The 144,179-nt window shown below is 37.6% G+C and overlaps 2 protein-coding genes, 1 long non-coding RNA gene and 1 pseudogene across 10 annotated transcripts in view; 2 read left to right on the forward strand and 2 right to left on the reverse strand.

The window, feature by feature from the left end:
• The window catches only part of LOC145790302 (uncharacterized), a 3,642-nt gene extending 1,830 nt beyond the window's left edge, over positions 1-1,812 (forward strand). The window contains exon 4 of the long non-coding RNA XR_014328984.1: positions 1,627-1,812. This is a non-coding gene — a long non-coding RNA (uncharacterized LOC145790302). The remainder of the gene's footprint in view (positions 1-1,626) is intronic.
• Positions 1,813-7,661: 5,849 nt separating this feature from the next.
• On the forward strand, positions 7,662-8,847 carry LOC145791070 (uncharacterized). The gene is made up of 2 exons (XM_082870865.1): positions 7,662-7,847; positions 7,926-8,847. The coding sequence occupies exons 1-2, from the start codon at positions 7,776-7,778 to the stop codon at positions 8,661-8,663; spliced, it is 810 nt and encodes a 269-aa protein (XP_082726991.1). The 5' UTR covers positions 7,662-7,775; the 3' UTR covers positions 8,664-8,847.
• A 21,338-nt stretch (positions 8,848-30,185) lies between these two features.
• On the reverse strand, positions 30,186-45,501 carry LOC114292422 (lipid phosphate phosphatase 2). Of its 7 annotated transcripts, none has more exons than XM_082870868.1 (9): positions 45,225-45,373; positions 40,170-40,473; positions 36,970-37,244; positions 36,711-36,798; positions 36,499-36,608; positions 36,284-36,377; positions 33,882-34,070; positions 33,702-33,761; positions 30,186-30,741 (listed from the first exon to the last, which is right to left on the reverse strand). In XM_082870868.1, exons 3-9 carry the CDS (start codon positions 37,195-37,197, stop codon positions 30,560-30,562), a joined length of 951 nt encoding a protein of 316 aa, XP_082726994.1. In that variant the 5' UTR covers positions 37,198-37,244; positions 40,170-40,473; positions 45,225-45,373; the 3' UTR covers positions 30,186-30,559. The 7 variants fall into 7 exon arrangements, with proteins under 7 accessions (XP_082726994.1, XP_082726993.1, XP_028092196.2 ...); XM_082870867.1 differs by having other exon boundaries at positions 40,563-45,330; XM_028236395.2 differs by having other exon boundaries at positions 36,970-37,256; positions 40,563-45,330.
• A 7,566-nt stretch (positions 45,502-53,067) lies between these two features.
• Positions 53,068-96,164, reverse strand: LOC114292426 (lipid phosphate phosphatase 2-like; annotated as a pseudogene). The gene is made up of 9 exons (XR_014330717.1): positions 96,105-96,164; positions 92,185-92,395; positions 55,542-55,629; positions 55,330-55,433; positions 55,067-55,155; positions 54,468-54,656; positions 54,325-54,384; positions 53,547-53,744; positions 53,068-53,310 (listed from the first exon to the last, which is right to left on the reverse strand). The product of XR_014330717.1 is annotated as a lipid phosphate phosphatase 2-like (transcript).
• Between the last annotated feature and the right edge of the window lie 48,015 nt (positions 96,165-144,179).

A 144,179-nucleotide genomic window follows, 5' to 3' on the forward strand; every position in this document is an offset into this window, starting at 1 on the left:
GTAAATATTCATGTATCATTTTCTTAGTCATCAAACCAAGATATACTCTCTGAGGATGAACTGTCTAGTACAAATCTAGTACAAAATCTGACTCCATTTTCATTTGGCAGACTTATCTCGAACAGCATTACACTCTGGTAGGGGCCTCCCCATCAGCCATAACTCAGTTGTACCAAATTTGCAGTCATGTGTGAAGAAATTGTTTCTCTAGTCGATGATAAACGTACCTAATTGCCTTAAAATAGCAAGAAATTGTTAGCAAGTTCTAAAATTCCTAATTTTTACTTAGTGTCTTATGGATATCAAAGATCTGAATTAGCTCCAACACTTTTTATTCATTCAGTTGTCATGTACCAGTTGATTATTTTACAAAATTTTCAATCATGAGAAGTTGATCATTTCACAATCTCTCCTTTTACACTAGTGTGTGCATTTTTCCATATAGGGTAGCAACTTTGATGGTGGTTTTTTTCTTTTTTTTTTTCAATTGGCAGGTGATTTTTTATATTTATGAAGATAATTATATTAAATTGAACAATCATAATTTATAAATAATAGACCAAAAAATGTTTTGCAATGAGTGCTTGGTTGATGTGGAATATCATTAGTAGCATGTGAAGATAAACATTTAGTGTTCTTGACATTGGGCCTTGGAACTGTTTTGCAATGAGTGCAAGACAGGTGTTTACTCACCTACCTTCTATAGAAATACCCCCTCTTCTCATTCTTTAGGGCTTATCGTGCACTTCGTCTTGGGCTCTCAAACTAAGCTTATGTGGATTAAATACTCTAAAATAGTGCAGCAGACTGGGTTGTTTGAGGTTGACCACCAATTTTATATTTGGACTTTGGCATGCATTTCAGGTATGGATTTGAATCAAGATGTCCCATAATTTGAGGCAATGTTTGGTAAAGACATTCATATTTTCTCTTATTTATATTCTAAGGTAGAACAAAGTTTCTACATAAGCAGGAAGTCTTAACACAGCAGTTCATTGATATGGTTGTAACATAGAAATAGAGAACAAATACTTCAGCATGCTTGGCAATTATTGTCACTCAAGCATCAAACCTGAATAAGTGTGGGCTATTGTTCTGTATGGTTGAAAATCCTTCCTTGCCACAGGATTAGTTATTGATTGAGTTGCTTCTAGGACAATAAGGCATTTGGTAATGAAAGTTGCTTGTATCTCTGTCAAGGGAAAACCAGCTCAAAAAAAAATGTAATTCATCCAGCGAGAGAGATTACATCTTTGCATGGGGGATCAAGCAAGTTTGATCCTGTGAGACATTTAATTGTCGAGCTTTGCCTTCTGATGAGAAGTGCAAGAATCAATTTTGATTTTCGAGCGCCGGATGAGAAATATAATTCTCTCAAGTATATTTTGTTATGACAAGATGGATCAATTTCAGTTGCCATGTTTGGTTTCTGCTGTGTGGCACCATATTGGATCTGGAATTGTGGCTCATCCAATTTATTCTATAGACATAAGAATGTTATTGTTTTATTTACAATTTGATAATGGTAGTCATTTTAATTTGCTAATGTGACCTTTGCTTTTCATGGACATTTTTCATTATTTGTCCAATTTTAACTGACATTATTTCTCTTTTTCTTTGGTACAGATGGATGAACTCGTGCACAAAGCTAAATTGTACAGGACAAATTGGCACTTTTTGTATTTTTAGAAGGATTATATATTTTTGTATAGATGTATATGGAAAATATTAGGGTAGACTAGTAGTTATATTTTTGGATACACTACTAGTTATATTTTTGGATGGGTGTGTATAGAAAATATTTGGTAGATTACTAGTTATATTTTTGGGTTGATGTACATGGATAAAAATTTAAAACATAATAACAAGTACTTGTTATGTGTTTAATTTTTATGCTAGATGAAATATGTAGTTTCGAATTATTTGCGGATGTAAATTTATAGTAGTTGTTGATTTTAATTAAACAGGTTCAGAAATTGTTGATATATGTATTTTGTTGAATGTTGATGATTCAATTTATTTGTTGGTTTGAATGATTTCTTATTTTTACAGATTATATTGAATAAATTGGATGAATTATTATAAATTACAGGTTTATTTTATTGGGTATTGGCGACCAAAATTTGGTTTTGTTTTTATAGTTTTGGCGACCAATTGATTGGTCGCAAAATGTCACAATTGGCGACCAAAAAAATTTTGGTCGCAGAATGTCACAATTGGCGACCATAATTTTTTGGTCGCGAAATGTTCCAATTGGCGACCAAACAAATTTTCGTCGCAGAATGTTACAATTGGCGACCAATTGATTAGTCGCGAAATGTCACAATTGGCGACCAAAAAAATATTGGTCGCAGAATGTCACAATTGGCGACCAAATTTTTTGGTCGCGAAATGTCACAATTGGCGACCAAAAAAATATTGGTCGTAGAATGTCATAATTGGCGACCAAATTTTTTGGTCGCAAAATGTCACAATTGGCGACCAAACAAATTTTGGTCGCGGTATGTCACAATTGGCGACCAAATTTTTTGGTCGCAGAATGTCACGATTGGCGACCAAACTTTTTGGTCGGGAAAATATCACTTTTCGCGACCAAAGTGTTTTGGCGACAAAATAAATTAGTCGCGGTAATTAAACATTTAGCGACTAAAAATTTAGTCGCGAAATTCAACTTTTGCCGACCAACCACAATTTTGGTCGCGAATTACTTTTGCCGACCATCAATTGACGACCAAAGTAGCGACCAAAAAAATTGGTCGCGGATAACTTTTGCCGACCAAAAATTGACTTTTAGCGACCAATTTTTTTGTTGCCAAAAGTGTTAATTCTTGTAGTGTCATATCTTGCTTCTTTTTTTAAAAAAAAAAATTGTCAAAATCATGCGAGCTATTTATTTTTTAATTAAAAAACAAATGTGTCCTTGTGATGGGTTACAAATGTCGATTAACTTGATTTTTTTATGGATAATCTACTCAATGAATTTTACATTATGGACTGTTCGAATTATTAAAATAATCTCAAGACAATTCTTCACATAGGACTCAGATCAAGCTGTTGTACTCACATAAGGCTCAGACTAGGCTGTTATCCTTATTTGAAAACACTTTTTTGTTCGGCATAACATTCCTTGTGACATTATGAAATACCTAAACATGACATGCACGAAAGTATTAAATAATCTACAAGAATAACACCTAATTATATAAATCTGAGGAAACATAACATAATAACTTAAATAAGTAAACTAGGGTAGTTGAAGAGGTCTCACCCCTTTGCCATTAGGGAAGCAACGCCAAAAGAGAAGTCTGGACGAGGCCGACCAACAGCATCTTTGATTGCATCAGTTAAAACTCCAGTTATAAGTACAGAAAATAGAAGTCCTGAACACGCATACAAAAAATGATGCAAATGAAAATGATGGGTATATTATTCTGCCAGCATTTGAAAATTTTTTGCTAAGTAGCAAGCCATCGTGCATTATTAACCATTTTTTGTTTGTTTGTTTGTATTTTTTTTATAAAAGACTTGTTAAAATCTTTTAGTTTTATAGATCATTCTACATTAAATCAACTTAGAAAATTTAATAATTTCCTAATATTTTTGACGAGTATTTGACCAATAAGACTTACAATTATCATTTTAGTGGCATTCGTTCGAGTTTTGAGCATACCGTTCTTTTGGAAATTGATATTAAATTGTGTACATTGTACCTTTTAAAAAAAAATATTAACAAAAACATAGAACACTGAGTCACATTTATTATTTTAAAGAACAATAGAAGAATATAAATCTCTTGAACAATTATCGCATACTTTTTTTTTTTTTTTTTATTGGCACAATTATTGCATACTTGAAAGGGTATTGCTAGATGGACTTGAGGTTGTTGCTAGAACATTCTATAGGACTTATCCCGAGTTTATTGTGACGATCTGAATCATTCTTATTGTATTTGTCAAATATATATCCATGAAAAAAATTATGTTAATCGGACATCCGTAATTGCATATCTTATCCTACATTTTTTTAAATTATCAAAATCATGCTAGCCATTTATTTTTTTAAAAACAAATGTGGCCTTGTGATGGGTTACAAATGTCAATTAACTTGATTTTTCATGGATAATCTACTCAATAAATTTTATATATTGGACTGTTCGAATTATCAAAATAATCTCAAGACAAATCTTCACATAGGGCTCAGGTCAAGCTGTTGTGCTCACAATAGCAACCCAGGTCCTCTCTAAGCATCAAATAAATTTTCATAATATTAAGGTTTTTTTTTTTTTGGCATCGAAAGCGCTTATTAGCTACAAGTTCAAATCAAACATTAGGCAACAACAACAAACAATTGTAGCTGATTCAAAATCTAAACCAAAATTATTAATATTTTTTGGCACATAGTGTTTGACCAGGGTATTGGGGATTTTATCACAAAATTAAACCTAGCCATAAATCCCAAAGGAAGAGGCTTATTAATTTTATAACAATGTTAGGTATCATGAAAAATCTTTCATGAAAATTGTACGGGGAGGAAATAATTCTCCTCGTATAATCCTGTTGACCAAGTCCACGCTCCTCCGTACGACGTCGCTTTGTCACCTGAAAACACAAACGTGAGCTAGCCGGCGGGTGTGTGCCGGAAACCTCTCCGATGCCTAAGTCAGAAAACTTGACAAGTAGACAAAGCTCTAAGTTTTCAGAAAGATTGTGTTCAATTACCTCCTCCAAGGTGATGCTTGTGAGCTTTTATAAGATTCATATGGCACAATCCTAGTAGGACTTGTATTTCTCCATACAGAGTCCTCCTAGGATTCAATCTCTTAAGGATAATGCTTATCCTTTTACACCCTCCCCCACTGCTCAAACCAAGTGGGATGGTTTTCTTTACGGCCGAACTTCCTTTCGACCGAAGTAAACTTGGCTATATCGAGTCACAGAAGGCCGAACTATCCTTAGCTCGGTCCTCTCCTCCAAATCTTTACTTCGGCTGCCCTGTTCAACCTTGATGCGCTTAGATCAGACTTCCAAGTAACAAGTTCTGACCGACCTAACCATTGTAAGTCACGACCGGACTAACTCTGAGATCGGCCTAACTGTGAGTTGCCTCCAGACCGGAGTAGTTTTACTCTTTCTTGGGCCGAAGTAACTTTGTCTTCCCAAGGCCGGAGTAGCTTTACATCCATGAGCCGAAGTAACATTTACTTCTCCCAGCCGGAGTAACATTGCTCTCTGGGCCGGAGTATCCTTTACGGCCTTCTTACTTAGTCCTTCGCGTTTTGGGCCTCAAAGCCCAACTTGCAGCTCGGCCCAATTTTTCCCAAAAATTACCCTCTCAATTGCCCCTTAATTCCATCTGCATAGCATGATTGGGATTACCAGTCCACTGGCCGAGCTAGTGTCGTTTTAAGCTTTTCCAGCCGAGCTAAAAAATACTTTAGCCTCTCCAGCCGAGCTAAAAACTCTCGAGTTTTAAGCCGAGCTAATTTTACTCCTGGCCATGTTTTGTCCGGTCAAAAACGTCTCTTCAATCATAATGTCTGTAACGCTTCCCATTCTTATGACACGTGGCATGTTTTGGTTGGCTAAGGACGGCTGTCACGCCGTCTTTCGTACTTCGTGAAATTTGAACAGTCCCGCCCAAATTTTGGGCTTTCTAACAAAATCAATCCCTGAGGCTAGGGTCCCCTCACTTTTGCCATTTCTCCATCTTCTCTCTCTGTGTTCTTGCTGCTCGTGCTCTTTCTTTACTGCGACAGTCTTCATCTTCAGTCCTTCCTTATTTAATTCTGGTAAGCAAATCCATTTTCCCTTCATGTTTTTGCTTTTACATTCGTTTTGTGCAACTGTATATCTAGTTTTCGTATGCTTTTGCGAAACATTTCTTCCATTTATCTGCTCTGCTTTTGTACTTTCTATGAAGAAACCAGTAGAACTTGTATGTGTATGAACTATTTTGTAGGAATCTTAGATCCAAAATCACCTAGCAACCGGACTAGAAAACTGTTTGTGTTATGTATGTGGATAGATTCTGAACATAACCGAACTAGAACTTGTAGGAATATCAGTAGTTTCTTCTGACCCACTCTAGCCAAGATAAGATCACCGAACAAGCTTGCTCATACCGAACTCGGTACTTCGGTCTATAACCGAGCTAAGATTTTGGGGCCAAGCCAGCTTTCTTAGTTCTCAAACCGAACTCAGAAAGCCGCCCCTGAGAGCTCAACCGAAGTAATTATACTGTAACCGTTTTAGGCCTTGGGACTAAACCAGCTTTCTAAGTTTCTTAGACCGAACTCAGGAAAGCTGCCCCTAGACGTTAAACCGGTCTAAACTGCTCAAAAACCGAGCTAAGAAACCTTCTGTTGAGCCAAGGTAGAACCAGCCAACTAAGCCGAAGTAGGATTTGTATATCTTGCTTATAATTTTGTAGCGCGGTCCAACGATCTGTGCTTAACCCCCTTGCTTTCTACTTTGCAGACTTAGGTTGCCCAGGCCCTCCTGCGTGTGCTCAACCGAGCTTACTGAGCCAAATTTTTGTACCGAAATAACTTATCCGTAATTTATACAACAAATGGGTAAGTATAGATATTTAGTCGAAACCCCTGGTGGCATGGCCGAATTCAGGCAGGACTACCAGATTCCTGATGATGTTCAACTGGAGTTGGCCAAGAAAGATGCTACTCCCTGGGACAATGAAGGCTTCGTCCCTTTCACCCTTCAATCAATAATTGAAACCGGACTACGGTTTCCTGTCCAACCGCTAATCTGCGAATTCCTTAGGCAGACTAGGCTATGTCCCACCCAACTATCCACCAACACATATCGTATTATAATGGGGATAGCCGCATTAAACCACCAAACCGGACTGAATCTTGGTCTGGCCGAAATATTCCATCAGTATTCCATCGGTTCAAAGAATGCTGGGTGGGTATATTACCTTAGAATTCGCCGCCGCCGAGAGAAGATAATTAAGCATACTCCGGACAAAGATCTCAATGATGATGATTTCTTTTGGGTCTCTGGGAACTTTGAGGATTTTCAAGCTCAAATTCCTGGCCGACCTATAAATTGGAAAATGGGAGAGCCTGGTAATTTTACTTCGGTCTTCCGCTTTGTATGTTATCTCGGTTGCTTAATCTGCTAGCCGAACTAACACTTGTCTTTTTTTTTTTTTTTTTTTTTGCAGATTTCGCCCATCTCCACTCCTTGTATAGCTATCCTAACCTCGGCGTTTTGCGAGCCGCATTTCGGGTTAAAGAAAGAGATTGGGCCAAGCTTCTAAATTTCGAACTGACCTACCGTTACAGCGGTCGACGGAAGGCAAAAGTAACCGATTTTCTTCTCGAGGAAGCACCGGAGCCGGACCCCACTTTGCCCGAGATAAGACTTGTTCCATTAACCGCTGAGGAAGAAATGGCAAAGAAGAGCAGAGTCAGGGCCCTTCTAACTTCAACAACTAGAGCCGAAGTAACACCAACTACTGAGGTGCAGCCTGCCGTCGTGGCCCTTCCTTCACAACGGCCCTCTTCGTCTCGCCCTTCAAAACGCGCCCGATCTACGTCAGCCGAACAACAACTTGTTGACGAAGTCGAAACCGTCCCCCAAAGTCCTCAACCTGCCTCCCAACCTGCACAAACTGACCGAGCCCGATCCCTGAAGTGGGCTCCGCCTTTGATCTTCAATGACCGAAACATCAAAGTCACTGATTCGGTCGTGGGTGAAAAAGACCACCAACTGGCCTTTAACCTGGCCAAAAGTGTGTGCCTCCCTAAGGACATGGAGCACCACTTGAAGCAACTGAATACCGAAATGAAATCAATTCGGTCTGTTTCCAAGTCCATGGTCTTGGTAAGTAGCTGTCTGCTTTTTTCTGTCTAAATTTTTCCAACTCTTACTTCGGTTCTAAAGGTATCTTTGCTTTGCCAGGCCTTGCAAAAGAACAATGTCACTTACCGGAAAGTCCAAGAGCTCCGCAAAACCACAAGGCAGGCGATGGCGGAAGCCGAAGCAAGGTCGGCCGAACTACAACAAGCCGAAAAGAGAATGGCCGAGCTGGAAGCGGAGAACGGCCGTCTTGCCGATCTAGTTAATTCGGCGGAAGCGGAGAAGCAGAAAGCTGCCATTGTTATGAAGGACAAGTATTTGCGGGAGTTGTTGAAGCTAGAGAAGAGAAAGGACGCCGAAATGAGCGAACTGAAAAAGAATATGGAGGCGGTCGACAAGGGGGGGTACAAGCGAGGTTTCAAGGAGGCCGAGGAGGCCTACGTCAAGCAATGCGATGCCGCCAAGGAGCTTTTCTTCAAGTGCGGCTGGAGGGCGGCTGTGGAGAAGCTCGGTCATGATCAACAGACCGAGGTCTTCAACCCTCCAGAGTACTTTATACCGAAGTCCCTTGCGGGGTACGCGGATGCCATGCAGCAGCAATTCCTTGAAGGTTCAGATACTGACGAAGATTCTGCTTCTGGGGGTACTCCAGTTGAAAACGTGGATCAGACAGATCGGCCGGAGTCCAGAGTGGAAGATCTGGCTATTGAACAGCCGAATGAAACTGTGGCTCCGGTCGATGCCACCGTTGTGACTGAAGGAGTGCTGCCGCCAGAGACCGGTCTTCCAGTAGATGCCGATGCGGTTTTCGATGCTGAAATTGATGAACTTTTCTCTTAGTTTTTTACTTTTTCTTCTTTGTAACCGAACTAAGCCCCCTTGTAATGACTTCTGTTTGAATAAAAATTTCACTTCTCTTATTCCGGTTATTGTGTGTATGCTTGGGTTTGTAATGTCTTCTATTACTCCAAGTGCTATTTCGGTTTTTGGTTGGTTAAACTATACTTACCAGCCAACCACTCCTTAGCCGATATAATTACTTTGGCTGAGGAGTACAGTGTTGGTTCGTTTCAGCCAACCACTCTTCAGCCATACACTTACTTCGGCTGAAGAGCAACAGGTGTTGGTTTATTCCAGCCAACCACTCTTCAGCCTTGCACTTACTTTGGCTGAAGAGTTACGGGTGTTGGTTTATTCCAGCCAACCACTCTTCAGCCTTGCACTTACTTCGGCTGAAGAGTTACAGGTGTTGGTTTATTCCAGTCAACCACTCTTCAGCCTTGCACTTACTTCGGCTGAAGAGTAACAAGAGTTGGTTTGTTCCAGCCAACCACTCTTTAGCCTAACACTTACTTCGGCTGAAGAGTTACGGGTGTTGGTTTATTCCAGCCAACCACTCTTCAGCCTTGCACTTACTTCGGCTGAAGAGTTACAGGTGTTGGTTTATTCCAGCCAACCACTCTTCAGCCTTGCATTTACTTCGGCTGAAGAGTAACAAGAGTTGGTTTGTTCCAGCCAACCACTCTTCAGCCTAACACTTATTTCGGCTGAAGAGTTACGGGTGTTGGTTTATTCCAGCCAACCACTCTTCAGCCTTGCACTTACTTCGGCTGAAGAGTTACAGGTGTTGGTTTATTCCAGCCAACCACTCTTCAGCCTTGCATTTACTTCGGCTGAAGAGTAGCAAGAGTTGGTTTGTTCCAGCCAACCACTCTTCAGCCTAACACTTACTTCGGCTGAAGAGTTACGGGTGTTGGTTTATTCCAGCCAACCACTCTTCAGCCTTGCACTTACTTCGGCTGAAGAGTTACAGGTGTTGGTTTATTCCAGCCAACTATTTGAAGTTAGTTTTTCCAGCTAACTTATAGTATTTGGTTATTCCGACCAAATGTCCTGCAGCCTGGATCCTTATCCTGGGCTTAGGAAGGATGTTGGTTTAATCCAGCCAACCTCTGAGTTTAGTTTTTCCAGCTAACTCTGAATAGAATGCTCGCAAAAAACTTAGTCTCTAAAGCTAACTTTTACAAAGAATAATTTGTGCTAAAAAGAATTGCTCATTTTATTGAAGGAAGAAAAAATTACACATGTTTGAAAAAGAAAAGCTAAAAGTAAAATAACTTGAGATTGGCCGTATTCCATGGCCTAGGGATTGCCTTGCCATCCTTGTCTTCTAGGTGGTATGCCCCTTTGCCGGCTAACCCAACCACCTTATAAGGACCTTCCCAATTTGGGCCTAACTTGCCGTCTCCTGGGACCAAGGTGTTTCCCATTACTTTGCGTAATACCCAATCGCCAATTTTGAATTGTCTTGGATGAACCTTTTTGCTGTATTTTTTGATTAATTCTCGTTGGTATGCGGCGATGTGGACCAACGCTCTTTCTCTTCTTTCTTCTGCAAGGTTGAGTTCTAAGGCTATGGCTTCTTCATTTAAGTCTGGATCAAAATTTTCGCTTCGAATTGTGGGGAGGCCAACTTCTAGTGGGATCACCGCTTCCATTCCATATGCTAAGGAGAATGGTGTTTCTCCTGTTGATCGTCGAGGTGTGGTGCGGTAGGCCCATAAAACATGAGGAAGTTCATCTGCCCACTTGCCTTTTGCCTTCTCTAGCCTTTTCTTAAGTCCATCCAAGACGACTTTATTTGATGCTTCTGCTTGCCCGTTTGCTTGGGGATATGCCGGTGTGGAATTGTAGAACTCTATCTTGTACTCTTCACAAAAGCTTCTAAAGATCCTGCCGTCGAACTGAGTTCCATTGTCTGAGATCAGTGCTTTTGGTATGCCAAACCGAGTGATAATATTCTGCCAAACAAACTTCTTCACATCCTTCTCTTTGATTGACGCCAGTGCTTCTGCTTCCACCCATTTTGTGAAGTAGTCTGTTGCTGCGAGAAAGAATTTTCTGCCTCCGGGTGCTGTTGGAAGTGGTCCTACTATGTCTAAGCCCCACATTGCGAAAGGCCATGGGCTAGTTAAAGGTAGGAGTTCTCTTGCTGGTTGATGTATTTGGTGTGCGAATTTCTGGCATTTTTCACACTTCTTCACATATTTTTCTGAGTCTGCTTGCATATACGGCCACCAATATCCTTGCGAAATAGCCCTGTAGGCGAGCGACCTTCCCCCTTGATGACTTCCACATACCCCTTCATGTATTTCGAATAGGAAGGCTTCTACTTTGCTGGGATGAACGCACTTGAGGTAAGGCCCAGAGAATGACTTCTTGTATAATGCCAAAGATGGAGATAGCCAAAATCGCTGCGACTTTGCCCTTATTTTGTTGGCTTCTTTTTTCTCTGCTGGTAGGATGCCGTCTTTTAGGAACAGGATGATGGGATCCATCCATGAAGGGCCTAATTCAGTGCAATATACTTCTTTTGCTTCGGGGTCTTCTATACTTGGTCTTGGTAAGAAGTCGATGAGTACTGGATGAGGGATCGATGTATCTGCCATTGAGGCCAGGCCTGCTAGCTCGTCCGCTCGGCTGTTTTCCTCCCTGCCAATTTGTTCTATCCTTACCACATCAAACTTCTTGATCTCTGTTCTGACTAACTCTTGGTACTTGGCCATTCTGTCGTCCTTTGTTTCGTATTCGCCCGAAATTTGGTTTACTACCAGCAGAGAGTCACTGTATACCATTAGTTCGGCTGCTTTCATGAAGTGTGCTGACTTGAGTCCTGCGATAAGCGCCTCATACTCTGCTTCATTGTTGGATGCTGGGAAGCCAAGGTTGATTGCTTGCTCTATAACCAGGCCGTCTGGAGAGATGAGGACTATGCCAAGCCCTGCACCATGTCGGTTGGATGCTCCATCCACAAAGAGCTTCCACATCTCTCCAACAAATAGTTTCCAGCATGTGGAAGGGTCAGACGATGCCGTGGGGTCAAGGATGGTGTTTTCTTCAAAGTCCATATTGGCTGTCTGCCCTTCGTCCTCTGTTTGAACTGCTGGTGAGCCTTTGTTTGGCTCCTCCTTGTCGTTCTTAATGTGGTCTGCCTTTGTGCTTGATGGACTACCTTCCACTAGGGGTTGCGCTATTCCGGCGTCAACTTCCGTCTCTAGTTCGGTCGATGGACTACCTTTCACTAGGGGTTGCGTTATTCCGGCGTCAACTCCCGTCCCTAGTTCGGTTGAGTTAGTCAGGTCGACTGGACAGATATGATGACTTCCAGGAGTAAACTCTGCGACGAAGTCTGCCAAAGATTGAGCTTTTATTGCGGTCTTTGGTTGGAACTTGATATCGAATTGTCCCAACTCTACTGCCCATTTCAAAATTCGCCCACTGAAGTTCGCCCTTTCAAACAGAGCTTTTAATGGAAAGGCCGTAAGGACGACTATGGTGTGGGCATGAAAGTAGTGCGCCAATTTCCTGGATGCCATCATTAATGCTAATGCTAGTTTCTCCAATGGTAAGTACCTTGTTTCGGCTCCCAACAATGTCTTGCTGACATAAAAGATGGGCAAGTGTTGTATTCCTTCTGCACGAACCAACACTGCGCTGACTGCGTGTTGAGAGACTGCTAGGTACAAAAAGAGTTCTTCACCAGGTACTGGAGTAACAAGTAGTGGTGGGGAAGACATGTATTCCTTTAAGCTTTCCAGAGCTCGGTCGCATTCTTCATCCCACTCAAACTTGGCCTTTAAAGCTTGGAAGAACGGTCGTAGCCTGTCCGACGATCTGCTTATGAACCGGTTGAGTGCAGCCGCCATACCAGTAAGATGTTGCACTTCTTTAACTGAGTTTGGTCTCTCCAACTCCTGGATCACTTTGATCTGAGAGGGGTCGGCTTCTATACCTCGTTTGGTCACCAGGAAGCCCAAGAATTTGCCAGATCCAACTCCGAATGCGCATTTGGACGCATTGAGGCGTAGCTTGTGTTTCTTCAGGATCTGGAACATCTCGCCTAAGTCTTTCAGATGGTCATTCTCATCCTTGCTTTTGACCACCATGTCGTCGATGTACGCCTCCATTGTTCTGCCTAACAATGGTTCAAACATCTTGGTGACCATCCTTTGGAATGTCGCCCCCGCGTTCTTTAGGCCAAAGGGCATGACCTTGTAGCAATATAACCCCCTTGGTGTTGTGAAGGATGTGACCTCCTGGTCTGGTTCATGCATGGCGATCTGGTGGTAGCCTCTGTATGCATCCAAAAAGCTAAGTCGGTTATGTCCTGCCGTTAAGTCCACCAGTTGATCTATCCTTGGTAGAGGGAAGCTATCTTTTGGGCACGCTTTGTTGACTGTTTTGTAGTCGACGCAGACACGCCATTTACCATTCTTTTTTGGCACTACGACGGTGTTGGAGATCCATTTTGGGTAGTGCACTTCCCTTATCGCTCCTGCCTCCAGCAGGTTGCCTACCTCTTCTGCCACTATTTCGGCGTGGTGGAGTGCCGATCTGCGCGTGCGTTGAATGACTGGTCTGGCGGAAGGGTGGACATTGAGTTGGTGACTGATGAAGTTTGGATCAATGCCTGGCATGTCGTAAGGTGTCCAGGCAAACACTTCGATATTGGAAGTCAAGAATTCCATGACCTCTAATCTCTCAGCGCTGGACAATGATGAGCCAAGCAGGAAGAACTTATCCGGGTTCTTCTCATCTATTTTTACCTCCACCAAGTCTTCCACCGCTTTCTGATTAGCTTCTTTGCCGACGTCAGCGAATAGTTCATTACTCTCTGGTTCTTCCACCGAATGAACGTATCCTTTGGCAGCTCGGCTTCCATTTGCTGTGGCGAAGCACTACTTTGACATGATCTGATCGCCATAGACTTCTTCAATTATACCGGCGTCATTGGGGAACCGCATTACCTGATGGTATGATGACGCCACCGAACGCATGGCATGCAGCCATGTTCTGCCTAGGATGATGTTGTAGGTGGAGGGGACCTTCAATACCCAGAACTCCACCTGTTTTGATACACTTCCAGCTCTGACTGGAAGGATTATTTTGCCGACAGGCCACTCTGGCATGGAGTTGAATCCAATCAGGGGAGAAACTGCAGGTGCCAAGTCTTTGTCTTGCAATTTTAGTTGTTTGAATGTGTCGTAATACATGATCTCACATGAACTACCCTGGTCAATCAGAATCCGCTTGACGTCAAAATCCTTGACTCGGAGAGTGACAACCAGGGCATCATTATGGGGGCAGTAAATTCGTTCCAAGTCCTTATCCGAAAAGGACATGACGTTTGTTGCCTCTGTCCTCCCCTTCTTGATGGCGGGTTGGGAACTTAATACTTCCCTAAAGTGTTCAGCCTTCTTGATTGAACCTCTAAGCTCGCATACGCGCTCAGGTTCAAAAACTCCATGAATTACATTGATAATGCCTTGTGGTGGTGCGTCGTTTGGCATTCTGTTGGGTTGGTCATGATCTTGGGGGGCCGGTTGCGCTCCTCCTTCAATGTATTCGTCCAAGTGGCCTGCTGCCACCAATTCTTCTAAATGCTGTCTTAGGGGCGTGCAATTCTCAGTTCGGTGCCCCTTTTCTTTGTGGAAGGTGCACCGTGATCTGTCGTCGTAATTCTTCTGAGCCTCCCCAAGCTTGGCTGGCCACTTGACAAAAGGCTCATCCTTGATTTCGCTCAGAATCCGATATATTGGTTTTTTGAACACCGTGGTTATGGCAGTGCGAATTCTTAGCCATCTTTTGTCTGGGTCTTCTCCGTTATCTCGTCTGCCACGTCCATTTTTGTTACTTCGGTCCACCGTATTAACCTTTGCTGAGGTTTTCTTTTCTGGTACCGTGGCCGCACTTGTTTTGGCTTTGGAACGTGCGCCATCTTCTTCTACCCTGATGTGCTGATGCACTCTCTCCATCAGGGCTTCCATGGTGAGGGGTGGCGTCATGGTAATTGAATCCCTTAGTCGGTTCCCTACTGGTAGGCCTCTTTTATATTGCGCAATGGCTAGATTGGTGGGGCAGTCTCCAATCTGGTTGAATGTCTCCCAGTAGCGACTGTTGTAAGATCTGAGAGTTTCTTTCTCACCCATGTCGATGGAGAGTAGCTGGTCTATCTCCACCGGTGTTTTAGTATTTGTCCGAAACCTTGTTACGAATGCTTCTGCCAATTGGGCCCAGGAGGCTATGCTACCTTCTGGGAGCTTTTCGAACCAAGTCAAGCCCAGGTCGCCCAGACTTGATGGGAAAAGTATGCACATTAAGGCCTCGTTTCGCCTGTACACGGCCATGACTTGGCGAAAGTGGCTCAAGTGTGAATACGGGTCCGTCTTCCCTTCATATGTATTGAACTTCGGCTGAAGGAAGCCTGATGGTAGGGGAGCGTTTTCGATCGCTGGGACAAACGGCGAAGTCTGTAGCCTTGCCAATGCTTTGTCCGCTGGTTCGTAGGCCGGTTGCGGTATTGGCATTCCAACCTCGACGCTTCCATGCGTTCGAGGAGCCAACCGTTGTAGGGCCGAAATTCGGTGTGGATCCCTTGCCCTGGCATCCTCCTTGCATCGTGCTTTTTCTTCTAGCACGGTTCGTAAGTCGGATGACCTGGGTAACTCGGTTTGTCTGGATCTGGTCTGGTGTGAATGTGAAGGCCAATACGTACTTCCTTCAGTATATGATCTTTCGGATCTCGTCCTCTCAGACCTGGAGTGACGAGTTCTTGAAGATAAGGAGTGAGTGTCGCCTGTCCTGAGGCTTCTGCTCTCTCCTTGGGAGGGCGTAGTATTCCTACTACGATTCTCTGAGTGGCGAGGGGGCGTTTTATGCTTGCGCCCCTCTCCTGTCGCCACATCTTTGGTCTTTATCTGGCGTTTTAAAGTCTCCATGTCCGCCGCCATCCTTCGAATTAGTTCATCCTGTTCCTTTACGCGATCTTCCAGGGCTTGAGGATCAATCCTCCTCCTTTGCCTGTCGGGACTTTGAGAGTGACGAGGGCTGCCATTCCGCCTTCCCCTGCCACTCCTCCTGGAATTATGTTGTTGGGTCTCCAAGTCCGCCATGGGAGGGACAGCAGGTAATCCCTCACGCCTTGCGCCCCCTTCTGGAGTTAGTCCGTCGACGGCGGACTGCGGCAAGTCTTCAATGTGTGCCATTGAATGAGAAAAGGAGAAGCTTAGTCAAGAGGTTTTTGTTCTTGTCTGTTGTTCCCACAGACGGCGCCAATTGTACGGGGAGGAAATAATTCTCCTCGTATAATCCTGTTGACCAAGTCCACGCTCCTCCGTACGACGTCGCTTTGTCACCTGAAAACACAAACGTGAGCTAGCCGGCGGGTGTGTGCCGGAAACCTCTCCGATGCCTAAGTCAGAAAACTTGACAAGTAGACAAAGCTCTAAGTTTTCAGAAAGATTGTGTTCAATTACCTCCTTCAAGGTGATGCTTGTGAGCTTTTATAAGATTCATATGGCACAATCCTAGTAGGACTTGTATTTCTCCATACAGAGTCCTCCTAGGATTCAATCTCTTAAGGATAATGCTTATCCTTTTACACCCTCCCCCACTGCTCAAACCAAGTGGGATGGTTTTCTTTACGGCCGAACTTCCTTTCGACCGAAGTAAACTTGGCTATATCGAGTCACAGAAGGCCGAACTATCCTTAGCTCGGTCCTCTCCTCCAAATCTTTACTTCGGCTGCCCTGTTCAACCTTGATGCGCTTAGATCAGACTTCCAAGTAACAAGTTCTGACCGACCTAACCATTGTAAGTCACGACCGGACTAACTCTGAGATCGGCCTAACTGTGAGTTGCCTCCAGACCGGAGTAGTTTTACTCTTTCTTGGGCCGAAGTAACTTTGTCTTCCCAAGGCCGGAGTAGCTTTACATCCATGAGCCGAAGTAACATTTACTTCTCCCAGCCGGAGTAACATTGCTCTCTGGGCCGGAGTATCCTTTACGGCCTTCTTACTTAGTCCTTCGCGTTTTGGGCCTCAAAGCCCAACTTGCAGCTCGGCCTAATTTTTCCCAAAAATTACCCTCTCAAAAATAATCATGAAAGCTTTGTGATCCTTGGATTACACTTAGAATAAAGCACCACACACTAATCAAGGTAATCCAAGGATCATAAATTTTTCATGATCATTTTCATAAAAAAAATTTCATGATCCCTAACTTTTCCCTTAATTTTAAGGTCATTAAACTTGTTCAAGCAATCAATAATTGATTTTTTTCTTCACTAGCAGCAGGGGTGGACAAATATAAAATTGGGTCAGGCCAATATATATATATATATATATATATATATATCTTTATTTATTTTTCCTTTTTAACCCATCATTAACTAGAATATTGACAAAGATTTACTCCTAATTTAATCATAAAAAATTTAAGAAAATATTTTTTTATTGTGTATATTTAATGGGACATTTTTTTTTCCCTTCTATTTCATATTACTTGAGAGTTCTATAGAATTTAAAACTAAGATTTTTTTTTTTTTAAATAGTGGTACAATGTTATAATAGTTTTGAGATATTTATAATTTTCTTTTACCACCCTAAATTTTGTGTTCCACACTGACATGATCCAATAATTTGTCTTAGTCAATCCTAGCTCTGCCACTTAATGGACATTTCAACTCAAATTATAATGTTAACTTTCCATTCACACACTACAATGTATAAAGGTTTTTAAGAACTAAACTCTCATCCCCAAAAGTAATTTTTTTGTTGCAAAAAAACATTAAGAAATTTCCGTAGTTGATAAATGCACGTTTAGGGATAATTCCATGCCGAAAGGTGTACTTTTAAATTCAAAAATTTTGGTCTAAAAGAAAAAAATCATTATTAAAAGTCTAATTTCATCATTAAAAATGTAAAAATGATACTTTTAGTAACTAACATATTTCCATCCTAAAAAGTAATTTCGTTTATAAATTTTAATATCTAAAACTTTAATTTATTATAGTGACATATCTTCAATGAGATCAGGAAAATTGGCACTTGAAATACTGTTACATTTTTTAAAGAGCCTATAAGTTCATGTCCATATAATTTTACAATTTGATTCCTCTACTATTAATTAAACTTAATTTACATGGTAAAAGGTCAATTATCACAATTAAAAATAAATGGGTGAACATACGTTTTTTTTAAAATTGAAGGGAACTATAATAAATCATATTTCTTCAATCTGACCAAAAAGGCCAATGAAAAGTACAAATTGTGACTGTCAGCTCAAAAAAGCTACTGCAATCAAAATAAATAAATAAAAATAAAAAAGATTAAAAGATACCATGTATGATATAAATTTAACGGTTTTGCTATGTAGTTTGAATTTTTCAAACTCAAAATTGCCCTGAATTTAAAATGACGTGGTTTTGAATTTATTATTATTATTATTTTTTTGTTTCTTGACAGAAGAAGAACGAAGAAGAAGAAGAAGAAAGAAAGAAAGAAACAAAGAAGAGAAGAGAGGAGCAGAGCAGAGAGAGAGAGGGAGAGAGCATCATCATCAACCAAAAATCAAACCCACCCCAACACATCATCATCAACCCAGCACAGAGGGAGAGAGAGAATCATCATCATCATCAACCAAACACATCATCATCATCACACATCACACATAGAGATCAACCAAAAAAAATGTAAAAATCTAAAAAAAAATTTCAACACAACATCCTCATACACAGATCGAAGGCAAAATCGAAGATCGGAGGCGGCGAACATCTTCATCAACAGCAACATCATCACCATCAACACATCATCATCGCCAACATCTTCCTCCTTCGCCATCACCGCCATCACCGTCTTCTTCACTTCCTCCTCATCTTCCTCTCTTCTTCCTTCTCTATTTCTCTCTGAGTTTGGTTCAACCTTTTAGAGAGAAACGAGAAGTGGAAAGGAAAGAAAAAGAAAAAAGAAAAAAAATCAAAATCAAAACGACGTCATTTCCAAAAATTGGGCTATTCGGGGGAAAATGTTTCAAGCTACAAAATATTTTCCTAAATTTAAGTTTTAAAGTTTCATTTGGATTGTAATTAAAGATATTTTTTAGAATTATTTAATCTATATAGACTTAAGGATAATTCTAGAGAGAGACATGCAAGAGGGCAGATCGCAGTCCTTTGAAGAAAAAAAAGAAGAAGTAATATTAGCTATTAATTATTTTTAAATTATATAAGTTTGCCTTTTCTAGATTTAAAAAAATAATAATGTAAGTAGTCATTCCCTTATTAAGCGGTTGTCCATCTATGTCTATGAAACATGAAGTAAAAAGTATAAAATTAAAAAATTAAAAAATTTAGACATAATATGATTAAAAAATAAATAAATTTACCTTCTTTTTTCTTTTCTTTTTTTTGTGATTCTATTTACACAACAAAATTATCTCATTGCACCTTCCGAATTTTATTTTATTTTTATTACAATTTTATCTTTGCATCAAACTACTAAAAAAATTTCAAATCCTAATTTCTCTAACATCCATCTCCTTCCATTACCTTTGTTGTCGATGCCACCACCTGCCCCACTCATTGCCACTACGGGTGGACATCAAATAAAACGGATTGGGTTGAGTTTGGATCAGATTTATATAATAACACTTGAAGCCATTTTCAAATTGGGCCTACACTTTATTTCAAGCCCATCCAAAAATAAAATAAAAAATTCCAAGCCCACCCACATGATCCTGATATTATTTAATATAAATATTTTTTTTCATATTTTAAAATAAAAAAATTATAATTAATTTAATTATTTGGCTGTCTTTTTTTACCTATGAAAGGCTAACAATTTAATTTTTATAACTAATTTTTTATTTTTATTTTTAAAATAACTAGCAATGCATAATTTTTTTTTTTAGATAGGAGCAATGCATAATTTATTCTTATAAAAAAATATCTATATCTATAAAAATATGCTGTATAATATAGTTCATGGGTGGGAAGGGCTGGACGGTTTGGGGTTGAAGCACTCCTTACAAATCCAACCCATATTATAATGGAGTTCAAAAATTTTGCCTCACTTGATCTTATGACCCTAAATCGTAATCTCAAACCAAAAAATCTTGGGCAAGCATGGACGGGCACAAGGAGCCATTTGGTCCGTTTTGTAGAACTGTGGGAAAATGATTATAACTTATAGGTTAACAACTTATACCTTATAGCTGTGAATATAAGTTGATTTTTGACTTATAAATTAAGTTTCTCATTTCCTATTCAAAGAATAAGTTGATTTTTGACTTATAAAAAGCTATAAGTTGTATTGTTAAGCTGAACCAAACACATCAAAATAGCTTAAATTAAGCTAAAAGCTGAAATAAACTGAAAATAAACCCTATCAAACATGGCCATTGAATCCATGTCTATTATTAACGCTGTATTCGGTTGAAAATTTCAAAAAAAATATTTAAAAAATGAAGAAAAACTGTAAGTGAACATTTTTCTTTTCTCTTTGCAAATCATTTTTCAAATCTGTAAACCTAACACAAATGCCACGCACCTCCTGTCAGCCCGGACGTCTCCCCCTTTCCTTACCATCCACTCAAGAAGAAATAATATGAGTTTTCTTTTCACTTTCTATTCTCAATTTTCCTTCAATTCAAACACTTCAAAACAGTATGAAATTAGTGCTACAAATTTTGTAGTGTATCTCCGGTTAAAAATAGGCCCCCCAACAAAATCTCAACATAATAAAATTACACCAACAGTTGTAGGGCTGCAAATGAACCGAGCCGAGTCGAGCTTGAATTCGAGCTCGGCTCGTTTACTTATCGAGCTCGTTTATTGAGCTCGAGCTCGGCTCGATAAGGAATTAGGCTCGAGCTCGGCTTGGCTTGTTAATTTTAATAAAACTCGAGCTCGGCTCGGCTCAGCTCGATAATTTTTTTTTAATATTATTTATATTATTTAATATATAAAAAATGTATTTATATTATTATTTATATATATATATATATTTATATATTATTTAATATATAAATAATATATTTATTATATTATTTAAATAAAGATTAACGAGCCGAGCTTAATGAGCCGAGCTTATGCGAGCTCGAGCTCAGCTCATTTACTAAACGAGCCTAATATTCGAGCTCGAGCTCGGCTCGTTTACTAAACGAGCCGAGCCGAACCGAACCGAACCGAGCCCTTAATGAGCCAAGCCGAGCCGAGCTTGTTTATAAACAGCTCGGATCGTTTGCAATCCTAAACAGTAGTAGCCAATGGCACTTATCAAACGTCTCAATAAACAAGTTGATGAAAAATGAAATGAGAAAGAAAAATCGTCACACTATTATTAATTTTTGCATGTATTCATTTTACATTAAGTTTTAATAATTATATGAGATTAAGATTTTTTGAGTTTGCCTTATAAACAACTTATGATAACTATGAGTGTGTGAAAATAGAGAGGGTAAGGCTCATAGAGTGGAGTGAGCCCTTGTACCGAACCAAAATTGTTTTCTTCTTTGGTGTTGTACGTGTGATTGTTTTTCTCTTTGCTATGTGCACGGTTGTACTTTTGTTTGTGTTCAGGGACGTGTAATGATACCAAACAAAACGAATCATCATATAGAGATAAACGACGTGAAACTTTGCCAGAAGCTTTATCAGCGAAACAATCTTCAATCGGAGTTTTGGGACTTTTTGGCTGATCTTCCAAGCCCGGCAAGTTTTGCTGCCAAGCCTTTTGTTACTCAGACCCTTTTCGCTCTGAGTTCCTTCATCGAGTAGTTGGTAGCTCCTTTTCCTCCAGTAGCTCTTGATGTTTTCAACATATGTTGCAGGAACAATGTCCATTTTTAGAGAGAGAGAGACAGACAGAGAGAAGCAAGAAAGCCAAGTTTGTGAGTTGGAAGATATAAGAGAGGGCCTTTATATAACATGTTGGAACTATCTGATGTAGGTTTTTTAACTTTGGATTGCTTTTCAATAAAACTTTTTTTCTTTTTTGCTAATAATGATGATAATAATAATATGTGTAAATTATATATTGAATTTTTTTTTTACATTTGCAGAAAATACAAGTAACTCTAAGATTTTGATATAATTATACTAATCTCTTTTTTAATAAGATTAAAAAGGATCAAATTGAAACTAATGCAAGGGTGAAGACACAAAAATAAGTAAAACAAAATATATATTTCTATATAAAATATATGAGAATATCATTTTTTACATGTGATTAATAAATTATTAGTGAAAGAGTGAGCTAAATGTTATATGAATTAAATTATGTCAAAATTATAAGAATTTATTTATTTATTTATTTATTTATTTATTTAATTTCTAAAAAGATCCGTGTAATCTATCTTATAAATATAAAAACTATATACTTCAATAATAATCTTAGGAATATAGATGTGAGACAAAGGTGGATTTCACGTGATGTGAGGTCCACATATGGGTCTTACCATTTTGTCTTATATTTGTGTTCTATTACATGGAACACATCTATATTGTATATCTATATTGATAGCACTCCTCTATACTCCAACGTCAACATGCAAATCCTACTTAAATGAGAAGTATAAGATGTTGACATGTAAATAATTTCTACTTGGACAATCGAGGAAACTACTTAAAATTTTTGAAGTAGTATCTTCAAAATTATTTCTAATAACTTGAATGATTACATGTTAATTGTTGATTTATTTAGACATCTTTCAATCAAGACCAAACTCTCTTAGGTTGTGCGATTAAATTTAGCTGTGTTACTCAATTAAATAATGAGATAATCATTGATTTTAAATAAGAACGACATAACAAAGGCAAAGAATGTGACATAAAGTTGGGATATAAAATTGAAATAAAGAATCTCATGGCAAATTAACCTAGTTAAGTGTACGAGATTTTCAGTTCCTAAATTTTAGTTAGGATTAGTTAATTGTTTGTGTTGAATTTTTTTTTTCCTCATCAAACTCATTTGTCTCTCTTTTTAAGTGGGAATAATGTGGTAGCAAGTTGTGCCGTCGCAAATGTTCCATCTTTTTTAAGTCCACTTTTCTTGTAGTGAAAGTTATGTTCAAATTAAGTACGGTCAATATTGTCAGGCTGCCTTGCCCAAGCAATGGATTAATAAATGAAAATTTCTATAATACACATTTCATTTTGGATTGTGTACTAAAGTCTATATGCCCAGTTGTGATGTTCTATTGAATAAATATTTGGTTCAATAGTAAGATTTATCATTAGCATTTTTGGTGGTGTGTGCTCCGGTGAAAAAATAATCTCTTTAGAAATTAAGATAAGTAGTATATATTTTATCTTCTCAAAACATAAAAAGGCCTAATTATATAAGTGTGACCTCTGCAACTAACCTTAATGGAGTTAAAACCTCATAAATTACCCTTAAGTAGAGCTATACAAAACCCTTTAACTATGTATGGTTTGCCGAAATTTAGAATGTTAGTCCTACTCGCTTAGATGGCTGACCCTGAGAAGAGTCGAACTTGAAACTTTGGTATAACACTTCAATATCTTATTACCACCCAACCACATCCAAAGAATAATTTATAAATAGAAACTTTTTTTTTTTTGCACATAGTATTTGACCATGGATATTGGGGATTTCATCACAAAACCTATGCCAATTAATTATAAGCTCTTTCTTTGGACTTGTTCAATCAATTAATAGTTGAATTTTTCTTAACTAGGGGCATGTATGTACTAATGTGATTTTCTTGTACAGCAATATTATATGCATAGAAGTAATTATTAAAAAATATATTTAAAAAATTAATATATAATTCAAATCCATTTTAAATGTAAATCCAGTAAAAAAAAATCTAAATTATAAAACAAACTCTCTATTCATTTTTCTTGTGCAGTTATCAAAAGAAGATCCAAACTTTCCGTAAAATTAATTTTTATTAAAAATATACCAGGGCAAATCAGTTTGATTGTCAAGAAAATGAAAGAACAGTTAAGAAATTAATCCTTTTATGGATGGATAACAGTTCACATTTTGACTAGCCTTATACAAATTAGGCACGTTAGGGATGCTAATTGTGCCGGTAAACATGAGCTGGCACCTAAGCCCGACTAATCGGTCAACAAATGGGCCTTATAGTGAGCTCAGTGGTTCACCCCTGGCCAGGTTGACCATCCTCTCTGGGCGTAGCCTAGCTCGATCAACTCTGTTCCTTCAACTGCTCCCTAAACCCATTTGTTCGGCACGGGACAATTGTGTCCAAGATTCCAGATGACCGAGCATTCGCCTTGCTCTTGGTCACCTGTGAATTCTGTTAGGGAAAATCCGTGATTCCCCACAAGTAAATCAATCAATGGGAATAAAAATTAATGCGGAAAAATTAAATCAAAAGTAACACAAGAATTTTTACGTGGTTCCCTCAATGTGAGGTACGTCCACGGGATCGAAATCCGATTCCACTATCAACTAAATAAGTTTCAAACGATTACAAACGAGACACTAATGGTCTCACAAAACACCCTTAGGTGAATTCCAAATAATCACAAATAAACAAGAGGAAAGACCTCACCAAATAGATGAACCAAATCTTCTGAACCAGAGTTGAAGAAGACCCAAAATAACGAACCAAACACCAACCGAAGATGCCCCAAAATTGAGCTTCACAAAAACCGAAATTAAACCAAATATTCCAATCTTCGGCACTGTTACCGAAAAATAACAGTGAGCCGCCACTCACCCTTATTTTGTTTTCAATGTTGTTCTTTGTATCACACGGCACAGCACACACTACACAATATATATATATATATATATATTGTTAATCTAGGGTTTTGTAATCAAGCCCTAATTGTATCCAAATTGAATTGGATCTCCACAAATATAATATATAAAAATATATTATACCTAAACCAAGTCAAATTGAAACTCTTTAACAAACCAATTGGGTCCCACAATCCAATAAGGAGGTATACCCAACAATTCTCCCCCTACCGACTTAGGTGGAGAGATCAACCATACCCGCCAAAGTTCGACACTTCAAATGTTTGTCCCTCGACAAAGTCTTTGTCAACATATATGAAATATTATCATCTGTGTGAACCTTTTCGAGTTGCAACAATTTCGAATCTAACACATCACGAATCCAATGGTATCTCACATCAATGTGTTTCGATCTCGAATGAAAGGTAGAATTTTTACTCAAGTGAATAGCACTTTGACTATCACAATAAAGCACATATTTTTCTTGCTTTAAACCCAACTCTTGCAAAAAATTCTTCAACCATAACTCTTCTTTGCAAGCTTCCGTAATGGCAATAAATTCAGCTTCTGTAGTTGAGAGAGCAACACATTTTTGTAATTTAGATTGCCATGCCACAGCTCCCCCTGCAAAAGTCATCAAATACCCCGAAGTAGATTTCCGAGAATCAACATCACCAGCCATATCAGAATCTGTGAACCCATCAAGCATCGGCTTACCATCCCCAAAACACAAACACACCTTCGAAGTCCCTCGAAGATACCTTAAAATCCATTTTACCGCTGCCCAATGTTCTTTACCCGGATTAGAGAGAAACCGACTCACCACACCAACTGCGTGAGCAATATCCGGCCTTGTACAAACCATGGCATACATCAAAGAACCAACTGCTGAAGCATAAGGAACTTTCAGCATCTCTTCCTTGTCTTTCTCACTTGTAGGACGTTGATTCGAACTAAGCTTGAAGTGACCCGCAAGTGGACAACCAACCGACTTTGCTTTATCCATATTGAACCTCTCAAGAACTTTCTCAATGTAGCTCTCTTGAGACAACCAAATCAGCCCTTTTTTGCGATCACGAACAATTTTCATACCAAGAATTTGCTTTGCCAGTCCCAAATCTTTCATAGCAAAAGACTTGCTCAACTCCAATTTCAACCTGTTTATCATGGTAGAATCTTGACCCACAATTAACATGTCATCAACATAAAGCAAAAGAATAATAAATTTACCATCCGGGAAATTTTTCACAAACACACAATGGTCCGAAGTGGTTTTAGTAAAACCATTATTCATCATGAAAGAGTCAAATTTTTTGTACCATTGCCGCGGGGCTTGCTTGAGGCCATACAAACTTTTCTTCAATTTACAAACAAATTTCTCTTTCCCTTTTTCCACAAAGCCTTCCGGTTGCTCCATGTAAATTTCTTCTTCAAGGTCACCATGAAGAAATGCGGTCTTCACATCAAGTTGCTCAACTTCAAGGTTCATACTTGCAGCCATGCCAAGTACAACCCGAATAGAAGACATCTTTACAACCGGTGAGAAAATTTCATCAAAATCAATACCTTTCTTTTGCCCAAAGCCTTTCACAACAAGACGTGCCTTGTACCTCAGATTTTTGCCATCATTCTTCAATTTGAAGACCCACTTATTTTTCAGAATTTTCCTCCCTTTAGGCAATTTCACTAAATCATAAGTCTGGTTTTCAAGCAAGGAATTCATCTCCTCTTCCATGGCCTTTTTCCAATCACCTTTCTTTGCATGCTCAATTGCTTCTTGATAGCTCTCCGGCTCCCCTTGATCAGAAATCAACACAAATTCATTGGGAGGATACTTTCTTGAAGGTTGTCGGTCCCTTGTAGTTTTTCTTAACTCAAGTTGTGGTGGTGGTTCTTGAGTTGGATGCTCTTCCTCAATTTCTGGCTCAACTTCATTAGAATTAGCATCATCCTCTACATCTTCAATAGGTGGCTGCACATCTCCCCCGTTTTCATTATCAACTGAAGATGAAGGAGATGAATCCATGTCAATGAGATCACTAGTTTTTGGCTCCGGTTGATCACATTTGCCAAAGTCTTCAATTGTTTGGTCTTCAAGAAACACAACATCACGGCTTCGAATGACTTTCTTGTCGACCGGATCCCACAATCTATACCCAAATTCATCACGCCCATAGCCAAGAAAAATACATTGTCTTGACTTGCTATCAAGCTTGGACCTCTCATCTTTTGGAATGTGAACAAAAGCTCGACAACCAAACACTCTCAAGTGCTCATAAGACACATCTTTATCGGTCCAAACTCTTTCTGGAACATCACCATTCAATGGATAGGAAGGAGACAAATTGATCACGTCAACCGCTGTCTTTAATGCCTCACCCCAAAAGGATCTTGGCAATTTAGCTTGTGAAAGCAAACACCTTGTTCTTTCCACAATGGTGCGGTTCATCCTCTCGGCAACTCCATTTTGTTGAGGAGTCTTCTTAACTGTCTTTTGGTGCCGAATACCTTGGCTGCGACAATACTCATCAAATGGCCCAATGTATTCACCACCATTGTCTGATCGGATGCACTTCAATTTTTGCCCTGTTTCTCTTTCAACCATGGCCTGAAAATGCTTAAATACTTCTAAAACTTTATCTTTAGTTTTTAGTAGAAAAGTCCAAACTTTCCTTGAATAATCATCAATGAAAGTAACAAAATAAAGTGCACCACTATGTGTTCTAACTTTTAAAGGACCACAAACATCCGAATGAATCAACTCCAAAACATTTTCTTTTCTAGAAGCAACATTTTTATGAAAAGAAACTCTATGTTGTTTACCGGCCAAACAATGAACACAAGTTTTAAGATGTGTACCTTTCAAACCGGGTAGAAGCTCTTTCTTGAACAATACTTGCAGCCCCTTTTCACTCATATGGCCAAGCCGCTTGTGCCATAATTCAGTAGAAGTATCTTCTTCAAGTGCATTGACAACACCTTTACAAATTTTTCCTTGCATCGAATAAAGTGTATGAGTCTTCTTACACTTAGCCACCACCAAGGAACCCTTTGTGAGCTTCCATATTCCATCACCAAATTTGTTGTTGTAGCCTTCATCATCTAGCTTCCCGGTAGAGATCAAATTGAGGCGAATGTCGGGAACATGCCTCACATCTTTAAGCAACAACTTGCAGCCCAGATTTGTTTCCAAGCAAACATCACCCATGCCAATAATCTTGGACAAACCTTCATTACCCATTCGAACAAAACCATAATCTTCTTCGGTGTAGGTAGTGAAGAAATCAACTCGAGAAGTCACATGAAAAGAAGCACCGGAATCAATCACCCAATTGCTCTCTTGGCCCACGAAATTGATACAATCATCTTCACAAACGACCATGAGATCACCATTGGTAGTAACTGCTGTTGTGTCTTCTTGCTTCTTATCCACACTTTTATCACGCCTTTTCTCTTTGTTCTTGAGTTTTCGGCATTCTCGCTTCATGTGCCCTTTCTCATGGCAATAATAGCACTCAATGTCTTTCTTTGAAACAGAACCATCTTTTGATTTGTCACGGCTTTGATCACGACCATGAGGAGTCTTACTCCTCCCCCTTGTTTTGCTTCGGCCTCTCACAATGAATGCTTCCGAATGAGAGGAACCTGCTGATTTTCTTCTAGTTTCTTCATTCAACAGGCTACTAGTGACTTGGCCCATTGTGACAACTCCATCGGGCGCTGAATTACTGACGGTCACAACCAAAGTCTCCCAACTTTCGGGCAAAGAACTAAGTAGCATCAAAGCCTGCAACTCATCATCAAAAATAATTTTCATAGAAGCAAGTTGGTTAACAATACTCTTTATTTCATTCAGATGTTCCGGAATAGGGCTGCCCTCTTTATATTTTAAATTAACCAACTTACGAAACAGAAAAGCTTTATTTGTGGCTGATTTCCTATCATAAAGGCCCTCTAATTTTTTTCCATAAATCATGTGCTGAAGTTTCAGTAGCAACATGATGAAACACACTGTCATCAATCCATTGACGGATAACACCAACGGCTTTTCGATTAAGCCTATTCCAATCATCATCTTTCATACCCTCGGGTTTGCCACTATCACCCTCAATGGGTCCATACAAATCTTTACAAAATAATAGGTCCTCCATTTTAGTTTTCCAAGTTACCCAATTGCTTCCATTGAAGCTAGACATACGACCCACATTCCCCTCCATTGATTTGCACAAAGAAATAAATCCAAATAAACCGTAAGCTCTGATACCAGTTGTTAGGGAAAATCCGTGATTCCCCACAAGTAAATCAATCAATGGGAATAAAAACTAATGCGGAAAAATTAAATCAAAAGTAACACAAGAATTTTTACGTGGTTCCCTCAATGTGAGGTACGTCCACGGGATCGAAATCCGATTCCACTATCAACCAAATAAGTTTCAAACGATTATAAACGAGACACTAATGGTCTCACAAAACACCCTTAGGTGAATTCCAAATAATCACAAATAAACAAGAGGAAGGATCTCACCAAATAGATGAACCAAATCTTCTGAACCAGAGTTGAAGAAGACCCAAAATAACGAACCAAACACCAACCGAAGATGCCCCAAAATTAAGCTTCACAAAAACCGAAATTAAACCAAATATTCCAATCTTCGGTACTGTTACCGAAAAATAACAGTGAGCCGCCACTCACCCTTATTTTGTTTTCAATGTTGTTCTTTGTATCACACGGCACAGCACACACTACACAATATATATATATATATATATATTGTTAATCTAGGGTTTTGTAATCAAGCCCTAATTGTATCCAAATTGAATTGGATCTCCACAAATATAATATATAAAAATATATTATACCTAAACCAAGTCAAATTGAAACTCTTTAACAAACCAATTGGGTCTCACATTCCAATAAGGAGGTATACCCAACAAATTCATGATGCTCGGCCATGCCATAAAAAAATTGCATGGTTTATGTGCCACATTGACATTAGTCACTTCAAAGACACGTGGATGCCACCGGTTGGATCCATGCTCTAATGAATAGGCAGACGGGAGGGAAATGTTGGTAGATTTGCAACTTAATTTGAAGTGTTAATTGTTGATTATTACAATTAAAAGTGAATGAATCAATATAGAATTTAATAAAAATGAAATGGTTTTAAGTATAATTAATCCTATTTCATCAATCTGGCCAAAAAACCAGTGAAAAAGTATAAATTGCAAACTATTTTAGCGGGAAAAAAATTAAGCAAGAAAGAAGAAAGAAGCTGCTGTGACCCCCCCAAAAAAATTAAATAGATGTGATTAAAAAACTATATAAAGTAAATTAAAATTTTAAAACTTCATTTGGCTGGCAATTTTAAGATAATATTTAGGATGATCTAGTCTAAATGAACTTAAACAATAAATAAAAAATTCCAACTCTCAAAGAAAACCTAATGTGAGAGAATATATTTAAAATAAATTTGATTCATATAATTTTATCCATTTTCCAGGCTTTTTTCAAGCTCCCTAAGTTGATTGCACATTTGGAAATTAACTATTTTAACAAGTTTTTTAGGCTTTTACGAAAAATGTATAACAAGAGTACAGATAGTGATGTAACAACTTATAGTGTTTTTTGATCTTTCAGCTATTTTCTTCACTTGCCAAACGAGACTAAAGTGGTTTTAGTATTCAAATTCTCTACACAATCAATATAGACAACCGACAAAAGACTCCACACCACCCTACACCATTCTCATGCTTCAATACAATTCCCATGAGAGGATAAAAAGAATAATTTTATAGATACTAACACTCCCAGTGAATTTATTAAAAATAAAGTCATCAAAAAATAATAATAATACTTGAACATTCTCAGTGATATTTGGACACATGCCTACTTAGTAAAATTTCTAGTAAGAATTTTAGTACATGGAGCATTTGATGGAGTAAAAAGCCAATGTTGCATTCAATTAACAAGACAATAGATAATGAAAAAAGCAGGACAATACTGTGGTATAAGTAGCTGAAAACATATAAATCTATGTTGCATGTACAACTCTTTTCATGTAAATGAAACCAAGCACACTTCACAACTCATCCTACAGAGGGTATGCACATCTAGTGATATAATCATATATCTATTTGTACCCTGCAATCGAAACCTCGAAGTCAATATCTTCTCCCACTTTCCATCTCATCTAGGATTGGGCTCGTGTCCCTCAGACTGATTTCTGACATTGTCATGCCTTGGTGAGGCTGGCTATATACATTACGGTTGGCATTGTTGGATGTGGACTGAGTGGTGTTCTGGGAATCTGCCAATATTTTAATAAAAGCATGTGGAAACGCACCTGCATCCAAAATGACAAAAGGAGCAAAGACGTGTGAATTAAGAGAGTACTGATGCAGATGATGCTTGTACACTACTCTAAGATGAAGATGAAAAAGAAAAAAAAATTAAAAATGCTACAATAATTGCATATGTAAAATTTGTTGCGTGTGCATGGAAAATGAATGGTATCAAAAGGAATAGCAAACTATATCTCAAAATGGGATCCTGTACATGGAACTCTTACTATTTCAATTGGTATAAATAACATGAGATGTTTCCATCATCACACAAGGATGAGTTATATGGGTCGGCTAGCTTTCTGCCATATTATCAATAAGATGCAATGAGCATTCTTCTCAATTTCTTCTTTCTATTTTCCTTCATTTTAAAAACACTTTCAATTGGAATGAAATTGGTGCTACAAAATGTGTGGTGAATCTCCACTAGGCCCAAGAAAGTCTAATCCTGATTGAGCTCAAAGAGCATAAAACCATTAAGCAATCAGTAAAAAGAGCAGTGGTTATACCCGACCAAATGGTAATTCAGACAAAAGAAATTTTTTTTTGAACTGAATTCAAACAAAAGATGATGCCAAAAAATTGAATAAGAAGTGCCCAACAGCAGAAACAATGGTCATCTAAAGAATTAAAAAAATAATAATAATTATTATAATTGTTTTTTGATCAATGTGCACACCCTTTCAAATGGTGCACATTATAAAAAAGTTTAGATTTTTTATGATGAATGTTATGATTGTTTGTGATGTGTGTTATGACATTTTGTAATAAAGTTATAAATAGCGAATTTATGACGTGCACCCTAAAATTAGGAATGACAATATTATGATATTTTATGTTTTTTGTTATGACACTTTGAGATTTTGTTATGACATTTTTCAGTGGAAAAAAGTTATGACATTTTGGGTTTAAGTTATAAAATTTTGTGAAAAAGTTATGAAAGCATACCATATACACCTCTTTGAGGATGCACATTGCAACATCTCCCAAAAAGGAATGATGATAAGGCATCCGCTTACAAAACGAAAATGAAAGTAAGAACTACATAAGCCAAACAAAGACTATCTCAAGCAAAAATCTACATCACACACACCGTCAACCAATCTCTAACTAACAGAACTAATGGAACCCCCTTAAAGAGAGAATTCATTGAAGTCCAAAAGGAAGTTAAGTGACAAACTTTATCTCACAACCAGTTCATTTCCCGAGATTTATCTTAGAACTACTGCACATTTTTTTCCAATCATAGAACCCAAAAAGTTGCAAAAACGGCACAAGACCATAAGCACTTTGGCCCTCTTCGAACCTCCCATAGCATGAAATTCAATTAGTAGCATATGCACACTAATAATAATAATAATAAAAGCTGAAACAGTGGAAGTGACTTTGACCTAAGAAAATAATAATTCTAAAATGGGGAGCAATAACCGAGTTCTGGTCAGCAGAATATTAAATATTTTACAATAAACTAACACACTACAACTGACCTAAGAGTTCAAGATATGCTTAAATTAAACACACAACAATGAAAAAAAATGGATCAGTGTAGGGTAGAAGCTTTAATAAGAGAAGACATTTGGGATGCAAAAGTGATGCAACCTTTCACTGAAATAATGTACATTGACAATAACCAAATACTGAAAGCCGGAATACAGATATGAAACTGGGGAGAGGGTGAGAAAGAAATGGAACAGGTTTGAGTAATCAAAGATTACAATCCGAATCTCCTCAGTATTTTAAACTAGGAAATAGAGGGAAAAAATAAAACCACTAAAAATAGGCAAATATCTTGCTATTCCCCCTTCTCTAGAATTAAAAACCAATGACAGTTGGAATTTGGAAGTAAAAATACAAAAAACAGTCTTTCAAGGAACAGCCTCCAGTAATCACCCTTACTTACCCAAAAAAAATCAATGAAGAAGAAGAGGATCAAAGGGAGAGACTATTAGATTACATAAATGTTAACGATGAAATTACTTGGCCCAAATTCCAAGACAATCCAAAATTCATGATGATAGATGCAAGTTTATCATGAAAAGAGCTGTGGAAGCAAAACTAGGAGACGACAAATGACCTCACAGTGAAGTGCAAAAACTATATGTTCAAAAGGGACCAACTCTGTTTTAAAACAATCCTCCGCCATGGTCTTTTGCTGTAACATTTTAACATAGGACCCATTTCTTTAACATAACTCCAATAACAGCTTAAGGTGTCGTGGCCACCTAACGTACTAAAGTTCGCCATTTATATTCACTTCATTTAGAGAGCGAAGATTAAACCCCATCCTTCCAAAAAAGATTAAAAATGACTTGAATTTTTCTTTTCTTTTCTTCTCTTTCAAAATCTTTCACAAACCAGTTTTGAATGAGAAAGCATAGAACAAACCAGTAGATAATCATAAATATAACACAGCTCCTTACTAATTAACATGATCTAGAACCTTGCCTAAATACTCCTCTTAGATTGTAATAAAGAAGCTTTCTTCTCTAGCAATTTTACACTAGAAGTCAAACCCTACTGAAAATTTCAGAAGGGTAGAATTTAGAAACAATACAATGGGAGACACTCTCAATAAAATAGTTTTGTTTCCTAAATGAAAACCAAATCTTATTTCAATCCTATAATTTACTATCTGTGCAAAAGAAATCACTCATATAATGGGCACAAGGTGGAAATCTAAACTAGAATGACAGACTATATAACACAAAAATACAGATTCAAAATAGCAAACAAACAGGTACAAAAAAATTTCTAATATATCAGATAGATTAAAAATGCATCTTGCCAAGCATATCCTTCCCCCCCCCCCCCCCCCCCCCCCCCCCTTATTTTCTCAAATGCATGAAATTTCTATTGAACATGTATCTGGATGTCAATTCCCATATAGTTGTATTACAGACCTATGGTTGTAAAGAGATCAAACAATTGAAAATAACAATGTTTTGACACAGTAAGGACATACCATCCATGTCATATGGGGGTGGAAAGAATTGCAAGTAACAAAATGAAGCAGCAGTCAATCCTGCACACAACAACAACAACACACACACACAAAAAAAAAAAAAGGATAAATGATAAGCAAGCAATGTAAACAAAAGAAGAATAAGTTGGTAAGGGAAGATTCTATCGACAAATCACAGACCTATAACAGCTGAACCAAATACATCCTCCCAATAATGCCAGTAGTCATCCACTCTTGAAATTGCCACTAGAACTCCAACAAGTAAGGGCAGAACACTGACACAAAGCTTTGCAACATGGCCTCCACGATCAAATACCCGGATTTTCCCCGACAAATACCATGTGAGAAAACCCATACCCGCAAAAGACCCTACATATATCAATTACACAAGTTCAAATAAGCTTGTGTTTTTATGTGTACCAGGGGAACAGAGAACAACTTTATATGGAAAAATAATTATGGCATATGCACAAAGAGACACCCATTATTTCTGCATTCCAAATGCATGAAAAGAAAGAAAGAAAGCACTCACTCTCTGCCTTATGGGATGATTCATATTCAATGAGAAGTGAATCAAAAGTCCCCTAAAATCCAACAGATTCTTCTTTAATATTATGAAAACACCACTGGATCAGTAAATATGGCACATCCAACCACCCCATTATGAGCGGGAGAAAAAAATTAATGCAGCAGTTGCAAGCTGTGTATAACATATAAAACACATAATTTGTAATAACATAACCATGTGCCTTCCATGTTAACTGCTGGTCTGCCAATTACAGTCTTATGTTCCAAGCTATGAAGCAGGGACATTTGACACGAAAAGCACAATGCCAACACTCAAATTTTCAAAATATGTAAGACACAACACGCGGAGAACACGTGCAAAATATATAATTTTATATATTTATTATATGACATATATATATATATATATATGAATATTTAAGTCCGACAATAATTTTTAAATTCTAAAGGAAGAATTAGGTATAAATTTACATTGCTTCTATTTTATCATTGTATACCAAGTTATCTTATTCAAACTTGTAATACGTTTCATGTGTGTCTAAGTATTGGAAAGTGTTCGATGAGTGTTAACTTGTGTCATGTCGTGTCGGTATCGGACATGGCGCTTTACCTTCTTAAAAGCATCTATGCTTCTTAAGTCCCAAGAAACTTACGATGAGAATAGCTTGTTGCATAGGAAACTCAACAAGCTTCAATCCCAATTCCATGCAATTGGCTATGCAGATTTATTTTCTCCAATTAGCTCTATTCAAATTCATATTCTTCAAAATTAAGGGCAATAATGTCCTTTCTCACCCCTTCAACCTATGCCATCCTTGACCTTCCTCTTGTCCTCTTAGCACATTCAACTAGAATCAAATCACTCTTCCTTAATGAAGCCTTACTAATGGCTTTCCCTCATCCTATCTTTAATTGATGCCACTTCTAACTCCACATGAATCCATTCATTTCTTTCTCTTTCTTTTCTTTTATGGTCACTCGTCCATCTCAACATTCTCCTTTCACTTGCACTCATTTTTTTAATAATTATTTTATAAAAGCGGCACCAAGAAGTACGACCCGTGTACAAAGAAGATAAAAAGAAAAGACATATGTCAACTATATATCCAAGCTTTAATCAAAAAACTTTATAAAATCCAAATATTGGTTCAAGGAGGGATCTACTCCATGTGAAAACCAACAAAACGAAAGATAATATTCTACTCTTCAACTAAAAAATTGGATTTTCAATCCCTTCAAAAGCCCTACTTTGTTCTCCCCATATAATCCACATCAAAACGAGCAGAGCACCAAACATCACACCTTCTCCAATGGGGGGCGTGACATAAAGGTGGCCAAGAAGATTCCCCCACCCCCCCACCTCCTAGTCACTCGTGCTCATTTTATTAACATGTTTCTTTACTGCCACTATATTGTATCATAAAACATAAATGGCCTTATAACCACCTATAAAACTTTTTCTTCAACTTAGCAAAAATTTGACAATGGCATAGTACTCCAAGAAGCATTTTTTTTTTCATTTTCCATTCTAAGTCTGTTGTCGCAGTCTCTTTAATATCTATTCCCTTATGGATAACTAATCCAAGATGTCAGAAATAGTCATACTTCGGTTATTAGAACACCAATTGTCCCAAAACAAAAAAAAAAGGACCCAACAATACATATCTAGCTCTCCAACACCTTCCCTCACGTGCGACCTTGTCTTGCACGTGGCCATGCGAGAATCCAAACATGTACGTTAATGGAATGGAAACGGGAAAACAAAAGCAAATAGACAAACTTGAACTAAAGGCCTCTTCTCAACTGAGTTCTAATACCATGTTCAAACACCAAATGTCCCAAAAGCTAAGATGCTAAGAAAGGAGCTCAACAATGCATATTGTTTAAGGCAACTATATAACATTTGAGCTAAAGGGTTAGTATACACATAATCAAGAAAACCCCAATAGACATACAGCAAAACAAATTATGCTTATAAAAGGAACAGTGTTGCAAAATCAGCAACAAGCTATATATACAATATTTATTATGTCGCCTGTAATTTTGCTACTTACAAGACACATGCCCGCTCGGGAAACTTTTGTATCCTTCCTTGATAACACTTTTCTGTCCAGTACACATAACATTCCTTGTGACATTATTAAATACCTAAACATGACATGCATGAAAGTATTAAATAATCTACAAGAATAAAACCTAATTATATAAATCTGAGGAAACATAACATAATAACTTAATAAGAAAAATAAAGCAGTTGAAGAGGTCTCACCGCTTTGCCATTAGGGAAGCAACGCCAAAAGAAGTCTGGACGAGGCCGACCAACAGCATCTTTGATTGCATCAGTTAAAACTCCAGTTATAAGTACAGAAAATAGAAGGCCTGAACATGCATACAAAATCAACATATATCATTGCATTACAATAATAACATATAAATATCTAAGACTAGAATAACAAAAATCTTCGAAGGGTAGAACTCTACCCAATACGGCATGATGGAAATCATAAACATCCCTCCTAATGAAGTAGTAGACAAGAATGACTGCAAAAGGCAACAATACAGCAATCACCTGTTTCAAGAAGGGAAGAAAACCACGCCTCATTTTAGGTTTATCATAGAAGTGAATATCCTTCACACTATCTATCAGACCAAAGTTTTCCATGCATAATGTCTCTTAAAGTGCACATTTCTTATCAAAAATAAAATTCAAAAAAAAAAAAAAAAAAAAAGGTACACATACCCCAACGGCCCAAACAGGGACAGTATTGGGTTTCAATGGGTACTTTAGGCCTGTGATCATTTCCTCTCCCACAAAACGATGAAATGGTTCTATAATAATCAAAACGACTTCTATCGCCACAAGAAGCAAGAGAATTAGCCAATCATACATATGGGTCTTTGCCACTTGAACTCCATGGGATCTTATCGTATATCTTATCGTATGAGCACCTGATTGACCCACCGGCATCTCCACCAAAATCAAAATGTATGTTGGTTGAAATAGTTTTGAAAACCCTGATGCAAAACCTTCAATGACAACGGAGTGAGGGTGCATATAAAATGGTTCACAACCAACCTTGTTCCATATAAATATAACAGAGACAACAAAGGCTATCTTTTAGAAAATGAAAATAAAAAAGACACACAAATAACATTTGTATCTATGCTTCCCACTTCAATAATAGACAAGAATCAATTGTGTTTGAACCTTACTAACAATTTTTTATGCATCAACTATTAAGCATATTGCACAAATACAATTAGCTCACTATAATTGTGTTTGAATTATTGGCTATATCTCTATTGACTTTGTAAAATCAAATCAGGTTCAAAGCAGCACCAAAATGAATGTGTGATATGCTAAGCATGAAGCATGTATTCTAATGTGACTCATCCAAATCAGGCCGCAACTTGGTTTCTACAAGCACTCAAAATGATTCCAATTTACCTGATGGCTGATGATTAAGGAGACAACCAGCGAGTGAATTCTTATTCTAATGCTTTTAGCTTACAATTTTCCTCTATCAGAGACACCAAGAAGCATCTAAAAACATTCATATACCCTCCCAGTCCTTACCAACATTGCAACAACAAATATCAGAAATTTAAAGTACAATTTCGAAACCATTAACATTAGGGTATTTGGAACCTTTCAATTGTTTTTGTTGTAACATGTACACCATCATTTAATGGTGTAGTAGCTTAGTGTAATAGCATAGCACCTATATTGAACTTTCAAACAAAGTCACATGTGTTAGATATGTAATTCTTTTCTTTTTTTTTTCTTCTCTTTTTTAAGATTCCATTATGTTATTTTCTATCATTATAAAATTATTTATTTTTAGTTTTTGAAATTTGTAGGTAACATATCAATGTATTGCATATTCCTCCAATTGGGTTTTGGAAATTGGCCCAATCCAGCTAGACCCAGATTTGTCAGGAGCTAGGCAGGCTTGGACCGAGCAAAGCCAAGCCAACCCAACCCAATCCATAGGAAACTAGTATGAGTCTTTTTGCTAGCCTATCGGTAGGGTATTAAATTTTTTTAGTAACTATGGTCCCCAAAACAAGAGTTTCTTTCCAAAAAAAAACAAAAGTGCAACCATGTCTTTGAATGCGCTCCAAAAGAGAATTTGCTAGGATAGTAGCATGTTCTAGTAAGGGGTGACCATTGGTTCAATGGTTAATACTTGGCCTAATAACCTTAATGTTATGGGTTCAAGTCTTGGGGCCATCACTTTGTGCATTATGCCAAAGGTTAGGTGTGTACTCAATCTTTCCCCTCCCAAACACACATTAATGTGTACTAATTGGGCGTTATTTTTTTAGTAGCATGTTCTAGTAACCATAGTTGTCCAATCAATAATTGTATAGTGAATTGAAATCCTAAATTTGCGAATCGTGAATCAAATAGAACAAAAAATCATAAGATTCAACACAAACTGCAAAAAATAATGTCAAACAATTGAATATATGAAATATATAAAAATTAATTGATTTTAACACACATAAATTGTAATACAATAAATCTTATATAAGGGACATGATTAGTCGCCTAATTTGGGAAGATAATACGATCATAGCAAGAGATGTGGATTCGAATCCCACCAACTATAAATTCTTTCAAAACCATAATATATTCTAACATTCAAAAAATAGACCTAAAAACCCTAAATAGAGTATAATATGAAGGAAGGGTAATGAGAACCTTTATTTTAAACCTTAAACACTTTAATACGTGTGTAACTTATTTTTTACAAAAGTAAAAAAGAAAATTGTAGAGCCATTAGGTTTGAATTTAGAAGGGGGGGGGGGGGGGGGGAAACCCACAATGGTTAAGAACCTATCGGGTCTAGATTGGATGGATCGGATCCTACCAAACCCTCTCATCACCAAAAGAACATTAAACCATGCATATTTCATTTTTTTATTACACACTCTTATTTGGGCATTTTTTTTTTTTGAAAAAAAAGAGGTAAAAATGAGTCGGAACCCATCAAACTCAATAATTTCTAGAAAAACAAGAATTAAATCCTGAATCATGCAAATCACTATCAATTCTATTCCAAAATAGATTTTCTTGTAGATTTGTGTCAATCTATGCACGAATCCTAAGTCATGACCACTATGCTAGTTACTTGGGTGTCGAGTGTAAGAGCTTGTTTTGCTAATTAAAAGAAGTTAGTAGCAAATTGTGGCAAGCCTTTTGTACAAAAATAAATATGGTTTTGAGTTTCTTGGGAAAAATTTATAGAACACTGAATCAGAGTAATCTGATAATAATCTGGCCACTTGCTGGCGTTCACACCTGCACTGTCTCTTAAGTTTAAAATCCTATCCCTATTATACATATAATGTCACTATAGATTCAATTTCCCAATTGAGATGGGGCATTTGGCCTAGTGGTCCATATAGTTGTCTCTTGAACGGTGACAAAATCAAAGATTCAGGGTTCGAGTCGATAGAGCAACTGGGGCTCGTTCGTTATAATTTAACTTACTGACCCACTAACATCTTATGGTTTGCCAACAAAAATAATAAATAAATAAAAATTCCAAATTGTTACAGAAACAACAACAAAGTGTCAAAAAAAGAATGGAAAGAATTATTTGACTTACCAATCAATGTGATAGATGTCATGTATATATAATATATTCATGATACAATTTAGGAAACAATATACACAAGATAAGATTCCTAAAATCAAAATAATTCATATTCTAATTTCCATATTCAAGCATAATATTTTGATTTCGATATTCAACCCCCCCCCCCTCCCCTCCCTCCCTCCCTCCCCTCTCAAGCTAGCATGAAGATATTCAACAAACGCAGCTTGTCAATGGAAGACTAAAGCAAAGTTGATCCTACAGATTTTGTGAACATATCTGCCAACTGCTGAAAAGAAGAGACAAAGGATAGACGCACAATGTCAGTCCGAACCTTTTCTCGAATAAAATGTATGTCAACCTCGATATGCTTGGTACGCTAAGCACGGAACCAGGGGATAACACAATGACAGATTTGTTATCACAAAATAAAGAGGAAGGAACAGTCTTCTCAAAACCCAACTCTGCCAGAATAGAGCGACTCCAAAGAATCTCATATGTCCCATGTGCCATAACTCGATACTCAGCTTCTGCAGAAGACCTAGAAGCTACCAGTTGCTTTTTACTTTTCCATGAGATAAGATGATCACCATAGAAAATATTGAAGCCAGAAGTGAAATGCCGATCAATCTTAGATCCTGCATAATATGCATCAATAAAACAGGAGAGCCCATATTAGAAACCAGCGGTAAAGAACAATCTCAAGCTAGGAGTAGTCTTCAAATACCTCAAAATATGATGAACCGCGTCAAGGTGCTCTTTACGAGGTACATGCATGAACTGACTCACGACACTAACTGCAAATGTCAAGTCAGGTCTAGTGTTGGTCCAATAAATGAGGTGTCCAACAAGACGCTTATACAGGCCTGGGTCATCCAACAACTCACCGGACTCTGATGTGAGTTTGACATTAGAATCCATAGGAGTAGAAGCAAGTTTACACTCTAACATACCAGTATTCTAAAGCAAGTCAAGGGTATACTTTCTTTGAGACAAGGAGATCTGCTTCCTTGAGCGAACCACCTCAATTCTCAAAAAATATTTGAGACATCGTAGATCCTTAATATCAAAAGTTTGGCCTAAGTCCTTCTTTACTTGACCAATGCCGATAGAGTCATTACTTGTGAGAATAATATCATCCACATAAACTAACAAGATTATACACTGACCTATAGAATTCCGATAAATGAAACAAATGTGATCGGAGTGGCACTGAACAAAACTCATAGATATAATAATAGAATTGCACCGACTAAACCATACTCATGGAGACTGTTTCAAACTATACAAAGATTTGCGTAACTAGCACACTTTTCCCGAATACTTCCCCTTAGCCCGAAAATTGGGTGGAGGAGCCATGTAAATCGTCTCAAGAAGATCTCTATAGAGAAATGCATTCTTGACATCAAGCTGATGAAGAGGCTAAGAATAAGATGCTGCAAGGAAAATAAGGAGACGTACAGAAGTAAGCTTGGTGACAAGGGCAAAAGTGGCACCAAAATCCTTGCCAGGAATCTGTGTAAAACCTTTGGCCACCAAGCGGGCTTTGTAACGGTCAACTGAGCTATCAGCGAGGTACTTTATGGTGTGCACCCATTTGTAACCAACTATGCCTTCCCCATGAGGTAAAGATACAAGATCCCAAGTGTAATTCTGTTCTAAAGCTGCCATTTCAGTCTGCATAGCCACTACTTATTTGGGATTCTGAAAGGCCACAGGCACAGAACGAGGAATGGACTCCGACTCAAACTTACCAAGAAAAAAACAATAAGAAGGGGAAATCTTGTCATAGGAAAGATACTAGGAAGTAGGATAATTAGTACTACTCAAATAACTCAAACGATTTGGATGACGTCGATCCCGATGTGGATTACGACGAAGAGGTGGAGGAAGAGGAGGAAAAGGAGAAGAGTTACCTGACCCAGAGATCAGAGAGGTGGCAAGGGGGCTGAGTTCGTGGGTAACGGGAGTATACTTGCAATGGGAGAGGATGTGAAGGTTGAGAAAGAGGAAGGGGGACAACGTCATTCTCAACCTCGTCCAAGATGATCACCGGGCAAATAATAGAAGTAACAGGAGGAGAAGTCTGCAAAGAAGGGTCAGTACCAAAGAAAGCAAGATCCTCACAAAATGTAGCATCCAAAATGTGGTGAAAGTTACGAGACACAGGGTCATAACACCTATACCCTTTGAACATGGAAGAATACCTTAAGAAGATATAACAAATAATTTGTCATCTAACTTTATGTGAGTGGGACTCTGATTTTGAACAAAACAGGTACACCCAAAGACACGAGGTAAGAGGGGAAACAAAGTGGTGGTGGGCATAAGGGTGTGAAATAGAGTGAGTCCATGCAACACACAACTAGAGGTCCTATTAATGAGGTAAACAACAGCAAGGACAGCCATATGCCAATAAGACTTGGGAACATCTATACCCCGAAGAAGACACTGGACAACAAATATAATATGACGGTTTTTGCGTTCAGCAATACCACTTTGTTGAGGGGTCTGAGGACAAGTAAGTTCTTGAAGAATACTGGTTTGATTGAGATGAGAACGAAATGCATTAGAAATATATTCCCCACCATTATCAAAACGGATAGTTCTAACAACTGTATGAAATTGAGTTTTAACTATCTATAAAAATTGGACAAAAATGGAAAAGACGTCAGACTTACGATGAAGTAGATAAACCCAAGTGCACCTAGTGTGATTATCAATAAAAGTCACATAATATCTATGATCAGAAAAAACAGTGACAGGGAAAGGACCCCAAACATCAGAATGTATAAGATCAAAAATACCAGGAGCATAAGTCATATGAGGGATATAGTTAGTAGGAGTATGCTTAGACAACTCACAAACCACACAATGAAACTTAAAATCTTTGCAAGCTTTATTAAATGAAGGAAAAAGTTGATATAAATACCGAAAATTAACATGACCCATACGAGCGTACCATAATTCTAAAGTCTGAATATTAAAAACACAATACATGGAAACAGGCAGAACAGAGGCTTGAAAATTAGCTAAGGAAGAAAAGAAGGCTCATTTGGTGGATCCCCAAAGTAGTATACCCCATCACGCTCATAGCCCTTGCCAAAAATTCTCTTCGAACTCAAGTCTCATAAAAGGCAAGAAGAGGATAAGAAGATGACAGCACAATTAAATTGTTTGGCAAGACGACTAACGGATAAGAGATTATATGCAAAAATTATAACATGTAAAACAGATGATAATGTCATGGTAGGAGATAAAGACACTACACTCTTATTACGAACAGAGGATAACGAACCATCAGCAAGACACACAGATTGGGCAATAGTAGTAAGGATTGGCGAAGAAAGAAAGGAAAACTCACCCGTTATATAATCATTAGCCCCAAAACCTAGAACTCATAAGAGACTAGCAAACCAAACATGGAAAGCAATAGAAATACCTATTGCAAGGATGGCAGCAACAGTGGTAGATGATGGGCCAAGAGAACTGGCAGAAAGAGATCTAAGCTGAACCTGAAACTGACCAATTTGAGTCTGTAATGCCCATAAATTAGGGAGATGAGGAGACCCAAGAGCAGGAGTAGCGGAATCCACTAGAGCCACAGTGCGACGGGTGTTAGCACCATGAGGACGAGAGGAACGTTACCTTAACTCAGGACGAAGTTTAAAGCAACGAACCTTAACATGACCAGAAACGCCACAATGATGACAAGTAACTGGACCAGTAGAACCCCGAAAACCAAACTTTGCAGCAAGAGCCATCTAATTAGATGAAACTGGAGACAGGGGAGAAGGATTCGGTTAAACGAGACGCCTACGACGCTCATCACTGTCAATAATGGCAAAGGCCTTATAAAAAGATGGCATAGGTGATGTGTTTAAAATTTGAGTTCGAAGGAATTCAAACTCAGAGTTTAAACCCATTAGAAACTGGTAAGTATGCTGGCGAACAAGGCGTTTAGACACTATAGAGGCAGCATATGCTAGTAACTCAGTCAAGGGCTCATATTGAGCCAATTCTTCCCAACAGGCCTAAAGGTATCCAAAGAATTCTGACATAGAAAGACCTAAGGTAGATTGGGAAGCATGAGCAATATCCTGATAGAGCTCAAATATGCGAGCATCGTTATGAGCATGAGCATACATCTATGATAAGGCATGCCATAGACTGAGAACTGTGTTGCAATAGAGAAACATGTGATAAATATGATCTTCCATGGAGTTGAACATCTATCCCAAAATAGTACAGTTATCAATATCCCACTGTGCACGGGTAGGATTTGTTGCAATAGGCTGGGTAGTGGAAGATAAAAACCAATGAGTTTTCCCTTGCACCCTAAATAGAGTTTAAGAGAGCAGCTCTAGGTAGTAAAATTTTTTCCATTCAACACCACACTCTTAATACGATGAACAGGAGTGTGATGAGAAAGAGAAAAATCATAACTAATTGGGACAAGCTTGGTGGGTATATCAACAAAGGATTGATCAGTCATGGTTGGAGAAAAGGGGCTGAAAAATATACAAAGGTAGCAACACAATCCAAAAAAAAATAAAAAGTCAGAAAAAACTCACCGGCTTATCCAAATAGATACTACTGAATAAACCCAACAGCCCAAAAGAATAAAAGGACAGACAAAAAGGCTTAATACATCAATCCAATCACCCCACGAAGGGGGAAAAAAACAGCCACGGACCACCTAAAAAGGCAGTCGAAGCATGTAAGACCAGACCAAGTCTGGTCGACAGACCAGAGCCTTGGCAGGGATAAAGAAGGCCTGCCGAGGTGAAGACAAGGAAGGAGAAGGGCTGCGGAGGCTGGGCTGAGGCTGTCAGAGGGAGAAAAAGAGCTGATGGGTGGTTGAGAGAGAGATGGCTAGGGACGCTCTGATACCAAAAAAAATGGAAAAAAAAATTATTTGGCTTACCAATCACTAAGGTAGAGGGCATGATAAGATATAATATATTCATAATACAAGAAACAATATAGTACAATCAAAATAATTCGTTTCATATTCAAACATAGTATTTTGATTTCTATATACAACATCAAACAAACAAAATATGTAAGTATTCAACTAATATTAATGTACAGATCTTAAAGCTGTGTTTCTTGTTTTTTGGTGTGTGGTTACTTTTATATAGTTAAAATACACAAAATAATTCCACATTTCAGCCTCTTCAAATTCAAGAAATGCCTAAAATTCCTGAGAAAAAGCAAGCAAATTAAAACCTCAATCAATAGGTTAGATTTCCAATTTTATAACATGGGTTTCGATGAATAATGAAACTTCACAGATTGAGAAAGAAGATTGTCACTGCAGATTTTAAAAGTTCATATTGAGAAAGAACAACGAATAGAATTTTGTAGCTTTTGGGGATGAACTCACCTGCAAGAACAAGAATGAGATCCCGCGTTGGCCAAAAACTAGAGAGAGATAGAGAGAGAGAGAGAGAGGGGGGGGGGGGGAGCAAAGGACAAAAGAGAAGATTTTCTCCTATAAATGGAGGATATTTTCTCCTATAAATGGATAAGACCGAGTATAACGGGAATTTGGCCCTAGGATATTTGGCCGACAAAAGATTGAAGAGACAACTATTTGGTCATCTGATATTTTCTCGAGACAATTTGGCCATAGGATATTTTCTCCCATACGGCCGACAATAGAAAGAGACGGAAACATAACGAGAAAAATAAAATAAAATATAAATTTAATTACATTATTATCTCTTAAGAAGAAATTTTAAAATATAAATAATTTTTTTAAGTTTGCTCAATTTTTAATTTTTTTTGTATTTTCAAATTTTTTATATTTTGAAATTTCTCTGATTTGCTCACAAATTTTTTTTATAATCTGTTTATAATTTTCTTTATGTTTTGACCAATTTTCTTTAGTTTGTTTATAATGCTCTTACTCAAATTAATAATTCAATATGAGTTTGCCTATTAGAGTAGTCAAATTGAGCATGATAATAAATTTACATGAACAAATATATATATATATATATATATATGCATTCCTCTAGTTGAGGAATAATAACAAACAAGCAAGATTTGTGAAGTGAAAATGAGGCGAGGCAATTAAGGTTATCTAGTTGGAGTTGGTGGCGGAGATGTTCCACCAAACGATGGAGCTATTGAATTTGCTAATGTAGAGAGTGGGAGGTTGGCTTAGGACGATGACGATGGTGACTCTGTGCGATAAAGGAGAGATGGACCATATGTACGCAATCATTGTTAGAGAGAGAGACAGTTGAGTGTAAGTGGGTTAGTGGTAGGGGTGTGCATAATACCGCCGAAACCGCCGAAACCGCCAAAACCGCACCGTACCGCACCGCCAAGGCAAATTCGTTATTATTTGTCAATTGAACCGCCGGTTTTTAGTAAGAAAAATGGCAAATTCTAGTGACACTTTCATCAATCCGCCGGTTTCTATTTTTTTTCCAAACCGCACCGACCCGCACCGCTATTAAATCATGTTTTATAAGATTTTAAAAATTCTTTTTTACTTAAGTTTGCTTGTTGTTCTATACCTTAGAATATAGTATTACATTACTGCTCGAGGGGAATTTTATGTATTGTATTTGATTATTGTAGCTTCCACAGATGCTTGTAATGAACTGATGGTATAGTCGTTGATATTATCATGTTGTTGCTACACTTGCTGCATCAGAAGAAACCTTCGCAAGATGTTTAACATCATGATATCTCTCGTCTTTTTTTTACTCTTTGATTTATGTTTTGTAATTTGAATTATATTTTTTATAAACCGCCAATCCGCCCGAACCGCCAAGGCAAATCCGCCATTATTTGCCAACTGAACCGCCGATTTTTGATAAGGAAAATGACAAATTCTAGTGACACTTTTATCAATCCGCCACCCGCCATACGGTTTCTATTTTTCTCTCAAACCGCACCGACCCGCACCGCGCACACCCCTAGTTAGTGGTACAAAATAGAGGAGGGACCTTAAGTTTAAAAAAAAAATTATTGTAAACATCTTCCATTAGTAAAAACTAGAGAGGAAAATATTCCTTTCTTTTATTTACTCCTTTGTAAAGTTTGATATTTTTTTATAGAAGATCTCACACTTTCGACATAATCACATCTTTCTTGAAGTTTTAATTTATATAACAATTAAGTCCTTTTTCATTAGTAATCTATTAGTTGTATAAATGAAAAAATAATATTATCATTCTTTTTTTACTAATATATATATATATATTTATCTTTATTTATTTAGTATCTACCCATCATCTATATTAATTGTTATCATTTTAATCTTATCAAAAGAGAAATCAATATAATTATGATAAAAATATAAAATTAATTATATTTTTTTTAGAATGTCAAGGAGATGAATGTAATTTGTCCTCTAATATAATATAAACAACATAAACCCCACGTGTAAGTATTTTATTAAATAAAAAATAAAAAAGTGTTCGTTAATAACTACTTTCCTTCTTCATTTATTTTATTTATTAATTAAAAATTCTTTTTGTATTTATATTAATTAAGAAAGAAAGATACGCTGTCACCATCACCTTTAAAATCTAGGGAAAATTAGTCTAGGGTCCCTCTCCCACTTTTCGTAATGGAAGAGATCCACAACATTATTTTTTGATGTCTAAGGTCCCTGAATATATATCAGAGAAATTTGTGTTCGAATAGGTTTACGGTGGAAACAAGTCAAATCCCCCTCTCCGTCACCTCCAGCGATCTGGATTTCTCTCATCTCTCTCTCTCTCTCTCTCTCCTCGTTGACGGTGAGCTCCGCTCTCCGATCAAGCTCTTGCAATGCACTGATATCACATGGCACTCACATCCGATTGCTTTGCAGTGATGGTCGAAATCGCCAAACTCATAGAAGTCGTCTTCGAGAGCGATCTCTCTCCCACAGACTTCGCTCCGATTCGTTACTCAAGCTACGGTTTGAGATATCCTTCACGGCGGCCGTCACTGCGGAGTTGGAGGCAGATCTGAGGGTGCACGACGAGTCCAGATCTGAACTCCTTCATGAAGAGTTGTATTACTGTGTTCCATAAGAGACATAATTACACATCCTTTGATCTGATACTGATCATTGCTTTTAAAATCGGTCAAAACACACACACGACTATCACAGACCCATCACACACATGCACAGAATACAAAATTCAAATTTCTCTGGAGATAAATTTTGAATTTCTCTGGAGATAAATTCCGAAGTCAGAGAAATTTGGTTAAAACACATTATGAAAACACATTTGATAAATTCCGAAGTCAGAGAAATTTGGTTAAAACACATTATGAAAACACATTTGATAAATTCCGAAGTCAGAGAAATTTGGTTAAAACACATTCCGAAGTCAGAGAAATTTGGTTAAAATACATTCCGAAGTCAGAGAAATTTGGTTAAAACACATTCTGAACTCAGAGAAATTTTGAAGTCAGAGAAATTCAAAATTTCTCTGGAGAGAAATTCCGAAGTCCAGAGAAATTTCCAGAATTTCTCTGGAGAGAAATTTCTTATCAATTTTCTCTGGATCAACTTGAGGGACCTTAGACATTATGAAAATATTGAGTGTCCTTTATGCTGTAAAATCATAATACCAGGGACCTTAAAAAAAAAACCCCTAAAATCTAAATGCTTTACTTGTCTTTGGCGTAATATCTCTTGCTCTTTGGCCCCAAGCATTGTTTAGAATAAAGTGGAAGGCAAGACCAAAAGACCAAAAGACCAAACATAGTGAATTAGATACAAATCAATTATTGATTAAATAATGCTAGTAATAAAAATAAGAACTGGACTACTCTCCAGTTATTGAAATGTTCAGTTAACTGCAGAGAAACCAAATTCTAATCTGTTTGGTTTGGTTTCAAAATCAATTTTTGGAAAAAATTAAAAGCTAATTTGATGTAAAAAATAAAAAATACTCATCACTTTCATATGATTAAAAAAAAAAATCTATTAAGTGTTTATTTTTGTTAATTATTTTTTCATATAATTTTTTTAAAAAAAAATTGAAAATATCTTTTAAGTGTTTATTTTTGTTAAACTAAAATCTGTTTTCAAAAAAAATTCTAAAAGCAAATTCTGAAAATAAAATTAAACACACTCAAATTTGAAAAAAGTTTATGAACTATTACTCTCGCTATAGCTAGTTAAAGAATTTCTCAATTTTCTAATTACATTGGCAAAAAGAAAAGAAAAAAGTACTCTATTCATTGCGACATAGTTTCAAATTGGAAAGATGATGGCCATGTTGGGTTTATGTTTCAGGGAAAAAATAAATAAATAAATATTTTTTTTTTGAAAAAATGGAAACTAATTTGATGGAAAAAGAAATATAAAAAATATAATTTTAAAGTTTTAAAAATTATTTTTGGCCTCCCATATGATAAAATTTATATAAAAATGATATTTTTTTGAGGATATTTTGAGGTTGCTAGTTGAAAGGTACTCTATTCCCATTTTGAACATGCTTGGAGGTTGAATTAAAAAAAAAAAAAATGCTTGAAGGAAAAAGAAGCCCAAATAGTTCGTTTTTTAATATCATGTCACTCTCAAACTATAATACGAGGAATTGTATGCACTTCAAGTTCTGCTTAATTATTCCTAAATAACTTATCCAAAGTTGAGTTATTTCAATAAATGTATTTTAATTTTGGGATGCGATCTATACATTAAGTAAAATGGGATTTTTAACCCCAAGTCTTGTGGGAGTTCTAATCTCCCAATCTAAATTTTTTGATTTTTTGATTTAAAAAAAAAATCTTAACATTTATTAATTTCTCCTAACTCTCAAGTCTTATCTTCATAATAACACTTTAATACATTAAGAACAAGCATAAAAAAAATTCTTTGAAATCCAACACATATGAATTCTTTGAAAAGTCCCAACACATATGATTATTATACCTCATAATAACACTTTAATGTATTAAGAACAAGTATAAAAAAAAATTCTTGAAAAGTCCAACACATATGATTATTATCAAAATATTAAACTTTAATATAATATAATAATAAAAAAGACATTTAATTCCTTGAAAAGTCCAACATATATGATTATTATCAAAATATTAAACTTTAATATAATATACAAAAGGAAAAAAAAAGACATTTAAAAAAAAATATTTAAAAATCACAATTCACATATATAGATAATTATAAATACAATCCGTGCATGGCACGGGTGATAGTCTAGTAAAATATTTATTTGAAAATGAGCTTTTTTTCATTTTACTTCCTTAAGAAGCCGTTGGATGCTTTAGTTAATCTTTCTAGTATCGGCTCTTTATCACTACATCTTTAATAGGTTAAGATCAGTCTATCAGTCTATCATTCAACTTGTTTACAGAGAAAGATGGCACATCTCTCTTCTATTAATCTCTCCAGGGTGTAAGAACTCCAATGGTCATGCTAAAAGAAGGGAGTCACGCATTTTTTGGCCCAACGAAAAATAAATATAAAAGTTCTTTAAGTATTTCTATTGATTCTCAACATTCAAACTGAGGGTTAGCACATCTAAAAAGGATCATCTAAATTTGCTACTTACTTCACACACAATTAGACCATTTTTTTCCTTCACTTAATTTTATTTTTTTGGACTCTTATATTGTGTTTGGATTGAAGATTTGATTAGAAAAGGGAAAAGCAAAGAAAAACTAATTACTTGTACCTCTTCTTTCTTCTTCTTCTTCTTCTTCCCCGGTAATCCAACAAAAAAATCAAATTATTTGAGAAATATTTGGTCTTTTTCTTTTTCTTTTCCATCTCAACCAAATAAAAGTAAGAAAATTTATAAGTTTATCTTATTTTATTTTGTTTTCTTCCCTCCAACAAAATCCAAAATTCCAAACACAACCTTAAACTTTCATAGTATAACTCAAGGGGAGACATTTTACTCCATCCTAATGTATTAATAGTCACATTATGATTTGGTTAATTTGATAATAGCAACATTAGACCAATTTTGACAATAAAATTTGAGTAATATTTGAGAAAATAATTTTTTGTCTCAACCAAAAGCATACCTATTGACTTTTTGACTTTCGAAGGTTATTATTGTAATTTTGAACGTGCTAGCAAAGATCAATCAGTCCTTACAGAATATTAATTACCAACCAATTATCAAACGATTGTGTTTTAGTTCTTTTCGGCCTCAATGAAAAGGACATTTACTGGTGGCTTGATTTAGGAGAATTAAGTAAACAAAAATTAAATGAAGAACAATTGTAACATTTCAGTAAGTAAAATGGAAGACTTAAAATGATCCAAATCAGCCTCGTAGAGGTTTACAGCAACAAACTACTTAAAACTACTCCTATAAACGAAGTGCAGTACAAAAATTTGAAGTACAGAAATGTGAAGAACTAGAAATGTAAAAACTGGAAGGAAAATAAAGTAGATAAAACTGATTTTTTAGATTTGAGTCTGGGAGCTCTTTCTGAGACCTTCTCTGCTATTTATACTTCTCAATGATAACCGTTGAAATGAGCTTCTAACTGTCGAATCATCCCTCAATGATTGCTGATCATGTTTCCTCACAGTTAGTTCCACGACGCCATGTCTGCAGTTAGGCTTCCCTCCTGATTTTTGAATTTAAATATGAGTAACCGTTAAAGTCACGTCATCTTGCACCTCTCTGCTGATTCAATGCTATGTAGATCCACAATAACCAATACTAACTGCCACGTGTATGATTGCGATTGAAGATTTGAATTGTCTTCTCGTATTACCCTCATCCTGTCACGTGTTAAACTGTGATTGGCCGATACAAAATATGTAGCCAACAATACCACAAAGTAGTTTTAGGGGAGAATCAATACATATGATGATAAGTTGTTTTCTTGTTATCTTTAATACATATAGTGGTTGTATAGACATGCATTTGATTGAGATTTTAGAATTTGTTTTTTGAATTTTTATAATTATTTCTACCCTAGAAATTAGAAAATTGTATGCAAATAATGCATGCTTTTTATTGTTCTTTTTTCCTAAATATTATTTATTTTCAACAATAATTTTAAATAATTTACATTATCTTATTTGAAAAGTAGTATACAATATGCAATATATACAAATGTTCAAAACATGTCTCTATAACCATACATGATCTTTGAATATATATTTTAATATCATAAATTTTAAATTTAAAAAAAAATCTAACACTAATACGCACTCATACTCGATATTTGTACATGGATTCATGAAATATCGATGGTGTCCTCCCACACTAGTTGAGCATTTTGTGATTGGTTTCCACTAAAATTTGCATCCAAATACCCAAGAAAAACAAAAAAAAGAAAAGAAACATATTTAGAACATTCTTTCCCTGATTCCTTCATTTTTTTTTGTTCTATCGAATCAATTCACTTTTCTTTTTGGGAACCCAATGTCTCAAGAACCAAACAATGTAACTATTCCGTGATGAGAAGTTATTTGGTGATTCTGGGGCACAGTCACATGGTGCCCTATATGTATTGTAATTGATAAAAAGGATGAAACTCATAATTTTGTATTAAGTAATTGAAGAACATCAATGGACATGACAATTTGTGATTTATCAAGGGCATGGTCATGTGGTGCTTTTGAACCGCGAAATAATTTTTCATCCAGTGAGATGCACCGAACATTATTGGCTCAGCATTTAGATTGTTTGGAACAATAATTTATTATTGAAATAAATAAATAAATAAACCTTATACTTCGTTGATTTTTTCTTTTCTTTTCTCAAATCTTTTTACCATTTAAGCCTGTCTAGCCTACATGAAAAAAAAAAAAAATCCTAAACAAAGTTGACTTAGTTTTGTTTTAGCGGACTTTAAAAAAAAAATTCTTTTAATTTTTGTCTAATTTATACGGATCTAAAAATAAGAATAAAAAAAAATTGATTCAAAATTAAAAAACAATTCACTAAAAACAAAACTAAATAGAAAAAATAAGCCAATTTATAAGCTACAGCCTAAAAAGAAATTAATATAAGTCCAATAGCCAGAGGTAGAATCACTATTTCCAGGGTCTCTCTAATATGGGGAAACTGAAGCCAATTGTTTTCACAATCCCCATGACACATTGAGTACTATGGGAAAATAAGGGTAAAGTATCTCTACATTTTTTGTCACATATGTTTCAGATGATAAGTTTTGTCAATTTTGTTAACGCACAATAGACAGATGGGTGATATTGCAACTTGACTAAAAATGTAAAGACTTGACTGTTACAATTGAAAGTGAATGAACCAAAATAAGATTTTAATGAAAGTATAGAACAACTAGTGTAGTTAACCAGGAAAATAAACTTACCACAATGAATGGCTTATCATACTCTAGATCAGAATAAGTTATGATTCCTTGGACTTTGAGGCATTTAAAATCAAGACAAAACAGAGATCCTCTCTGCTTGACTGCCCGTCAATGTGTCTCAAAATCTTCATGCGAAAAACACCCATGAAAATAATGCAGAGCGAGGTTAAACTTCAGCGCTGAATCTGGTGATATAGTTGAAGCAACAGCAATTATTGGTAAATTCAAGATTATCATTATCAGATTTGAACAATCAGCAATGTGTTAATCGTATTCTGTAGCTACAATGAACAATCCTGCTTGTACAATGCTAAATGTAGTGTTTGATACTAAGATTCCTAACTACATATTTTTCACAAAGAGCCTAATCTAGATCGAAACAAACTGGGACCAAAACAAAGTTTAAGATATACAAGATTACCTTCTACCTGATTCTATATCACCCATTGATGTGCTTGAGTTGTGCTCTGCACTACAGCTACTGGGCTAAACGCATTGCTGTGTCGCCCCGTTTGTTGATTCACAAGTTGAGCCTCTGCGACCTGCCTATTGGATCCATTCATAGGATGGCCTAGTTGTGAGTTCGCCCCTGACTCCTCAAATGCATGGGGGACCCATCCTGAAATTATAAATAAAATAAAAAAGCGGTAATAATTGAATAGAATTATTCACTAATTGTGGTTGAACACTCCAATTTGTTGGGTAAGTGTGGATGGATCCTAATAAGTACTGCACTCGACACTAACCACTAGACCACATATTTTGGAATAAGGGTATTTATGATATTTTGTACTTTTGATTTGTTGTCCTAATTTCTATGTATTTATAATTGAGGGGAGGGCTATCTCTTGTAAGTTGTAACGTTTTAGATCATAGTGAAAACTGCAGCAGTCATGGATGTAGTCCTAATTTGGGATTAACCACGTAGATCTTATGTTCTTCATGTGTGCATGTGATTTATCTTTCTTGTGTGTTTGTTCGTTTGTGTGTTTCACATTTCACCAATCTTAGGTAAATGTTATCAATTCCTAACACAATTTTCACGGTCAATTTAACCAACAAAATGTAATAGTATGGTCCAAAATTTTCAAAACATTTTAAGAAATTCCAGCCCACATACAAATATTGTAATATTCTGTCAGAAATTTAGTTTAAGCTACTGGTCAGGAGAAAACCAGCAGGAAAACTGAATGAGTTACCATCGGTGTGATATTGAGGTGGAAAAAACTGCAGATAGCAAAATGTTGCGATAACGAAACCTGCAAAAATAAATTATACAAATTGTAGCTATATTGATTCATTTTGATTTTCTATTAAATGTTTAGGGGTAAAAATAACAAACCTAGGAGACCTCCAGCAAGCACATCCTGCCAATGGTGCCGATAGTTATCCACCCGAGAAATGCCAACAAGAGACGCAATGAGGAGAGGAAGAAAAATGATGCATAGTTTTGCCACGTGTCCTCTCCGATCAAGTAATTTGATTTTCCCCGATAAGTACAATGATAAAAATCCTAGACCTGCAAAGGACTCTGCATAGTATTCTGAATTTTGTAAGATTTTACGAAATGAAGGGGAGTAAATGGGAACAAGTTAAATGGTGTTCTATCAAATACATATTAGCCTCTTTTTTTTTTCTTACGAAATGAAGGGAACCCAGTATGTTGTTCTATGAACAAGTTAATCCACTAAAACATTGCTCAATGCTCTGTAGCAAAGCAGAAATATTAATCTTGCTTGCAAGAAAAAATAAAAAATAAAAAAAGTTACTTTGATTTTACTATCCAAAAAATAAACATTGAGAAATGCCAGTTAAAAAGAGTATCTAAATCGGAGCATTAAACACCTTCGAAAAAACTCTGATTCATAAATCCAATTTAATCTTGCTCCACATTCAAATTATGAGAGCAATTCAGGCGGGTAACTGAGAAGTGTTGCTTACATGAAGTATGGCCACTTGGAAAGCTCGTGTCCATCTTTGATAATGCTATCTATACCATGGCATATTACATTACCCCACTGATCACAATTCTGAATTTGAAGAGAGAAAGATAGCAAAAATAAGCAAGCAAGGTATGCAAGGTCAGATTGCCAAAAAGCTTTGTCACTGAATTTAGCAAATTGCGTAGTTATTCTAAGCCAGACTAACATACATCAATTCCATCTGGAAAGCATCGCCAAAAGAAGTAAGCCAGACTAACATACATCAATTCCATCTGGAAAGCATCGCCAAAAGAAGTGAGGACGACCAATTGCATTTTTTATTGTATCCGTAAGCACCCCAGTTATCAAGACAGCAAACAAGAGGCCTGCACTTTTAGGTATGTACGAATCATGAATCAAACAAGCCACTTCGTTAACTAAGAACAAGAAGGGAGTTTCAGAATAGGAATTAAAAATGTATCAAATATGATTACCTAGTATGCTATGGTGCAGATCATAAACATTTCTCCTACGACGATAGAAGAGCAGGAAAACGACAATAGGCAACAGAACTGCATACAGCTGTGAATCAAAGAAGAGTTTCATCAGTTATATTTTCTCCTAACAAAATTAACATGAACTAAAAGCTGAATTGTCCCCTTCTTATAACAATTTTTTTTTTCCACATCCATTTCATCTTTAAAAAATAGAATAGAATTGTTTCAATAGCTACACAAAATCTAGTAAAATGAGTTCTAATTTATGAAGAACCCCAATAGGCACGTGTATATGTATCTGGGTGTGTTTGTACACAAAGAGAGACATGGATTACATATAGCAAATCAAACCAAGCTAAGCCTTGTCTCCCAATCAAGCAGGGTCAGCTACATGAATAATTTTTTGCCATTCTACTCTACCAAGGGTTATATGCTTGGTTAAATTAAATAAATTAATATCTTTTTTAACTACCGCATCCCATGTCAACTTAGGTCTTCCCTTCCACATCTTCTCCATTAGCATAATTAAAGTGTTTAATATTGGAATCTTGTATTAGTTATATTTTAAAAATCATATTCAATACCCCATTGTATTACGCTTAATAGATTATTACAGGATATGTTTGAATCATGAATTCGGGTAGAAATTTGCGAAAGGAAAAGCAGGAATAGTGAAGGGAAAAGTGAATGAAGTAAGTTTTAATTTTCATTTTCCGTTAATCCATGATTCGAACACAACAAAAAGTATTATTTGATCAACTCCATCTTGACACTTTCAAAGTATGTAAATGATGAATTGTTGCACATGTTTCATATTAATAATACTAATGTTGGTGTGGGGATATATTTTTTGGATACCAACACGTGGCATGGCGACGCCGACGTGTAAGCCGAGTGCCACGTGTCGTGGTAGTTACGCCGAGGTGATCTCGGAGTTGCCGAGGTTATCTCCGAAGACATCAGAATCCGAGATAAGCGGATAAGGGACAAGAGTCCTAGGACAAAGAGGAGACTTAGCCAAGATAAGGATAAAGCTCTTAGAGAGTTTATCTTTATCTCTTGAGGAGTCCAGAGTAAGTATTAAATTGGAGTCCATAGAAGTCAGGCTTCTAGTAGGACTTAGATTGAGTAAACTATAAAAGAGAGGCACTCCCATGGGTCTAAGGTACGCAGTTTCATACTCAAGCTTGTGAGTTTGGCACTTGATTATCTTTGAGAGATATACTGACTTGATCGTCAGAGTGCCCCCGGGTGGAAGAGCCACCGCCGGAGACTTCTCTTTTTGTTGCAGGTTAACTAGAGGCCATCTATTCTGCCGGTGCTCTCCAGCTGATTACTAGGCGGGCAGTGTGGTCGAAAAATCACCCACACAATTTGGCGCCGTCTGTGGGAATCTTAGAAGAATAGATGGCCAATGACGGACAAAGGGAAAACATTAGGGGCGAAACTCCTGCTGGGAGTGGTAGACCAATCGACCTTGACATTAAAGGAGACAACCACAGTACAGAAAATCATGACCAGGGCCACGGAGAAAAAGACGTCGGCCAGGAGGGCGACGCTTCAAAAAGGACAAACCAAAGCAAGTACTACAACGAAGATAACCTTCAGGTTTGGAGGGATAGGTGCCTACGAAGGGATGAGGAAGTAAAAGACTTGGCAAACAAGCTGGCAGACCTACAGTCAGTGATCAACTTCATGATGCAAAATAATGTTATGCAGCCACCATACCCGCTGCAAGATACGCCGATGCCAGCGATTAATACCCAGAAGGGAGGAAGAAAAGCAATTCCCGAAGCCCTTTAGCACACCAGGAGTGAAAGCCACTCTCACCGACGTTCCAGGGAAGTCGGACGAGAGGAACCAAGGCAAGAAGAGTCCCGAAGGACACATCGCATGAAGGATCCAGGGCCCAAAGAACATCGCCATATTCAAGGGCAAACACTCTGCTTTGACACAACCCATGGAGAAAGATCGAAAAGGGCCCACCACGAGGCCGAAAGTAGTGTGCCAAAAAGATTGAAGTCCAGAGATAGCCGAGCTCCAGGTAGGAGTAAGGAAGACTTGAGGGACTACTTCAAAAGGAGGCAGTAGAATGTTGAAGCCGAGGTCACTTCCAAAGTTAAGCCGAGAACACCATTCTCGGTGGAACTGGACAAATTTGAAGCACCAAAGAGATTCAGTATGCCGAGGTTCCAAATTTATGATGGTAAGTCAGACCCCAACTTTCATGTTGGACTATACCTAAACTCAATGGCATTATACAGTGGGAACGAGCCATTGCTCTGCAAAGTATTTCCCTCATCCTTTGGGGAAATTGCATCCGATTGGTTCCATAAACTACCGAAGGGAAGCGTAAAGACATGGGAAGGCCTGACCGATATGTTTGTGGCCAGGTTTGTGACGAACAAACTACAGCCTTTGAGGGTCGACGCCCTGATGGCTTTAAGAATCACCAAGGAAGAAGGCCTTAGGGCCTACGCGAAGAGATACTACGAGGTGTTCAATCGAATACCCGAATGCAACCAAGAAGTGGCGGTCGTATCTTTCAAGAACGGCCTCAAAGATGATTGCCCACTACGAAAGTCTTTGGCAAAAACACTACCAAAAAGCATGGAAGAACTCATGGCAAGAATTGAGAAGTACGCCAGAGCCGAGGAAGATACATCGGGAAACAAAGAGATAAAGCAGGAGAAAGGAAATGGCTCGCCGAAGCGAGGCCGAGGTAACAACGGACCGACCAAACAAGAAACAGAATTGAAGGGTAAACAGGCAGTAACGACGGTGTTCCGAATCCCTATCCATAAAGTCTTGGATCAAATACGAAACCAACCCTATTTCAGAACTCCAGTAAGAACACCAGGGGAATTCATGAGAAGAAACGTTGGTAGGCGTTGTGCTTACCATAATGAAGAAGGGCACCCAACTCAAGGTTGCAGAGCTCTAAAAGCACACTTAGAAGACTTGGTAAGACAAGGCCATCTGAGGGACCTTATTGATGAGGCCAGAACGAGAGAAAAACAGGCAAGATTGCCTCAAGCACCAGCAGCTCCACCACCTCCAGCACAGCAACCACAGGCAGGAGGGCCAAGGGTGGTTAATGTGATCCAGTCAAGGGTCAACGAGAACGAAGTCAGAGGAGAGACCCAGAGGGTAAGGCATTTACAGCATGTCTACCAAATCGGGGAAAAAAAACCTCGGCCTGAAGAAAGCCAAGGACCAATGATAACCTTCACTGAAGCCGACCTAGAGATGGTCCAGCATCCGCATAATGATGCCTTGGTAGTATCCCTCTAGGTTGGGGAATGCCAAGTAAAGCGCATCCTAATAGATCAAGGCAGCTCTTGTGACATCATGTACGTCAGATGTTACAAGGAGCTGGGCCTTCATCCTGACGACCTGGAACAATCCAGCAACCCTATGGTCGGCTTCAATGGAACGCCGACATGGCCACTTGGCGCAGCAAGCGTAGAAGTACAAGCTGGTACTAAGAAGATCAAAACAGAATTTATGGTGATTGACACACCCTCACCATATAACATTATCTTGGGAAGACCATGGTTGCACGCAATGGGGGCAGTTCCCTCAACATTGCATCAACTACTACGGTTCCCCACAGAGCATGGAATTGAAGAAGTAAGAGGAGATCAACTGCAGGCAAAAAGTTGCTCCATGGTAGCAACGAAGTCCACTTGCAACATTCGAGAGCCAAAAGAAGCAGAGATTGAAGACGAGGATATGGAGGTCCTAGATGATGTCGGCAAGGAGCCAACCGAAAAGAGTGAAGAGACACTAAAGAAAATCCTAGTCCAGGAGGGCGACAAAGAACGTTTCTTTCTTCTCAGTTCAGGCTTAGCCGATGAAGAGGAAAGAGAACTGGAAGATTTTTTGAGAGCCAACATTGAGGTGTTCGTCTGGACACCTTATGAAATGCCTGGCATTGACCCCGAGGTCACTTGCCACAGATTGAATGTCGACAGGTCGGCAAAACCTGTGATTCAACGAGCCAGAAGACCGACGTTGATGCACGTCGAGGCAATAGAAGAAGAAGTAGACAAACTTCTGGAAGCTAGGGCCATCCGAGAAGTTCACTATCCGACATGGCTGTCCAACATAGTAGTAGTAAAAAAGAAGAACGGTAAATGGAGGGTCTGTGTAGACTTTACCAGCCTCAACAAAGCCTGCCCCAAAGACAGCTTTCCTCTGCCCAAGATTGACCAGCTAGTAGATGCAACTTCAAGGCACGAAATGATGAGTTTTTTGGATGCATACAGGGGGTACCACCAGATTGCCATACACCCACCAGACGAGGAGAAGACTGCGTTCATCACCCCTAAAGGCTTGTACTGTTACAAGGTAATGCCTTTTGGGTTGAAAAACGCAGGAGCAACTTACCAAAGGTTAGTAACAAAAATGTTCAAACACCTGATTGGAAAAACGGTAGAAGTCTACATCGATGACATGGTCATGAAGACCAAGGAATCTAAGGGTCATCTTGCCGACCTAAAAGAGGTCTTTGATATACTCAAAACATACCGGCTCCGACTTAACGCATCAAAATACGCGTTTGGAGCTGGATCATGCAAGTTTTTAGGGTATCTGGTAACGAGAAAGGGCATTGAGGCCAGCCCAGACCAAATCAAGGCCATCCTAGAGCTGCAGAGCCCGACGTCGGCAAAACAGGTTCAGATGCTTACTGGAAGGGCCGCAGCCCTAAACAGATTCATCAGCAGAAGCTCAGATAAATGCAGACCCTTCTTCAACTTGGTGAAAAAAGCCACAGATTTTCTGTGGACAGAAGAATGCGAAGCCGCTCTAGCCGACCTAAAGAAGTACCTGACCACAACTCCGGTTCTTTCTAATCCAGAACCAGGGGAAGAACTGTTTTTGTACTTGGCAGTTTCAGAACACGCAGTAAGTGCAGTACTAATCCGAGAAGAAAAAGGAGAGCAAAAGGCGGTTTATTATGTAAGTAAAACCTTGGCCGATGCAGAAATATGGTATCTACCACTGGAGAAATTAATGTTGGCCTTAGTAATGGCTTCAAAGAAGTTGAACCATTATTTTCAGGCGCACAAGATTGTGGTCCTAACAGAGCACCCACTGAAGTCCTTGTTGCAACAAGGAGACTTAACAGGAAGGATAGCAAGATGGGCAGTGGCCCTGGGCCAGTATGACCTGGAGTTCAGGCCGAGAACAGCAATAAAGGGCCAAGTTTTGGTCGACTTCGTGGCAAAATTCACACCTGAAACCATCGAACATCGGGCTCCGTTGAGCTGAGATGAACAGTATCCCAGCAAGCAAGGAGAAGCCCAGCCAAAGGCAAAAGAGCAAAGGAAGGAAAAACTCAGACCCTACAGTATCTACATCGGCGATTCATTCAAACTGTTCATCGATGGAAGTTCAAACCGTCAAGGAGCGGGGGAAGGAGTACTGTTGATATCTCCAGATGGAGAAATAATAGAACAGTCCATCCGTTTGGGGTTCAAGGCCTCAAACAATGAAGCGGAGTACGAAGCATTAATTGCAGGGCTAAAACTGGCAGCAGCAACAGAAGCAGATGAGGTAATTATTTTTTGTGATTCACAACTTATTGTTAACCAGTCAACAGGAGAATTTGCAGCCAGGGGCGAAAGGATGTCGGCATATGCAAAAGAGGTCATCAGATTGGCAGTCCTATTTCAGAACTGCCGACTACTGCAAGTCAGCCGAGATGACAACACCCACGCCGACGCGTTGGCTTATCTGGCAAGTTCAATACAGACTGGAAAAACAAGAACAATTATGATCGACTATATGTCGGGCCCGAGCATAAAACCAGAGAGCACAGAGCAGCAAGCAATGTGTGTGGACATGGGGCCAAGCTGGATGGATGCAATTGTTACATTCCTGAAAGAAGGAAAGTTGCCAGAAGATCGTAAGGAGGCACACAAAGTCAGATTGAAATCTGCAAGATTCTATCTGACAGAAGATGGACATCTTTATAGAAGATCCTTCACTGGACCCCTTTTAAGGTGCGTACACCCTTTGCAGGTTGAAGATTTTCTATATGAAATTCATGAAGGAATTTGTGGAAGCCATGCTGGGGGCAGATCATTAGCCCACAGGGCCATTACCCAGGGGTATTGGTGGTCCTACATGCAAAAAGATGCCGAAGCCTACGTGAAGAAGTGTGAACAATGCCAAAGGTTTGCACCTTTAATACATCAGCCAGCTGCGGACCTGAACCCAGTATCCAGCCCTTGGCCGTTTGTCCAATGGGGCATGGATCTTATTGGGCAACTTCCCCAGGCAACTGGGCAGAGAAAATACTTGCTGGTGGCAACAGATTACTTTACAAAATGGATAGAGGCAGAACCTTTTGCCAAAATCCGAGATGTGGACGTCAAGAACTTTATATGGAGAAACATCATCACCAGATTTGGGATTCCAAGAGCAATAGTTGCCGACAACGGAACACAGTTTGACAGCAAACTCATCAAGAACTTTTATGCGAAATTCAAGATCAAGAATTACTTTTCAACACCAAGTTTTCCCCAAAGTAATGGGCAAGCAGAAGCATCCAACAAAGTAATTCTGGATGGAATAAAGAAGAGGCTGTAGGCAGTAAAAGGAAAGTGGGTAGACGAATTGCCCAACGTGCTTTGGACATATCGGACTACGCCGAGAAGATCAACTGGGGAATCCCCCTTTGCCATGGCTTATGGCACAGAAGCTGTCATCCCATTGGAGATCGGCATCCCAGGGATCAAGACCTAGGGAGTAGAGAATGACACTAACGACATACTCTTAGCCCGAGATCTGGACCTTTTGGAAGAACGAAGAGAAAAGGCTGCAATTCAGCTAGCAGTATACCAGCAGCAGTTTGCTAGAGCTTATAACAAAAAGGTCAATCCAAGAGATTTTCAAGTCGGCGACCTAGTCTTGAGAAAAGTCGTCGGCAACAAGAAGGATCCTAGAGAGGGCAAGCTTGGCCCAAACTGGGAAGGACCCTACAGAATTACTTCGGTATTAGGCAATGGAGCCTATCGCCTTGAAGATAACGAGGGCAAAGCACTGCCAAGACCTTGGAACACTTGTAATTTGAAATTCTTCTATCATTAGATGTGCAATATTTTTTGCCGATGTCTTTCATAAAGTTTTTTCAAAAATTCTTTCAACACATATGACTGATAAAATTACATACTGATGTTTTTGGAGACATAAATAATGAGAAGCCAAGTAGAACTCAGGTTCACATTGGGGGCAGGAAGAAGAAGAATGTGTTTACCACTTGTTGAAATTTGTAGCAATTTACAAGTTGGTTAAACCAAGATAATGTTTAAACTGAAATTAAACCGAGATGATGCTTAACCGAAGTTAAGCGAAGATGATTCCTTATCTTCACTTGTTGAAATTTGTAGCAATTTACAAGTTGGAGTTAAGCTGATTCCTTGTCTTCACTTGTTGAAATTTGTAGCAATTTACAAGTTGGAGTCAAGCTGATTCCTTATCTTCGCTTGTTGAAATTTGTAGCAATTTACAAGTTGGAGTTAAGATGATTCCTTATCTTCGCTTGTTGAAATTTGTAGCAATTTACAAGTTGAAGATAAGCCGAGATTACTGTTTCTCTTCACTTGTTGAAATTTGTAGCAATTTACAAGATAATGTTAAGCCGACATGTGGTCATCCGTCGAAATTTACAGCAATTTACAGGTTGAAGTAAAAGCTAAGTATATTGTTCAAACACTTGTTGAAATTTGCAGCAATTTACAAGTAGACCATTACTTAACACTTGTTATAACTTGAGAACAGTTTACAATATATGTTAACACTTGTTGAAATTTGTAACAATTTACAAGTAGGTTAGACCGAGATCACTGTTTACATACTTGTTGAAATTTGAGAAGAAACTTGCAGAATTAATATTGAATAGTATATGTTAAACACTTGTTGGAATTTATCAAGAGTTTTTCAGGTCTGTATCTTGCCGAAGTAAAGTTTGAAGTTGTTGTACCCGAGGTATGTAACCCCGAGGAGATTGCACAAAGGTAGCAAAATATAGAAGGCATACAACCATGCCGAAGCAAATCAAAGAGAAATTAAAAGATTGAAGCATCCAAAACAAAAAAAAAAAAAACAATTGCAATTATATACAAAGGAAGGCACATCGGCCATAAAAGGAAGTTTACATTGTTTAGAAAACAAAACAGAGTATAAAAAAGGCAAGGAAATAAAGACATTCAAATCAGGATTCTTCAGCACTAACAGCTGGAGGCGTTGGGACCTCGGAAGATTCTGGTGGAACCTTCTCGGCAATCTTTTCTACTTCAAGCTCGACATCAATCTCTGCAAGCGTTTTGTCAAGACTTCTTTCAGCTAAAAGGAGGTCAGATGATAATATCCCTATAACAGCTCCCCTAGGCGCCTCCCCAACCTCATCACCCTTTTCATCCAAAGTTAAGTCCATGACTTGCTCAGTTGAAGGAGGGGACTTGGCCTCAGTAGCATCCTTGGATTTCCTCACCAAGGCCTCATCTTCATTATTATCTTCATCCTCAGCTTCAGATTCTGCCTCATCTTCAGCTTGACTTGAAGATGGAGCAGGAGGAGGGAATGGGAGAGGAATAGCTTCAGCCTTGTGCAGAGAAGAATCTTCAGGAACATTGAGCTTTTTGGCCAAGGACATCCAACCAAGGGAAAAGCCCCTGTTGCATGCCTGCCTAACTTGCAGTTTGTAGTCCTCAGCAACATCGGCCATTCCTTGGGCGTAAGCTTTTTCATCGGCTTCAGTAATTTCGGCGTTTTTAGTGGCCAGGGCTTGCTCGAGCTCTTTTTTGGCTTGAGCCTTTTTTACCTCGGCGTCTTTCTTCTCGGCCTCGGCAACTTTTTTGATGGCTTCAGCAGACTCCGTTTTTTCTTCGGCCATCTGTTGGGCCTTAGTGGCAGCCTCGGCCTGATCTTCCAGCTTCTTCATCTTTGCCAAAATAGCTTTGTTCTCCTTTTTTAGGGCAGAAACCTCCCTCTTCATGTCGGCCAATCTTTGCCGATTTTCAAAAGATTGCATTGAAAACGAATAGGCGTGCTGGATGGCCTGAAAGAAAACAGAAGTGTTAGAAAATATTCTAAGTATGAAGCAGAAAGAAAAGTCAAAACAGGACACACTTACTTGAACGGAGTGCTGGAGCATTAGCGCGTAGTTTTCATACTCGCTGTGCCCAGCATTTCGCTCCAGATCGCTTGGAAGAAGAAGAGCAGTATTGAGGGCGACACCGACATTAATGTCGTCAACACTCTCAGTTGACATAATTGGCCTATCCTCCAAAGTCAACTTTGGGGCCCAGGGGACATCGGGTTTCTTGGAACCCGAGGTCGTCGCAGACGATGACCTCGGCTTCTTTGATTGAGTGGATCCTGATGGTTGGGCCTCAGCAGACCTCTTGGTAGAAGTAGAGGCACTCTTTCTATTCTCGGCCAATTGAGAGATGGGCAGAGCATCCTCAGCCTCAACCTCAGCGGCTTTGGCCTTGGGCTGAGCCTTTTTTATTCTTTTGGGCTTTGGTGGGGGCATGGATTGAGCTGGAACAGCATCAACATCGACAGGTAAGTCGGCTAAAAGATCTACAGCAATAGGCTTCGGGCGACCCATCTCAGCAGTCTTGACAAGTCGACACCAACGTTTTCTTTATGGTATTGGGACTAAGTATGGGGCTGAAGTAGATGGCAAATCGACTAGGTCAGAAGTAGATCCTTCGTCTGCTCGTAATGTGGAAGCAATGGGAGGAGTTGTGGTAGAATGTGGAGAAAGACTCTTTTTCTTCCTTTTTGGGACGTCGGCTAGTGTGGATTTGTATGTCAGAATAAAATTCAGTAACAGGGGAGCCTTGCGCTTGTGGATTGGAAGATCAAGGAGCTTCTTTAAATCTTTTCCTGGGAAGTACGATTGGCGAAAGTTTTTTGGTGGTTGATGAAGATCTGCAGGACAAACAAACAGACATTAGAAACAGACAAAGTTTTGAAGACTTGGAAAAGAAATAACTAAGTATTGATGTTGGGCTCTTACCCTTGCCCTTTTTAACTGTTCGAGGAAGAGGGTAGAGGTGAACATCCTCGTCTGGACCAAATTCCTAATTTCCCGAAGCAATGACAAAGTCATCCCCGGCTCCCTTGTTGGAGTCCGGGAGGTCGGCTACAATTTTGAATTCAGTAGACCTCGGCTTGAGGTAGTAGACGTAACCTCTTTCCTTCAGGTTAAGGGGGCACATGGTATAACAATATTGTACATCGGCAAGGGTGATCCTAACATTTTCCTGCCTAGTTAGAGCTATGATACCATTAATCACTCGATAGGAGTTGATGGTAAGTTGCATGGGGTTTAACTTATAGAAGTGGAGAACCTCACGAAAAAGGGGATTGAGTGGAAGCCGAAGTCCGCACTCAGTAAAAGCTACTATAGGAAAGGGCATTGAATTATCCGTGGGCATGATAGAGTCATTATCTTCAGCCAGCCTCAGGTGGACATCGGCAGGAATGGAGAATTCTTGCCTAAAAAATTCAAGTTTAGTTAGGGTGTTTACCCGGTGTCTCCACATACCCATTACGTCGGCCTAAACAAAGAAGGCTGTGTTTCAAAAGATAGGTGTTTCAGAAGGGTTGCTAGAACCTCGGTTTCAAACCTGGGTAAGGACTGGTAAGGTTTGTTTCAGTTTTTCCTAAAGATTGAAGGTTCTACAGACAAATCCCAAACCTAAAACTATAAAGACGAAGATCGAGGGCACAGATCTGGTAAAGACACAAAAAACAGAGAACAAAAGCGAAGTTTCAGAAACAAGAATAGGGATGGGCTATCAAGAACACGAAGAATACAAAGGGTTAAGGGCCAAAAAGAGTGGTGAAACAGTGCAAAGTGTTCATGGCATGTGAAAAATCATGAAATAAGACGCATTCAGGTGAATGATTCACAAATAATGCCTAAGAAGAACAGTAATAGCAAGAAATTTCAGAAACAATCAAGAATTAGAAAAAGAGGGTAAGGGGGCCAGTTGCTTACCGAATAAAATGAAGCCGGAGCGATATTCGCCGAGATCAGACGACAGTTGTAACAGTAGCAAAAGCTTCGCGGGAATGGAAGAATAAAGACGGTCGCAGAATTTGGGGCTTAGAGTAATGGCAGATTCGAAGAATGCTAGAGCTTTTAGAGAGAGAAAAAGCAAGAAATCAGAATGCAAAAAGTGGAGAAAGGAAGAGGGAAAGAAAAGTTTTATCAAAAAACTTGAAACGGCGGCAAAAGCAGGGCATTTATTACACCTGGAGCAACGCACACGTCAGACGGCGCAAACGAGTGAAAGACAGCTTTCAGGGGCGTCACAGACACGGGCCAATGAAGACAAAGCACGTGAAAGGAACGGTTAGATGTGCATGACAGCTCATGCGCGTGGTGGAGTTCATTTGAATTCTTGTTTTCCGAAGAGAACACATCGGCTTGAAAATGAATTATCTCGGCCAAATAGTTTTTTGAGCCACTATGCAGAAAGAAATATCAATATAGGTTCCATCACCTTAGAATGCCGAGGTAATAGAACCTAGGGGGCAGTTGTGGGGATATATTTTTTGGATACCAACACGTGGCATGGCGACGCCGACATGTAAGCCGAGTGCCACGTATCGTGGTAGTTACGCCGAGGTGATCTCGGAGTTGCCGAGGTTATCTCCGAAGACATCGGAATCCGAGATAAGCGGATAAGGGATAAGAATCCTAGGACAAAGAGGAGACTTAGCCAAGATAAGGATAAAGCTCTTAGAGAGTTTATCTTTATCTCTTGAGGAGTCCAAAGTAAGTATTAAATTGGAGTCCATAGAAGTCAGGCTTCTAGTAGGACTTGGATTGAGTAAACTATAAAAGAGAGGCACCCCCATGGGTCTAAAGTACGCAGTTTTATACTCAAGCTTGTGAGTTTGGCACTTGATTATCTTTGAGAGATATACTGACTTGATCGTCGAAGTGCTCCCGGGTGGAAGAGCCACCGCCAGAGATTTCTCTTTTTGTTGCAGGTTAACTAGAGGCCATCTATTCTGCCGGTGCTCTCCAGCTGATTACTAGGCGGGCAGTGTGGTCGAAAAATCACCCACACAGTTGGTATTAATCAAGGTTCTGAAAAGCGGTTGCGGTCACCGTAACGGTGGCGGTGGCGCGGTTGCGATTGCGGGGTGTAAAGGTCGCAGTGTAACGGTTGTGGTTACCGGAACTGTGAATTTTTTATTTTTTGCACAATTTGCAAAAAACTTACCGATACGCATATTTTTTTTTATATAATCATATTTATTGGGTTTACTTTATATGTTATAAACCATATTACACTTGTGGCAAAAATTTCTTTTATTGGACTTAGATGTATAAAATTATTTTTAATTATTATACTTGTGGAAGCATATGTACATTTTAACTCAAATAGTTTTAAAAAAGTATACATCCATAATGGAAGAACTTGACAAAGTACATAATATCATAGCATAAATCACAAATAACAGAGAGTACATTTTACATAATGTTACTACTAAAATTACATAATGTCACCGCCAAAATGAGTGACGTGGTGCATCTTGAGATTCAGATTGTTAAGCTTGATTGTTGTTGTTACCTTCACCCCACCAAAATGAGTGACGTGGTGCATCTTGGGAATCAGATTGTTGAGCTTGATTGCTACTACCTTCATCCCATCCAGTAGGAAATATATAAGTAAATGTGCTCATCATGTCATCCCTTTCTGTTTCGTGTATTGGGAGAGAAAATAGATACCTTGGCTGAAAAGGATCAACATACTCTTCTTGAGTTTGTTGATAATTTGGCAAACCGTATCCTGAAGGGCCATTTTGTTAAGGGGGCCAAGGATAATTTTGTTGAGGTGGGTAAGGATAGCTCTGGCTATTACTGCTATAGGATGAGTAAGGGTGATATGGATAACTATGACTATTACCTGATGAATCAAGTTATTGTTCTCTACTTCTTATTCTTCTTTCATCCCTACATGTATCACTACCACGAAACCTCCTAGGTAGTTTGGGTAAAGGTGCAACAAGTTCTCCAATATCATAATGTTCCCCAACATCGCATAATCCAAATCCTCCAATAAAATCTTCACTTCCTGCACCAAAACTAGTACCATCACCGTCATCACCACAATTGTCGCCGCCACCGCCACCACCGTCGCCGTGAGAAGTGCCTTCACCATCACCATCATCACCAGATGGTGTTAAACCACCACTATTATCACTTTGAGTTGGAGTAGGAGTTGATCTTTGAGAAGTGCGTTGAGCTTGATATCTATGGGTGCCACCACCATCGTTTCCATCGCTGTCATCACCATTACTGTCGTTGCCACCACCACCACCACCACCACCATCATCTGAGACCAAATCTAGCCATTCAGAATTATCCACACCATCTAGTAAAGGATTTTCCCTTTCTTCTATCCATGGACTTATTGGATCATCTTCTTCAAATATGTAATCCAAGTTAATAGGATTAAAACTCCTATCAATCTCCTCTTGGTGGCTTCTTTTAACATGTCTCAATTTTAATCTCATGTTGTAGGTGATTAAGACTAATCTTTGAATTTTCTTATATTTCAATCTATTCCTCGTCTTCGTATGGATGAGACTAAAAGTACTCCAATTACGTTCATAGTGAGATGATGTTGTGGTTTGACTTAATACTTTCACAACTATTTTTTGAAGTTTAGGAGCACAACTGCCATGAATAATCCACCACTCAGCTGCACAAAATTATATTGCACTAGACATAAGTCAAAATATGATAGAAAATTATTTTAAGTATTTATATATTGTAAATTTGTAATTTTGAAAATAAAACCTGGATTTGATTGTTTCCATGCTCTTTGTGCTAAAGGTGTGCCAAAAGTTTCATGTTTATCTCGAAATAGCAACAACTACAATTTGGACAATCATTACAAGTAACATTTGCAAAAGTAGATTATTACTATTAAAATTTAAATAATTGGTACGTACTTGATTTGTTGCTTTCACTTGAGCATCCATATTAGACTCCAGTCTGGTAATGACTTTTTTAAGTCCATCCATCACTTCTCTTATCATTTCATTGGATGAGGTAACACCATATTGGAATTGAGGATTTAAAAAATATCCTTCAAAAATAAGAAGACAAATAATAATTGTAAATAAATATACATTTTATAATTGAAATCGTAACACTTACCAACCGCATGCAAATCTTGATGCAATTGAAAAGACCATCGAGTATCAATAATTTTTCAATAGTCGGTGTAGTAGCGACAATCTCTTTTAATTGCTAACTTTGCTCTATCTATAGCTTCATATATGAAACTTATTGTTGGCTTCGCATCCCCATCAACTAACCTCAATACTCTGACTAGGGGCTCATGATTTTTACAAAGCTCTGTTGCTTTCTGCCAAAACTCCTTTCCTAAAATAATTTTTTTCACATTGTAAGGCTGCCCAGTCTATGCCTTCCCTTGTCTAGAATTCTTCCCCTCATCACTATTAAACATAGCTCTCAATTGTTGTTTATATCTACCAATACTCTCAATGGCAATAAAATTTGTAGCAAATCGAGTGATGGCAGGTCGAATCAATTCTCTATCTCTATTGAATTTTCTCATTAAATCCAACACCCATCCACTATTATAAATGAAATTGGTGATGGTTTTGCCATCTTCAATCACCTTTGCTACACTTTTCTTATTGGCTATGTCTTTTAGCATGAGATCAATACAATGTGTTGAACAAGTTGTCCAATATAAATGTTTCCTTTTTCTCATTAACATTTTACCGGCAGCTTTCAATGCAGGTTCATTATCAGTTACTACTTGAACAACGTATTGTTCTCCAATTTCATCAACAACTTTATCTAACAACCCAAAATAATATTCAGCAGTCCTACTAATAATATTTGAGGCATCAATTGATTTGTGAAATATAGTACCTCTATTGCAGTACACTAAGAAGTTGATGATGTGTTGCCGAGTTAGACTGCTCCAACCATCACACATGATGGATACACCTCTCTCTGCCCAAATTCCCTTAAATGATCCTATCCATTCTATCATTTCATCATGCTCAATGCCCAAATATACTTCAGAAACTTCATCAAGCATGGGTTGTGTATACTCTGAATCAACTACATTGAATGGAATACAATTATAGAGTATAAACTTGGACACTACCCGTCCCAATCTCTCTTTTAACTTCTGTAAATTCATTGTAGAGATTTTTCGTTGCTTTGTACTCTTGCTCTTTTAGAGTTCTATATCCATTGCTCTTAACCTTGCTTCAGGAGCATTGGGTTTCATCCAATTGCGTCCACTCTCACCAGTTTCACGCACGGATTGTGATCGACGAAAAACATTAGCAATACTTGACCCTTTTGGCAATCTTTGACCACTACCACCTACATCGTATTGTGATCCATGACCTGCAACATCTCGTCTAAATTGTTGCCTTTCCTCCCATTGTTGTTGTGAACGAATACTTGCTTGTCTAGCCCTAGTCATCTCTGGATCAGAGTCAGAGTCAGAGTCATCATCTCGAAGATCTACAAAATCTCCCCATTCATCCTCATCATAAAGATCATCTTCCCTAATATGTGCTTCCAATTCAGCTTTTCTCTTTTGTTTGTCTGCTTTACTCATTTTTTTATTTTGTAAATGTTTAATCATTTCTTACATCACGTCTCTACTAACATTAGGATAAGAATGCACTTGCCCCGTTTGATGTGCTAAATGCTGTTTGAAACGCGTAATCCCACCTTTAATGTGATGTCCACAAAATTTGCAAATAATATGATGCCTAGTGCCTTCAACTTGAGTTCCAAATTTCCAACCAATATCATCACTTGAGGGTTCATCATTGGCACCCTTTTGTCGTGGCATTTTTGAATTTGAATTCTGCATTACAAAATAAAAATAAAAATAAAAATCCAACCACTATTTATTGTCACAACACATTACAATAAAAAATTTCATCATTAAAAAAAAAATTTGTTGTCACAACACATTACAACAACAAAATAAAAAATATTTATAATTAAATGTTAAATGAAATGATTATAAAAAAAATTCAACCACTATTTATACATTTGGATTTTACATGTTAATGTAATTAGGAATAAAGACATTTTTCATGGCATTGTTTGAGCTATTGCTTTTATTTTTATTTTTTTATTTTATAGAAAGACATTTTTTAAAAAAAAAAAAAAATTATGCCATCAAAATTGTTGTCACAACACATCACAATAACAAAATTAAAAAAAAAATTCAAATTAAATACTAAATAAAATAGTTATAAAAAAATGCAACCACTATTTATACATTTCGATTTTACATGCTAATATAATTATATAAAAATTAAAAAATGAATTATAAAGAATTTTTTTTGAGGTATTGATTTTTTTAAAACAAAAGATATTTTTAAAATAAAATTGTGCCTTTAACAGTGTTGTAATAATAAAATAAAAAATATTTATAATTAAATATTAAATGAAATGATTATAAATAAATAAAAAATGCAACCACTATTTATACATTTGGAGTTTACATGCTAATATAATCATATAAAAATTTAAAAATAAATTATAAAGAATTTTTTTTGAGGTATAGATTTTTTTTTCATTTAAAAAGATATTTAAAAAAAAATAGTGACTTCAACATTGTTGTCACAACACATTACAATAACAAAATAAAAAATATTTATAATTAAATATTAAATGAAATGATTATAAATAAAAAAAAAGGCAACCACTATTTATACATTTGGAGTTTACATGCTAATATAATCATATAAAAATTTAAAAATAAATTATAAATAATTTTTTTTGAGGTATTGATTTTTTTTTCTTTTAAAAAGATATTTAAAAAAAAATAGTGACTTCAACATTGTTGTCACAACACATTACAATAACAAAATAAAAAATATTTATAATTAAATATTAAATGAAATGATTATAAATAAATAAAAAATGCAACAACTATTTATACATTTGGAGTTTACATGCTAATATAATCATATAAAAATTAAAAAATAAATTATAAATAATTTTTTTTGAGGTATTGATTTTTTTTTCTTTTAAAAAGATATTTTAAAAAAAAATAGTGACTTCAACATTGTTGTCACAACACATTACAATAACAAAATAAAAAATATTTATAATTAAATATTAAATGAAATAATTATAAAAAAAATGCAACTACTCTTTATACATTTAGAGTTTACATGGTAACGTGATCATATAAAAATTAAAAAATAAATTATGAAGAAAAAAATTCATACATAGTTGTTTTTTGGGCTTCAATCACTTGAGTATTTGTTATCTTTTTGAATAATCTACAAGAAAAAAAAATTCAATAAAAACTGACATATATAAAATGTATTCATATAATAAAATGTGTTATGATTTTTAGATATTATAAAAAAAAAAACCAATCACTAATTATTATATATAAAATATTAAAAATAAGTGCATAGCTCTATATATACATTTAAATTAAAATTATTAAATATATCACATAAATTTTGTACGTTTTACAAAATTTAAAGCCTCATATCATTGTTTAAAAATAAATAAATAAACAAACTTTGCCAGTTGGAGACCACAAGGGAAAACAAATGCTTATCTTCCCAAGGTGAAGTAAACACATGATATATACCGTTTGATAAAGAAAGGGGCAGTCAACAAATGCTTATCTTCCCCACGAAGCTAGCCAGAGAGGCTACTGAGCAAACAAAATTTGATAAAGAAAGGCAACCGATCAAACTCTGGACTTACTTCGTCTTCAACACAAAGGAGCAGTCACTGGTTTCAACAGCCTTGAAGATTCAACACAAGTTCATCTCTTCCATCTTCCATCTTCCCTCTTCTCTCTTCTCTCTTCTCTATTTCTCACTCATCCGTATTTCAAATCTAAAAATTTGTGGACGACCGATACACCTATGGAATCTCACTTCAATTCAAAGTGGTTCATGGGCTGTAAAGACAAAAGCCAAAAGCTCCATTATAATAAAGGTATGTACCGTGCATAACGTGCCTTTTCTTTTGTTTTTTTTTTGAAAATTTGTGGATGTCCGATACAGCTATGGAATCTCATCTTTATCCTTTTCTTTTGTTTTTTGTTTTTGAAAAGAATCAGCTAAAGAAGCCTTGTAACGTGCGTAACGGGCCGTTACATCACCGTTACGACCGCTATAACGGCCGTAACGGCTGATACACCTATGAATTTCAATCACACCGCAGAATCGAGGATAACGCGTAGTGCCTACCGCCGGAACCATTACGCAACATTGCATTTTTAAACCTTGGTATTAATAAATTCTAAAATGGAAATTTAATTGTGAAAAAGTTGAAGTTTCAAATTAAATCAATAAATGTTTAAAATTAGGATATTTATATAATTAGATTGAGGGATTAAATTTTTCACAAATATATGAAAAAGGTCTAAGCCTAAAGTATATCTTTTCTCTTATTGAATCTTTTGTTAGTAGCATTAATATAGATTATGATATTTAGTTATTTCAATTTGTTAGATGTGTAAAAGAATGTGACATATTGAACCAGATTGCAAGAAAGTTATGGCAAGTTGATTATTTTTCAACATAAATGCAATGGAGCAAATTGTCAAGATAACTCATACAAAAAATCTTGAATATTAACACGAGACGGTAAATGATTGTTAAAAAGAAAGTAAAATAAATAAATAATAGCGTTTGTCTTGGAAGTTGGATATAGAGTTAGTATTGTGAAACAAATCTCTAAGAATTGATATGGTCCCTTGTAGTCAAGGTTTAAAAATGCGGTGTTACGTAACGGTTTCGGCCATTACATAACGGTTTCGGCGGTAGGCACTACGCGTTACCCCCGATTTTGTGGCGTGATTGAAATTCACAGGTGTATCGGTCGTTACGACCGTCGTAGCGGTCGTAAGGGTGATGTAACGGCCGTAACGGCCCGTTACGCACGTTACAGGGCTTCTTTAGCTGATTCTTTTCAAAAAAAAAAAAAAACAAAAGAAAAGGCTGAAGATGAGATTCCATAGCTGTATCGGACATCCACAAATTTTCAAAAAAAAAACAAAAGAAAAGGCACGTTACGCGCGGTACATACCTTTATTATAATGGAGCTTTTGTCTTTTGTCTTTTGTCTTTACAACCCATGAACCACTTTGAATTGAAGTGAGATTCCATAGGTGTATCGGCCATCCATAAATTTTCAGATTTGAAATATGGATGAGTGAGAAATAGAGAGAGAGAAGAGAGAAGATGGAAGAGATGAACCTGTGTTGAATCTTCAAGGCTGTTGAAACCAGTGACTGCTCCTTTGTGTTGAAGACGAAGTAAGTCCAGAGTTTGATCTGTTGCCTTTCTTTATCAAATTTTGTTTGCTCAGTAGCCTCTCTAGCTAGCTTCGTGGGGAAGATAAACATTGTTGACTGCCCCTTTCTTTATCAAACCGTATATATCATTTGTTTACTTCACATTGGGAAGATAAGCATTTGTTTTCCCTTGTGGTCTCCAACTGGCAAAGTTTATTTATTTATTTTTTTTTAAACAATGATCTGAGGCTTTAAATTTTGTAAAACGTACAAAATTTATGTGATATATTTAATAATTTTAATTTACATGTATATATAGAGCTATGCACTTATTTTTAATATTTTATATATAATAATTAGTGATTGATTTTTTTTTTTATAATATCTAAAAATCATAACACATTTTATTATATGAATACATTTTATATATGTCAGTTTTTATTGAATTTTTTTTTCTTGCAGGTTATTCAAAAAGATAGCAAATACTCAAGTGATTGAAGCCCAAAAAACAACTATGTATGAATTTTTTTCTTCATAATTTGTTTTTTAATTTTTATATGATCACGTTACCATGTAAACTCCAAATGTATAAAGAGTAGTTGCATTTTTTTTTATAATCATTTCATTTAATATTTAATTATAAATATTTTTTATTTTGTTATTGTAATGTGTTGTGACAACAATGTTGAAGTCACTATTTTTTTTTTAAATATCTTTTTTAAAAGAAGAAAAAATCAATACCTCAAAAAAAATTATTTATAATTTATTTTTTAATTTTTATATGATTATATTGGCATGTAAACTCCAAATGTATAAATAGTGATTGCATTTTTTTTATAATCATTTCATTTAATATTTAATTATAAATATTTTTTATTTTGTTATTGTAATGTGTTGTGACAACAATGTTGAAGTCACGATTTTTTTTAAAAAAATATCTTTTTAAAAGAAAAAAAAAATCAATACCTCAAAAAAAATTCTTTATAATTTATTTTTAAATTTTTATATGATTATATTAGCATGTAAACTCCAAATGTATAAATAGTGGTTGCATTTTTTTTTATTTATAATCATTTCATTTAATATTTAATTATAAATATTTTTTATTTTGTTATTGTAATGTGTTGTGACAACAATGTTGAAGTCACAATTTTTTTTTAAATATCTTTTTAAAAGAAAAAAAATCAATACCTCAAAAAAAATTCTTTATAATTTATTTTTAAATTTTTATATGATTATATTATCATGTAAACTCCAAATGTATAAATAGTGGTTGCATTTTTTATTTATTTATAATCATTTCATTTAATATTTAATTATAAATATTTTTTATTTTGTTATTACAACACTGTTAAAGGCACAATTTTATTTTTATTTTTTTAAATTAATACCTCAAAAAAAATTCTTTATAATTCATTTTTTAATTTTTATATGATTACATTAGCATGTAAAATCGAAATGTATAAATAGTGGTTGCATTTTTTTATAACTATTTTATTTAGTATTTAATTTGAATTTTTTTTTAAATTTTTTTATTGTAATGTGTTGTGACAACAATTTTGATGGCATAAATTTTTTTTTAAAAAAAATGTCTTTTTATAAAATAAAAAAATAAAATAAAAATAAAAATAATAGCTCAAACAATGCCATGAAAAATGTCTTTATTCTTAATTTCATTAGCATGTAAAATCCAAATGTATAAATAGTGGTTGAATTTTTTTTATAATCATTTCATTTAACATTTAATTATAAATATTTTTTATTTTGTTATTGTAATGTGTTGTGACAACAAATTTTTTTTTTTAATGACGAAATTTGTTATTGTAATGTGTTGTGACAATCAATAGTGGTTGAATTTTTTTTTTTTTTTTGTAATGCAGAATTCAAATTCAAAAATGCCACGACAAAAGGGTGCCAATGATGAACCTCCAAGTGATGATATTGGTTGGAAATTTGGAACTCAAGTTGAAGGCACTAGGCATCATATTATTTGCAAATTTTGTGGACATCACATTAAAGGTGGGATTATGCGTTTCAAACAACATTTAGCACATCAAACGGGGCAAGTGCATTCTTGTCCTAATGTTAGTAGAGACATGATACAAGAAATGATGAAACATTTACAAAATAAAAAAATGAGTAAAGCAGACAAACAAAAGAGAAAAGCTGAATTGGAAGCACAAATTAGGAGAGATGATCTTTATGATGAGGATGAAGGGGGAGATTTTGTAGATCTTCGAGATGATGACTCTGACTCTGATCCAAAGATGACTAGGGCTAGACAAGCAAGTATTCATTCACAACAACAATGGGAGGAAAGGCAACAATTTAGATAGGGTGTTGCAGGCCATGGATCACAATACGATGCAGGTGGTAGTTCTGGTACAGGGGGTAGTGGTCAAAGATTGCCAAAAGGGTCAGGTATTGCTAATGTTTTTCGTCGATCACAATCCGTGCGTGAAACTAATGGGAGTGGACGTAATTGGATGAAGCCCAATGCTCCTGAAGCAAGGTTAAGAGCAATGGATATAGAACTCTAAAAGAGCAAGAGTACAAAGCAACGAAAAATCTCTACAATGAATTTACAGAAGTTAAAAGAGAGATTGGGGTGGGCAGTGTCCATGTTTATACTCTATAATCGTATTCCATTCAATGCAGTTGATTCAGAGCATACACAACCCATGCTTGATGTTGCTGCTGAAGTAGGGCCAAGAGTAAAAGGTCCTAGTGCTTATGAAGTTTCTGAAGTATATTTGGGCATGGAGCATGATGAAATGACAGAATAGATAGGATCATTTAAGGGAATTTGGGCAGAGAGAGGTGTATCCATCATGTGTGATGATTGGAGCAGTCTAACTCGACAATACATCATCAACTTCTTAGTGTACTGCAATAGAGGTACTATATTTCACAAATCAATTGATGCCTCAAATATTATTAGTAGGATTGCTGAATATTATTTTGGGTTGTTAGATAAAGTTGTTGATGAAATTGGAGAACAATACGTTGTTCAAGTGGTAACTGATAATAAACCTGCATTGAAAGCTGCCGGTAAAATGTTAATGAGAAAAAGGAAACATTTATATTGGACAGCTTGTTCAGCACATTGTATCGATCTCATGCTAAAAGACATAGCCAATAAGAAAAGTGTAGCAAAGGTGATTGAAGATGGTAAAACCATCACCAATTTCATTTATAATAGTAGATGGGTGTTTGATTTAATGAGAAAATTCACTGGAGATAGAGAATTGATTCGGTTTGCCATCACTCGATTTGCTATAAATTTTATTGCCATTGAGAGTATTGTTAGATATAAACAAGAATTGAGAGCTATGTTTAATAGTAATGAGTGGAAGAATTCTAGATGAGGGAAGGCAAAGATTCGGCAGCCTTACAATGTGAAAAAAATTATTTTGGGAAAGGAGTTTTGGCAGAAAGCAACGGAGCTTTGTAAAGTTCATGAGCCCCTAGTCAGAGTATTGAGGTTGGTTGATAGGGATGAGAAGCCAATAATGGGTTTCATATATGATGCTATAGATAGAGCAAAGTTGTCAATTAAAAAAGATTGTCGCTACTACATCGACTATTGGAAAATTATTGATACTCGATGGTCTTTTTAATTGCATCAAGATTTGCATGCGGGTGGTAAGTGTTACGATTTCAATTATAAAATGTATATTTATTTACAATTATTAATTGTCTTCTTATTTTTGAAGGATATTTTTTAAATCCTCAATTCCAATATGGTGTTACCTCATCCAATGAAATGATAAGAGAAGTGATGGATGGACTTCAAAAAGTCATTACCAGACTGGAGCCTAATATGAATGCTCAAGTGAAAGCAACAAATCAAGTACGTACCAATTATTTAAATTTTAATAGTAATAATCTACTTTTGCAAATGTTACTTGTAATGATTGTCCAAATTGTAGTTGTTGCTGTTTCGAGATAAACAGGAAACTTTTGGCACTCCTTTAACACAAAGAGCATGGAAACAATCAAATCCAGGTTTTATTTTCAAAATTACAAATTTACAATATATAAATACTTAAATAATTTTCTATCATCTTTTTACTTATGTCTAGTGTAATATAATTTTGTGTAGCTGAGTGGTGGATTATTCATGGTAGTTGTGCTCCTAACTTCAAAAAATAGCTATGAAAGTATTAAGTCAAACCACCACATCATCTCACTGTGAACGTAATTGGAGTACTTTTAGTCTCATCCATACGAAGAGAGGAATGGATTGAAATATAAGAAAATTCAAAGATTAGTCTTCATCACCTACAACATGAGATTAAAATTGAGACATGTTAAAAGAAGCAACCAAGAGGAGATTGATAGGAGTTTTAATCCTATTAACTTGGATTAAATATTTGAAGAAGATGATCCAATAAGTCCATGGATAGAAGAAAGGGAAAATCCTTTACTAGATGGTGTGGATAATTCTGAATGGCTAGATTTGGTCTCAGATGGTGGTGGTGGCAACGACAGTAATGGCGATGGCAGCGATGGAAACGATGGTGGTGGCACCCATAGATATCAAACTCGACGCACTTCTCAAAGCTCAACTCCTACTCCAACTCAAAGTGATAATAGTAGTGGTTTAACACCATCTGATGGAGGAGGTGATGATGGTGATGGTGAAGGCACTTCTCACGGTGACGGTGGTGGTGGTGGCGGCGACAATGGTGGTGATGGCGGTGATGGTACTAGTTTTGGTGCAGAAAGTGAAGATTTTATTGGAGGATTTGGATTATGTGATGTTGGGGAACATTATGATATTGGAGAACCTGTTGCACCTTTACCCCAACTACCTAGGAGGTTTCGTGGTAGTGATACACGTAGGGATGAAAGAAGAATAAGAAGTAGAGAACAACAGCTTGATTCATTTGATAGTAGTCATAGTTATCTATATCACCCTTACTCATCCTATAGCAGTGATAGCCAAAGCTATCCTTACCCACCTCAACAAAATTATCCTTGGCCCCCTCAACAACATGGTCCTCCAGGATACGGTTTGCCAAATTATCAACAAACTCAAGAAGAGTATGTTGATCCTTTTCAGCCAAGGTATCCATTTTCTCTTCCAATGCACGAAACAGAAATGGATGAAATGATAAGCACATTTACTTATATATTTCCTACTGGATGGGATGAAGGTAGTAGAAATCAAGCTCAACAATCTAATTCCCAAGATGCACCACGTCACTTATTTTGGTGGGGTGAAGGTAGCAGCAACAATCAAGCTTAACAATCTGAATCTCAAGATGCACTAGGTCACTCATTTTGGTGGTAACATTATGTAATTTTAGTAGTAACATTATGTAAAATGTACTCTCTGTTATTTGTGATTTATGCTATGATATTATGTACTTTGTCAAGTTCTTCCATTATGGATGTTGAAGGGGCTAAATGTGAAATGGGTCAGGTCCAAGCCTTGGGCCGGCCCAATCCGACAAAGTCCAAATCCAAGTGGGTCAGATGAGTATATGAACAAACCAGTTGAGCCCAACTTCATGATCAACAGTCCATCAAAGTCCTCAAGCACTTGGGCCCAACCCGCAGTGGAAAGGCTAGCCCAACCGTAGTGCTGGTCTGGGCCGAGCTGCGAAACGGAATCTGTGGGCCAAACAGATAATGGGCCAGCCCATCTCCATGAATGATCCTGAAAAAGGCCGAGCTGAGGCACATCAGTACCGAACTGAAATACATGAGTACCGAGCTGGAGAAACCTCACAAGGAAACGTGGGAGCTGTGAGTGCAAGCATGTACAGGTTGCCACCTCAACTGATCCCCCACACCTAGAATCACGGAAGTTGTTGAACCAAAAGAATGTGATTTGTTATCAGCATACCTACAATGAGTATATGCAATCAATAACAACTACCAGGTGGTCCCCCACCTGGAGCAATGTTGAAAGGACACCTGGCAGCATCCACATTCCATGAAACCACCTTGAGAAGCAAGTAAGGAATATTATATATATTTCATAAACTTCACATTGAAGGTAACGGAATTGAACCAAACTAAGGTGAACTGTTCTAATCACACTTAATATACATTTCTTCTCCGATCACTGATTCCCACGCCGGAGGGGTTATCCGGCCAACCCCGGTTGGGCAGCTCTAACAGTGCTTCTTGTGGCAGGAGTCCCAGTCCCTGGATAGTCCAACTGAGTGCGGTGCCCAGATCCACTTTCATCTAGTGCGGAATCCGGTACGCACAATTGGTGCGATGAGCGTGGATCACTTTATCTCTGAGCTCTGCATTTAGTTCCGGCAATGGGGATTGAGGACATTCCACCTTCAGCACATACTCCATTGATGGAGAAGAGGAAGGACAAAGGTTTGGCATTCCCAACAGTTCTGGAGGAGCAAACTGGAAACAATAATCGAACCCCCGAATCCGTCGAGCATCCACTGCCCTTCGCCGGAGGTTCTTCTCATCATTTCCTTCTGGAAAAGGATTATAGAGATCGAATTATAGATTCCATGGGAATGGAGATACAGGAATTGAAAGCTCAACTTAAGAAGGTGTTGGGTGATCCGACGGAAAAGAGGACGGAAGCAGAGCCCCCTCGTTTGCAACAAAGGAGCTCGTCTAGAGAACTACCAGTGAAAAAACTCCCCAGGAATGACTCCGGGCAACGAAGCCTACCTATCCCAACACAGAGTGAAGTGGCGAGTAGCCACACCTGTGGGTCACGCCGGAGGAGGGCCAAGAGGCAGAAGACGGTTAGTCAACAAACTGAATACCCTCCTCAGGACCTTCGCACTTGGCTGATTGGCAATAGGTAGAACGAGCAACATCGAGATCATCTGGACCGTACTGTTCACCAGAGAGAACATCGAGCGTTGGACAGGCTCGTCTCTTCGCCATTCTCTCTGGAGATTAAGACCATGAGACCTCCAAAGAAGTTCACTCCACCAAAGTTCACTTCGTACGATGGGAAATCGGACCCTCTGACACATATCAGCCATTTTAGATAGATGATGTCCCTATGGAGCCGAGATGAGGCACTGATGTGCAAAGTCTTCCCATCCAGCTTGGGAGAAATCGGACTCCGATGGTTCGATTGACTCCCCGCTGGATCGATTCATGGCTGGAAACAGCTCTCCGAAGAGTTCCTAGCCAGGTTCGTCTCCAATACTAAGATCCCAAAAGAGCCGGATACACTGTTCGGCCTCAGGAAGGTGCAAGGGGAAACGTTGTGCAATTATGCTAGGAGATACTGGAAAGAGTATAATGATCTGGAAGAAAATGTGTGCAGCGAGCAGATGGCCGTTATGTCCTTCAAACATGGTCTGCGCCCGGAAAGTAAGTTGAGACAATCACTTACCAAGCGCCCGACCACAGCTTTGAAAGACTTGCGCGCCAAGATTGAGCAGTATGCTCGTCTCGAAGACAATCAGATCCCCATCGAGGTAGTGTCAGCAGAATAAACAGCCCGACAGAAGAAGAGAACGGATCGAGGAGAACACCGACAGATTGCAGTAATGAGGTGGATAAGTCCAAATCCCACGAAGCCGTTATGACTGTGTTTAAAGAGCCAATCTATCGAATCCTAGAAAAGATCAAGAGAGAGCCCTTTTTTGTTTGGCCGCCGAAAATGTTGGGAGATCCAGCTCGGCGCAATCTGAAGCTCAGATGCACCTACCACCAAGACAGGGGACACATGACTCAGAACTGTAGGGCACTGAAGCAACACTTGGAAGACCTAGTGGCAGCTGGACACCTAAGGGAATACATTGATCAGGATAAGGAAGTGGCTGAGCTGGGGAACCCACCTCCAGAAGCAAATATTGAGCATCCACCCCAGCTGATAATAAATGTGATGCATGGGACAGCGGCTCAGGAATCTGAGGAGGCACTGAAGGAAGAGATCGCTAAGGCTGCGCAAATTCAGCGAATCATGTCAGTGGAGCCGACATCGAAAAAGGTGCGTACAGTACCTAAATCCCCCTTGTGCATTGTTTCATTTACTAGCAAAGATTTAGAAGGCATACAACACCCACATACTGATGCATTGATTATAACTATTGGGATTGGGAAACGATTTGATATAAAACGAGTCCTAGTAGATCAGGGCAGTGCGGCAGACATACTGTATTATGATTTGTTCAGAAAGCTCGGTCTCTCCGAGCAGCATCTCACCCCAACGGCAGCCCCGTTGGTCGGTTTCAATTCACAGCCGGAATGGCCGCTCGGCAGAATAGTATTGCCAGTCATAGCGGGGACAAAAACCCTCCAAATAGAGTTCTTGGTTATTAATACACCATCCCCTTATAACGCCATACTTGGCCGTCCGTGGATTTATCGAATGGAAGCAGTTCCTTCAACCTATCACCAGCTCACCCGTTTCCCAACGGAACACGGAGTAGAGCAGATCTTAGGGGATCAAGTTGCGTCCAAACATTGTTTCATGGCAGCATTAAAGGCAAAGCAGCTCTGCAATCGGGTACAGACGGTAGAAGTGGCCGGACAGCCAGTCTTGGAAAATGTGGGGGGAACTCCAGAGGAAAAGAGGGTAGAGGATTTGGAGAAAGTCTTGGTAAGAGAAGATGACCCGGAAAAGTACTTCCTTATCGGTACCTTGTTAGGCGCTGATGAGAAACTTCAGCTGCTGGAACTGTTGAAGGAAAATATGGAGGTATTCGCGTGGTCAGCATATGATACTCCAGGGTTGGACCCAGAATTTGCTTGCCACAAGCTCAACATCAATCCTTCAGCTCGGCCCATTGTACAGAAAAGTCGGAGATCCTCAGTTGAGCACACCGAAGCAGTAATTGCCGAAGTCGAAAAACTCCTGGCCTCGGGAGCAATCAGAGAAGTTCAGTACCCGCAATGGCTGTCTAACACAGTTGTAGTCAAGAAGAAGAACGGAAAATGGAGAGTTTGTGTCGATTTCACTTGCTTGAACAAAGCCTGCCCTAAAGATAGTTTTTCGCTGCCTCGCATTGATCAACTAGTAGACTCAACAGCAGGGCATGAGCGCATGAGCTTTCCAGACGCTTATAGCGGTTATCATCAAATACCACTGTTCGGTCCGGATCAAGAAAAGACAACGTTTATTACTCCAAGAGGGACTTACTGCTACAGAGTAATGCCGTTCGGCCTCAAGAACGCCGGGGCGACCTATCAGCGAATGATCACTCGGATGTTCAAAGACTAACTGGGGAAAACCATGGAAGCCTATATAGACGATATGGTAGTAAAAAGCAAGTTCGCTACAAACCACCTCACAAACTTGAGAGAAGTTTTTAGCATCCTGAAAAACCACCAGCTTCGCCTCAATGCCTCAAAATGCGTCTTCGGGGTAGGAACAGGGAAGTTCTTGGTATACATGGTCACTCACAGAGGAATTGAAGCGAATCCGGATCAAATCAGGGCAATACAGGATCTCGAAGTGCCAACAAAGTCTAAGGAACTGCAGAAACTAGCCGGAATGGCGGCCGCACTGAATCGATTTATTAGCAAATCCTCAGATCGGATGAAGCCCTTCTTCCAGCTTTTGAGGAAAAAGGTAGCATTTGAATGGAGTAGCGAATGTACCGAAGCACTGCAGAGCCTGAAAAGATACCTCAGTACACCTCCTCTTCTGTCCACTCCAGAACCGGGAGAGGAGCTGTACCTCTATCTAGCATCTCGATCATACCGTGAGCGCAGTATTAATTCGAGAAGTTGACAAGGAACAAAGACCAGTATATTATGTTAGCAAGACTTTACTAGATGCCGAGACACGGTATCTACCACTGGAAAAGTTAGCTTACGCGCTGCTTATCGCCTCAAGAAAGTTGCAACATTACTTCCAGGGGCATACCATTAACATCCTCACTGAATTCCCCCTCAGATCTGTATTCAGCCGAGCCGATGTCTCTAGCCGAACAGCAAAGTGGGCGGTAGAACTTGGTGAGTTTGATATTCGGTATCAACCCAGGACAGCAATCAAGGCCCAGGTCTTGGCGAATTTTGTCGCAGAATTTACTCCCACCCAGAATACCGAACCGGGGAATCTGAGTTCGGCACAGGTGCCATGCGTTACCGAACAAGGAAAATCCAGCGCTTCGGAAGCATGGAAACTCTTTATTGGAAACATCTGGCAACTCTACGTCGATGGTTCGTCCAATAACCGAGGCTCGGGGGCAGGAGTAGTTCTTATTTCTCCAGAAGGATTTATCTGGGAACAGGCTCTCAGGCTAGGCTGGAAGGCTTCAAACAACGAGGCCGAGTACGAAGCGTTATTGGCTGGCTTGCGTAGCGCCGAACACTTCAGTGCAGAACAACTTCTTGTTTTCAGCGACTCACAACTAGTGGTAAACCAGCTTTCTGGGATCTATGAAACTCGAGATGAAAGAATGGCTATGTACGCAGGCAAGGCCAGAGACCTACTCAGAAAATTTCAATCCATACGAGTGGAACGAATCAGTTGGGGCAAAAATAGCCACGCAGATGCTCTGGCATGCCTCGGCTCATCAGTGGATACAAAGGATGCCAGGAGAGTTTGGGTTGAGTTTGTACCAGAACCAAGTATTGCATCTCCAGTCCTCTGCAACAACTTAGAGCCGAGCTAGATGGATCCAATATTGGTCTTTCTGAAATCTGGTAAACTCCTCGAAGATAGAAGGGAAGCCAACAAGATCAGGCATAAATCAGCTCGATTCTGGATCTCACCGTCTGGAAAGCTATACAGACGTTCCTACCTTGGCCCCTACCTCCTATGTGTGCATCCAAATCTCGCTGAGAATGTTCTCTACGAAATTCATGATGGGATTTGTGGATGCCACGTTGGCGGAAGGTCACTGGCGCACCGATCCCTCACTCACGGGTACTGGTGGCCACAGATGCAACAAGATGCACAGCAGTACGTACAAGAGTGCGACAAATGTCAGAGGTTTGCTCCACTCATTCATCAGCCAGCCAAAACTCTCACTCCACTCACCAGCCCATGGCCCTTTGCGCAATGGGGCCTGGATATTGTTGGACCATTGGCGCGAGGCACTGGGAACAGGCGATTCTTCATTGCTGCAACTGACTATTTCACCAAGTGGGTTAAAGTTGAGGCACTGGCAAGCATCAAAGAGGCCGACACAAAGCGGTTTGTTTTGAGAAATGTGGTAGTGCGTTTCGGCATTCCGCGGGTACTGATTGTAGACAACGGAACACAGTTCGATGGTAAGATCTTCAGAAAATTTTGTGCCGACCTCAGAATTGAGTATAGGAACTCTTCGCCAGGGTACCCGCAGAGCAATGGTCAGGCAGAAGTGTCGAACAAAACCATCATCAACGGAGTGAAAAAGCGGCTTGAACATGCCAAAGGCAAATGGATTGAAGAGTTACGTCACGTATTATGGGCCTATCGAACTACAGCACGACACTCCACAGGAGAAACACCTTACTCTTTAACCTATGGAATGGAGGCCATCATCCCACTCGAAGTAGGTCTCCCAACCCTTCGGTCTGAATTATTTGAAAGCTCTAGTAATGAGGAAGCTATCGCGTAAGCACTGGATATGGCAGAGGGTCGAAGAGAGGCAGCGTTAATCAGACTTGAAGCATATCAGCAGCAGCTCATCAGAAGTTTCAACCAAAAAGTTTTCCCAAGGCAATTTGTACCAGGAGAATTGGTTTTGAGGAAAGTCATGGATCACAAATGGGTGCCTGGTGAGGGCAAACTTGGGCCGAGCTAGGAAGGTCCCTATAAAATCACAGCCGTTGTTGGAAATGGAGCTTACTACCTAGAGGATCTAAATGGCAAAGCAATACCTCGGCCCTGGAACGTAGCAAACCTCAAGAAATACTATCAATAGAATCATCCCCTAACTTCTCTATCAGGATGTAAAGGCACTTATTTGTTGACCAATGCAAATGTTTTCCCATTCCTCTCAGATTTATCCAATTCTTGTAATTAGCTTTGATGTTTATAAAATGGAATAAGCTTTGGCTCCCACCAAACGGAATTAGCTTTGGTTCTTACCAAACAGAATCAGCTTTGGTCTTTACCAAACAGAATTAGCTTTGATGTTTGTCAAACGGAATTAACTTTGGTTTTAACCCAAATGGGTCAGTTTCAGAATGACTGAACGGAATTTAAATTTGGTTAGCACTCAAACATGCTAAGTGGTATAGCTTGGTGGAAAAATGTTTGGCAACTAAATTGGATTTTAGCCAAGTGGAATTGCTTGGTGGAAACCGCACTAATGTATCTTAAGTAAACATCTCTATTTAGCCAAGTGAAATTGCTTGGTGGAAACCGCACTAATGTATCTTAAGTAAAATATCTCTATTTAGCCAAGTGGAATTGCTTGGTGGAAACTACACTGACATATCTTAAGCACACATCTTTGCACCTACAGAACTTCTTAAGTATCAGCACATCAACACTTCAGTATTGATTCAAACCAGCAGAGTTGGAACAAACTCAACTGAGCTACGTCAAGAGCAAACTTCTAGCATCAGCCTAACTCAGCTCCAGCTGAGGGCAAACAATTGTTTTTTTTTAAAACCTACCTGGACCTGAGTAAGACATCGCTCTTTGCATTTCTCTCATTCAAATGCACTTGTACTATCAACGTTGAAACAGACTCAAGCAGTTCTATACAAGGGACAACTCTTCAATATCGATCTTACTTAGCTCCAGGTGGGGGCAAACAATTGTTTTCTTTTGAAACCAACCTGGACCTAAGTAAGACCCACTTACGAACTCAAAGCACAGCCATACCACATATCCGTTAGCCACGCCGATCACTAGTTCGGCCCCAAGGTCCCAACAGTGCTCGGCCGGGGGCAAATAGTGCAGTGCCACACCGAGCATCAGTCCGGCCCCAAGGCCCTAACAGCGCTCGGCCGGGACCAAGCAGTACAGAAATCAGACAGTGCATCTATTTAAAGACAGTATAGAATCAGACCGAGAACCTATTCGGCCCAAAGGTTCCAACAGAGCTTGGCCGGGGGCAAGCAGTATAGAATACATTCAGACATAAAAGCCAAACAGCATCAAATTGCAAGTTCAAAGAGAAAATTATATCATCCAGCAAAGGGCACAGAAGGCCTCACAGCCAGCAACAAAAAAAAAAAAGAAGGAAAAATTGTCTTGATAAAATGAAGAAAGAAAGCCCGTCATGGAAACCGAGCCACAATACCAAAACAGAAAAGCAAAAAGTTCAAATCCTTTCAACATCAATTTTCATCAACAGTGGGCAACTCAGGAGCATCATCAGCAATTTTGTCCAGGCCATTTGCGAGAGGAAAAGTAGAGGAAGCTCCAACTTCCTAAGAAGTAGGAGCCACCTTAACCACATCTCCCTTGGCTTCGGTCTCTAGGGTTTCAACTCCTTCAACGTCCACCGTTTTAGCGGCAACATTCATGCTCTGGGTCTTGCTTGCAGAATCATCTTTCGGGAAAACATCGTCTGGCAGAACAGCAGGGGTAGAAATAGTCTTCAAACCCAAGGATCTCGAAGGAACAAGGACATCATGATACAGGGAAGAGCCTTCAGGAACCATCGCAGCGGCTAAGGCACTCGCCCAACCCTTTACAAAGAGCTTGTCTCGCAGCACTAGAACCTCCTCCTTGTACGTCGCCCCAGCTTCATCCCAGCCTTGTTGCCAGTGCTTGGCCTCTAGCGCAGTACGTTCAGCAGCCATCACGGCAATAACGGCCTCCAATTCGGCCACCTTCTCCTTGAGTTGAGCCTGTGTCCCAATGGCAGCCTCCTTCGATTGTTCAGCAGAAGCGGCAATCTTGTTCAAACGAAAGGCTTCCTTTTCAGCGGTTCGATGTCCTTCCTTCTCTGACTCCAAGTTTACCGTCAGTCTCTCTACGTTCATTGCAGCCTCCAGCACGGCCCTTTCCAGCTCTTCAGCACGGGTAATGGACAGGTGTATTCTTTGGATACACTGCAAAGGACGACAAAGAACTTAGAAAAAAGGAAGATAGTAACGCAACAGCGAAGTTAAGTAAAGAGAAGAAAACACTTAAAGCAGTCATCATTTGAAAGGTCCCCTTCAAGATAGGAATGTCACGGGGCCCATTATGGTCGGCCATATCAACCAGCAACAAACAAAAACTTGGTCAAATTAAAGGCAAAATCTTGTGAAGCGACAACTGAATCAGAGGTGGAAATGGGCCTGCCCTCATGCGATATTGGCGGCTCCCATTTCTCAAAAGCATCATCTTCAGCAGGATCCTGGGAAACTTCCCTCACCACTGCTTTGCCAACCTTCCTTCTTCTCTTTTTTGCTCGTGCAGTGACTGAAGTCGAGGGCTCGACAGCAGTTACAGGGGTCCCAGAAGCTCCAACTTCCATCTTTACCTCCATGAGGCTCTTCACCTCGGTCTTCTCCAGAGGGGTTTGTAAAGCACCGGAGGCTCCGAAGGCCTCGGCCTCTAAATCCACCAACACCCTTCTCTTCGCCACAGACCCGCTCCCTGCGAAACTGGGGGCAGGAGAGGGCGCTCTCTCAGAAAATGCATCTTGACTCCTACGTCGGCTCGAGACCAGAGGGGTGAGAGACGTGTCAGTCTCGGTATCAGAGTCCAGAAGGGCAGCAGCGAGCCTTGCCTTGGTAGTCCAATAACTCAGGTGAAGATCTCTTTTTATACCTCAAGGCAGCTTTGATGGCTTCAGCATTCTCTCAGTTCAGCCTTCGTTGGAAACAGGAGGACTCTGCAAAAAGAAAGCAACCCATCAGAGCAATATTCAAAATAGAGTAAGAAACACCAAAGACATTAGAAGGAGAGGCCCGGACCTAGGTAGCCGTCTTTCTGTGGCATCCGTTCAGATTGAAACTTGGTTCCGGCGGGGAACTCCCAATTTCCACCAACTTATAGGAAATCATCATTGTGTTTATCCGAATCAAGTAGTCCAGTAACTAAGTGACAATCAGCTGAGCGAACACGCAGGTAATATGTACTATGGTCTTTGTTATAAGAAATGGTGTAACATCCCAAGATATCCCATATGTCAAGGTTCAGGCCCAATCATCTATTGAGGGCAGATACGCCGCAAACAACACGGAAAAGGTTCACAGATACTTGCATTGGGGTTAACTGGACTTGATGTAGAAAACAGCGCACTAACGGGTCAAGAGGAAACTGAACCCCTCCATCGACTATTGTCGCAGTGGGAAAGGCAATGGTATTCCTCGTACCCATACGTTTGGCGTCTACTTTCACCAGTGAAAAGGTAACGTCATGGGGAATATTGTAATCCAGACGGAACATAGCCATGGCCTCCGGGGTATCAACCAAGGAACGGAACTTCCCCATTCGACCAACCTAATGGGACAGAAGTAGGATTCAGATAACAGAGTATGGGACACGGATAGCAAGTGGGCCAAACAAGATGATTAAAATAGAAAAGGGAAAGAGAAGAAGAGTCATGAGACGACTTACAGAGATCAGAACAGTAGTAGCGAAGCAGGATCAGCGGCGAAGAAGCCTAAGCGGAGCACCAACAAGATCGGTCCAGAGGAATGGGAATAAGCTCTTTCTTTCTCTTTGGAACTCACTGGAGGAATGAGAAAAGTAAATCAAGGGATTTGAATTGATAGCCTGAGCATTTATTACACCAGTCGGCGTATAGGTACACGAATCACGACCTTTGGTATGGAGTCGATGCATTATCTCTGCACACCTATCACACGTCGCCACGTGTTACATGAAAGGACGCATACAGGAATTGTGTGTCAGGATTGAATCGCCACCAAGGCCGAACTGGGGGAGAACCAAAACGACGCAACGCTTGGAAAGCCGAACAATAGCTCCCCCCAAGGGGAACCTTAGCGTGAGCTAGGGGGCAAATGAAAGGGCTAAATGTGAAATGGGTCAGGTCCAAGCCTTGGGCCGGCCCAATCCGACAAAGTCCGAATCCAAGTGGGTCAGATGAGTATATGGACAAACCAGTTGAGTCCAACTTCATGATCAACAGTCCACCCAAGCCCTCAAGGACTTGGGCCCGACCCGCAGTGGAAAGGCTAGCCCAGCCGTAGTGCTGGTCTGGGCCGAGCTACGAAACAGAATCTGTGGGCCGAACAGATAATGGGCCAGCCCATCTCCACGAATGATCCTGAAAAAGGCCGAGCTGAGGCACATCAGTACCGAACTGAAGTACATGAGTACTGAGCTGGAGAAACCTCACAAGGAAACGTGGGAGTTGTGAGTGCAAGCATGTGCAGGTTGCCACCTCAGCTGGTCTCCCACACCTAGAATCACGGAAGTTGTTGAACCAAAGGAATGTGATTTGTTATCAGCATGCCTACAATGAGTATATGCAATCAATGACAACTACCAGGTGGTCCCCCACCTGGAGCAATGCTGAAAGGACACCTGGCAGCATCCACATTCCATGAAACCACCTTGAGAAGCAAGTAAGAAATACTATATATATTTTATAAACTTCACATTGAAGGTAACAGAATTGAACCGAACTAAGGTGAACTGTTCTAATCACACTTAACATACATTCCTTCTCCGATCACTGATTCCCACGCCGGAGGGGTTATCCGGCTAACCCCTGTCGGGCAGCTCTAACGGTGCTTCTTGTGGCAGGAGTCTCGGTCCCTGGATAGTCCAACTGAGTGCGGAGCCCCGATCCACTTTCATCTAGTGCGGAATTCGGTACGCACAGATGTATACTTTTTTAAAACTATTTGAGTTAAAATGTACATATGCTTCCACAAGTATAATAATTAAAAATAATTTTATACATCTAAGTCCAATAAAAGAAATTTTTGCCACAAGTGTAATATGGATTTATAACATATAAAGTCATTAATTATTGAAATAAAATGTAAAAAAATTCATTTTCTAATGATTTAAAAATATGAAATATATTGGATCATACTTAAAAATTATGAAAAATTTATCAAAATTTATTTTAAAACCCAATAAATATGATTATAAAAAAAAATATGCGTATCGGTAAGTTTTTTGCAAATTGTGCGAAAAATAAAAAAATTCACAGTTCTGGTAACCGCAACCGTTACACTGCGGCCTTTACACGCCGCAACCGTAACCGCGTCACCATTACGACGATCGCAATCGCTTTTCAGAACCTTGCTTGTAGTAGAAGAGTTGCAGAGATCTGTGAAACAGTGATTATGGTACCATGAAGTAAAAATTTATGTGGTGTTTTGATAAGTTAATAAAAAACAAATTTTTTGACTTTTTTGTGTGAAAAAAACTAAAAAACTAAAAAGCTAGCATTTTTAAGAAGTTTCCAAAAGACTCCTATATCAGATGCTGATGAAGCACGCAAGTCAGGTGCAATACATATTGCCAAATGAAAAGAAGAGAAACTCACCGGAACGGCCCACACAGGGACAGTATTGTCCATCATTGGATATTTAAGGGCTGTCATCATGTCCTTCCCCACAAAGCGGTAAAATGGGTGCATAATATATAGTGTGACCTCTATGACGCAATATAAACCAGTCGTGCATGTGATTCCTTGCAACGACGGCTCCATGAGACTTAATAGTGTATGCACCAAGCTCAATCTCGCTCATACTCCCCTGACAGTACAAAGAATATCAATTATGTAAAATTGCCTAATAAAAGTTCCTAATCAAACAATTACTTCATCCAATAAAAATAAATATAAATTAAAACAGCATATAACAACAGGCTGATTGATTACTGGCAGTACAAGCAGCATATTCCTATGTAACTTTTAATCAATAGAATTGTTTCCAAATACATTATTTCTTCTAAAAAAAATACCAGCCCCTTGCCCCGGTTTGTTGAACAAAATTCAACTTCCACTCTGAGTTGCACAAAGCGCGAGCGGAAGCAGGGGTGGGGGCGGGAGCGGGAAAGCATGAGCCGATAAAAGTTTCTTAGGTTGGGAGCACCTCGGGGAGCGGTAATATATATATATATATATATTTTAATACACATTAATTATTTTTTTATTTATTATATTTTTTAAATAATGTGTTATTGTTAATTTATTTTATTTTATTTTACATATACGTGTTTGTGTTTTTTTATTAATATGTATAATATATACTCATATATATATATATATATATTATATTTATATGTGTTAATGTTTTTTTATTATTTATATATATTATAAAGATTATATATATATTAATATTTTTATTTTTTTTAGTTAATGTTTTTTTTATTATATATTTATATGTATATATATGATATATATTAAATAATAATGTGTTAACGTTTTTTTTTTAAATATATATATTTATATAAAGATTATATATGTTTTATCTTATATATATATATATATATATATATATTACTTAGATATATATCGTGACGTGATAGAAGGCCAGAGAGAGAGAGAACGCGAGCAAGAGAAGGCAAAGACGAAGGAGGAGACGATGACGATCACCAAGAAGGAGACGATCTGCGAGAGAGAGAGAGAGACGAACTGCGAGAGCGAGAGAGAGAGACGAATTGCCACAGAGAGAGAGAGACGAACTGCAATAGAGACAAAAAAACAGAGAGAGAGAGAGAGAGACGACCTTCGAAGTGATGAAAGAAGAAGAAAAACGATGCAAAGAAGCAGGACATACCCAGAGACGGCCTTCAAGTTCTTCACCTTCTTTCTCCTCTCTCTCTTTGTTGACCAACAAGCTAGGGTATTTGTTCATAGCCACCAATGATCTCATCTTGGACAGGATCGCGTTTCTCTCTCTATAGAAATGCGATTCTTACACATTTCTTTCTAAGAAATGCGAAGTTACATTTCTTACGAAGATTCGTCACTTAATTGCACGATTCCTTTTATTTATTTATTATTTTATATATATATATATATTTTTTAAAGTTGTCTCATCATCTGTGCTAATCTCACCCAACAGTTATTTTCACTACTTTTTCAGACATGAAGAGTGACTCATTTATCTCTGCATGTTTGTTATGTGAAGCAACTTTAGGCTCCGTTTGGTGGAGTTTTCAAAATCTAGTTCCACATTCACTTTTGAGTATGATGTTTGTTTATGGTTTTCAAATCATAATTCTACACTCATTTTTCAAAATTCAATTCAAAACATAATCATTACTTTTCAAAACTCATAACCAAACACATAATTCAAAACTCTTTTCAAAACTCTATTCAAATCAATATTTTAAAAATATTTTAATTTTGTTAAGATTTTAAATATTTTAATATTTAAATATGTTACGATTTTTTTAATTTTTTAATTTTTTAATTTTTTAATTTTTTAATTTTTTAAGTATTTTTAAATATTTTAATTTTTAAATATAACGATTTTAATTTTTTAAATTTTAAAATATTTTATAAAAATAAATTTAAACTCTATTTTATAAAAATATTTTTAAATATTTTAATTTTTTTGTTATGTATTTGATTACGATTTAAGTATAAAGTTGTGAAAGTAGTATGGAGTTTCGAGTTATGTGTTTGGTTATGAGTTTTAAAAATAATTTTTTAATTGAGTTTTTGTTTTATATGTTTGGTTGCGATTTGAGTGTAGAGTTGTTTTTAAATTTAAAATATTAAAATATTAAATTATTTTAATTTTTTGAATATTTAAATTATTTAAATTTTTACGATTTAAAATTTTTGAATATTTATTTTAATTTTTTACTTATTAAATTTTTTAGATTATTTAAATTATTTAAATATTTATGATTTAAATTTTTTGAATATTTATTTTGAAAAAAAAATATTTCCTTTGTAGTATTTTCAATTAAAAAATTGATTAATGTTATTTTTTGTTAATAATAAATTTTTTTAATTGAATTTTAAAAAGAGTTTGGTTATGAGTGTTGATCAAAATTTTCAATAATGTGAAAGTAATGTGTTTTGTTATGAGTTATAGCAATTTGAATTAAGTTTTGAAAACTCTTTTCAAAACTCATAACCAAACAAATTTTCTTACGTCACATGTCAAATCAAACTTTCAAAACTCAATTCTACACTCAATTCAAAACTCAATTCCACACTCAATTCAACACTTTATTCAAAAACAATAACCAAACAAATTTTCAACACTCAAATCATAATTCTAAAACACACAAACTCAAAATACAACTCATATTCTCAAATCATAGTTACAAAGCTCTACCAAACGGAACCTTACTGTTTGGCTTTTGTGGGAATATCAAATGATAGCATCCTCATCAAATTTTCCCTTTTGAATACTTCATGCCTTCGGCGGCACTACTCATTCCACCTATAAAGAAATCTAAAATATTTATACATCAAAATTGACCAAACCTTTATTCCCATACAAAAGAAATAACTAATTTCAGACTGATCTTCAAAAATCTAATCCTATGCAAGAAATATAATTTTAGGATCTTCTTTTATCAATGTGAAAATGAATAACTAAAATTTTTGCTCCATAACATGCCATAATTTATCTTTTATCATAGCTTCAATTTTTGGGAAACACTAATGATACAATAATGACCTAACCATAGTTGAACACCGATCACCGTTATTTTAACCTACTAGCTCTATTCACACGAGAACCTCTTAGTCTTGGGGTTTGTTGAAGCCGCATGGTTAAACTCACATAATCATATAATAATACAAAATTAGGCATTGAAATCATCTTAACCGAACAAGATGGTTGTAGAGAACTATGATTTCCAACATAAGGATGTCAAACTATGCTTCTCATGTTAAGGCCAAGTTTGGCATCCTCCAAAAAATCCAAAAAGTCAAAAAGTCACTATCCTATTTAAGTCACATCATCTTATTTAAGTCACATCATCTCTCTAACACATCACTTCAAACCCAACCCAAATCTAATCCATATTTCATAAAAAGTCAAAAAGTGCACTTATTTAGTCTTCCCAAACTTGGCCTAAGTATCGCTAATATTATATCATATCAACCCTTCAAAAGATCAAAATCTAATGGTTAGAGTTCAAATCATAACTTGTGGGAGATCACCTCGTTTTTTTGGCCCTTCCAATCCATGACAAATTAACTTAAAGGTTTTGGGTTTTGTGCAGATTATAATTACAGTATGTAAAATAAAAAATAAGAAGGGAAAAAAAAAAAAAAACCAAATCAAACAATCTTCATATAGTGCATAGCTTTTAAGTGAACCAATCACTAATTATAAATCAAAATAACAAGCTCAAAGAAAGAAAAATGATTAAAACCAATGAAATTCAAATGTTAATATAATGATTAGATTATAACAACATACTTTTAAACTGTATCAAGAAAAAGAAAAATAACAAAGGAAAGAATAAAAAAAAAAAAAGGCAACCAACCTGGAAGAAACCCCTGAAATTGGGAAAGGAACAAAAAGAAATGAAATTCCACCAAGCCATAGTTGGAAACCAATTCACCAAAATCACGAGACAGATTGTCGTATTCCTAATTTAAAAAATGAACAAAATAAGATAATGGTAAATATGATTTGTAGCTTTGAATGCAAGCACAAGAAACAGAACCCTGTCTTTGATAGAAGGGCAAAAAAAAAAAGAAGTGAAAAATCTAGAAATCTCCTAGATGTTGATTTGTGATTATGTATCAATTTTAAGCAGAATATAACAATCTCAATTAAACAATCAAACAATCAAGACAAAGAGACACAGCGATTTAACGTGGAAAAAACCACAATTGGACACCTCCAACTGTGATAAAAAAACCACGGGCAACAGCCACAAGAACAATCCACTAAGAAGAATTAAAGGAATTACACACGTATACTCTCAATTACCTAGCGAATCCACAACGCCTAATTGAACCAACCTCTATGTGCCTCTTCCAACCCCATCTTCACCACGGAATTGTCTTTCTGATGAGCCACTCCGGATTCCACCAAAGCTTCAGGCTCGAATTCTTCAGAATACACAACTGAAGAACAACACTCTCTTTTGTAGAACAAAACACAACCTTTGATGTACTCTCTTTAGAACATGAGTTGAATACTCAATAAAACATCAAAGAAAACTCACAAAGTATCCCCAGATATAAACCCTAGAAACCAAAAAGAAGATCTGGAGAAGTTCTTCAAAAAATCTGACCCAACACGCGAATTTATAGAATCTGTCCCGCGATCTCCGCTCGAGCTCAACACAGCCCGCTCGAGCGGACTGACCAAAAACTGCGTGCGAATAAACTGAGATGCGCTCGAGCGTAGGAGCATCCGCTCGAGCGTAAAATCACACATTCCAGTATTTTTACAGGCGACTGCAGAGATGCTGAGAGCTTCCAATCCCCGCTCGAGCGTCCCTTTCCCCGCTCGAGCGGGAAGGCCAAAACTGGAAAAACTGGAAAAATAAAACATGATCGGACAGGCAACTTTTAATGCATTTTTGCATTTTGCTTCGGGGGCGCTGCCTCTCAACCCCGCCGTGGCGCTGCCCCGGACCCACCAAGGGGCGCTGCCCCCTGGACCCCCGCGAGCTGACCGGGCAGCTCGATCCCTGTCATAATCAGCGAAGTGGCAATCTTGAAAGCATTAGCATCACAAACTTCTCTGAATGACACAATTCGGGTTGGATTCGCATCTAAACACTCATAGCCTCACTGAAATAAAAGTGCGAAAAGAAATACAACTGAAAGGAGTTTTGTCAAACGGGATTGCCAAGAAATAAAACCTAACAAGAAGGAATTCAGTGCAATGAGAGAGAAAGTGTACCTGAGATATTCAATGGTTTTTCGTATTAAGGAATGTGGATTTTCCGGGAAAATCAGCGGGAAAATTTATTCAAACCGTACATCCAGTGTGGACCCCAAAGTCTTTCCTGGTCTGCCCAGAGTCTTGAAGCCCCACCCACTGATTGGTTTTGAAAGAGAGAGGGAGAGAGAGAACCAATTTCTAATGAATGAACTGGCTCGCAGACAGTTACAGAGTCCAAGATCATCGTGGACAAACGGCAGCTTTTATTTTCGAACCATTTTTTTTTTTTTAACAGAAGAAAAGGTAGTGGCATCATTGTAAGGGGTCGTTTTGTTTTTGTGGTGGATTAAAAAATTACAAAATGACAAAAAATAATAATAATAATAATAAAAAAAAGACAAAAATTACAAAACGATAAAAAAAAAATTGTCATTCTAAAGTCAAAAAGCCCCAAAAAAATACCAAACGATCAAAAAAATCTCAAGTTAAAAAAGTCAAAAAAATAAAAATGTTAACTAAAAAAATCATTGTCAAACGAGCACTAACTAGGCTGGAGATGAACAGAATCATTCATGAACATGCTCGATTTCAACTTGGTAAGAGCTCGATCGATCTCGATTCATTAAGCCTTCGTTTGGCAATGACTTTTTTAGTTGATTTTTTGACTTTTTTAGCTTGAGACTTTTTTGTTCATTGTATTCTTGATTGGCTTTTTAACTTTGGAATGGTGGATTTTTTTTTGTCTTTTTGTGATTTTTTGACCTTTTTTTGTCCTTTTGTGATTATTTAGCCAAAAATGAAAACCAAATACCACCTAAATTTTTTTGTGTTTGAATTCAAACTCGAGCTCGTTAAATTTTTATAGAGTTAATTATCTAAAAGTCTTATTTACAAATATTATGGTAACTTAGATTCTATTTAAGATTTTTCAACCAATAAGTCATATTTAGTAAAATTGAGAATATTACCAGTTTTTTTCAATTTTTAAAAATTAATAACACTATTAATTTTGCATAGTAGTGTTCTAGATAATTGTTTCATTAACTGATGAAAAAAAGAACATGAGATTAAACGTTTTTACTCTCTACTTATTGGTTTTCAACTATCTAATAAAATTAAGAATATTATCAATTTTTTTTCAATTTTAAAATTAAGAACATTATCAGTTTTTTCATTTTTAAATGTTTTTTTTTTAATTTTTCACATCAATGTTTCTTCATCATACATCTTTATAGACACAAAATTTTTAGTTTTACACACAAAAAAAAACATTTTTTTTTATTTTTTCAAAAAAACATTTTACAGTATGTGTTTCGTTTCAATTTTCTATAAATCCAATTTTTTGTTTTTCGTGATTTTTTGTTTTTAGTGAATAATTTTAAGCATTTTTTTTTTTACTTTTTAAGATACACCTTACTTAGGTGTATCTAAATAGTAAAATATTTGTAAAAAAAAATATTTTACAAAATTAATAAATAAAAAAATACAAAAAATGTATTGAATTTTTATTTTATTTATTTTTTCTATTTTTGATATTTAGTAAATTTTTTAAAGATTTTTTTCACAAATATTATACTTTTTAAGTGTATTTATGTTAGGTATGTTTAAAAATTAAAAAATTGCTTAAAATATTAAAAAAATCATTGAAAATAAAAAAATACGGAAAATAAAAAACTAAAATTTTTTGAAAAGTATTTTCTAGAAACCAAAACCAAACAAGCAGTTTTTTTTTTTTTTCTTTTTTGAACAAAATGTTTTTTTAGTTTTTTCAATTTTAAAGTTGATGTTTTAAAGATTGAAAATCAAAAAATGTCAAATTATCATGTTTCTTTATAGATAATCATATATGATGAATAGTCATTGTTTGAAAGACAATTTTAACTATTAAAAATTTAATAGCATTTAAAGGTCCAAAATTAATAGAGTATAAGTTTATAAAGTAGAACTTACGTGTAAATGTCTCATTTTTAATAAACAAATCAAAACATTCTAAAACTCGGCTCGTAAGCTTAGCCCGTTAGGTGGTTTGTTTAATATTTATTATTTATATATTAAATAATATAAAAATATGTATAAAAAATAAGATAAATATGTTATTTATATATTAAAAAAATATAAATGTAAATAATAATTAACTATAGATAGTACATTTATATAATAGTGATAGTAGATATTATTATTTTGGTAAAATATTGACTTTTTTTTTTTATATGTATAATGTTTATATATATTGTATATATAATTGAATTTATGACTTGGTTGACTCGTTAGGGCTCGAGAACAGATTTGAGGTCGGGTTAAGTCTAAGTCAACTCGACTAGAGCTCGGTTCGTTAAATTTTTATTTAGTTCAAGCTTGAGTTCGAGTTTGTTAAAGTCTTAATAAACAAATCCAAACATACTAAAGTTTAATTCGACTCAATTCGTTTGCAATTCTAATTGTAACGTCTAGCCTCTGGTTTAGAAGTTAAATTTATCCTAACTCAAAAGAAGGGATTCATTATTAGGATAAGTAGAGAATGCACTAATCCCCGATAGAAGAGATAGAACCACGAGCGAAGTATAATATTGTCAGTTTCACTAAATAAATGAGTTGTTGAGCCTTATTCATCTGCTTAGAAGACCAACGCCTTTTCATGCCACCACTACCTCGGAGATATACCACTTTTTTTTTTGCTTAATTCATACTATTATTTTTTTTTGTCTTTTTAAATATTCAATTATTAAATAAAAACTAGTTATTTGGACATAAATTTTCATACAAATTTATAAATAAAAAAATTTATTTATTGACGTCGTGAAATAATTACACAATTTTGAGTTTAAAATTATAATTTTGAAACATGATTTTAATATAGTGGAGTTTTTATAGCACAATTTTAAATAATTTATTATGTAAAATTTTAGTTTGTAAGTGAGCTTCACAAAACAACTACAATTTGAAATAGGTTTAAAATTACTTAATTTTAAAAAATATGATTTGAAATTATATAGAATTTTGATAAAAAAAATAATAATATTTGGGACTTATTTCAATTGTAATTTAATTATAATAACATACTAACACTATCTTTATTTTTATTTTTTTTAAATCTTTGATAATCAAAATAAATATCTATGATTTTATTACCATCGTATTAGGCAGACTCATTAGAATGAGTTAAACTAGTTTTTTAATTTATTTGGCTAAATAAGTTTTTTTTAAAAAAATTATCTGCCACCAAGTGTAAAAGTTAGAAAATCACTTATTAGTTTTTCTACTAATGAAAAAATTAATTTTTTAACAAATTTCTTAAATGCATCAACTTTTTGAATTTAAAAAAAAAAATGAAAAAACGAATGCCAAACTCCCTCAATGTGAAAGGACGGAGGACTTTTCATGGTGACGCTATTACGACGTCTTGGAAAAATACTGCTGTGGGCCTCTTTAGATGGCCCACCTACGGCTTTCTTGGAAAGGGCTAGGGTCCGCGTTGGAGATGGGCCACTAAGTGCACGTCTGATTTTCGTTTTTCTTTTTTATCTTTCGGATGCCAATTTCATGAGTAAAACTTGAGTATAATAGTGATATCACATCATCATATTCACTCAATTATATGTTAAATTATATGTTAAATTTGATTATAATGGTGATATCACGTCATCATATATATGTGGCATTACTGACCAATTATAATTTAACATATGATTGAGTGAATCCCACCTATTAATTGTAATTACCCACCCATGTCATTGTTATAACTTTCATGTAATTATAATGGGGTTGAGATCTATACATGATGGGTAATATCTTATGAATAATGCTATATGTATAAATTAGTATATTAATTAGTGTACAAATTGATAATGTGGTATAATTTAAGAGGTTTTTGGTATTTATAATGTGATTAATGAGTGTGATCAATAATAACGTTATAACTAGTGTTAGTATATTAGTTAGTACATTAATTGGTACATGTAGTACCACCGATATCTTATTGGCTAGTGATATCACGTATACATGATGGCGTGATATCACCGTTACAATAATTTTTTTTGTCCAATTTCAAGAATGAGAACATAATAATTTCTAAAAAAATATTAGAAATGTTTAAAATATCACTGTTAAATTTATGTCTAATGATGTGGTAGGAGTTGATAACATTTATAGTATATTTCTGATATGCACAGATTTTTAAAAATTTATTTTAAAAATATGCGAGGGAGTGATTAAAAGTGATTGTTAGCTTAAGGTAATGCCTTAACATGATTGTTAATAACTAGATGTGATAGTCAAAATAACGGCCCTTGCCGAAAGTGGTTATCGACAATTAAAGGTGATATGGGACTTATCAAAGGTAGTCATTGGTAATCCTTGGTGATAGCAGTTGGAGGTGGGGATGGTTATGAGAGTGAGAGGCAATTAAGGGTGGTCTGAAATAAAAATTTGTTTGGTCTCTATTTTTATTTCTAAAAGATATAAATAAATTTTATGAAAAAAAATAAAAATTATTAACAATTTCTCATTCTCTTCACTCTCATCTACTTTCAGTTAACCTTTTTACAATCCCCTTTGGGCATTGCCATTGCCAACCCCTTTTGATATTCGCCGTCGACAATTAATTTCAACGAGTCTCCACACCTCTAGTTGCCTCAATGAGTCCTTACTACATTCGGACACTAACCATCACTGCCACTGATGACCCCTCTAACTCCTCTCACTTGTTCTGAAAAACATATGTCAAATATATTTTTTAACAAAAACAAATAAAAACATATTTAATAATGTTTCTTATAAATAAAGACTAAACGTTCTACTTACCCCGCAGGATTAGTCCTGACTTCCCGAAAAACTAGAGGGTTGGGAATACTTGCGTTATCAAAAAAAAAATAAAGACCAAACGTTACCACATGCCTCCTACTATTAGGCTATTTACTCTCCTAAGAACATTTTGGTCTTTTACTCCCATTATTCTCCCTCTTCTATTCCCCTACTACCGACTCTAAATAAAAGTGTGGGGTCAGTGTACTAGAAACAACTGTTTTAGAAAAATAGGAAAAAGAGTTAGACCGAGCCCCACCACCCCCACTATTTTTTGATTGGTGCAAAGTTTTTATTTATTTATTTATTATTTTTGCTCTCACAGCCCCTCATGTAGAGGTGGGGGTCACCCATAGCAGTGCTCAATATATTAGTTGTATTAATCAATAGGAAAATAGTCTAGACCTCCACTGGGGGTGACCCCAGGCCCCCAGTGGGCTCTGATTGGTCAATTTTTTATTTTTTATTTTTTTAAAATCTAATGACCAACTTCCGCGTGTATGGGGGTGGTGGAGGTGGGACTTTACTGGGGGTTTCAATCAAGTCCCTAATCAATAATCCTACCAATAGGGTTGGCCTTTTGAAGTGTTATTGCCCTTGCAATTTCTCTTTTTGGAATGGTTTGGCTCTACTAATTGGATTAGGAATTGGACAATTTAACTTTTACAAAACTTCAGAGGTTCCCATTTATTGGTTTTGAAATTTGAATCAACTTGAAAATTATGCTTAGTGGTCCAGAAAATGACTTTAAAAAAAAATTCGAACTGCATCCTTGTCTTGTACATGAAATAAGCAAATATTGATAGTGTGATGCCCAACGATGTAAAGTGATATGATACTGTGATCACTAAATAATTACCTTTATATAATTGAACTGAACAAAAGTTTGTTTAAAAAATAAATAAGTATTAAGGGAAATTGGATATCTTGGAATAATTAGTATCAAACGTTTAATCCCATAACTATTTTTAATGTGTATCATCAACTAATGCCATGATTATTTTTCTCAATTTATACTGGGCTTAAAAATTTCATCCCAAATACAAATTTTAAATGATATCATAATATTTGATCTCAAATTCATCCAACTAATACATATTTATAGTGAAAAAAAAAAAAAAAAAAAACACTAGACACTAGTAATTTTGTAATTGAATTGGTGCAAACACTCTAATTTAATTTTATTCATTACATGCTAATTTTGAACCTTGTTGGGTGCATTTTCCTTATTAAGTATTTTCTCTACTTTTAAAATAATAAAATTAAATAAGTTATACGTATTATGCACTAATATGTATTAATGTATAATTATATAATATGTATAATATACATAAAAAAAATCAATCATGCTGAGGCACAAAGATTATTTCTCAGCCCAACTCATTTAATAAAAAGATTTTAATTCAGCCCACCTCAATTTTATGATCCAAAGTTTGAATCTTATCCCAATTTATTAAAAATCAAATCTCTTATGTGAATACAGGTATGAAATTCATAAACAAATGATTATGTAAAATGATTATATTCGATTTTGTAATTAATTCATTTTTTTTTTCATGTTATGAAGTGCTGTAACTCTTTCATCCACCAATTAATTTATTATGTTCATTATTTTTAGCAGCTATAAATATCTATATTTTTTCCACTTTAATTCTATTTCTCAAATCTTTCGTATTATTATTAATCTCTATATTTTCAATGGTCACCTTGCAGCCAAGGATGAAATTAGAGATGGGGTAGTGGTTGTCCTAATCGCTTGATGTGAAAAATCTTTACGTCACATCGAGATCTAAAGATCATGGAAATAGTTAATTTCTTTCTTATGAACAAAATATCATGATGATAACTTTATCTCTTTCACAATCTAAAAAAAAAAAGAAAGAGAAAGAAAAAATCTTTTATCTCTTGACGGATTTGGGAGGTTGTGATTCACCCTAGTGGTGCTTAACAAACAAAAATTAGGTAAATTTAATTGACTTTCATAAACTGTAGAAAAAATATAGTTAATTTTATAATTTTAATATAATTATATAATTTTTCTTTTAATAAAATTAAAGTATTACATTAGCAATAATGATTCATAATAGCATTAATTTTAATATTCTAATGAAACATTAATGACATAATAAGAAGGTAAAAAAAAAAAAAAAACAAGAGCAAAATATCACATAATAGTAGATGAGATCCACTACCAACTCATTAGAGTTGGCTTTAAAACTCAAGAAATAGAATTTCAAAACATTTTTCTTTCATTAATGCACATTGTGTGTGAAAAGGTAAATATAAACAAATATATAAAATTAAGTGTAAATAGGGTTGCAAACGAGCCGAGCCGAGCCGAGCTTTGCTGAGCTCGAGCTCGGCTCGTTTACTTATCGAGCTTGTTTATTGAGCTCGAGCTCGGCTCAATAAGGAAGTAGGCTCGATAAAGAAGTAGGCTTGTTTTTCTGAACATAAAAAAGAAGTATGAAGTCCAAACATAACACGAATTGGAAAATATCTGCTACAATTTTTTTAGTATATGTTATCTATTTTTTGGTAAATATTAAGTAATTTTTGGTAAAGCGATGAAACCAACCCCCCCCCAAAAAAAAAACTCATTGGTTTTGTTTACAAAGTTACTGTGCCCCCCAACCCAAATAACGCAATAAGTATTCATTAACTTCCAATTATATTAAGGTCCTGTTTGGGGACTTACTTTTTTAGCTAATTAGCCAAAAAGTTACTAAATTAGTCAAAAAGTCAACAACTCATACTAAAAAGTCAAAGATTCTCTTTTCTCTCTACTTTTTGCACATCTTTTCGTAATTAGCTAAAAAGTCATCCCAAACATACAAGTTTTTTTTACCTACCTTTTTAGCCAAATAACCAAAAAGTTACTAAATTAGTCTGTTCCCAAACGAGGCCTAAATAACGCAATAAGTATTCATTAACTTCCAATTATATTAACTTCTTTCCATATAAGGAGCATAAAACCCCCCAACACAGACTTCATCATTAAATCTCCAATATTTAGGCTAAGTTTGACATCTCATAAAAAATTCAAAAAGTCACTATCCTATTTAAGTCATATCATCTTATTTAAGTCACATCACCTCTTTACCACATCACTTCAAACCCAACCAATATTTCATAAAAAATAAAAAAGTACACTTATTTAGAATATCCCAAACAATCCCTTATATTCATCAAACCCAAGAAATTTATAAAAAAAATATTTAACAAATAGTTATACATTCAACATTTTTAGAATATGAATCTATAACATGTGGCGTAATTTATCAAGAACAATTCAATACCCTTAAGGGCTACAATTTCCAAGGCTTAAGTCCAGTTATATAAAATTGATTTTTGAACCCACACATATAAAGCCCTTAGCTTGTTAAAATAACTACAACAAAAATGGAAGAGCCTTGTGCTCTCAAAACACATTCCACACTTTTAACTTGTGTGGGATCACCGCATCCTTTCTTGCACAAAATCCCATAAGGTGAGCACAAAACCCAATAGGAAAATCATAACAAAGTATATACATTTTATACAATTTCCTGATATGAATGCATATGTCATGCTATGTTCAAAAACATATATATCTCTATATTTTTGAAACTTTTGTGCACAATGCAATTTGAGAATTCAACAATTTCAATAATTTCAACGTAATTCAAAGTGGCAATAAATACGATTCAGATAATTCTTAAGTTGGTGTCTGCAAGTACACATAACAAGTACTATCACTTTGTCGGCAACTAACCGGAAGGCACATGATACCTCATCCGCGAGTGTTTTCAGTCTTTCACCATGGAATCTCAGGCCAACTTAATCAATATCAACTACACCCCTTATCCAGACTTACCAACATATTTACTCCAAAACAAATGCAAAATGATCTTATTTCACAAATAATTTCTTTTCTCAAAACAATATATTTTCAATGCAAGATTTAAAATCAATTACAACAAAAATAAAATGGAGTGGCAATGCAATAGAGAACAATGCATTAATACAGTCCATTTTTAATTTCATCATACAATTTTTCATTGTGATCAAATTCTCCCACCTCTTGTCATTGAAACATCATAGTACACTTACAAGAGATAAAATAATACAATATCAATCTTCATGTATTTTCCATACATTAATCATCATTTTTAGCATTTAGTCTTTCCAAAACAACAACAACAACAACAAGAAGCTATTCCTCAAGCTTCCCAAATCAACAATTTCTCATCGTCTCATGAAATTACTTCATTTGATACTGTTGGACAATCTTCACTGTATTTAAAAGATTTAATTCTATTGTGTACACAACAACAAATAGAATTTAAAGAAATAAAGAAAAGGAGAGAATTTGTTTGATTACAAAAATCAAACTCGAAATAAAAATAAATAAACAAAAACAGATTTTATTTTGTTACAAAAATAAAATTAAAATCTGATTTAAATAAATAAAAACAACACTGAAAATAAATTAAATAACTTACTTGATTTAATTTCTTTAAATTATTTTCTGATCAAGTCCAGTGTTAGACACTGTGTCCTTAAGACAGATTCGTCCTCTCCACGGTGCTTTCAGAATATGGACGTCTATCTCCCAGGATGAAATGATCTACCACAAACAATAGCAGCACTACAAATTGTTTGCCTTACGAACACACTAAGTGTTTACACTCTTTCTTTCGAAAATAAAATGCAGCAAGATGAAGAATAGAATTAACAGAGGTGAAATACGAAATTTCTGAATCCAAAACATCAAATGAGGGTGGTCCTATTTATAGATGTGAAGGTGGCTCTTGGATTTGAATTAAACAGGTATGTAACTCTTGGTTTTGAATTGAACAGGTATCATACCTGTTGGGTTTTGAATTCAAACAGATTTGAATTAATTCAAACAGATAGTAAAACGGGAAGGGCCCTGTTTGGGTGTGCATTAATTCCAAAACAGTTTATTTCTGTTTGAAACCGGGAAGGGCCCTGTTTGGATGAACAAAAAATCCAAACTAATTTAATTTTAATAAAAAATAAAATTAAATTCAAATGTTTTTGGCCCAAAAAGATGAGAAGCCCAACCCAACCACACACCACGCACCCGCGCCCAAGCCCAGGCCCAGCCCAGCCCGCCCGACCGGACGGACGGCGACGGCGGCGCGCGCGCGCGTGTGGTGATTTTTGGGTCCAATGGGTCTAACCCATTTTGCCCATAACCTCTCCCTCTAAAACACTTGGGTACTCCTTGGGGCACACCCCAAGTATCTCACCCTAAGCCTTATAAACCCTTTCAAAACTTCCCACCAAATCAATGTGGGACAAGCCAATTTACAACCTTAAGGAATTTCCACCAAAACTCCATTTCCATGGAGCACACTTTGGCTTCAATTTCCCATTCACTCGGTAATGGTTTTGATCAACCAAATATACCACGTGAATCACAACGCGGCATAGAACGCGTTACCACTTTGACCCGAGTAAATCGACACTCGGGGCCCACCTAAAAAATAGACCGAACTTAGGAAAAAATTCTGGTTTTATCCAGAATTTTATAACCATTTCCAACAATCCCCCACATGAATGGAATTTGATGACAACGGAAATGCAACAATATGCAGACTTAACGAAAGAGTATAAGTCGAAAATATCTTGCATCAGGATAGGTAGTTTTCGGCCTTGAACCTTCCCTAGTGATAACCTATCGGACTTACTGGCTAACCAATGGACGCGATGCCTTGAATTGTTCAGCCGTTTGTGTAAGCCAAGACAATAGATTTCACACAAAATATCTTCTAACACATCGTGGTTCTCACTGTTGTGTTCATTTTGGCCTTGAACGCGCCTGGTTTTCATAAGTGTTTCTAGAGAATTTAGCCTTGGCATTCTCATAGAACCCGCCCCAGTTCAACACTCATATAGGTGATTCTTATTGTGAGTATCTCTTTATACTCGTCTTGATTTTATGCCTTAATCAAGATATAAGTAATCATTAAAAGCAAAGCTTATCCTTATACCCCTGCAGACAACATATGTTGCAGATATCACTCTCACCATAGGAATGGGTAGGAATCTTAATCCCTTGGTGATTTCTGGCGAGCCATACATAACTTAGTTGTCCCTTTGAACTTAGTTCTTGGGATCTCCAGTCATATAAGTAGGGTTACCATTATGACGACTCTTATGTAATAGGCTTTAATCCCATCCCCTTCGATGAACTATACACTAGCTCTTTTGTCAAACCTTTTGTTAACGGATCCGTAATATTCTCTTTAGATTTATATAATCTCTTGAGATTATTCCGTTTGACAACAATTGCCTTACAGTATTATGTCGACGACGTATATGTCGTGACTTACCGTTATACATGTGATTTTGTGCCCTGCCTATTGCAGATTGACTATCACAATGAATGCAAATAGCTGGCACAGGTTTTGGCCACATTGGAATGTCTTCTAAGAAGTGACGAAGCCATTCTGCTTCTTCACCTGCTTTGTCTAAAGCAATGAACTCGGATTCCATTGTGGATCGTGCGATGCAAGTTTGTTTCGTGGACTTCCAAGAAACAGCAGCGCCTCCTAGAGTAAAGACATATCCACTAGTGGATTTTGAATCTTTAGTATTCGATATCCAATTGGCATCACAATAACCTTCGAGTACTGCTGGATATCGAGTAAAGTTCAAACCATGATCACGAGTAAATCTTAGATATCTAAGAACTCGAATGATCGCTTTCCAATGGTCTTCTCCAGGGTTTCTAGTGTACCTACTCAATTTACTGATAGCATAAGCTATATCAGGACGAGTACAATTCATTAGGTACATTAGGCTTCCAATGATTTGGGAGTATTTTAACTGAGACACTGCATCACTTTTATTTTTTTTGATAAATAAAGACTGATGTCTACAGGTGTTCTAGCTAAATTCAAATCATCCTTGATAAATTTATCAAGAATTTTCTCAATATAATGAGATTGAGATAATGCATATCCGTCAGATGTTTTAGTAATTTTCATTCCTAATATAACATCTGCGACCCCCATATCTTTCATATCAAATCTTTTGTTAAGCATCTTCTTAGTTGATTTGATCATGTTTTGACTGCTTCCAAAGATAAGCATGTCATCCACATAAAGACAAACTATGACATATCCTTGGTCAGTGTTTTTAACATAGACGCATTTGTCACATTCGTTTATCTTAAACCCATTAGTAAGCATTGCATGATCAAATTTTTCATGCCATTGCTTAGGTGCTTGTTTTAATCCATAAAGGGATTTTACAAGTCGACAAACTTTCTTTTCTTGCCCTGATACCACAAACCCTTCGGGTTGTTCCATATAGATCTCTTCATTTAGATCACCGTTTAAGAAAGTTGTCTTAACATCCATTTGATGTATTTCTAAATTAAACAACGCTGCTATAGCAATAAGCATGCGAATGGATGTTATTCTTGTCACAGGGGAATATGTGTCAAAATAATCCAGACCTTCCTTTTGTCTGTAACCTTTAACAACAAGTCTTGCTTTATACTTGTCAATTGAACCATCTGCTTTCATTTTTCTCTTGAATATCCATTTATATCCAAGAGGTTTAGAACCTGGTGGAAGATCCACCAATTCCCAAGTATGATTTTGCATAATGGATTCGATTTCATTATTAACAGCCTCTTTCCACAAAGGTGCTTCAGGACCTGTCATTGCTGCCTTAAAGCTTTGAGGTTCATTTTCTAACAAGTATGTCAGAAAATCTGGACCAAAGGATTTTGATGTTCTTGCTCTCTTACTTCGTCTAGGTTCATCATTAGTTAAATCCTGTTGGTCGAGACTATTACTAGTCTCTTGTGTTTGATTGTCATTAGTCTCTTAACATTGTGTACAATCATAAGTTCTTTTCTGTGAACTTAATTCCTGTCCTTTCTTGTAAGGAAAGACATGTTCAAAAAACACAGCATTCCTTGACTCTATAATAGTGTTCACATTTATATCAGGTATTTCTGATTTATAAGTCAGAAACCGATATGCACTACTATTCTGAGCATAACCAATAAATACACAATATACTGTTTTTGGTCCAATCTTTGTCTTTTTAGGAACAGGTACTTCAACTTTTGCCAAACACCCCCACATTTTTAAGTATTTGTAGGAAGGTGGTCGACCTTTCCACAATTCATAAGGAATGCTTTTGGTTTTCTTGTGGGGTATTCTATTAAGAACATAATAAGCAGACAATATTGCTTCCCCCCACAAGTTCTGTGGTAAACCTGAACTTAGTAACATGACATTCATCATTTCTTTTAGGGTTCTATTCTTCCTTTCAGCAACTCCATTTTGCTGTGGAGAATAAGGGGCTGTAGTTTGGTGAATAATGCCATGTTGTGCACAAAATTCATTTAATGGTGCATCATATTCACCACCCCTATCACTTCTAATATAAATCAATGAATTTTAAAACAAATTCAAGAAAAAACCAAAATAATTATGACTACTCAAGTCAGAATTAAAGTTTTGACAAAATCATATCCTCATAAAAAATTTTGCCTAAGAATCAAACAATTCAAAAACCCATTTGATTGTATACATTCTTGTAACTCAATAACAAATAAATGTCACTGTTATAAAAATATTTGTGACAGAAGAAAATTAACTTATCTCAAATAATGCAAGAGATACACCCCCATATTAATAAAATGGTTCATGATTTAACAAATTCTACTACGCAAGTAAAATAATTTAATGACATCTCATGTCACATAATTCAATAATCAACATAAAAGATTTCTTAAATTACTTCCCAATTAAACAGACCGATATAATTACATACATCTTCATGTTTAAATTTCTTTGGTGTTCAAACACCCATTCAAAATTGATTAGAAATATTCAAATTAACCTGCTTATGTCCTAAGTCGACATAACAATTTATCATTCCAAATCACTTGAAATTATTGTTTAAGAAATAACTTGAGTTGATATCATACATGCATATCAAACGTATCAACTAAAAATAATGAATCAACAAAATAAATTAATCATGCGTGATCCCATCGCTTGCACCATGAAATAAAAGAATTCTCAACTCATAAATAAAATCCAACGCATTTAAACATTAAACTTTAAAATGACAAAACATACCTTCATTTAATAAGTTTGATTTGTACATAAATAAACAAATTAAATATGCATTAAAATGTTCTTGTGAATATATATATATATATATATATATATATATATATATATATATATTTTCTGACTCAAGAGCAGAAACAATTCAAGACTATGAATCCACATTGTAATAAAATAAAATTAGTTTGTAAAACTAATATTTTACTCTAGAAACAAATTCTTCCATGTATACTCACGATGAACTATGATAAAGTCAAAAGAATTAACACCTTTTCACAAAGGGTTCAAAAATAAGTGGTCTACCAAACGAAACCATAAGTTACTTACAAAAATAACAGATTGTGACCGAGTCACAGAGTTACATGATTGATTAACAAAATTAATTTTCTAGTTACTAAAACCAGAAAATAAATTACAATACAAAATAATTTTATTTTCCTTGTTACTAAAACTAGTAAAATAAAATACCGAAATAATATCTGATTACAAAAATCAGAAAACCAAACCACAACTTAATTTTCTAGTTACTTAAACCAGAAAATAAATTATAACACAAAATCATTTTATTTTTCTTGTTACTAAAACTAGAAAATACTGCAATTTTATTTTCCTTGTTACTGAAACTAGAAAATAAAATACCACAAAACTATCTGATTACAAAAATCAGAACAAATTAAAACACAAATTAATTTTCTAGTTACTAAAACCAGAAAATAAATTATAACAACAAAATAATTTTATTTTCCTTGTTACTAAAACTAGAAAAATAAAATATCACAAGAATTTTCTGTAATACCAAATAATATTCTGAATTGTTAATGACACCAGTATCGTACTACTAGTTGTTGTCAAAGAAAAGAGACAGTATATTACTACTATCTGTCAAATAGCATAAATCACTATTTGTTTTTCCAACCAGAATATTAATTTGAAAACACAGAAAATTAAATACAATGAAGATACCCAAAAAGGAATCTGTCTTAAGATTGTTGGACAATCTTCACTGTATTTAAAAGATTTAATTCTATTGTGTACACAACAACAAATAGAATTTAAAGAAATAAAGAAAAGGAGAGAATTTGTTTGATTACAAAAATCAAACTCGAAATAAAAATAAATAAACAAAAACAGATTTTATTTTGTTACAAAAATAAAATTAAAATCTGATTTAAATAAATAAAAACAACACTGAAAATAAATTAAATAACTTACTTGATTTAATTTCTTTAAATTATTTTCTGATCAAGTCCAGTGTTAGACACTGTGTCCTTAAGACAGATTCGTCCTCTCCACGGTGCTTTCAGAATATGGACGTCTATCTCCCAGGATGAAATGATCTACCACAAACAATAGCAGCACTACAAATTGTTTGCCTTACGAACACACTAAGTGTTTACACTCTTTCTTTCGAAAATAAAATGCAGCAAGATGAAGAATAGATGTGAAGGTGGCTCTTGGATTTGAATTAAACAGGTATGTAACTCTTGGTTTTGAATTGAACAGGTATCATACCTGTTGGGTTTTGAATTCAAACAGATAGTAAAACGGGAAGGGCCCTGTTTGGGTGTGCATTAATTCCAAAACAGTATTAAATTCAAATGTTTTTGGCCCAAAAAGATGAGAAGCCCAACCACACACCCGCGCCCAGCCCGCCCGACCGGACGGACGGCGGCGCGCGCGTGGTGATTTTTGGGTCCAATGGGTCTAGCCCATTTTGCCCATAACCTCTCCCTCTAAAACACTTGGGTACCCCTTGGGGCACACCCCAAGTATCTCACCCTAAGCCTTATAAACCCTTTCAAAACTTCCCACCAAATCAATGTGGGACAAGCCAATTTACAACCTTAAGGAATTTCCACCAAAACTCCATTTCCATGGAGCACACTTTGGCTTCAATTTCCCATTCACTCGGTAATGGTTTTGATCAACCAAATATACCACGTGAATCACAACGCGGCATAGAACGCGTTACCACTTTGACCCGAGTAAATCGACACTCGGGGCCCACCTAAAAAATAGACCGAACTTAGGAAAAAATTCTGGTTTTATCCAGAATTTTATAACCATTTCCAACAGATACAACTATAGAAATTTCCTCCATCATTTACTCACATAACAAATTATCAAGCATACAATATTTTAAGTTTTTTTTTTCAAAATCTCTACATTTTAGGGTTTCCACAAAAACAAAGTTTTTGTTCCATTTTTGGAAAGATTTTTCTAAAACAATACCCACACTTTAGAACACAACTCATATTCTCAAAAGTTTTAAGAAAAATAGATAAAATTATCTTCTAACATCATCTTGAGTTCATCAATCCAAAAACATAACTTAAACATGTAAGAAATACTTCAAACAAGCATAATTTTGCAAAAACATATATATAATTCTAAGATTAGTCCTATCTCAAGCTTAGGAGATGAAGAGGAAGAAAACTCTACAACTCAAGGTTGAGGAAAACTCGATCCAATTGGTTATAAACGTAACCCTCATCGCTTTCTTCGATTTGGTGTAAAAAACCTCGTCAAACTCTTAAAGATTTGAGCTAAATCTTAGAGAGAAGTTTGAATTTAGGTGTATTTGTAGAGGGAATGGAGAAAAAAGATGAGTAGAGAGAGAGAGAGAGAAGTGAAAATCTGTCCAAAAACACGTTTTTTGGCATCAATTTTGAGGAAAATAGCACGAAAATCGATACAAACACGTCGAAATCCGCACAAGTGATTTGAATTCCGCACGAGCGGATTTTTTTGCCCCCACAGGCGGTTTGCTCCAAAGAGGAACCCAGAAAAATCCACCAAAATCCACTCAAGTGGGACCCAAAATCCGCTTGAGCTATTTTCTGCCCAGAAAATCAAAATTTTTTGTGAGGACCCATTTGAGCGGTTACCAAATCGGCATGAGCAGTGTTGTCCAGAAACTCATAATTGATTTTGTAACCCAAGATAAGTTCCAATACCTAAAACTCAAATTTTTTTACTCGAAAAAGTTACGAGAGGTTAAGTAAAAGTAGAAAAGAAATCTCAATGACTTAACACGATAAACAAAACACCGAAAGTAACACACACTACCTTATTACATAATAATAATCAAGCCCAAGACCCGAGACATCACAGTAACATAATAGGCATACATCACAAATATTTATAATATTTATCATAAAAAATATAATATGTACCATTTGAAGGTGCAGAATATAAAATTTATTCTTTGACAAAATTTTAAATATTATTTTTAGAAACTAGACTTATCTTTTTGTTAAAGGGCACTAGGCACTCATAATAAACTTTTCAATCTTCTCTTTTTCTCAATAAGTTATCTTTAGATTTATCACCGTAGTTCTATATCCATCCATTCACAAAAGGGCTACATATTTACATGATTTAAATAAATAAAAAAACATAATTAAAAAAATAAAAATAATAAATAAATAAATAAATAAAACACACAAGGGTTTCCATCTCATTTGGTCTAAGGCACCAATCAATGCATAGAGCTGAGGACCCTGTCCCCATATTTTGCGTAATGAATTATAGAGAGATGTGGACAAGTCCTATAAATTGAGAGAGTTTTTAGGACGTTTTTTCTACTCTCTTACCCCCAAAAGACACGGGGTCTTGTTATTATTTGTTTTAGCCTCTAGGGATTGGACCTCCCCCTACAATAATCTTCCTTTTTTGATGTAACAAATAGTGGGTGACATCTGCAGTTAAAAAAAAAAAAAAAGTAGTGGGTGACATCATGGTCATGGTGTGTTGATTCAATGCAACCATACTGTTTTTGGAATTATTAAATAATTTTTATTTTAATTCCAATGGATTTCACGAAGTCACTCTGCTGTAAAAAAGAAAATTTTTGAAAGGGTAGTCCATGAACTTTTATGAGGAAAATTACTCTACAAATGAAGGATAGGGATTTGAGAGGGGTCTTGTAAGGACTATTTTATAGATTAAATTTAACTTATTTATTGATTTTTTTGACTAAATTTTTAAATAAAAATTTAAAATTTATAATATTACTATGCTAAAAATCATACTATTAAGCTCAATTTATATGGATTCCTTCACTGCTACCAAAATTACACGTTTATTTGGAATGATCTAAATAAATATGCATTTTAATTTTTTACAAAAAAAAAAATGTGTAAAAAAATAAAAAAATAATGTGACTCAAAAAAGATAAAAAGATAAAAAAATATGTATTACTGTTGGCTTTTTGGCTTTTCGAAGGATATTTTTGTGAATGTGAGCGTGCCAGCAAGGATCAATCAGTCCTTACAGAAATTGTGATTGCCAACCAATTATCAGACGATTGTGTTTTAGTTCTTTTCAGCCTCAATGAAGAGGACTTTTACTGGTGGCTTGATTTAGGAGAAATTAATAGAAAATAACAGTAATATGAAGAACAATTGAAGTATTTCATAAAAATGAACACTTACAATGGTCCGAACTCAGCCTCAGAGAGGTTTACAACAGCAATCTACTTGAATCTACTTGAAACTACTCCTATGAATCGAAGTGCAGTGCTGGTATTTAAAGTGCAGGTATTTAAAGACTGGAAATGTAAATGACTGGAAAAGAAAATATATGAAGTAAATGACTGGTTTGTATGATCTGAGTCTGTCCTTTTTCCTGGGGGCTGCTCTGCTATTTATACTCGTCAGTGATGACCTTCGAACTGCACTTCGATCCGTCGAACTGCTCCTCCATGATCGCTGATCATGCTTCCTTAAAAGTAGCTCCATTACGCCATTACTGGCAGTTGAGCTTCCCTCTTGTACTGGATTTGAATATGAGTAACCGTTGAAGACACGTCATCTTGCATCCCGTTGTTTGATCTAGTGTTACTCAGATCATGTGAGGACCAATAGTTATTGCCACGTGTACGATCAGGATTAAAGGCTTGAATAACCTTCCTTTATTACCCTTACTATGCCACGTGTCGAATTGCAACTGGCTTTTACAAAATATGTAGCCAACATTACCCCCCGCACTAATATACCCAATACTTGGTGATATTAGTGGATTGCAGTTTTCCCGCGCTTCCAGAACGTGTATGGAGTCCATATTCTGGAAACACAACCGTCATCCATTTGGAGATCATCTGCATTAACTCGTCGAACATCCCAATACCTTAGTATTCGAACAGGCTATGGTTGCATCAACTTCCCTTTCTATTGATCAAGCATATGAAGAGCCTTTGAGTGATGTTGTTCCCCCTCGAAAGAACCTCCACGCATTCATTAGCCACCTTTACCCGCCCTCCTATATTCAGGTAATGGAGGCTTTTGCAGATTATAAACCTTTGGACTATGAACACATTGCCTTTAATCCTTTGGTTTACAAACTTACAGATACAAAGAGTTCTTCCCCTAAGCTCCCTTTGTATTCTGACCGAACTACCCTCGAGCCTTTGCTTCGACAAGTTGCAAATATGGATCTAGGAAACTCTTCTTCACAGACCTCTGCATGGGATGAAACTGTGACCTCTTCATCCTCTGGAGCTTCTGGCTAGACAAGCTGGTCCACTCCTGAGACTTATGATCTAAGGGAGCGAATCAATCACCATTTTGTTGAGTTTACTGACCCCTTGGAGTTTCCCTCCTACGCTCGAAGCTCAGTGGTCTACCCTTACGTGCCCATTGACCTTCGACGTAGCTTGGAGGAGAATCTGCTTATGGCTTGGTATACTTCTTCCATGCCTACGAAGATAATGCACCCTGCCCAGCGTCCAGAAGAAGCACAAGGGTACACCCCTTCATTTTTAGCCAAAAAGGCGAAGATTTGTTCTTCTGATTGGCTTGACTACATTAATGCTTTTGTTCCTTCTGCTCCCGTGCTATCTCCCATAATAGAAGCATCCACACCTTCTTCTGCATCTGCATCTTCTGCTCCTTCCCCTTCGTCTTCTGAAGCAGAATCATCTTCTCCTTCTCCTCCTCCCATCCTTTCCTGGACAGAAAAACTAAGACTTGCCCTTCCAATGGACAAAGTCTTTCCACCTTACCAACCTCCGTCACCCCCTTCTCCAGCCGAGCGAAAGCAAGCTCAACTTTTGCTCGCGGCTTTCTCCCATCTGCCCTTCAATGTTCTTGAGGATGACATTCCTCTTAAGAACTTCCAATGGGCTTGTGATATCTTGACTAAAGGTCATGTTCTCAACCCTATTGCCCAAGCAGAGCTTCATTTGTTTTTGGACCAACTCCCAGTGCTCCTCTACTGGCATCGAAATTCTAAAATCACCATCCAAAATCTGGATCAACTCTTATCTCTCCGAATTCATGCCCAATATGAAGCAGAGAATTTTATCGAAGAGTTCGATGACTTCAGGAATAAAGATTCTGCATACTGGGATGATTTGGTTATAGATGAATTGGAACAAAAATCAAGGGAAGAGGCCTTCGAAGCAAAGGCTGAAGAACTCTATTATGAAGTGAGAGCTCATCAGCTTATGCAATCAACTTTAGAAGAGATAGAAGAAATAATAAAGAAATAACATAAATTTATTGACCATTGCTGGACAAAATTTCATGACCTTGTTATTTATTCTATTCCTTATTTTTATGAGCTTGAATTTGTGCCCAGATAGAGTTACTTAATGTAATCATCTTGGCTTTAATATAAACAAAGTCTTTCTGTACTCAACATTGTTTGACTCTATTTCCTTTCATCTCTAAAAGCTAACTCATAACTTCGAATTGAACAATCTCATCATTCGAATCAACTGTTTAATGAAGAACTAAAAAAAAAACCAATCATGTCTTTGTCCAATTCATGGAGTACAATTGACAATTCTGGCAGATATTATTTTAGTACTTCGATTTCAATGACTTTACTTTTTCAACACTAACTGTAACCAATATATGGTCATGGTTGATATAACCAATCAATTTTAAACTTAAAATATCTCTTTTGGCTTCGAAGGGCAACCTATGGCAATTCCCACTTGCTCAAACAGAAACCAATGATTGGTCTTGGATGTTTCGAACAGTGCCCCTTTTCCTTAAAGAGTCATTTTGACTGATAACCTTCAAACGGGTCTTTGGATTTTTTGAAGTAGACCAATACTTTGAGCATTCAGGCATTTTTAAGCATGTAGTATGCTCTGAACAGCGCTTCTCATACTCAGAGAATACTAGGGTTTGCTCCGAAGGTCGTTACTTTGATTCCTAAACAGACCCATAATCAAGCAATTTAGCACCTTTAAGCAGATACTAGGCTTCGAAGCTGACTTATGTATTTCGAAGCCGTTGTTATTTGATTTTCTGACGCCAAGATCTTGTTTTCGAAGCCAAATATTTCATTTCGAAGCTGGCCCCAGTCCCCGGAATAAGCTCTTCCCTCCAAAACTATCAATTTGGAAGAAATTCCTCGCATTCGTACTTTTTGTACTTAACGACTTACGGGGTATAATTTCGGACACAAAGGTTTTAAAACCCTCTCGTTTTGTGTTCCGAAATCTCTTGCCTTTTACAAACCCTTCTCTCTACTGGTTCCTCTTTGCTTTGGTCTTCATCTTCTGAAGAGTGTATCATCAATGGCTTCTTCTTCACAAAAGGTGCCAGCCCCAGAGCGCGTAGGCTCATCTTTAGCTTTGAAAAGGCTTATTGACGCAGAATGTGAGAAGTACAAGGCCGGAGAGAAAAGCGCCATCGATGGGCGTATCTTCGTCCCTCGCCATCATGAGCAGCAGAACTACGTGCTCGGACCAATTTTCAAGGAAGTCCTTACTGAGCTCCCAACCTTTTATCCGCGTCTGGAGGACCAACGTCTCCTTTATGAAGGTGGCCTTGACTGGAAGAACTGGAAAAGCAATCGTCCTCATCGATGCTGGCCCACGATAAGACCGGAATGGCAAGAATGGTATGATCGGATCATTCCTGCTAAGACACTGGATCTCCAGGAGCTCTGCCTCCTCGATGCCCTTCGACTATCTAAGGTAACTATCTCTGAGGACCCTTTCCTAGTTCCTACTGCTTTGTGCTTTTGGAACCCCGTCTTCAATTTCTTTCAATTCAGATGTGGGATGATGGCCCCCACTGTTCTTGATATTTGCCATCTATTAGGAGTATCTCCCATTGGTACCCCCATAACACCAGATTTTCCTGACTTAGCAGTCCCTTTCTCCCTCCCCTCTCTTAATTCATCTTACAGTGATTTTGTTAGAGCTGAGAACAAAAGAGTGGGTCCAGTAACTGATAAGGAATTCTTTTCCTTTTTATTATATTGGCTTTGCAAATTTTTATTCTGCACCTCCTCCCAAAGAATCATGCCTGAATTTGCTCCTATTGCCAAAGCCTTGGTTTTGCAGAAAAGAGTGGCCTTAGCCCCATACATTCTGGGTCATGTATACAGAGTTTGTTCCCTCTTTTGTGAGAAACCTTTAGATGCTAGTCAAGGGGGACCATTTTGGATCCTTCAGCTTTGGCTCTTTGCCTACTTTACTGAACTACAATCCAAATGCCTCAAATTTTCTGGGCTACACTCTCTTACTCATGGCATAAAACTAGCCAATGCTTCTCTCTATCCAGCTACTTTTTCCTTTTATTTCTCCTTCTTTCATCAACTACCAGCTGCTCTTCCTGATCACCGTTTCCGTCCCTTCGAAGCTAGCATAGGTCCAGCCTGGTTGAATCACTTCCTTAGTGACAGGCTCTGTGCCTTGCCTATTCACAAAGATATGTGGGCTTCCCTACTGATCCCTAGAGAACTGTTTATTGGGACCACCAACCCCAGAGCCTATAAATGCATAGCTGAGCCTTATTGTCCTGCTCAATTTGCTAGACAATTTGGCCTCACACAAGGAGTTCCAATACCTCTCTGCAGCAACACCAACCTAACTCTGACCAAGAGGGATTTGAAGGTTCGAAAGTCAAGGCTAGAAGAGGCAACCTTCAAGTTTATGGATGATCTGGCCACTTTTGAGTATATCCCTTTCATACCTCACGGCTCCTTTTTGAAGAGATATCAGAGTTGGTGGGTGAGTAATATGGAAGTTTATTTAGTTGAAGGTAATCAGAAACAAAAGAAACAGAGACTGCTTGAACCTTTGATGAGAAGAAAAAAGGCGATTGATTTGCCCCAAGAAGAGACAACCATTAGGAAAGTAGAGGAGGAGATTATTTTTAAGGGATCCGAACCTCAGGCTAAAGGGGCTGAGAAAACAATTGAGGGGCATACAAAGTCAATTCAAAGAAAAAGGAGAAGAAAGATTACTGTCTCTCCTTCTGAGTTTGATATCTCCCCTTCTAGTTTTGATGAGGATTCTGATTCGGAGACAATTGCCCAAGCCATAGGAAAGAGAAGAAAAATGACTGCTTCAACTACTGCTTTGGTTGAAGATCCCCTTCATGAGGCAGCCGCCAAGGCCGTGGAACAAGAACATTCCAAAGCCATAGTCGTCTTTGAAAGGGCTGAGAAAAAACGGCAACAACAAATTTTAAGAGAGAGAACTGCCGCTGCCAATGCATTGCAAAGGGAACTAGCCAGAAAACAACGGTCTGCTGGACACTATTCTCTCCACAATTCTCCCATCAGTACCAGTGCCTCTGGGACAAGTAATTTCTCTCATACCTCTGCTGTTTTTTGCTTTGTCAGCTTATGGTATTGAATTTTAACAATGTTCTGCATTTCTTCTTTTTGCAGCAACAACTACTGCACTCACCTTTCCAATAAGGCCTTCCTCAATTTCGGTTGAGGTTGATCAAATGCAGAAAGTCAGGGTTGTTCAAATCGTACTTCCATCTCCAAAGCCTATATTTGGCGTACCTTCTTTAAGTCCCAGTATTCCTGCCTCTCTCTTTCTTGGATTAGAGCCATACCTCCATTTTTTGGCTCGTAACCTACCTCAATCTATTTTTCCTTCGAGCCTTGCTCTTTCTCCATCCTTTGTAGAAAATCCAACTGCTACTCCATTCCCAATGGCAGTTGATTCTTCCACAGAAAACACTGGTAGCCCTTCAATTCATGGTTCATCACCAATGCCCACTTCCAGTCCCTCTTCTCTTGATTTGCTGGTGGCCAAGACCATAGAGGTTGCCAAAGATGCTCCATCTGTTTCCCCCATCCCTATGCAGCCCTTTGCGTCTTCCACCACAACACTCTCTATGCCCTTAATGTCAAGGGATGAGGTAGACATTTTTGAAGGAAGACTAGCTAGTCTCTTTGACATACCTTCTACTTCTCCCACCTCTACTGCTGAAGCTGAGCCATTAGCCTTGGCTAACTCCTTATTGGAAATCTTCGAGAGTTCTCCTTCCTCCAGTAACAAGCCTTTTGTACCTTCAGTAGATTTGGACACATGCTTGCAACTGCTGACTTCCTTTTCAAGGATCTCCTTCGAGGCTCTACAAAGGCCTATCATCAGGAATGGGTTCCTTCAATGCTGTAATATTGCTGAGCAGTCTGCCATGAGTGTCTCAAGTCATCTATCTCAGGCTGCAGCTACTATTGATTTTTATCTCAACATTTGCCATGCTGCTAAGGCTGCGGATGATAAGCTGACTAAGGACCAGAGTTTTGTTTCTCAAGTGCATACCGAGGTATCATCTCTGAAAGAACAACACTCTTCTGCCTCCCACTTTCGAGTCCAACTTCTGGAGAAGAAAGCTCAGCTCGAAGAGGAGTTAGCCGCGGTAAACCAAGCCTTGGTTCGAACTGATAAGAAACTGCACATCACCAATCAAGGGCTGGCTAATCGAAAAGAAGACATGGCTGCGGCTATTCAATTATTTCCTTCCCTTAGCAATAGGAAAGCTATTGTACAAAAACAACTAAAGCATTGTAATGATTTTTGGGCCAATTTGTGGCACAATGTACTTAATTCTTTATGAAAGCACAATATTTTGAATATTACTTGAACAAGCTTGTGTTTTTGCATATGGTATTCACTCTATCCATTGTGCTTCCCAAATGGTTGGAAAATAAGGTTTTAAATATCTGCCATTAATCTTTTTGGGATGTACATAACCATTCAAATTTCTTAAATGGTATGCTCCAAAAGGCAGAACCCTATGAATTTGATATGGTCCTTCCCAGTTAGGTGACCATTTGCCAAACTTATGGCTTTTAATCCCAATTGGGAGTATTGTCTTCCATACCAAATCACCTTCATCAAAGCCAATGTGTTTGACTTTCTTATTATAATTCTCGGCTGCTTTCTTCTTTTGGAAAAGAATGCTATTTAATGCCAAAATTCTGGCTTCATCTATGCCTTCTAAATCTAAGCACATACTCTGATGGCATTGTTCAGGATTCAATTGATCTTGACATCTTACTCTCAAAGATTTAACATTAATCTCTACTGGTAAGACTGCATCATGTCCATACACCAAAGCATAGGGAGTGACTCCTGTGCTTGACCTCGGTGAGGTCCTATATGCCCACAGAACATCCAATAATAGGTTATGCCAATCCCTGGGATTGTCATCCACAACCTTTTGTATTCCTTTTTTCAAAGACTTATTGGATGACTCAGCTTGACCATTAGCTTGTGCATAATAGGGTGTGGAATTAACAAGGCTAATTCCAAATTCTGCCACAAAAGCCTTCACCATTTTCCCATCAAACACAGTTCCATTATCAACTGTTATGGTTTGCGGGATGCCAAATCTATGGATCAAGTCTTTAATAAAACCAATAACTTCTGTTTGGTTTACAGCCTTGTACGGCTTAGCTTCGACCCATTTAGTGAAGCAGTCAGTGGCCACTAGAATGAAACAATGATGCTTCGAAGAAGGTGGGTGTATTTTTCCCATCATATCCATGGCCCACCCTCTAAATGGCCAAGGCTTCACTACTGCATGTAGGTCAGTTATGGGCACGTGCCTTATTGTGCCATGCTTTTGACATGCCTGACACCCCTTTGCATATTCTATGCAATCTTTAAGGATGGTTGGCCAATAATAGGAATGCCTTCGAAGCAACCATCTCATTTTTACACCAGGTTGATGAGCACCACAGATGCCTTCATGAACCTCAGCCATGGCTGTTAATGCTTCTTTCGGGCCTAGACATTCTAACAATAAGCCATCTCCCCCCCTTTTGTAGAGAGCATTACCATATATTATATATTGCATAGACTGCAACTTAACTTTTCTACTGGCCTTCGAAGATGGACCAGCCAAGTACTGCATTATTGGATGCCTCCAGTCTTGTTCTTGTAAGTCATTATGATTGACTTCCAAGATCACATTCCTTTTATTCAAAGGTTGTATTAATCTCTGATATGTTGTTTGGCTTATGTCCCTTTGGGTATTATCCCTTCCCTTGAAGTTCGAAGCCTTTTGAGCCACATCATTGGCTCTATTGTTCAAGAATCTTGGAACATGGGTTACATTTGCTATTTGAAACTGAGAAAGCAAATGTAATGCAACAACATAATATGGCAGGATACTTATGCTTTGACACTTGAAAATTCCTTTCACTTGGTTAACCACCAATTGAGAATCTCCAAATATGTCAACTGCATGTACTTGTAATCCAATAAGAATCTCTAGTCCCACAATTAAGGCTTCATATTCAGCCTGGTTATTGGAACAGGTAGCTTCATCCACTCTAAAACCATGGGTAGTTTCTGTCCCCTGTGGAGACTTGATTACAATACCAATTCCAATTAACCCATTTGCTTTCGACCCATCGAACCACATTTGCCATGGCTCAACACTGGTCATACCAAGTTCCATTATCTCCTGACTCTCTGTTTGAGATGGATGATCTGCCAAGAAATTGGCTAAAACCTGCCCTTTTACTGCCCTTTGAGGGACATATTCTAGATGAAATTCTGATAAGGCAAGCATCCATTTGCCAATTCTTCCCCTCAACATTGGTCTAGATAACATATATTTAACCAAATCTGTGGTTGCAATTACCAAGACAGTTGTAGGTAAAAGATAGTATCTCAATTTCATTGCAGCAAAATACAAAGCAAGGCACAGCTTTTCAACAGCTGAGTATTTACATTCACAAGAATTTAAAAACCTACTAAGGTAATAAACAGCTTGCTCCTTACCTTCTACATTGTCTTGGGCCAAGAAAGCTCCCAATGAATCTTCTGCTGCAGCTATGTACAACTTCAAGGGGTTGTTACCCTTTGGTGGCATCAGCACTGGGGGGTTAGCCAAGTAGGCCTTGATACCTTCGAAAGCAATTTGGTGCTCTGCTGTCCACACAAATTCCTCTTCATCTTTCAGCCTTAACAAGGAAGAAAAAACTTTAGTTTTCCCTGCAGTGTTAGAAATGAACCTTCGAAGAAAGTTAACCTGCCCAAGGAACCTTTGTAATTCTTTCTTACTTGATGGGGGTTTGGCTTCAATGATTGCTTTGGCTTTATTCTGATCAATCTGTATTCCTTTCTTGTGAACAACATAGCCCAAGAAATTTCCAGATGATACACCAAAAGCACATTTAAGAGGATTGAGCTTTAATTTGAACTTCCTCATCCTTTCAAAAGCTGCTTCTAAGTGAAACAGGTGCTCTTCCATGGATTGGGATTTAACTACAATGTCATCAATATAACATTCCAGATATCCTCCAATAAGATCATGAAAGATAGTGTTCATGGCTCTTTGGTATGTAGCTCCAGCATTCTTTAGACCAAATGGCATTTTAACCCATTCAAAGGTGCCAATATTCCCAGGACATCTGAATGCTGTCTTGTGGATATCTTCCTCTGCAATGCAGATTTGGTTATAGCCGGAATGCCCATCCATCATTGACAAGACTTGGTGACCTGCTGAACTGTCCACCAGCAAATCCACTATAGGCATAGGGTACTCATCTTTGGGAGTTGCCAGATTTAAATTTCTGAAATCGATACATATCCTCATTTTGCCATTCTTCTTGACTACAGGCACAATATTAGATAGCCATTCGACATACCTGGCTGTTCTAATAAAACCTGCCTTGAGGAGTCTAAGGATCTCTTCCTTGACCCTCTGAATTACTTCTGGACTCATCCTTCTTGGTTTCTGCTTATATGGCCTGAAATTAGGCTTCATAGGGAGCCTATGTTCCACTAATGACCTGTCCAATCCTGGTAGTTCATTATAAGACCATGCAAAGCAATCTTTGTATTTCTTCAGAACAACCAAAAGCTGGTTTCTGTCCAGAGCATTCAAACAAGCACTTACATAAGTGGGCTGTTGTACAGAACCTTCCCCTAGATTTACTTCTTCTAAAGGGTCTTGTGCATGAGAACTCCCTCTGGTTTCTGCTACCTTTGAAGTGATCTTCAAGCTTGGTTCTGCCCCCAGGTTCTTCAATTCAATGTCTCTGTCCTCCTCCTCATAGACAAAGTCTGTCCACAAGGCTTTCTCTTCCTGTATCTCCTGGACTTTTGTTTCAATGTCCAATGCACAGTACTTACCAAGAGTCAAGACTCCAGCCTGTTGCTTCTGCTGTTTGCATCCAGCCTGTTGCTTCTGCTGTTTGCAGCCAATTATCATGCCCTCTCTCTCTTGCTCCTGAACTTTCTAGACTATTGCTTTTATGTCCAATGCTGAAAATTTAATCAAAGCCAAGGACTTGGCTTCTTGCGGTTCCTCTCTTTGCCTATAACCAGCCATCATTGTCATCTCTAAGGACAACCTCTTCATCAGCACCTTTTTGGACTAAGTGCTTCAGGTGTGTCACCTCCTCATCAGCCGTCACTTCGGCTGAGCTGTCATCTTTCATCAATATACTGAGAGGTGTCACTCCCTCAATATACAATTTAGCCTCCGCAAAGTCTGCACAGACTATGAAGGGTTGAGGATCTGCATCGATTTCCTCTGTCTCTCCATTGCCTAGAGCCATCATGATTTTCTGATGTAAAGAGGAAGGCACACATTTGTTAGTGTGGATCCAATCCCTTCCAAGCAAAGCATTGTATTTAGCATTACTGTCGATTACGAAGAATGCTGTCATACAATCCCTGGTTCCCACACTTAAATTAATGGGAAGAATCCCCTGAGCCATTTGCTTATCTCCAGCAAAACCAGCAATGGTTGTGCTGGTTGAGAGATCTGGACTGGATCAGCTTCTTGCCCCTCTTGGTTTTCATCTCCAGCTTGGAATTCCTGTGGTAGTATGTGTACCATGTTCACTGAGACTGGGGGAAACGAGCCAAACTGGATGGCTGGCTGTACTTGTTCCCCCTCTTGGTTACTTTGGTCGACTCCCTCAGAAACATCCTGCATGATGCATTCTGGTATTTCATTGCTAACTGATCCATTCGAAGGATCTTTCTCAACTGGTTCTTCAGTCAGAAACGTTTGCTCAGCCATGAAGGCTTCGAACATCTCTTCCTCCACGACCTCTTTCTTCTGGCTTACGCTACTCTCTTCTTCGGTCTCGCTATCTGTCTCCATCAGAGTCTTCTCCAATCCAACAAGACTAGACTTCTCTCTGGCTGTTAGTTCGGCATGAACCTTAGCCAATTGTTCTCGGCTGCAGACCACTTTGCTCTGTGGAACCGGCTTTGGAGCATGGTCTGACTTTGGGTTCTTCCTTCCTTCCATTTTGACTGGTGAAGAATTTTCTCCACTTTCCTTCAGATCTTTCTGGTATTGGGTGTACCTGCGCTGAATTTTTCTTCTCTGTGATCTTGAGATGACTGGGACCATTCCTGGTTCCTTCGTCTTTGGGTGTTTAAGCAGCACCCAGCTATTCGGAGCTACCATAGGAGGCCTGATCATCCTGCCTTGGTTTACAACATCTCCTCGAACAGGCAATTCTCTAGGTTTGTTTTGCATTACAAACCAGTTTGGGACTCCAGGTACCCATGAACTTGCTGATTCAGACGCTGAACTGCCCCTTTCCACCTTCGAAGCCATCTTCGAAACTGGCCGTGAAGGTAAGTGCTTGGTTTTGTCCTCATGTTTTGAATCTGATTCAGACCTTCGATAAGGGTGACCATTTTCTGTCCTGCGTGAAACTGGTCTAGGGGGCCAATCTCTGGCTCTGATTTCATGAACTGAACCCCTCTCCAGTTTTCTTTCAGAATGGCTACTCTCCATTCTATAATAGTTATGTGGCCTGGATTCATGCAAGAGCTTCTTGCCTTTGTCATGCATTATGTTCACCACAGGCTCAACCACTGGTGGTCTCTGCCTATCACTAGCCGGATACGGCCTTTTGTTGTAAGCATTGGTTGACTTAGGACGTCTTTGAACATCCCTGTAGTATTGCTTCCCATCAGTTGGGAGCCCCTTCAACCACTTGTAACTGAGTCTGCACCTGGGGCACATTCTCTGCATCACCGCTGCTTCTAAAGAATCATCATCCAGTGATTCTTCATCAGAGTGTTCCTTCTGGTGCGAGAAACCTTGTTCAATAACTGGTGGACCTCTAGCATTCTTCTTGATGTTGGTTTGATTAGCAACATGCATCTGCACATTGACTTCCTCCAATTCTGTCAAGGACAAGTTCTGAAAGTCTGATGTGATGACATTGGCTGCTGCCTCTCCAACTTCTGGAAAGGGATCACTGTCAATTCCCATGGCTTTCTCTGTTTTAGCTGAGAACTTCAAACTTCCCTTTCGAATCTGTTCTTGGATCCTGTCTCGAAAAACAATGCAGTTTTTAGTCGAGTGAGACCAAGAATTATGCCATTTACAGTATACTTTTCCTTTCAGTTCATCTGGAGATGGTAGTTTTACTCCTTTAGGTAACTTAAGGAAATTAGCTGCGAGCAAATGATCAAAGATGTCATCTGCTTTTGTTAAATCGAAAGAGTATTTTCTGTGAAAGTCTTTCTTTTTAAACTGCTGGTCTATAATTGTATCCTTATGAATTAATGCTTCACAGATTACAGGTTCTTTGCCTACAATCTCTGCTGCATCTATTTCATAATTAGGATCTCTATAATATGTCTTATATGATGCATTATTTCGATCTTGTTCCTCTTCTAATAATGCTTCATATCGAGACACCTTATAAGTCAGTTCAACCAAATCTCTGAATTCAGTTGAATCAAACTTCTTTCGAAGCCTGAATTCCAAACCATTTTGAGCCAATCTGACGAATTCTGGCTCTGGCAAGATAACTCTACATTTATTTCGAGCCCTTTTAAATCTGGCAATAAACTGAGTAGCCTTTTCTTCAGGCCTTTGACTCAATCTAGCCAAATCTGTCATAGATACTTCTGGCTCTGATTGGAAGAATTGGGCATGAAATGCCTCTTCCATTTGTTGCCAATTTTGAATGGAGCCAGGTGTAAGGTTGATGTACCATACAAATGCTCCCCCTGTTAGGGAATTTGGAAATAATCTCAGTTTCATATAGTCATGGTTAGTAAACTCACCGCATTGAGTAGCAAACCTAGCAATATGTTCTATCGTTGATTGATTTCCAGTCCCGTAAAAAAGGGTAAAATCTGGTATCCTGAATCCCCTCGGGTATTCATGTACCCTATCCACCCATTCTGGGTATGGTTTTCTGTATATAGGAGTCTGGACCCCCCGAGCCATTGGTCCACATATCTCCCTAACAATATCAGCAATCTGGTCTCTAGGGACCATATTTTGTGCCTGCTGAACCACTACTGGAGGGGCAAACACAGGATTTGGTGGACAAATTTGTGCTTGTGGTCCTCTTGGTCCATAAGGCGGTAAATTTGGGGCTGGTTGTCCTTGCAGTGCAGGTTGCTGTTGAGGGTATGGGTAACCTCTTTGAGCATGACCCACGAAAGGACCTGCAAAAGGTGCTGGAACAGGTGTTGTGTCTCTGCCATTTGTGGGAAAACCCTCCAACCCCCCGGGTGTAAATTCGAATAAGGGATTAGTGTACCCCCTCGTGCCAGGTATGGCTTCGAACATGGGATTTGTAACCACTCTTATGCCAGTTTCTTGTGCTTGGCCAGATCCACCAACTTGTGTGGCTTCATTATTAAGTACTGAGGCATTTTGGCCTGCTATAGGCCTTGAAATGGGTTCATACCAAGACTGAGGCGATGGTCTTTCAAAGTTTTGGGTACTAGTTTGACCATTAGCATGTCCATTAACTTGCATAGGCTGTTTTTCTCTAGCCAATCTTTGTTGGGGGACATTTACGACTTGCTCCGTGTGTCTTGTGTTTGTTGGTTGGTGGTTATTCATTCGATCCAAAAAGGATGTTGCCCACCTTTCCATTGTGTTCATTAATTGTTGTCCCATGGCATTTACTAAACCATCCCATGGATTTGTTGGTTGAATAAATGGCACAGTGGACGGTCCAATTCCTTGGTTTTGTCCAATAATATGAACATATGGTTCTTGTCCAGAAGTACTGGTCTATTCGACCATAGGTTCTGACAATATAGGAGTTTCCACAGGATGTGTTACCACATTATCCTCTGGATTTGGTATTTCTACCTCTTCTTCCACGCCTTCTTCGAAGCGTTCATTTTCTCCTTGTCGTCTTCTTCTAGCCATTTTTTAATTAAGTCCTACTGGGCGTGCCAAAAATATATGTTGGCTTTTTGGCTTTTCGAAGGATATTTTTGTGAATGTGAGCATGCCAGCAAGGATCAATCAGTCCTTACAGAAATTGTGATTGCCAACCAATTATCAGACGATTGTGTTTTAGTTCTTTTCAGCCTCAATGAAGAGGACTTTTACTGGTGGCTTGATTTAGGAGAAATTAATAGAAAATAACAGTAATATGAAGAACAATTGAAGTATTTCATAAAAATGAACACTTACAATGGTCCGAACTCAGCCTCAGAGAGGTTTACAACAGCAATCTACTTGAATCTACTTGAAGCTACTCCTATGAATCGAAGTGCAGTGCTGGTATTTAAAGTACAGGTATTTAAAGACTGGAAATGTAAATGACTGGAAAAGAAAATATATGAAGTAAATGACTGGTTTGTATGATCTGAGTCCGTCCTTTTTCCTGGGGGCTGCTCTGCTATTTATACTCGTCAGTGATGACCTTCGAACTGCACTTCGATCCGTCGAACTGCTCCTCCATGATCGCTGATCATGCTTCCTTAAAAGTAGCTCCATTACGCCATTACTGGCAGTTGAGCTTCCCTCTTGTACTGGATTTGAATATGAGTAACCGTTGAAGACACGTCATCTTGCATCCCGTTGTTTGATCTAGTGTTACTCAGATCATGTGAGGACCAATAGTTATTGCCACGTGTACGATCAGGATTAAAGGCTTGAATAACCTTCCTTTATTACCCTTACTATGCCATGTGTCGAACTGCAACTGGCTTTTACAAAATATGTAGCCAACAATTACCATCCAACATGCCAAACAAGCTATACTCATTGGTATCAAAAAATGACATTGAATTCTCGAGAGCCCTGGTTTGGCAATGGATTTAGGGCTAAATAATCACATATGGACAAAAAAGTCAAAAATTCAAAAATTAGCAAAAAAATTTGTGATTCCAAAGCTAAAAAGCTAAAAAAGCTAAACAAGAAAATCAAACAAACAAAAAAGTCTTAGGTTAAAAAAGTAAAAAAAAACTAAAAAGCCAATTAAAAAAGTTATTACCAAACAACCCTAAAAGTACAATCACATTGCATTTTACATCCATAATGTTACTTAACCATTTATTAAATAGCACTGATTTAGTGCTCTAAATTTGCAGCATTAATGCCAGCTCATTAAGGAAAACAAAAAAGAAAGAAGCCAAATTATCACATCAGTGATGGAGTCCATTGATTAGAGCTTCATTAGAGCTCATTGTTTAGGAGTCTTAAACATTTTTCTTTATTAAGTAGATGAAATTTGTTGTGATCATCAAATTTTGAATGAATATACTTATTTTGATCCTTGAATATTAACAAATTTCAACATATATGCCATGAAATTTGACTTCTTATAATTAGTTGGTTTTTGTAATTGTGATACATTAATCACTCCCCCTCCCCCAACCCCCCCCCCCAAAAAAAAAAAAAATCCTTAATCACTCCCTTACATAGTATTCATTGGTCATGTTTGATTCACAAGATTAATAATGAAGTATTAATAATCTTATTAAATTAATGTGGTATTCAATATCCAATTGGATTAATAATCTCACCCCTACCCCATTACTAATAATCCTACAAATTTGTTGAATTAATTATTCATTGGATTAATAATCTTAAACCAAAATGTTAAAACAAACATAAGATAATTAAACCCACAGATTAATAATCCTAATTCCATCCTCTAATCCACTCAATCAAATATGTCCATTGAGTATTTTGGATAATCCCATGCTTAACATACATTGAATTAAGCCAATGATTAAACGAATGAAATCGAAATTAACATCACTAGCATGTACACTAAAACGATAAAATACTCATCTTTCCTCAACTAAAAACTTATTGAAAAAAAAAAATTATAAGAATTTTCATGGCATATTTTTTCATACCAACCTATGATAATAATAATAATATTAGAAAGAGAGAGAGTATAGGAAGGTGGGACATGAGGAGTCAGGAGCCTCTCCTTGCAAGCCCTTCCTTGCGCTCCGTTCTTGCAAGTCTTCGGGCCTATTTTTAGGCCCAATTTTAATAATTCGAACCGTTTCATATTTTAAAATTTATTCAGTATATTATACTTGTAAAAAATTAAATTGATCGGATATCAGAAAGTATGTGTTCGAAAAATTGAACTAAAAACTATTTTTTTTAAAGAATTTAATAAACAGTTTTCCGAACATATGCTTTCTGATATCCGATTAACTTGATTTTTTACAGGTATTTTACTGAATAAATCATAAAATATTAATGGTTCGGATTATCAAAATTGGGCCTAAAAGTAAGCCCGAAAGCCTGCAAGGACGGAGCGCAAGGAGGGAGTGCAAAGAGAGGATCCCAATTCGGATACGAGGCCTTGTTTGGTTTGGCTTTAAGAAAAAGATTTTGGAGAATTTTGTTTTGTTTGTAATTTTTCTTAAAAATTTTTTAAAATCACTTTCTCTCTCCTACACATTAATCACTCACTTTTTTTCTTTCCTCTTTCATTTTCAATCACCTTTTCTCTCACATACATATACTCAATTATAATAAAATATCAAATCATCCCAAACTCCAAAATTATTTTTAAAATATACAACCAAACAAATTATAAAAATTTTTAAACTCTCTTTTCAAAATATTTTTTGAAAACTTATCTCCAAAGTCAAACCAAACAAGGCGGAAATCATAGTTCATTGGTCTCATTAAATTGGAAAGAGAACACAATTGAATTGTGTATTATTGATAGCGTTTTATAATTTATATTTTTTAACTACGAAAAATATTAAATAGGTTTTTATTTATTTTGATAAAAATAAAAATGTTTGGTACAAATATATTTCAAAAATTTGTTCTAAAAACAAGTTGGAGACCGCTAATATATATAATATATATTAATAGAATGAATAGTTGAAAGTAATTGCTGGTACAAAATGGTGACCAGAGCTAATGAGTAAGGCCCGTTTCTTTAGAAAGTTAGGGGGATTGAGATTGATAGTGAGGTGAGATCTATTAAGGGTCTGTTTGGTAATGTTTATATTTTTAGTTTATATTTATAAAAATTTTATAAATTGGTTTTTATTTATTTTTAGAAAAACATAAACTACAAACGCGTTTGGTAATTGACAAAATATTTAAAAAAATTTAAAAATATAAAAAAGAGTGAGAAATAGCAAGTACTGGCAAGTGGCGGCAGAAGACGGTGGTGGAAAGTGGTAACTGTGGGTGGTGGTGGTGGGTGGGTGGGTGAGTGGATGGGTGACGGTGGCGGGTGGTAGCGAGTGGGTGGTGGTGGTAGTGGTGGGTGGTGGCAGTAGATGGGTGACGGATGGCGGGTGGTGGTGGTGGGTGGGTAGGTGATGGTGGCGGATGGTAGCGAGTGGGTGGTGGTGGTAGCGGTGGCAGGTGGTGGGTAGTGGTGGCAGGTGGGTGGGTGGGTGGGTGGCGGATGGCGAGTGGTGGTGGGTGGTGGTGGTGGTGGTGGTAGTGGGTGGGTGGCGGGTAGGTGGGTGACGTGGCGGGTGGTGGGTGGTAGCGAATGGGTGGTGGTGGTGGGTGGTGGGTGGCTGGTAGTGGTGGTAGGTGGGTGGCGGGTAGGTGGCAGGTGGCTGGTGGTGGTGGTGGGTGGCTAGTGGTGGCGGGTGGCGGATGATGGTGGCAAGTGGGTAGTGAGTGGTGGTTGCAGGTAGGTGGCGGGCGATGGATGGTAGTAACGGGTGGATGGCAGGTGGGTAGTGGGTGGTGGTAGTGACGAGGCGGGGGTGGTGGTGGCGGGTGGGTGGCAGGTGAGTGGTGGGTGGTGGTGGCTAGTGGGTGGTAGGCGGCTGGTGGTGGCTAGTGGGTGGCAGGCGGCTGGTGGTGGCTAGTGGGTGGCAGGTGGGGGTAGTGGTGGTGGTGGCGAGTGGTGGGTGGTAGTGGTAGGTGGGTGGTGGCAGGTGGTGGTGGAGATGGGTGGTAGTGGCGGAAGACGGTGGTGGAAAATAGTGGCGAGTGGTGGCTAGTGTTGGGTGGTAAAAAAAAAAAAACTCAAAACTCAAAACGGAAACACAGTTTTTTAGTTTACATTTTTTGGCCAAATTAATAAACTGAGACCACTGATTTATAAATCAAAAATTTATCAAACAAGTTTTTATTTGAGTTTTTAAAATTTTTGTAAATATAAACAGAAAACTGAAAACGTAAGTTTTACCAAACGGCACCTTAATATTGTGTTTATTTTGAGAGATGGAGAAGGGATTGATAGTGAGCTTCCGATTAAAATGGGCCTCCTCAAGAGGATTCGGATGGACCTCTAGGACTTAGTATTAAAAAAATAGTCCGGTAGACTTGAAATTTTTTATTTTCATTTATTTTTTATTTTATTTTTTACATGTCGGGCATTTTTTTTTAAACATTAATATTTAATTTTTTGTATTTTTTTTTAAGTAAAAATCATTATTTTATTTCTTTTATTTTTTCTGGAAATTTTTTATTTTATTTTTATTTTATAATTTTTTTTTACATGTTGGGCATTTTTTTTAAACATTAATGTTTAATGTTTTTGTATTTTTTATTTGTTTTATTATTTTATATTTATTTTACATAAAAATAATTTAACAATCCCTATACGTTAAACTATCATCAAAACAAACACAATTTTACTTAATCCTCTCACTATCAATTCTCTCACTAATAATTCTCTCATTATTAATCACCTCACTATCAATCCCCTCCATGTTACCTCTGAAAATAAACGGTGCCAAAGATAGTTGTCGATTGTTAAATGCACAAGTCAGTAGGGGTGAGCATGGTCCGGATTGGACAGGATTGGGGATAAAGTCAGGACCAATCCGTTATTTACGGTTCCTGAAAAATTGAAACCAATCAATTTAAACACGAATTGGATCGGTTTAGGACCACGAATTCACATAATTAAATAACAAAAAATGTATATATAACACTTTAATTTCATAAAAATATAAACATAACGCTATATTAGTTTCACAATAGCAACATGTCTTTCTATAATAGCGACATACTGTTCTAAAATTTAAACAACCATAAGAAAATTGGTTTCACCATAAGTATTTAAACCATTACAATTTAAAACTAAAAACTAACAAACAAAAGTTATAAAAGAAGATATTATGCGGGTTTAGGTTTGAGTTTAGGTTTTATATGGAATAAAAGAAGATACTATGGGGAGGATGTATAATAAAAATATAGACTATTTGTATACGGTTCGGATCGGTTCCAATCCGGAACCAATCCGTAGACTACGGATTTTTAATTGTTCAATCCGGAACCGAACCACGGATTCAAAAAACCAATCCAAACCTATCGGATTGGATTGAACTGGATCGGATTACGGATTTCACGGATTCCTTGCTCAGCCCTACAAGTCAGCCACTGTAGATGGTGGGGAAGACTCCCGAAGGATAATGGCCATTGGATGGTAAAGGAGGGAGAAAATGAAATTTGTTTTCAAAAAATGATGAAAATAATTCTTTATGTAGAATTTAATAAATTGTTTATGTAATTTTTGAGAAATGAAATAAATGTCAAATTGAGTTTTGTATGTAGTTTTCAAATTTGTTACAATAGGTAAGTAGGTAATACTATGGCCCATACCCTCAAAAAAGGTATGTACTATTTATAAGTTATATTATTTGTGAATTTGATTATCATAAATAACATAACTCAATATTATGAGTTATAACAAAAAATATATATATAAAAAAAATTGTAATTAAACACACATAAGGTATAATAAAGAACAATAATGATTCATCCCACTAAAAACATCACCACTAATAGCACTAATGCATTAAAAAAGTAAAAAAAAAAAAAATATAACTCCAAGACCAAAACATCACATCATTAATGGCGGGACCCACTGCCACCTAATTAGTGGGAGCACTAATTAGTGCTCCTAAGCATTTTTCAATAAAGAACTCTTAGATTATAACTGTACGAGCACGAAATAATCTTTTCGTATAATCCTGTTAATCAAGTTTGCATTCCTCCAAACGTCGTCGCTTTACTTCCTGAAAACACAAACGTGAGTTAGTCGGCAGGTGTGTGCCGGATATCCCTCCGATGCCTAAGTCAGCAAATAGACAATAGACAAAAAACTCTGTGTTTTTTAGAGTAAAAATTGTGATACCTGTACATAGGTTTGTCATGTGTTTTTATAGATTCCGCCTGACACAATCTTAGTAGGACTTCAACTCTCTTTAGTAGAGTCCTCATAGGAATCACAAAGATAATGCTTATCTTTCTAAACCCTCCTCATTGCTTAACCAAGCGAGATGATTTCACCACAGTCGAATAGCAGCACAACCGAGCTAACGTTGACCTTCCTGACACTAGTTTTAACCGCGCTCACTTAGCTCGATGCTTTCATGGGCATTGCCTAGCTCGGTCCTCCGCCCACCTATACCTTGGTTCAGATTACCCAGATCGGGTTAATAACAGCCATATTTGACCAAGCTAACGGGACCAAGGTCGAAGCTATGCAACCCATTTACCTCGGCCCATAGCTCGGTCTATTTCAACGTCTGGACCTAGCTCGGCCCTAGTTCACATAAATTACCCTCTCAATTGCCCCTTAATTTCATCTGCAACGCATGATTTGGGATTACTCATTTCTAGGCGAGCTAAATGTTCAAGCCTCCAACCGAGCTCAACTGTTACCGGGCTACCGATTTTCCCGGTCTAGGAACGTCTTGCCAATTGCTCTGCGCATCGTTCCAGCTCTCAAGCACGTCTGAATCGTTATTTATTCCTCTAGACACGTGGCTTGCTCCCACTGGTCAAGTACACCTGCCACAGCTGTCTTTGTACCACGAAAATTTGAACAGTCCCACCCATTCTTGTGCTTATACAAAAACCTATCTTTTGAATCAAACGCACCTACTGTTCATCTTCTTTCTCTCGCCTCCTGAGTCTCCATATTCAAGACCATAGCACCTGCAAAGCTCGTGTTCCAGCCGACATCCTTACTGTTTTGGTCTTCGTCTTTTTGTTTTAAATCTGTAAGTGGCTCAACCCCTTTCTTTTTTATTTATTCTGTAAGTATATATAGTATAGAAATATATATATATATATATACATATGTTTTTCAAAACGCATTTCCTTAGTTCCACATAAAGGGGTAATGACCACCAAATCCCCAAAAACCACATGTCCGGACCTCAAAACATACGTAACTGGATTTTCAATCAATCTAGAATGCGAGCCTTTGATCCAAAATAATACCCCGACTCAGTTAGGAACCTGTTTGTCATAGGTGTGCAGATGACCGAACTAGGAAACCTCACTTAATAACCGAGCCAAAACCTTGATCCCACCTTGTGTTACGACTAATCTAAGAATCTTTCGGCTCAATAACCGAGCTAAAACTTGTGTTACAACTGAACTAAGAACAGGTTGCAACCTATTTAGCCGATCTAGGATTATGTTTATTCTGTCTTTTTGCTTAGCCCAGTCCAGTGATCTGGGCATAACACTTTTTATCTCCACTTTGCAGACTTGACTAGGTTAGCCAGGCACACCTTTGCACTTTGCCCCCTCGGCTCCATTGCTAAACCGAGCCATCCAACGTCACCTCAACACCGAGCTAGGCTACCGTGTTAACTTGTATACAAAATTTAAGTTAAATGGGTAAATATCTGTTCCTGGTAAACTTGCCTAAGGCCATTGTCGAATTTCGTAAGGACTACAATATCCCTGACGACGTCCATCTCTCTTTAGTCGAACTAGATACCACGCCCTGGGGAAAATCGGGCTTCGTTCCTTTCACTGTAATATCAATTGTAGAGGTCGGTCTCCGGTTCCCTGTACAACCACTCATATGCCAGTTCCTCAGGCAGACAAGATTATGCCCAACCCAATTCAGCACCAACACTTATAAAATAATAAATGGCATCACTGAGCTAAACCACCGGCTCAGCCTCAACCTTAGATTGGCCGAGCTTTTTCACCAATATTCGCTCGGCCAAAATGACGACAGTTGGGTGTATTATTTAAGGGTAAAAAGAGGCCGCGAGAAAATCATAAAAAATACACCGAATAAAGACTTAAACGAAGATGATTTTTTCTGGGTTTAGGGCAATTTTGAAGACCAGGAAGCCCAAATACCGGGCTATAATATAAACTGGAATGAAGAGACTGCCGGTAAGAATACCTCGGTTTAATTTTATGTTTTTGTTTTACTCTTCCAGGCTATAATTTTACACCGTGCTAACATAAGCATTTTGCCTTTCTTTTGTGCAGACTTAAACCAATTTAAATCACATTACCCATATGCCAACCAAGACGCCTTTCGTGCAGCGCTCCGATACCGTCATCGTGGTTGGGCCGAGCTGCTTAACTTCGAACCAACCTACCAGTATAGCGGACGGAAGAATACCAGGGTGACTGATTTTCTCCTCGAACCATCATCTGAACTGGACCCAAACTTGCCCCAAATCAACCTTATTCCCCTCACTGAAGAACAAGAAATGGCCAAGTGTCGCGCTGTCTGTGCCCTAATCACCGAACAAACCGCAGCTACAGCAGCCAAGCAGCAAACCGAGGCACCACAGGCCGGTCAGTCACCCGTGGCTGTAGTGGCCCTCCCCACAACTCTGGCTTCTTCATCTCAGCCAAGCAAACGACCATGTACCCAACGCCTGAGGGATGAAGATGAGCCATCCGAAACTGAGCTTCAAGAAGCAACACACTCCCAAGGTCGCGACCGACCTAGCCCTTCAAATCCTCTCACATCGTCGGTGTGGGCACCATCTGCTACGTTCAGGGGTCGCACCATTATGGTCTTTAACTCAGCGCCGAGAAGGATCACCTGTTGGCCTTCAACTTAGTGAAGAGTGCCTGCCTGCCCGCCGACATGGAGCGACATGAGGGTTTGACCGAGCTGAAGGCCATTCGCTCGGCATCTAAGTCGATGATACTGGTAAGCCCTAAAATCCTTATAACTTGAACAAATGACATTCGTTAAAATCCCAGTGCATTGGTTGTCCTCTAACCGCTCTGAATTATGTAGGCCCTGTAAAAGAACCAAATGACTCATAAATGAGTGCTTGAGCTACGGAAGATGGCGTGGTCAGCCGTTGCCAAAGTAGAATCCAAGGCAGCCGAGCTAAAAGAAGCTCAGGCTAAGCTGCCCGAACTAGAAGCCGAAAACGCGAGGCTGGCTGAACTGGTCAGTACGGCAGAGGCTGACAAGCAGAAGGCTTTAGCTAGGAAAAAAAAACGCTATCTGCGAGAGCTGGCCAAGCTGGAGAAGAAGAAGAATGCCGAGTTAGAGGACGTAAAGAAAAAAATATAGGACGCAGAGGACCGAGGCTTCAAGGAAGGAGATGAGACTTATGTCCAACAGTGCGAAGCCGCCAATGATATTTTCTTTAAGTACGGTTAGAAGGTCGCTGCTGAAAAGCTCGGTTACAGACATGACTCCGAGGTCTTCCTGAACCCCCTCCCCACTTCATACCGGGATATATGGCGGACTACGCTAACGCGGTCCAATAAAAGTTCCTTTAGGAGAGGGAGGAGGATAAGGTCCCTGCTCCACAAAATGCTTCTAACACTCAGCTCAGCCGCCAATCTGCCTCTCCTACTCCAGTGGACACCAGCCCACCCTTGCGCAGGGCAATTAACGAGGCACCTATGAGTGAGCCTAACCAGGGGGCTGATGCTGTAGCCAAGCTACCCTTGGGCAAAGTCCGGGTTGATTTGGATGCCGACTTAGATGATTTGTTTGCTTGATTTTTGTTTTTATTTTTAAGAAATGTAACCAGGCTGCAAGCCTCTCTTGTATTTGCTTGCTAATGAAATGAAAGAAGCTTTCCTCTTTACGTCTTTTTGTTCGGTTCATATCCTATTTTTGTAATTATCTTCCAATTTTAATGGTTTGAACTCTTTGTTCAGTTGCTGTGTTTTAATGTTGGTCAATCAAAATGTCGGTCCAAGAACCTAGCAAAATGTTGGTTATGCCTGCCAATTTAATTCAGCCTAGATCCTTATCGAACTAAAGAAGAGATCTAAATGTTGGTCAATCCTGCCAAACTTTTTCAGCCTAGATCCTTATCTCGGTTGAAGAGAGCTAAATGTTGGTCAAACCTGCCAACCTTCTTCAGCCTAGATTCTTATCTCAGCTGAAGAAGAGAACGAATGTTGGTCAATCCTGCCAACCTTCTTCAGCCTAGATCCTTATCTCCCGGCTGAAGAAGAGAACTAAATGTTGGTCAATCCTGCCAATATTCTTCAGCCTAGATCCTTATCTTGGCTGAAGAAGAGAACTGAATGTTGGTCAAACCTGCCAACTTTCTTAATTGCCCCTAGCTGGCAATGACTAAGAATAACTTTTACAGTAGAAAGAATTATGCTGGAAAAACTGCTTGCTGTATTTGAAAAAAAGAAAAATTACAAGTGTTTTAAGGAAAAGCTAAAAATAAAATAGTTTGAGATTGACAGTGTTCCATAGCCTGGGAATAGCTTTGTTGTCTCCATCTTCCAAGTGATATGCCCATTTTCCTGCTAAACTGACCACTTTGTGTGGTCCTTCCCAGTTAGGTCCTAACTTGCCATCTCCAGGTACCAAAGTATTGCCCATTACTTTGCGCAGTACCCAATCTCCAATCTTGAATTGCCTCGGATGCATTATTTTGTTATACTTTTCTGTATAACTCTTGTTGGTATAAGGCAATATGAACTAGTGCTCTTTCCTTTCTTTCTTCCACAAGGTCGAGTTCTAAGGTTATGGCTTCACCATTCAAGTTTGGGTTGAAATTTTCACTTCTGATAGTGGAGAGGCCTATTTCCAATGGGATTACTGCCTCCATGCCATAGGCCAAGGAAAAAGACATTTCTTTAGTTGATCGCCGAGGTGTGGTACGGTAAGCCCATAAGACATAAGGAAGCTCCTCAGGCCACTTGCCTTTTGCTCTCTCCAACCTCTTCTTCAAACCGTCTAAGATGACTTTGTCTGAAGCTTCAGCTTGGCCATTCGCTTGAGGGTATGCGGTGTAGAGTTGTAGAATTCTATCTTGTACTTTTCGCAAAAGCCCCTGAAGATTTTGCCATTGAACTGAGTACCTTTGTCGGATATTAGAGCCTTGGGTATGCCAAATCGAGTGATGATGTTCTGCTAGATGAACTTCTTAACGTCTTTCTCTTTTATAAGTGCGAGTGCTTCTACCTCCACCCACTTTGTGAAATAGTCTGTTGCTGCGAGAAAGAACTTTCTGTTGCTAGGTGTAGTTGGAAGTGGTCCCACTATGTCCAAACCCCACATTGCAAAGGGCCATGGGTTGGTCAATGGTAGAAGCTCTCTAGCTGGTTGATGTATTTGGTGTGTGAACTTCTGACATTTCTCGTATCTTTTGACATATTTCTCTAAATCTACTTGCATGTATAGAGACCAATATCCTTGTGAAATTGCTCTCTAAGCCAAGATCTTCTCCGTTGGTGGCTTCCACAGATGTCTTCGTGTATCTCGAACAAAAATGCCTCGACCTTACTAGGATGGACACATTTCAGATAAGGTCCTGTAAAGGATTTTTTGTACAATGCTAGTGATAGAGAGAGCCAAAATTCCTGTGATTTTGCTCTAATTTTGTTGGCTTCTTTCTTTTCTTCAAGTAAGATGCCATCTTTTAAAAATACTATGATGGGATCCATCCATAATGGGCCTAGTTCGGCACAACTTGCCTTGGCTGCTTCGGGTTCTTCAATACTTGGTCTAGGTAGGAAGTCAATCAGTAATAGGTGTGGGATAGATGTATCTGCTATTGAAGCAAAACTTGCTAGCTCGTCTGCTCTGCTATTTTCCTTTCGGCCAATTTGCTCTATCCGGACTACTTCGAACTTCATGATATCCTTTCTAACCAACTCTTGGTACTTAGCCATCCTATCATCTTTTGTCTTGTAGTCGCCTGAAATCTGGTTGACTACCAGCTGGGAGTCACTATACATCATCAGCTCGGTGGCCTTCATGTAAAGTACTGATTTTAAGCCTACTAACAGTGCTTCATACTCCGCCTCGTTGTTAGATGCTGGAAAGCCAAGGGTTGACTGCCTGTTCAATTGTTAAGCCATCTTGTGAGATAAGAACGATGCCAAGTCCTGCACCGTGCCTGTTGGATGCCGCATCCACGAAGAGTTTTCACATCTCTCCAACGAATAGTGTGACAACCCTCACCTCTGATTAGTGCTAATCTCTGGTTAAGCATGATAAGTAACTGATCAGACTGAAATTCTGAACTGAATGCATGGGTATGTTGTGTAATTGCATTTCTATCTGTTAGTCACCAAATGATCTGTTCATGTTTTAACTTTGAATTGCGAATTGAAGGCCTTATCGGCGACCGATTCCGGAATTGATTAGTGTTTTATGCTAGTTAGAATTTATGTGATTTTATGGTAGGTTTAATTAAAATTCAACTTGGAATGATTAAATTAGATTAAATAAGGGTAAATTTCATTAGTTTGAGTTATTACATTTTTGTCCTTTAGTGGACCCCCTCAAGAACTATTGTTTAATCCCCATTACTTGCACACTTGACACACCATTCTTCACCCATTTTTCTGAAGCAAACCGTGAGAGAGAGTGAGATAGGAGAATTGGTTTCAACAAAAGATTAACTTGGAGAGTTAGAAGGAATTGAAGGGATTTTGCAAAATTGAGCTTGTATACTTTGAATTCAAGGCCTAAGGTAGAGAATTCATCCTTTGGTTTATGTATTTAAGTTGTTTCTTGCATGATTCATGGAAATTTAGAGATTAATGTCAAGAATTAATTTAAGAGTTGAATTGAGTAGTAATTCATGCATGCATGTATATGTTCTTGAAAATTGAAGTTATTTTGCATGAAATCCTTACATGCATGTGCATATTTTAGTAGAGGTCCATGAATTCACCATGTTCTTGAGCTAAAGCTTGCATTGGATCATGTTTTGAAACATTGGAGTTCATGGGAACTCATGCATGTATGATTTTTGCATTGTTCTTCGTGTTACATTTGATTTGGTGTTCAATTGGCTTACCTTTGGGCTTGATTTTACAAATTGATCTTCAAAGACATGTTATACTATGAGTTTTTAAATGTTTTCTAGAAAATTGGCCCAAAAGGTTGAGTTTTGAAGTGTTGAATGCTTGGTTTGAGCTTGGGAGGCAAATTTGGAAATTCCAGATTTTGGCTTCCACGCTCGAGCGACCATCTTTTGTTCAGAGCTCCGCTCGAGTGAAGGAATGATGGCTCGACCATAGATTGCAAGCTCTCAGATTTTTGGTGCACGCAAACACACGCTCGAGCAACGAAACCTACGCTCGAGCGAGGATTGTGTCTCACGCTCGAGCAAGCATCGAGCGAGCGTCGAACGGAGATTTTCAACATCCAGCACTTTTTGCATTTTTACAGACCGCTCGAGCGAGGAAGTCCACACTCGAGTGACCCCTCTGTTTTGGAAAGCTCGCTCGAGCGTAGAAAGCCACGCTCAAGCGAGACCCCTGTTTTCTGAAAAATTCTGAAAAGTGTTTTTAAAGTGCATTTTGCATCCTCATTCCATCCTAGACATTCCTAGGCCTAGTTAAGGCATCTTAATGAGGATCATGTTATAGAACCACACCAAGTATAATTAGGGGCTAAGTTATTAATCTCAAGTGTGTGTTCGTTCTGCAACTGTAGGGTTGGCATCCGAGGATGCTCGTTAGCTTGTCTATAGCCCAGTGCTATGTGAGTAACAATGTTGTAAAGAAATGTTCAATTATGATTATTTTCTGAATAATCAACTGTACTGCTTACTGAAATGCTATTGTTTAATGAACGAATGTTTGTCCTATTTGTAAACTGTATCCGTGGCATCCATAGCAATTTACTGTTACTGTACTGTTACTACTACTATCGCAGAGATCTCTGTCGGTTTCCATGTTTGGAACCACTACTGTTATTGTTATGATGGCCATCAACTGACTGTTCGGTCTGTTAAGACCTACTGTACTGTTTTGCTATTGGATGTACCACATATGACTACTTTGCTTTCTAAATGACTGATATGACTGTTTAATTACTGAAAGGACATTCATTCTTAACCTCTTTACACAACTATTATTCATTGAGCTTTAGTTCATTGTTTATATATATATATGTAGGTGTCCAGGCACCGGACCGGAGCTAGGAGCGTCAGATTAGCTCTTGTTTTGTCAAGCCAACCATCATGCCTCATCTCAAGGTTCCAAGTCCGCTCAAGCTACGGCTGTTTTGGGGTGTTCAGATTCACCCTTTTGTTTCTGTTTTGTAATTGATGTTATAGACTCCTACTGTACAGTTATGGCATAGGGATTGAATCCCTAACTTGTATGTATGTATATCTGATATGTAAATGTGTTTTGGTTACGTATGTGACTTGT

The sequence above is a fragment of the Camellia sinensis genome, chromosome 5, assembly GCF_055761805.1.
Source record: "Camellia sinensis isolate YWXY chromosome 5, ASM5576180v1, whole genome shotgun sequence".
Lineage (NCBI taxonomy): Eukaryota > Viridiplantae > Streptophyta > Magnoliopsida > Ericales > Theaceae > Camellia > Camellia sinensis.

Bases quoted from the DNA above. Each gene is read 5' to 3' on its own strand.
- LOC145791070 (XM_082870865.1), top strand. From the start codon at position 7,776: ATGGAGCACCACTTGAAGCAACTGAATACCGAAATGAAATCAATTCGG. The intron at 7,848-7,925 runs GTAAGTAGCTGT...TTGCTTTGCCAG, and splicing joins TTTCCAAGTCCATGGTCTTG to GCCTTGCAAAAGAACAATGT.
- LOC114292422 (XM_028236394.2), bottom strand. From the start codon at position 37,197: ATGCCGGTGGGTCAATCAGGTGCTCATACGATAAGATATACGATAAGA. The intron at 36,609-36,710 runs GTAGAGTTCTAC...ATGCATGTTCAG, and splicing joins TTTCCATCATGCCGTATTGG to GCCTTCTATTTTCTGTACTT. The intron at 34,071-36,283 runs GTAAGTAGCAAA...TGATATATGTAG, and splicing joins CCCGAGCGGGCATGTGTCTT to GGTCTTTTGCGGGTATGGGT.